At 42.7% G+C, this 144,179-nt stretch overlaps 1 protein-coding gene and 1 long non-coding RNA gene across 4 annotated transcripts in view; one reads left to right on the plus strand and one right to left on the minus strand.

Moving 5' to 3' along the window:
* Positions 1-11,329: 11,329 nt before the first annotated feature.
* Positions 11,330-85,431, minus strand: LOC310759881. Of its 2 annotated transcripts, none has more exons than XR_014546605.1 (3): positions 85,225-85,431; positions 21,432-21,491; positions 11,330-12,020 (listed from the first exon to the last, which is right to left on the minus strand). It is a non-coding gene; the product is annotated as an uncharacterized lncRNA (long non-coding RNA). The 2 variants fall into 2 exon arrangements; XR_014546606.1 differs by lacking the exon at positions 85,225-85,431 and adding an exon at positions 22,187-22,203.
* Positions 85,432-116,478: 31,047 nt separating this feature from the next.
* The window catches only part of KLHL29 (kelch like family member 29), a 408,337-nt gene continuing 380,636 nt past the window's right edge, over positions 116,479-144,179 (plus strand). The window contains exon 1 of one of the 2 annotated variants that reach the window (XM_083607226.1): positions 116,479-116,969. The gene's annotated coding sequence lies outside the window, so the exon portion shown is untranslated. Of the gene's footprint in view, positions 116,970-117,257; positions 117,740-144,179 lie in introns of those variants that run through there. The other variant, XM_083607227.1, reaches the window with a different exon arrangement.

Raw genomic sequence — 144,179 nt, forward strand, 5'->3', positions numbered from 1 at the left:
TCTCCTTTGACTAAGGGGACTGACCTGCAAGTAGAAAAATGCTTGTTCCTCAGGTGACTGAGCTCAGCTGGACTGTTTTTAGCCAGCATCTGTTCATCAGATTTTAGAGAGTGCTCAGGCATTTGCCAACTGCTTCCACCATTTCAGTCAGCTCTACCATTAGGCAAAGTGAGGCAGCCACCTCAGGCAGCAGAGTTTGACTTTCATGAAATGGTAGCAAATTATATTCCCATTTCATACAGTCTCTGTCAGGTTTGAGATTAATAATATATACTGCCCTAGTCAGAATCTGTGCATATCATATATGTGAGAGTGTTATGTGTGGCTTTTTCTTGTTGTTTAAGAAAACCTATTTCACTTTGAACTTTAAATAAGAGTCATTGATTTTGTTCCATTTCATCTCGACAAAGAAAAATCTCTATCCAAAGAGAAAGGTTGTTCACCATTAAGTGCAAGCAAAGGGGCTCCTTGACCTCAGCCAAGTTGTTAATGAGGAGGAAGCTAATGGGGGGAAATTGATCTCTTCATAATTTATCCAGGGAGACAGGGATGTTGCAAATATGAAATCTCATTATTATCACAGTTTGGGGGAGTAATATTTTTTTTTTAAAAAAAAAAAACCTGGAGAAGTCAACATTATTAAGTTTCTTCCCAGCCAGAAACTTTACACTGCAGTGGTGGCAGTTCTGGCCTGTTTTAAATCATTTCTGCATGCTGAGTTCTCCTTTGCTTCCCTGGTTAAAACTACTGCTGTAATAAAGCGCTAGTCATTCACTAGCAAATCTTCCAGCTCCCAAGAAGCTACAGGGCCAGCCTATGAGAATAAAGTGGTGAGCTATACATGGGCCTTATTATCCTGTTTGGGCTAAGCTGATCTTCCTTTACCGCTGCTCTTGCTTAGTTGATGCTCTTACCCCTTTGGCCAATGGATGGGGCTAGAGTATCCTTTCCCTTTGTTTCTGGTCTTAGTTGAGATGGGCAGATGAAGCAGAGCATTCTTTCATGTAGGGAGAGGGCAAGCCAATGGTTGGCCAAAGCACATCTCATCATTCAGCATCAGTGACAATGTGCAGGCACCGTCTAATTAGGAGCTAAACTTGATTCCCCTTCATGGCAGCCAGCTACCCACCTCCACCTTTGGCCTTCTTGCTGCCTTATCTGGGCTGATGCAAAAGGACAAAGAGGGTCCTTCCCAGAGCCAGGTATTCAGGCAATGGGCCCAGGAAAATGCCTTCAGTTTTTAGAATCTAAGCTTAAAAAGTGTTTGTAACTGCAGAGCCATAGCAGGCAATCTTCCCAAGCCACGTTGCCCCGAATTCCTCACTCTGAAGGACCCATTTGGCTCTTTCTTGGCCCCCAAGTGGCAGTGGCTCCCCATTCTTTTTGGCCAAACATAAAAGAATGGGGCAGGGGTCCAGCGGGCAAGGTCATCAAGAGGGGGGAAGCAAGCTCCTTGTAGCTGCTGCTTCTCTGGCCAAGGGACAAGGCCAAGCTGGTCTCCACCTTGCTTTGACGTTGCTCCTAGGAGGTAGCAGGTACAGCCTCTCAGTGACTCGGTCCCTTGGCTGTTGGCAAAGGCCCGAGTGATTTGCTGCTTGGTTTGTAATCAGTATTTATATGATGTGTGAATTAATTTTATTCACCGTTTTGTACAACACTCTGGGATCATTTGATGAATGGCAATTAAGAAATGCTTTACATGAATAAATAAATAAGTATAAGGCAACCACACCTCCTCCCCATCGATTGATAATGAAGCCAAGCTAAGAGGGAATGGATTTCCTGCATCCATGAAACCAAAGTTTACGATACCACCTTTCTTCTTCAATACAGTAAAATTGCAACTTGCACGTATTTAACATGCGTGATACCAATATGATGTGGTCGAAGGCTGGCTGGTTGAAATTACATGAATTAAATGCAGCAAAGGGGGAGAGCTTAAAAGCTCTTCTTGTGCAGGGTTTTCCCAGCATGGAAAAATCTTTTAAGCTCTGCACCTTCCTTGCATTCCAGGCTCTGGGGTGCTCTTGTGCAGGCGTGGTCTCCCGAGATCTCGCAGGAACTTGGACAGCCCCATGAAATCTCATGCAAGAGCATCCTGGAGCCCATCAAGCTTGGTGTGTGTGTGTTTGCAAGGCCTGCTTGGCGCACGGCTCCAGAATGGTAAGGATAATCCTTCAGTCGTGTCCAACTCTTCGTGACCCCATGGACCAGAGCACGCCAGGCACTCCTGTCTTCCACTGCCTCCCACAGTTTGGTCAAACTCATGCTGGTAGCTTCGAGAACACTATCCAACCATCTCGTCCTCTGTCGTCCCCTTCTCCTTGTGCCCTCCATCTTTCCCAGCATCAGGGTCTTTTCCAGGGAGTCTTCTCTTCTCATGAGGTGGCCAAAGTATTGGAGCCTCAGCTTCACGATCTGTCCTTCCAGTGAGCACTCAGGGCTGATTTCCTTAAGAATGGATTGGTTTGATCTCCTTGCAGTCCATGGGACACTCAAGCGTCTCCTCTAGCACCATAATTCAAAAGCATCAATTCTACGGTGATCAGCCTTCTTTGTGGTCCAGCTCTCACTTCCATACATCACTGCTGGGAAAACCATAGCTTTAACTATACAAACCTTTGTCAGTAAGGTGATGTCTCTGCTTTTTAAGATGCTGTCTAAGGTGGAGCAATTACAGCCTGACCTCAAATATGAGCTAGACATACCCACAGGACTTTTTTTTTTCAGCCGGACATCTCAGGTGGGCACCAGTCCCATTATAATAAGAGGACAAGGGAGGCATTTGTGGTGAGCTCCGGCACCTCTTTTTCTAAGAAAATGGTGCTCGCTCGCGCTCTCTCTCTCTCTATATATATATATATATATATGAAAATAAAATAATATCTTGGTATTACTGTGCTTGAAAACTACCTCAAGATTGGTTTAAAGAGCTTTTTATTCCTCAAAAGTCATAGGGAGAAGTCATGCTTCCTGCTTCTAATTAAGTTGATGTATCGGACGAAGGATTTCTGCATCCTACCTTTTTCTCAGGTTAGCTGTAAAAACCACTCAGCCAAGTAGTGAGACAATGAGAGCTAATTAAAAGCACCAGTGTGGCAGTAGTAAAGTAGCACAGTATGCAGACAAGATCCAGCTCTTCTGCGCAGGTATTTCAACATGTGTGCCCTGAATTAAAGAGCTTGCCTATTTTTAATAACTCAAGGAGATTAGATAAACAAATAGAGATACATTCTGATAGATAGATGATAGATAAAGATGGATAAACACAGCATAGATAGATAGATTCTATTTATAGCCTTCTCTTCATACAGATTCCAGGTTTATATGAAGACACACAGAGAGACAGGGTTGACTGCGTAAGTACATAGGTGAATGGATGTAAGGATTATACACATAATGATTACAGGGCTCCATATAAGGATTCTGCATATATATATATGTGTGTTATATTTCTAAAATATAATGATCAATATAGCATCTTTCCCTTTAATAGGTCCAAGCAAAATTAAACGCCCAGGGATTCATTTAACCTCATGTGACTTGTACATGGAAAAAAGCAAATTTTGTCGAGATAATTAATCAGCCTTGAGCAAAGCACGCATAAGGGTACCTTTATTCATTAGCTCACTGGAAGGAGCCAATAAAACATAAATTGATTACTTCGACTGCATTATCTTTTCTAGTTGCTGCCAACTGTGGCTCCATCTTGCTTTCATTTAGTGCATTAAGTAGAATCATGATTTCTATTATTTAGGATGGAACAAGATAGAGAAATGAGACAAGTTTCAAACTGATGGAGAAAATGCAAAGTAGCCAAAAGGACTGGCTAGCCATTCTTTTTAAAACCGTGATCATGAAATTCAGTCAACATACACACACAAAAAGGGGAAACGTCTGGCACCTTGAAGACTAACAGATTTATTGTGGCATTAGCTTTCATGGAAAAGAGCCCAGTTCATCAGATGTTTAACAATATTGTTGTTATTGTTTTGCTGTTTTGTTTTCATTATTTGTTTTTATCCTGCATTTTATTTTGCTAACCGCCCTGAGATCGTATGATGAAGGATGGTGTTTAAATCTAATAAAGAAATAAAATAGTAACTAAAATAAATATCATCTTAAGGTACCACAAGACTTTTTACTTTTTTGCCATAACAGACTTGGGCGGCTGCATCCTCAGGACAAAATTCAGCAAAAAATGTTGCAAATGAAGAACACTGAGGACATGCACACACGCAGTGCTATAGCCTGGAATATTGGGTGCAGTTACATTAACTAACAGTGGTTTTCATCTACAAAACTTACCCCTTATTACGTATCAGCTGTCCTGTGCATACCCAGCCAAGGAAGGAATTCTTTATTGACAAAAGCAGGCACTTACACCATAGATGCACATTTCTAGCATCTACATTATATGGCTATTTTCCAACTGCCCAGGAGAGCAGTTGAAGTAACAGTCAGGCCATGCCCCACACCCCCATGGCTTATGTGCCCTCGTCTGATGGGGTGCATGAATGCAACCTGAGACTTCCTGCATGGAAGTCTTTATTGTACTTCCCTCTTCAAGCACCTCCTGGTTCTAGGAGACAGCAGAGCAGGGGACAGCAGGGATTTGACCAGCCCACCCACCTGAGCAGCCTCCTCTGCTTCTGACCCATCTGGAACTTCTGCCTCTGTCTCTGATGGCTCATAGCCTTCCCTTTCCCTGGCTCCTACCACGCAGGTGGCACCAAACTTCTCATTGGTCCACCTCCAGCCCTCCTGCCTCCATCATACACCCATCAGAGCCCTGTCAGTCCCTGACATGAGCCTACATAATGGATGGATGGATGGATGGATGGATGGATCATAGATTCATAGAATTGTACAGTTGGGAGGGACTCTGATGGATGAGATATTTGACAATAGAACTTGAACCATGGCCCGATCTCCATCAGGCCTTCCTCTGCTCCAATGGCTCTTAGGGCATGGCCACTAATGACCAGTTTCTAAGAAAGGATTACTGGTATGCCGAATACGGGGATGTTTCTAAATTATTGACTATCTTGGCACCTTAAGCTTTATCTGGGCTAAGGGTCTAGGATTAAGACAAAAGTGTCTGAAGTGGACTTGGGCAAAACGAACAGCACATTTTCATAAATGGCAATAACTATGCATTTCTTTCATCAGAAAGAATGAGTTAATGGAATGAATGGAATGTAGGAGGTGTATGCTATAGCCCCAAATTAGATATTTTAGGGAAAGAATCATATGGACTTGTGATTACAACCTTTGTTTCCCTCTTCTACCTTTTTTTTTGGGGGGGGGGTTGTTGTATTCAATCTGCATCTTAGTCCAGAAGCGATAATTTAACATGGCTGTGCCATTCTCATAAGCCACAGCTTGTCAGTTTGCTGAATTATCAGTACCAAGTCAAGCAGTGCAGTAGAAACAGATCGCATGTGCCAATTTTCCTTCATTTGCTTACCATTTTCCAGTCACTGGAGGAAACTGCAAATGCCAGTCTTTCTCTTGCATGATAGAAGTGCGTCGAACTCAATAATTTAGCAGATGTTCATGGACAGCAGGTGGTCCAATGAATTACAGCAAAGACACAAGTCATTAATGTTAAGGTTGCTAGTCATCAAACTTGTTAAACTTATACTTTACAAGTGTCTTTTAAACTAAAAAAAACCAATAAATTATAATCCCCTATGTAAGGGGCTGCAGGAAAGGTTACAACATGGGGCTTTTTAGTTCAGAGGGTGAACTCAAGGGAGATGTCTAACATTATGTGATGTGGAGAAAGTGATCAGGGAGAAGTTTGTTCTCCTCTCATGATACTAGAACTCAAGGACATTCAATGAAGATGAATATTGGAAGATTCAGGACAGACAAAAGAAAATACTTCATATAGCACAAAGTTAACGTTTGTCAGGAGATGGAGTGAAGCATAGGTCAGCAATCAGAGCAAAACAAAGGAGACTTCTCCTCTCCCAAGCAATCTCAGACTGCATGTGCGCACAAGTAATTTCTGCTCTGCTCTTTTCATTTCTCTGTGTGACCTAGATCAGGAGAAGGGGAGCTGGTCGCAGCAGGATGGAGAGACACCCTGGATTCTTCAGTAGCCTGCCCCTCTGTCTCCTGGCCCCCTCCTCTCCAGCCTCTGCTTCTGCCTCGGAGTCTGAACTGCTGTCTGCCACAGCCTCTTCCTGCTCACTAAACCCTGTTGCCTCTTCAGCTTCTGATAACTCCTCCTCCCAATCTGCTCCTTCTTATCCCTCTGACCATTCATCATCATCCCACCACCAATCCCCTGGCTCTGAGCCTTCTTCCCCTGCGGTGTCCCTTGAGGGTTCCCCGGCTGGCACTTGCCTCAAGTTGAGAGAGTGTTGCAGTGGCCAATGTGAGAACAGATGCCAGCCTAGATGGGCCTTTGGCATGATCCAGCAGAGCTATTACATGAAGTGACACATCACCATGATCTTAAGCAGGAACACAACCTCCTTTAATAGATTCTCCCTCCAACAGACTAGGAAGAATGAAGGACCAGAACTTTATAATTCTCCACACCACACATAAGAACAAAACACATTGCTTTGAGAATGGGCTTTCCCCCCTACAATGTAGATTTACTTCAAAAAGTTGCCTCAAATCAATAGGCAATCTGGCGTGCCACTGTAACATGACGCCACATTACGTCATGGGTGCCATTGGGCACCCATAATCGAGGGGCCCAAGTCAGCCCCCCTGCTCTCTGGTGTGTTCAGCATTTTTCAGAAATGGAAGTTCTGCAGCAACTTCTGTCGTTTAGGCCATTTTGTGCAGCACGTGTGCCAATTGGAACTAAAAACAGTGCCAAATTGGAATTCTTTACCAATGTACACAGGTGACAGCCTTTTAAAATCCATTCCCCATGCTCTTTTAAGAGGAATAATTGACAGAACAGTGAGGTGCAACACACTGAAGAATGAGGCTCAGTAGCAGCACTTAATTTGGCTGCGAGAATTTGTCTTCTCGAGAGCGTCATCGTTTAGCTGCAACCGTCTTCCGATTTCTAGGTGCTAGTTTCTGAAAAATGATGATGGCTTGAATCTGCTGCAGTATTAAAAATGCTCAGGGAGCTTAAGTCACCGGGTTGAAACGGATATTCTTAAGAACATTTGCCTTATACCAAATCAGACCATTGGTCTATCAATCTCAGCTTTGTCTACAGTGACTTGTAGTAGCTTTCCTGTGTTTCAGCCAGAAGTTTTTCCTAGTGCTATTTGCAGAGGCGCGGGACACTGGACCTGGGAGCTTCTGCATGGAAAGCAATAGTGCATTGTTTTATTCTAGAAACACTGGTGCAAATCTACCTTGTTCAGCATAAATATTGCCAGCACATGCAGCCACCCTGACCATTCTCATCTGATCAAAGGCAATGATACGCACATTAGGGCAGGAAAATTCTGCAATGCATGTTATTAGTAAACATATTAGGAGGAAGTGTGATGCTGCCAGTTTAACTCTAAAAGGGAAATCAAGTCTGCAGTATGGTGTCCTGTGTGTCATTAGATTTGGGTCGAATAGACCTGGCTTCATGGCTGTGCAGGAACTGCGTGACTTTGGACCAGCCACATACTTGGAGGGTTGCGTTAGAGGCATAAATGGCATCATCCTGTTCCCTGCCAATATTGCTAAAAATGAAAGACCGCTCGCTTCAGCTAGTTTCTCAGGGGAAGTATGCCATAAATTTGAAGAGAGCCCTGCACGTCTCCAAAAGGGAAAAGCAACCCAGGACTGATGAAAAATGAACTCGAGCTGAACTCTCCCAGTGGCAACTCAATGAGGAATAACAATGAGATATATGTGAGGATAATGGTGTGAAATATTCTATGAGACACAGAAGGGTGACCTAGTGTTCCCGTGCAAAGGAAAACAAGGATCAGGTCTGACGTGCTAAGCAACCTGTCTCCCTGGCAGCTCATATATAAGGAGGAAATTATGTTCTCCATATGAGCCTCGTCTAATTTAATAACAAATGCTCACACTTTCAAAATGCTGCAGAGGCTTTCACAACTCACTTAATGCTTACAAATTACTTCTAATACTGTACACTAAAAATAAAACATGCCATTTGCTGATTCATTAATAAGTCATATAAGGCAGGTGAAGGTACACATAGCAATTCTCTGAACCTTTGGCATTAGTATTCAAATCTCTTCCCCCCCCCAACCCACCCATGTTGTATTTTCAGAGACTTGGTAATAGCACCTCATCAGGAGTACTGGAAATCTTATAGGGATATGTATTGCACAGTCTTGACTTCCAGTGCAAAATGTGAAACATGGAACACAGCAGCTTCTTTGGGGAATTTCTATATTTATTGAACATTTCTAGCCCAAAGGCTGCATAGAGCCTGGAAATTTCCAATTTCCTGAGACATACTCTGCACACCAACACCCTTGCAATGTCCAGCGAGCTCCACATCTCATGCCCTCAGTTATGGCAAACCTTCAAAATGTAGCAAAGCTCTCCCCCAGAAATAGTATGACCAAAATTGTAAACATATTAAGGTTATGGAACCCGTGCCTGTGATATACAGTAGATGACAATCACAGAGTTTAGGTACAGAATTCTAAGCCACCCTGACAATTCCATTCCTGATGTTCTTAACTCTTTGCCTAACCTTCCATCCTTTCTGCTCAAGCCCTCAAAATTTATGTTGCATTTCTTGCTTCAAGTACACGTCACATGAATATTTGGCTTGTGATCCTGGATTTTTAAAATTATTTATTTCACCTTCCCATGTTGAATGTTGCTTGGCTTGCTCCGCTGAAACACTTGCAGGCAACCAGCAACTCTGCCTGACTGTCTGTGGCTGTAAACCAGGAATCTTCAAGACCCAGGAGCCACTTTTAACCCAAACATGTATTTGGGGATCCATTTCTTAATCTTTTACCATGATTTACACGGTAGTAGTGCTCCTGTTGCGGCCTACCTCGGATCAGGCCACAACCCACCAGCTGAAGACCGGTGTTCTAAACTACTCTACCACAATAGGATACAAATCAAGGAAGAATTTAACAAGTTCCCTTGAGTTCCCTTAGGAAAAATGAAATGAAATACTACTACAGTGGTACCTCAGAAGTCGGAACGGAATTCGTTCCGGAAGTCCGTTTGACTTCCAAAATGTTCGGAAACCAAAGTGCGGCTTCTGATTGGCTGCAGGAAGCTCCTGCAGCCAATCAGAGGCCATGGAAGCCCTGTTGGGCATTCAGGTTCCAAAGAACATTCACAAACCAAAACACTCACTTTGCGGCGTTTGGGAGCCAAAATGTCCAAGTACCAAGGCGTTTGGGATCCAAGGTACGACTGTACAGTGGTACCTCGAGTTACATACGCTTCAGGTTACAGACTCCGCTAACCCAGAACTAGTGCTTCAGGTTATGAACTTTGCTTCAGGATGAGAACAGAAATCGTGCTCCGGTGGCGTGGCAGCAGCAGGAGGCCCCATTAGCTAAAGTGGTGCTTCAGGTTAAGAACAGTTTCAGGTTAAGAACGGACCTCCGGAACGAATTAAGTACTTAACCCGAGGTATCACTGTACTTGAAATTCAATAGATCCTATAGCTGGAATTACATACAATCTAACCTCTGCTTTTGGGGGGTTATTTTTAAGATGGTTTAGGATAATTAGACCTTTTTCTAGAAAAGATTTTAAAAAAGCATTATTTTTATTACTAGGCATTGAGGGTACAGTCTTTGGAATTTGGGGGCTAAATAAAAGTTTTTTCAAGGTAAAAGGAGTAACACAGAAAACTTTTGCTTGCCAACCAAGAGAAAGAAACCCAAGTTTGATGAGCCAAGGAACCAGTATTCAAGTTCGGCATCTCAAATGGCAAAAAGGTTTGCATTTTTTAAAAAAAAAGTTTAAACAAAATATTCATGGAACAATTTCAGGCACCAACCAAATGTGTAAATATGACCATCTGCTTGTGGGCCGATGAATACAAACAACAGCAACACATGCCACCGACATCATATGCCAACCATCACCTTGATCATCTTATGTTCGTTCTTGTCTCCTTCCTCTCCCTGAACTGTTGCATATGCATGCGCATATAAAAATCACTCAGCACAGTTGGAGCCCAATCCTTACGGGAGCATGAGGTGCTTCCCTGGCATACATGATAGCTAATCACAACACTCAAACATCTCCAAAGAAGAAGAGGGGCAACTGCAAACCTAGCTCTAATTAGAACACAAGACTTTCCGGCCTTCCAGTGCCCAACATCTCTGCCCACATGACCGAGCACAACGGCCTGATGCGAGGGACGTTCCTTTTTTTGAGAAATGCACAGCATTGGCTGCCACTGCCCATTGCAAAAAACAAAAACAAACCTACACAGGAAGCTGCAAACCTTCACATGTTATATAATAATAATAATAATAATAATAATAATAATAATAATAATAATAATTTATTTATACCTCGCCCATCTGGCTGAGTCTCCCCAGCTACTCTGGGCAGCTCCCAATCACATGTTAAAAACAATACAGCATTAAATATTAAAAACTTCCCTAAACAGGGCTGCCTTCAGATGTCTTTTAAAGATAGGATAACTGCTTATTTCCTTGACATCTGAAGGGAGGGTGTTCCACAGGGTGGGCGCCACTACCGAGAAGGCCCTCTGTCTGGTTCCCTGTAACCTCACTTCTCACGGTGAGGAAACCGCCAGAAGGCCCTCAGTGCTGGATCTCAGTGTCCAGGCTGAACGATGGGGTGGAGACACTCCTTCAGGTATACAGGACCAAGGCCGTTTAGGGCTTTAAAGGTCAGCACCAACACTTTGAATTGTGCTCGGAAAGGTACTGGGAGCTAATGCAGATCTCTCAGGACTGATGTTATGTGGTCCCGGCAGCCACTCCCAGTCACCAGTCTAGCTGCCGCATTCTGGATTAATTGCAGTTTCTGGGTCACCTTCAAAGGTAGCCCCACGTAGAGTGCATTGGAGTAGTCCAAGCGGGAGATAACTAGAGCATGCACCACTCTGGCGAGACAGTCCGCGGGCAGGTAGGGTCTTAGCCTGCGTACCAGGTAGAGCTGGTAGACAGCCGCCCTGGACACAGAATTAATCTGTGCCTCCATGGACAGCTGTGAGTCCAGAATGACTCCCAGGCTGCGCACCTGGTCCTTCAGGGGCACAGTTACCCCATTCAGGACCAGGGAGTCCCCCACACCCGCCCGCCCCCTGTCCCCCAAGAACAGTACTTCTGTATTGGTTGACTGTGAATGTCCAGAAAACAGATCCTATGAAGTCCTCTTGTCCTCTTGTCCCCAAGACTTGGATGGATGACATAGCAAAGGGCATAACAAGTTTATGTTTCTGTCATTGAAACATTCAGCGCGTGGATTACAAGTGGAAGATGAATAGTAGTCTAATCATTATTTTCTTTATATTAAAAAACCCTTTAGATGCACCATTCTGTTTTTATACAGTTGTTAATAATGCGTAAAAGAAGGCCATGTTATCCTTTGTGGTAATGAGTCTCGGTCTGTGGGAAACCTCATTCTGATGACCCCAGAAGCAGAAAGTCGGCTGTGGGTGGTTGCTAGGGAACTAATGGCATGGTTTCTCTGGTGAAATTTTCAATTTCATTGAAATTGAAAATAGAAATGAGAGAATTCCCCTGCTGGAAAAGACCACAATCTGTCAAGTACAGCATCCCATTTCCAGAAGCAGCCAGCTAGTTGCCTTCAGAATTCACAGGAATGGTATGATCACTATCCCCTTTTTTCTTTCTGACCCTCAGAGGTCCACTGGTGCTGGGTTTGCAGTCTCCATTTACCTATGAAGGTCTAACAAAGGTTTTTCAATGTGATCTAAGCTGATGGCTATTGCTACTTATGTTTTCACGCCATCGTGTCCAAGATGTGCAATGAGAAGATGTAAAAAAAACCAGCTGGAAAACAAGACAGGCCGCAGTCGTCTCTGCAAACTCCCACTGTCCACCATTCAAGGATTACGCTGACTTATGATCCCAGCATGATACCTGCAAATAGAGGGAACCAATGAACTTGTAATGATAGAGGCACACCCACAATACCCCTCTTTATCACAACTAGGGAACGGAGAAATCATGATTTGGTTTGCATTTAAAGGCAAGCTTACCTAACTCTCTGTGGCAACAATGGAAGGTTGCCAGGGGGGAGGCATTTCAGGCCCAATCCCTGAGAGCAGCAATATAGGATCCAGTGGATCCCAGGCTCTCAGCCCTGGCCCATCCTCAGAGCACTCCATTTTGCAGCTGTCAACTGGGCTGTTCTGGCGGGCCCATCACTGGTGGATCTTCCACTCATCCACCAATTCAACAGACAGTGGGAGGCTTGCTGAACCAGCAGACATGAGCAGAGTGATGCCTCCACTCATTCCAAACCCCCCATAGCCCCTACATAAGGGGGGAGTTTGGATCGCAGAGTAAGAGTTTTATAATGTCAGTGTGCAAGCAGTGTCTCTGAAATGGTTCAAAACCAGTTTGAAATGTCTAAACAGAAACCAAATCAGGGAGTTTGTTAAAAAAAATTAATATAAATAACAATTTGGAACCATCCCCATGTTTTTAATGGTTCAACTCCCTGATTTCCAGTTCTGTGTGTGGTTGGCCTTGCGGGCAGGGAGAGGGGAAGCAATTGATCTATCAATTAAAGCAGTATTGGAAAAGAAAGGAAGAAAGCCATTCACTACTGGCATATAAATTCCTAACAGTGTAACTACGGGAGAATCTACAGTTCAAGTTTACATCATAAAGTGTTTTTGTTGTTACTGTTATTTGTACCCCACCCATCTGACTGGGTTGTCCCAGCCACTCTGAGCAGCTTCTAACATATATAAAAACATAATAAAACATTAAACATAAAAAACTTCCTTAAATATTTTAAAATATGTTAAGTTAATTCCTCCAATGATTCCTGCATACTGGAGCCTTATATCACTGTTACTTCAAAGCCAAATATTTTGAAGCATGCTCCTGACTCACTAGAAGAAATCACTCATGGAACTAGCAGGCAAGGTGCCATTTCTACCAAGTACAGAACACCCATACTGTGCATACTGAAGAAGAAAGGCAGAAATCCTCTGAAAGTATAGTATGTCATATGACAATACAGAGAGACTTGTCCCTTTGCTGTCTATGGGCTGTGTTTTCCTTCTCTTTCTCCTCGGGGCTAAAAGAGATGCGATGTCGGCAGGCTCGTATGTTTGCATACAGGTCGTGCCCTGATCGCACAGACTGTGGTGTTGAGAAAACCAGCAAAAGGGATGTTTACATGAAGTGAGCCTGCCTATGGCTCATCCTCCCACTGCTAGCACTTTCTCCCAACCAAGCATACTCTTGATATATGAGTTCAGCTCAAGAGAAAGGGCAAATGAAAGCAGTGAGAGACAAGCTGGCATGGGGAGGGTTCTGAACTCCTCACCCATAAGCCACCACCATCCAATATTCTCCTCCTTCCTGAAAAGTCTCTGCTCTTTCCTCCTCGCTGCTCTGTATGCTGGGAACTGTCTCCCAGATCACCTGCACAATGCCATCTCTCTCAAACGCTCCTTTTTTGGGGGGGGGATAATCAGTCTCATATAACCAACATACCTGTCTAATTGATGCTTGAAAGGGTTAAGACCATAGAGAAAGCTGTCCTGCCAGGCTTAGCTCACCTTGGGAGGGACTAGGTCATCAAGTCTTTGTCCTTCCCATCCACCACAACCCCCCAGTCTACCAGAGAAACTCAGCGTGTAAGGAGGTCTAAGCTGGTTGCTGTAGCTCAGACCGCATGGCACTTACAAGCCACTCTTGAGTTCCTATACCAATAATTTAGGAGCTTTTCTCACACGCTCAGGGCTAATTAGAGTGTTGACTCTGCAGGGAGGACCCACTGACAGAGGAGAGGTCCCATTAAGAATGAGGGAGAAAGATGCGCCTCACCAGGGAGGGAATTCCACAAAGAGGGAACCATCACCAAGAAGACCCTTTCACTGGGCAATGCCAAGCAGCCAGCTGCACAGGATTGGCTCTCTGGTATCACCTGATTCCCAGGACCAAGAGAATTCTGTGCTGTGATGCTAGTAGCTTAACTTGAACTACCTGCAGTCCCCCTTCTCTGATCCATGCCTCACTCACATCTCCCACTTCAAGCACTGAAGCACCTGTCGAGAAGCCCAGCTGTAGCCATAGCTGTGTGTATGGGACTCCTTACCCATAAATTCTGTAGGCTGTATCTCAAGTCTAGTTAAATCAACACTGTTCTATTGACTTCATCTTTGAAATTACACCAGCTGAGGATTCAGAGACATATGTTTTACACACACACCTGCTAAAGAAAGGATTATTTCTGGAGGAAAGGAGCTTAGCTTTTCTTTGAATTGAAGAGTTTGGGGGCTTCTGAAAGCTGCTGTGGTTGCTGAATCCCAAGAGCATCGTCTCCTTTGTGGCATCGTTTTTCTTTTAAACGGAAGATCTTTTCCTAACCAGAATAAAAATGGCTTGTCATGTTGAAGCGTAACATCTGTGGGTTTTGCTTTTATGAAAGCAGAACCGCACATCTGCACTATAAATACTCAATAATGCTTACATACATTAATCTGTATTCCCAGCTATGTCTTTTCGCCCCACATTCAAACCTGGAGACAAGAGATCTCAGAAAATGAGAACCTGGCTTTAAACAATGAAACAGGGGGGAGGGGGGTGTTGAGAAAGAATCCAGCCCAAACAAGAAGCATTAAATTCTTTTGCTAGGAAGGAAAACTGTGCTGAGAGTAAGTGCATTTGGTTTAAAAACTATTCTGAGATATTTTCAGTCAATGCAGGTCAGAAAGATGGTCTGTGGATTCTGGGAAAGGAGATTTGAATACACTATTCAATACAAATCAGATAACTTAAAAATCAATTTTGTTCCAGGGAAAAAGTTCTCTCAAACCAAAAGAGACTCAACTAATTACATCAAGCAAGGAGATGTAATATAGTCTATATGCACTTCAATAGATTTTTGTCTACGTGCAGAACAGGCAGCTAGAAAACCATGGCAGCAGGGGCCAGACATGCTCAGAATGTTTAATCTGGTGTCTTTTGCCTAGAAATGGAGTGCACATTATTAATGCCACAGGGACTGCACTGACAGTGGTCTCCACATGGTGGCCCATAACAACATAGGGGCTGTGGAGATCAGTAAGAACCTGGCACGGGGGCAAGGGGATCAAAGTACTTCCACAAAGGCCAGCTTATGGTGGCATCCCACCACAACCCAATAAAATCTGCTCTGGATCATAGAAACAGCCATGCAGTTCTTACAGCACAAAACAGAGCAAGTGGTCATTGAACACATGGTTTGGCACACTGGGCAACATCCTTGGTGGTGGCTCTTCTGAGCATGATTGCCATCACATTAGCCACCCAGAAATCCTGGGAAGTGACAGCGAGGTGGAATGTTTCCGTTTTCAGCTCACGCCCATTAAGGGATATTTTGAAATAGTCCCTTCAATTCCTGGATGTGCCAATATACAGAGAGTGTAGAGAAATTCATAAGAGGAGGGAAAATAACAACTGTATTTCAGACAAACTGGCAGGGTTTCAAATGAAGGCTTCAAGAAAACCTTATCCAGCCTTCCTGAAAGTTATTCTTGCTCCCAGTGCTGGAATTCTAATGTTTGATCTTTGAGAGCTGAGAGCAATACTAGATGCGACAATGGCAAAATATGGCGAGGACAGCTGATCGAAAGATCGCAAAGGTCACACAGGGGAGCACTCCCTGCCTGCCCATCACAAAATCCAATGGGTCCCCCTTGCAGCCAAGTTTGCTTCTGTTATCAGAACCCCGCTGAGAGGAAGGTGACATTGGAGGGCAGGGTATGGGGGAAAATGAGTAAAAATACATGCAGAGCTCTGTGTTTTTAGCCCTATACAAGCTGAAAAGTCCATTAAGATATGCCGGAGAGGGTCAGATTTCCATCCATTCTGGGAGCAATTCTTCAGGAGCTACAGTGCAGAGCCTTTATATCGGTGGCCCTGTCAGTGTTCCGCACTACAGCATTAACTGCTGTGCCTGATGGGCATTTAGCGCTGTGTCTTGTCAAGATTTCCTTTTGCATCTTAATATAGCAGAAGGTTTATTGATTTGTCATGTGTTACGATTTGTAATGTCATTTATTAGCTGCACTGCGATTCTGAAATGAATCAATCAGGATGTATTAGTAAGCAGGCCATAATACAAATGAGTCAGGGTATTCTGATAAATTGAGTGTGACTCCAGCTGCTTAGCATTTCTCTCTTCTTTTATTTTAAGAGGCTGCGTCTGTGCTGGGAATCCATGCCTGATTTTGGTTTTTCCAAAATCTGTACGTCTGACAAAAGAGAGGGATACCCAGGTGTGACAAAATAATAAAAAAATCCCTTCCAGTAGCACTTTAGAGACCAACTAAGTTTGTTATTGGTATGAACTTTTGTGTGCATGAACACTTCTTCAGATACCAGTTATGACAAGTAATGATCTACGTGTGGTTTTTCATCATAAAAGTACTTTTAAAATGATTTTTGAGCTAATGGCTGAGATAAGAAAACAAGATTCCTTATCTCCAAATGGGATACTGAAACCGGAACAGGCATTTGAAACCACAACAGAAGTAGTCTGAACAGCGCTACACAGGATGCTGCCTTCTACCAAATCAGACCACTAATTCATCTAACTCAGTATTGTCTCACACCAAGGATGGTGAACTTCCAGATGCTACTGAACTATAACTCCCATCATTCTGACCATTAGCAGTGCAGCCTGGAGTTGATGTGAACTGGAATCCAGCAACCCAGGTCTGCACTCTCTAGGGTACAGGGATCTTTCTCAGCGCTACCTGAAAATGCCAGGGATTGAACCTGCATGCACAATATGAGTTTCACCACTGAGCTATGTGGCCCTTCCCATGTGTCTGTCAAGATCCCACCCAACTGAGACCCCAGGAAGACCTTTTTGAAAGAAAAGGGCTAGGAAGATTGCAGAAAACACCCTCCAGCTGAGGACCTGGAGGAACCCACAATTGTTCCCAAGACCGCCTGAAATGCCCTGTGTGGCGTTTGCCTCCTAGGTGGGTCATAAGGAAAGGGTTAAATGAGTGTAAAGTGATTGGCCAGTGGGAACCCAAGGGGAGGAGTTAGAGTTGGAGCTGTTCGGAAGTCAGTTGGGAGTTGGAGAAGGAAGAGGGAGGATAAGTCTGTGGGTTGGTCAAAATGTGTTGTGAGGGAGTGAGAGAAACTGTTAGGAGTCAGATAGACAGTTGGGATAATCAGTTTGAAGTTATTAGGAAGGTATAGGCCGGTATAGAAACTAAGGATAAGAAACTGACAAGAAAAATTAACTGAAACCATAAACTTGTTCATGCTTATAAAATAAACTTGATTATTTGTTTTAATGTTAACAACTGTCTGGACTCAGTGTGTACCCGAGAGAAACGGGTTGGTGGCAGCGGGGAAGTGATCATAGTGGTGGCACAGGGATCAATAGACCGTCAAACGTCCGGGGACCCTGTGTGATCGCCACATCCTGTCTAATGCACACCTTGCATGGACCCTACCCATAACCCTCCAACTCAAGCCCTGCTCGATCCCTGATTCTCTCCCTTCACCACCTCCACTCTTGGACCACAAAGACAGCAGCATTGGGAAGCCCAGAGTCACCATAGAAGAAACTGTTTGGCTGAAAACAGATATTTCCTTGTAAGAAAGGGCCTATTCAGGAAAAGGGAGAAGATTCAGCCACAAACAATGACTTCCTTGGGGAAGGAGGAGCTGGCAGACATGTGTCCCGGTGTCCTCTAGACCTTTCCTAGGCTAATAGCTCCAGCTTTCACACTAGGTCCTCATCATGGACAATGTCTGCATCCTTCTCAGCCCTTGCGTTGCCACTGAGATGTGCATCCTTGGCTCACTCTTCCCCCTCCTTCCAGCAGATGAGTGCAAGCTTGTTTATTAAGTTGCCTTATTCATTCTCCTTTGGTGGAAAGGATTTGACTAAGAGGCAGCCTGGAGAGAAAGAAAATACTCTGGACCAGTTCCAGACCGACTTAGGGTGGAAAGGTAATTTCCAACAGCTCTCCATGCCTGAGCTTGCTAAAATCCAAACAAATCACAGCACATGAAACATCCTCTATAAGGGCAAAAGTAAGTCCTGTGCCCTTCCATCAAAATAAACTTCCTTGGAGTTTATTGAATATAAGTATGTCCTGGCTAAACAAATGATAGTTTAGCATTTTCCCCTAGCATGTAGGACAGGGATGGGGGAGGATCTGTGGTCAGGGATAGTGGTAGCTGGAGTCTGGCAACATTTGAAGGGCCACAGGTTCCCCATCACTGGTGCATGAAGATAAAACTGAAGAGTCACAAAGCTGCATCTGCACCAACCACAAGAAAGAAATCATTTTGCTTGATGCCATTCCTCAACATTTTAAGTGTCCCCCACCAGTGATAATCTTACCTTTGCATTCTGCACCATGGCCACCCACAGCACATTTTAAGGGCAAGTTTATTTTGACGGAGTTGTTGTTCCATTAGGTGTTGCTGTTCATCATTCACACAGCACTTGTAAAGTGCAGAGCACTCCATTATCAACACCAGGTAAGTGCCTTTTTCTGTACTTCTCCAGTACAGAGGCTGGAGGGAGGGTCACAGTGCATTTTGCTCCCATTTGACTGACCTTAAGGGAATGCTGAGCACTCTTTTGAGGAACAGCTAGTGAGCTTGTGATGATTTAGCAGAAGTCAAGAAGGAGTTAGCTGTGTCTTTTAAATGGCCAGGTAGATCGCACGCCATCTCACATCCCCAAAGGATTTGGTCCTGATATGCTTCTGTTTGCAAGTGTCCCTCTTTCCCTCTGATCCATTTGTACATCTTCAGATAGTCTATCGGTCTCACCTTCCAGTTCTAGAGCTGCTTAAATGGATCATGTTGAACTGCTGTTCTAACAGCAGTTCCCTAAAGCCCTGCTAAACAGATGAGCCACAGGACACTTGCAAACACATTGCATCACAATGCCCTGAACTCCGCCCCCCCCCCCCCATAATACACAGGTGTACCAGAGCTAATAACTGAAACAGAAACAAATAAATGCACTGTTCTGGGCAGTCCAGCACCCATTCACACCCAGTTTTAGAAGTAGTTGTTGTTTCAATGCAAATTACAGTTGAGTGGCAACTCACAATTGGGATAAACTGCACAGGGGAACAAGTAAAGAGTGACTTTGTGCTTACAACCAGACCGCACTTATGCAGAGGCACTGATTGTCAAAACCAGTTGCCTCAGTTTGTGGGCACACAGCTACAGTGATTTGTGCCTGGGAAAGGATTTTTTAAAAAATCATCAATGGATAGTCCAGCAGCATATGTGTCAAAAGACTGCTCTTCATTCAAGAACCTCATTTCATTCTTCTTAAGGAAATGCTGTTGAGTTGTGGCCAGACTTAGTTGGCATTTAAAGTAGACCCACTGAAGTCAAGGGGGCTTAAGTTATAACTAAAAATCCCTTCATTTCCACAGATCTACTCTAAGCATGACTTGATCTAGATCTAGCTCCTTCAAAATACACCTAAAAACACAAAATTCCACAGCTGAATTCCAAATCCCTTACACCAGCCAACCAATAATGCTCCCCATTCTGGGCGTTTTTGCCTGGCTGGAATGTGTCCTTGACCTCCGGTAATCCCTCTTTCTTGTCTGGATGGGGCAAAGAGAGGGGTGTGCGAGTGTGTGTAGCACAGGGGTCAGCAACCTAAGGCCCATGGGCCAAAAGCGGCCCATGGGGGTCATTCAACCAGCCCATGGGCCCATGCTGCCCGCTCAGTAACCCCTGCAACCCACTCGGTTGGCTCCCTCGCGCCACGCTAAACCAGCACAGAGCAGAGCAGGGACCACCTTTCATGACGCTGGCCGGCTTCCCATTGGCTGCAGGAAGCTCCTGCAGCCAATGGGAAGCTGCGCACACCTCCGACGACCCAAAGGAGCGCCAGAAATAGAGTTTGTGCGTGCGTGCGTACACACACACTCCGGCCCACCACGGCGTCTGCAGGACCGTGAACTGGCCCAAGCCACAAAAACTTTGCCGACCCCTGGTGTAGAAAGTAACCTATGTACAAAGGTAAAATTCACATCCATTGCTCAGTCTGCTGTTGCCTTTAACCCTGCCCTCCATGGGGATGTGGTCCACAGAAGGTTGCTTCAAAGGGGCAAAATCCCTTAGGCTGAAAAAAAGAGGCTAAACCTCTTCCTCTCTCAAATACATGTCCTTGCTAAAATAATCCAGGGAGCAAACATTGGTGCCTTGCTGACCCACCTGGCTGAAATGCAGTGGTTAGTGGCAGAGATGGTTGCCCCAGGCCCAAATTTGCTAGGGGGGCAAAATTTCAACACCCAGTGCTGCCTCTGTACAGCTGTTCACTTCCATTGCTGGGCTCCGTTGAAAACAGCTTTTCCATGTGAACCAGGTAGTGACCTCTGCAGACAATGGAACAACTCTTCTTTTCTCATCAGCAGCCATCTCCTGGGTGTCTGTCTCAGATGCTGTTAGGCAGTTGAATGTCCATTTCCCTCCCACCCCCCTCCATGCAGCCCCGGGTGCTGGCAACAAACTATGCCACTGCTGAAATGCGTGGCCTTCTGTCATTTCCTTATTTAACATCTCTTTTACTTAAGAGAACAATCTACTTCCAGGTCCTTAAAAAAATGTCTAGTGTCTATTGTGTATAGAGGACTGAACTATGGGAAGGCAATGAATGAAGTGTTATCTTAAAAGCTACGGACCAAGTAGCTGTTTAAATCTATTCAGGTGTCTGTTTAAAGTTTGTTTTAAATGTGCTTTCTATACAGCAAAAAAGTTCTTTCCACACAGTTTATTTCCCTGACAAAAGAACTGTGTTTTTTTAAGCCAGAAATGCCACGCTGATCTCTGGAGCAATGTAGCTTTTTCTCTTTCAGTTGTGGTTGCTTCTTAGCACTGTAATTAAGTTTGAATAATGCTGCCAAAGTAAAATCATGCATTTTGCACAATTACTGTATGGCATGTAAGGGGGGAAATATGATGTGAGCTTTGTTAAACTTATAATACACTTGGCAATCACTTAACTTAATCAGCTCCTTTCTCCTTCAGGAAGGAAAGAAAACCCTGCAAGGTTGTTAAAGATTACTCCTTCAACTGCTCCAGAGTAAAATGCTGTTCCTCAGGGCCTAAATCAACATGAGCCGCCCCAATACTGGGCATTCCATTGTTTTTAATCAGTTGTATTTATAGGGATATAGAAAGAAGGACACTAGATTGTTAACCAGGAGCCATAGAATTAGTTACTGGTCATGTTTCTAACATAGCACACGACTCTGAGAACCAGTCACTTCCTTCCTGTCATGTGGGACACTTCCCATGATACAGCCTCAAAAACATTACTCTTTCCCAACAAAGGTGGACCATGATGAGATTTGGGGCCTCCTTTCTGAGTATCCACATCTGTAGTGCACATTTTAAAACATATATTTGTTACCGTTTTTGTGTGGCTAATACAGGTGCACACAATAATTGTAAGTTACGAAGCAGCCTTGGCATGAACGATGTGTCTTGCCTAGTATTTTGATTCTGTGGTCTTTGGACTTAGAATAAGCCGCTAACTCCACAGATCGTGCTGATGAAAAGATGTGTCATTAATATTACTGTGGTCTCAAATACCTAGGACTTCCCCATTATAAACTGAATTCTAGGTCCTTTGGGTTTATGCACTAGACCAGAGGTCAGGTGGCCCTGTAGATGTTGTTGGGTTGCAGCACCCATGTTTTCTGGGCATAGACCATGCCAAATGGGACTGATGGGTTCTGGAGTTCACTGGGAGGGCCAAGGCTGACCATCCCTGCACTAGACTAAAACCTCCTATTTTTCACCGTCACTAGTGATGCTTAATTTTTATTGATTGTTTGATTGATTGAATTTATATACCGCCCTATACCCAGAGGTCTCAAAATATAAAACCACCATATATAAAATCAAAATATAAAACCACCATATATTCAAAATAAAAACAACAACCCAATAACACCCCACCCCCCAAAAAAGAACCACATTTTAAAAGGGTATAGGCTGTCAATGTTTCCTAAGACTGTCGGGAGCATTATCTGCAGAGAATGCAGATGCTGCTGAGAAAGTCTACTTACATCTCCATCCACTTTCTCCTAGTGACCAAGGAGCCAGCAGAGGGAGGTGTCACAATGAAGGGCGTGTCACAAGGACCTCCGTAACCTAGCAACCACCAGCACTCAACTGACACTACTCTCAACTGACACTACCAAGTTTGCTTATCTGGCTTTTAATCCATGTTCAGCTTTTTACAAGTATGTAAAATGAAATTTATCCCTTTATATTCAAGCTTCCATTGTTCCTGCACCTACTGAGCATTAGCTATCTAATCTACCTATCTGCCTCTCTGGTGCAACTGCCACACACCAAAAGGCTATGGAAAGGGCCCTGTGTCTTCGACAATTCACAAGGATTCATTGCAGCTCCACAGCGGCCCTCTCCTTTTCAGTGTCATCCTATATTGCTGAACAGTGGAAAACCAGAAATCACCCCTTGCGTGTTCATTCATTTTATTACCCTCCTTCACCAGTAGGTCCCAGGGCAAGTTGCAACCATCTAAAATTATTGTTGTCATTATTAATTAAATTTTTATACCACTCTATACCCACAGGTTTCAGGTCAGTTCACAGGATAGGATCACAATATAAAAACACAAAATACATAATAAAACAACAACAACCCAATAATGCCCCCCAACACATTTTAAAAGGGCATTGGATGTCAACAGGGCGAGTCTTGAAAATACAACTCTCTGGTGTCAAAGGCCAGGGAACAGGCCCCCCAAGTGCCCCCATTTCCCAGTGACAGTCCCAGATTTACAAAAGCTCTCCCAGTTTCTGATGTGATCCTGGAATGTCCTGCTTCTCCTTAGGACCTCCCTATTTTAAACGTTCCCAAGCACTGCTGTGAAGCATTACCAGCACAGAATGCAGATGCTGATGAGAAAGTCTACTTACATCTCCACCCACTTTCTCTCTCACTCGCTGAATAATCAAACTAAAGGAGATCACTGTGCCTCTAGAGCCCTAGTGACCAAGGAGCCAGCAGAGGGAGGTGTCACAATGAAGGGCGTGTCACAAGGACCTCCGCAACCGAGCAACCACCAGCTCTCAACTGACACTACTCTCAACTGACACTACTAAGTTTCCTTATATGGCTTTTAATCCATGTTCAGCTTTTTACAGATATGTAAAATGAAATTTATTCCTTTATATACAAGTAGTCCTATCCTTCTTTTCGGTGTCGTCCTATATTGCTGAACACTGGAAAACCAGAAGTCAACCCTTGCGTGTTTATTCATTTAATTATCCTCCAAAAAAATTTTTGGGAGCGCATATATAATGAACTAAAAAAAATCTTTAGGTACACCTTCTTAAAAAGACCAGAGGCATTCCTCTTAGGAATAATTGGGGATGATATTAAAAGAGAAGACCAGAATTTATTTCAGTATGCGACAACGGCAGCCAGGATATTGATAGCTCAAAATTGGAAATCAGCGGAGACCCCACGATTATGGATTGGCAAACAAAATTATTTGAATATGCAGAATTAGCAAGAATGACAAACAAAATTAGACATCAAAAAGAAACAAAGTTTATTGAAGAATGGAGTAACTGTAACAATTTAAAAACTACAGTAGGTCTAACATAAACCTTGTTATGCATAAATCACAGATTTAGAAACTGCAGGAGAAGAAAAAATGTAAGAAAACCGTAACAGGATAGGAGAGAGGTCAAGACGTGTGTTAACGTCGTGTAAATAAGTGGATGATACTTAACATTGACTAATAAGAGTGTTATCTTTTCTCTCTCTCTCTTTGTTTATTTCTTCTTTCTATGCTTTCTGTTTTTTGTGGAAATTTCAATAAAAAGCAATAAAGGTCCTCCGTAGCTTCCAATGTAAATAATAATAATAATAATAATAATAATAATAATAATAATAATCCTTCACTAGCAGGTCCCAGGGCAGGTTACAACCATGTAAAATTGTTGTTGTTGTTGTTGTTAATTAAACTTTTATACCGCCCTATACCCACAGACTTCAGGGCAGTTCACAGGATAAGATCACAATATAAAAACACAAAATACATAATAAAAATAAAAACAATAATAACGCCTCCCTCCGCAAAAATAAACACATTTTAAAAGGGCATTGGATGTCAATCAACCAAAGGCCTAGTTAAAGAGGACCGTTTTTGCCTGGCTCGTAAAGGTACATATTAAAGGCGCCAGGCATTCCACAGAAGGGCAGCCATGGCAAAGAAAGGCCTGTTCACATGTTGCCACCCTCTGGACCTCTCAAGGAGGAGGCGCACGAAGAAGGACCTCAGAAGATGATCTCAGGGTCCAGGTAGGTTCATATGGGAAGAAGCTGTCCTTGAGGTATTGCTGTCCTGAGACATTTAAGGCTTTACAGGTCAAAATAGGGCCCAGAAACTAATTGGTAGCCAGTGCAGTCAGACCAGTGCAGTCGGATGCTTCTTATTTCCTCTTAGCCTTACATCCTCACATCAACCAGTAATTGCTGGTTATCCTTCCACTTAGTTTATGAACATGATTGTCAACAAGGGGAGGGAGGGAACAAATGAAAAATTCATTCAGGGTGATTTTTCAGAATACGAACTGTCACTCATACAGTTTTCAGCTCCTTTAGTAAGTGGCACTAGTCTTAGCTCATCTAAACATGCAATTACTATAGGTGTATAGTAACCCATTTATACATCATCCTTACTAGGGATGAATGGATCTGTCAATTTCACTTTCTCTTGGTACCTCATTTTTACTATCTTACATTCAGTTCTCCATATTTGAGCATCAGTTTACAGATTTATTTATTTACAAAGACCCCATGAAAATTCACCAGCATTTCCACGCATATTCAGTATACCATTTTTTGTATGCAACTTTGCTTTATATACATTTTTAACAAGCAGTTTCCTATAATGTTATGCATGTTTATGTTTGTTTTCACTAATATTTATACACACACCCATAATATACGAATATATGTGTATGCATTATTTGGGTGAAGAAGCGCAGATCTGGAAAGAGAGCTGCATTTCAATATACATGCATTTGTTTTGGTCAATGCTAAGTAAGTACAGTGGTACCTCGGGTTAAGTACTTAATTCGTTCCGGAGGTCCGTACTTAACCTGAAACTGTTCTTAACCTGAAGCACCACTTTAGCTAATGGGGCCTCCTGCTGCCGCCGCGCCGCCGGAGCACAATTTCTGTTCTCATCCTGAAGCAAAGTTCTTAACCCGAGGTACTATTTCTGGGTTAGCGGAGTCTGTAACCTGAAGCGTATGTAACCTGAAGCGTATGTAACCCGAGGTACCACTGTAGTAGAAAGTGAGCACCTCACAACAAACTGTTTGACAGCTGGTGTCATGTCACATCACAGGAAGTCCCTTCCCTGAGAACCATGATGCCATGTAGTTTTACATTAAAATGCAAACTGAACCAAATCCCCACACACACACTTTCGTTCTCCTGACTTCCTCTGCCTGGGTACCACATGCCAAAGTCATGGGAGAAGAACTGGAATCCCAGACTGGAACATGTTATTTCCTTAAGGGAATGGCCATATCAGAAGGGAATTCAACAAGAAATGGGAAGAGGAGGAGAACCCGAGTGCATTCATGTTAATGTACATTTTTTCTTGCTAGAAAGTAAATCAATAAATACCTGCCTAAATCAATTTTCTGTCATATATCTGCACCACACTGAGGAAACGCAACAAAGGAATCATTTGCAACTGCAGCAAGTAAGTATAAAACTGGCATTTAGATTATCACCTGAGCCGCTGTTACTGAGTTTTGAACGGCTGGGATTTTTTTTTTTTTTTTTAGGGAGGGAGGAGTTCATCGATAAATCCAAACATGCAAGTAGCCAGGCTCTATAATATCCCGTACATCAGCAGCTCTTTATGTTCTCTATCAATGAAAAAAATGTTGTGTCATTGAGATCTGAAGGTATCCCATAAACTGGGAGCAATCTATTTATGGGAGATGCAATACCTGCAGAAGTTGTTTACTAAGGTCATTGATACAAAATGTATGATGGATGCAAAGGCGGTTTATCATGACGACAGCACTCAGTGATGCAGGTTGCCAAAAGCGGTCAGCTTTTTGGTCTTAAAGGCTGTTTTTGAAGGGAAGGCAGCAAGACTTTCTGGATCAAGATTCCTGCCTTAAACCTGGTCAGATTACTTGTCTCTTTAGCTCATTATTTTATATTCTAATGGACAGCAGCCTTTAGGTCAGATTCCAGCAGAGGAAGGGAGGCAAAGACCGTCTTGGGGCCTGCTGCAGATAAACTCCCATAGCTTCTCCCATCAACTGTCCTGAGGGGAAAATCCCGGGGACTTTTCAAATGTTCTTATTGTTTATGGCGGTTTGTTCAAAGTTTCATGTAACTTGTAAAACCTCCTTGAAAGGATATGTATCCTGAAAGGTGGGGTATAAATAACAGTGATAAATGAATAAGGGGAAACAGGTATCCATCTTCTACAGATTCTTAAAATACTGTTTGGCACCTGAGCTTCAGCTATAAATTGTTTCTTTTAACTTTCTTTTAAAAATATCACTTCTCACTCAGCGTCTGGGACTGGGCAGAGGCGAAATGGTGGAGACCACCTTCCCATCCTGACCCTTCCAGGGAGGAGGAAGAGGAAGGCAGTATAGAATTACAACAGAGGTTTGAGGGAGGTTGTAGTTCACAGGCAGATGAGGGGGGGAGTTGGGAAATCATGGGAGAGCCAGAGCAACACCTGGCTGACACATCATTAGAAAGCATTCCAGACCCTCCATCTCCCAGAACCCGGCGAGCCTTAAAAGTAGGAGAGCAAAGAGCTCAAAGGCAGAGGGCACATAGCGGCACCCGTAGAGGAGATAATGATGATGACGAATGAGGAAGAGACAGGGGAGGGTGGAGATTCACTCAGGACAACGCCGTTATCCAAGAGGCTGGGTTCTATAGCCTCTCTCTGTAAAGACTTAAATTTAAAAAAGGCTGTAAGAAACTTTTCCTTGTCTTTATAATTCCTGGGCAACCAGCCAGGAGCCACTGGCAGCATCCTGACACTCAGTCACTCAGCAGTAGGGATGGGAGAGAAATTTGGTTCGGTTCTTGGGTTTAATATGAACCTACTCAGCAGTCAGGAGTCGGATACAGCAGGGTATAGACACTCTCCAGGAGTCCCTCAGAACTCACACAGAGATATTCTCATGTGTGTCAATGTAGAACTGTGTTAGGTTTGGACACTGGCAAGTTTTGCTGGGAAGAGAAAAGACCAGGCACTTGTACTACCACAGTCAGAAGCTGCATCTCGGTTCTCTTCCCCCCACATCAGTCATTTTAATAATCAACTAATTAAACCGAGGAGGAAAATATTTGGACAGGTGACCTGTCTTCTGCTATCAACAGCTGATGCTGTTCTCTTCCCACCTGAGATGGAATATCTCCAAGCAGTCAATAAGCCTATGCTGCTTTGTTAGAACCCAGTTTGCAGGATAGTTTGACTCAGTAAGGCAATTCTTAAATTCTTAGGGACCAGATTACCAGCACCTTAAAAGTGTCAGGGCTTATGGAGGCGGGCATCTATATGTTCTTCTACCCCCTGCCCCTTTTTAAAACAACTGCCGTTCTATATATGATGTACAATAGGGACTTTTTGCAAAGGGGTGGTATAGTGTGGCAGGGACGGACTTTGGCCTTTCACATTTCAGCGACGACCCACATTTCTGCGCCCTCTCACCTTCCATTCTGATCTTTCACTATGTCATAGTTGCAACACCCTGCAGCGCCCCCTAGACTCGGCACTCGGTGTGGTGGAACCAGTCGCACTGCTCTAAATTCACCTCTGGGTGTGGTGCGTGTGTGTGTATTTTGGTATCATCTTTGCCTTTCACCATTCAGACTTGTACAGAAACCATTGAACCCCACTTGTAGTAAGTTTGCCTCTTGGCTTCTTAATACATGGATGCACAAACAAATATTTAGGCTGCTGCGTAAGACAGGTTGCAAGATCCCTTGGTGTTGAGCAAATGTTTTGAACCCTGCAGTGTAGCACGTCTAGGTTTTGATTCATTAGTGAGCATTAATAAATAAAATAAAAATAACTTATTTGACTGGTGTTAGTCTTTTTCTTGCCCAAAGATGTGTATCACTAGGTAATTCCAGGCACATCACAGGAAACAGGATCCACTGAAAGAAATGTTCCCAGTTTGCTCACCTGTGTTATGTTTTATAAGTATCTTGTTTACTGAAAATAGAATTCAAATGGAAATAGCCCAGGAGACATGCCCAAAGCAAAGAATAAATCAATGGTAACATGGCTCTGTAAAAATAAGGCTTCCAATTCACCTCGCCACTAGTGTCTCAATGTTCGCTGTTGATATATGGAATTTATTAGGATTCTGCTTCATCTCCATAGAAGGTAAAGTTATCTATGCCACGTATTTCAAGCAAATAGTGCCATTAAAAATTAGTTCCAGAGAAATTAACATGCTTAAAATTGGGAGGATGGGAATCTATATGTCTTAGAAAGTGGAGCAGGGAGACCGAGGAGATAGACCCTGATTGAACTGTTTGACTGCTTCCATCAAATACATTTATTGCGACCATAAAGTTTGGCTTGGCAGAAAAGGCATTAATAATGGAACGGCCCTGCATACTAAGGTCAGTGGCTGTAGGAAGAGGCTCCTGGCCCTGACATGTGTGTTAATTATTTGCGTAGCAGAAAACAGGCTGCTTAGCAATGTCATTGCCGTAGCTCCCATTCATATATAGTCAGGCAGTGCATTGAAGCATGCTAATTTGGAAGTTGTACTAAAATCAATGGGGCTTATTTATGTCTCTTGGTGGCTAATGTCAGGGTGTTAAGCCTCATCAAAGCCAATGAACGCCTGTGGCTGAAATAAATAAACAGCTAATCTTATAAAAAAATATGCAGTAACAGCGGCAAGAATTTTGGTGGCACAAAAATGGAAACAGGAAGAAATCCCGACGAAAGAAGAATGGAGAATGAAGTTGATGGAATACGCAGAATTAGAAAAGCTAACGGGGAGAATTTGGAACCGGCGAGACCAGAGATTTACCAAGGACTGGAATAAATTTACAGAGTATATCAAGAATATATCTGAAAGTCAATTAACGTTTGTAGGTTTTCAAGAAGCTCTGTGATAATAATGGAAAGAAATATTGTTTTATAATAATTGTTAAGATTAATTTGGTTAAAAAAGCAAAACAATATAGATGCAAGAAATGTGAATAACTGTGAAAACATGAAAATTTCCAGATAGACTGAAGGAAGTCTGAAAGTGGAAAGACTAGATTTGGATGTATAATTCAAATGGAATGGTTTTTTTATTATTATTTATTGTTAAATTTGAAAATTTTATAAATAATTTTTTTTAAAAAAAAAATAGCTAATCTTTATGTTGACTCCCCAACCATTCGTTGGCCTGTCGTCAACCTAGCCTTTGATGGAAGGGCACGGAGGAGCTTGCTGTGCTGCAGATTCAGACATACTCCCATGGATAGCTCAGCTGGTGGAACACAAGACTCTTAATCTCAGGGTGTGGTTTCCAGCCCCAAATTGGGCAAAATATTCCATCATTGCAGAGAGTTGGACTAGATGTGGTCCCTTCCCACGCTACAATTCTATGTTATCTGGCACCTAGAACCCTTCCTCAGGGACTCTGCCCCTCCCCTTTGACTACTGTTGAGTCCTGGTAGTGCAGCTCCTTGGACATCACCTTCCTGTCTTCTCTTCTGAGAACTTCCCATTTTCTCCTACTCTTGGCTTCTCATTGTCTAACCAGTTATCAGCTGATCCTCTTAATCCCAGGACTGCTGTTTGTTTTACTTATTAACATTTGTTTATGACCCAATCACTAACGTTCTTGCCTTTTATAGCCTTCTTGACTATGCTCATTAACCACACTAGCATCCTCCTGGATTTGCTGGGTGAGTTTCCTAATCTGTGGAATACGTTCTAGCTGAGTTTTTATTATCATGATTGTAAATAGCCTCCAAGTGACTTGGAAAGATTTCATCCTCTTGGCTCAGTTTCCTTTTAATTAATCTTGTGTTTGATGTCCTCCCCTTCCCCTTTTTGGAGTTAAATGCTACCATACTGGTCATTCTGGGCAACTTTCCAGGGCCCTGGCATACTGGACACTGCAATCTGTTATTATGTTGCTTGACTTTTATATATCATTATGTTTTTTATAAATTACCTCAAAATCACCACTTAATGAATGAAGCAACAAATGAATGCATTTGGAATTCTAAGTCCTGGGGAGATGTCTCCTGCAAGGCTTCCCTGTCATGTTCATTTAAACTGTTGATCTCCTTCCTGATCCCACTGGAAGAGATAGGAAAAATAAATAAATTAGTAAGACAACCTGGAAGGTTTTCTGTTTTGCTTTGTTAAATTGTACTTATGGAGCAGTGCCCCATATGTGTTGGATGGGAAGTCCATCACTCAAGGTCAAAGGCGTGTTTACAGCTTTGCTCATTAATTGAAGCTCCTCAGTTAATGGTCAGTGAATTTTGGGTAAAGGAATATGAAAACAGGATAAGGTGATTTGATGTGTCGTGATAAATATGTCCCAAAAGTTGGTGTATTGGTTTTATAAGACTTATCAAAAGTGTATTTAGAGCTTACCTTGTCTGGAAGAAATATATATATATGCTTCCTGCTTATGTTAACATTTTGGGAATGTTTAAGGGTACTAATTTAGAGAGTAGGTGTAAGCCTTTTGTATATTTCAATCGCTTGGGAATGTCAAGAAAAAATGAGATGGTTCATTTGTGAGCTTAACAAAGAGATGGTTAAGACTGTGAGCCAGATATGTGGGACAGTGAGATTATCTTTACATGATAAGATTCACAGACACTGTATAAATATGCTCTGAAGTCTGAACATATTAGCTTTCTGTCATCTAAAGGTATCTTGTCTGTACCTAAGTGGCTGGTAGCATCTTACACAAGAGAGTGGAGTGTGCTGTCCTTTTTGAACTATAGCTAAATTAGGCTATATGTTTCATATTTTGATATATGAAGTATTAGAAGTGTATGTTTCTTCATAGAAATAGAAAATTAACTCAAAGATTCTCTTGAATCTTTGGTACCAAACTAAAACCAAACCCACTATCAAAAACCTTTATAGCTGTATGCTTTTTTTGAACTGAACATGGATGGCATAGTGGCAGCCCACATCTTCTTAAAGACAGGAACAGTAAGTTGATAACACTAACAAAGTCTAAATCCATGACACCACCACCTTCCTGGTGCCTCGGCTCAATAAGGGTGCAGTTTTAAATGAAGCGTTATACCCTGAGTGGTCTCGTCCATTCATTTCTGATCAAGCAAGATCCCCCCAGAGTGATCTTGGGTCCAGAGTATCCAATGGAAGCCTAGAGCCAGCCTAGAGCCAGTGGTGCAGTTGATTCTTCCTGAGCCCTACTCAAGAGAAAGATGCCTGACTAGACATGCACTCTTACTCAAGACCCTAATGACAGTTCAGGAAAGGATGGGACATTGACGCATCTATAAAGCTGCACAGTTGAAGCCCAGTTAGTACTGAAGCAACATTTAATCTTGTTGTGGCCACTGTTGGGCAGCTCCTTGCTTGTCCTGAATTTCCTGATTAGGTGGGATTTGAGCTATATGGGACAAAAAGCATATAGAGAAGAGATCTTGATTGACCATTTACAAATGATCTACAAGAGATCACTCTTTAAGAAGCCAGGGATAGTTTTCTTTCATGCAGAAGCTATTCTTATGGTGGAATTGCTACCACACTGTTAGAATCTAAATGATAGCAACTTAAAACACTGCTAACAACCACAAAAGCTTTTATTTATTCATTAAGCTGCCACTGTTCCCTAAATAATAGCTCGTACTGTTGTATATAAGTAAATCAGATTTTGAAAGAACTAACACTCTAAACAACAAAATAAGTAAAATAATAGCAGCTGATTGCACCGAGCTGAAATGAAGGCAGAGCAAGCAAAGTGATCAAGGCTGATGCTGGAACACATGAAGTGAAAGGGGGGAGGCATTTAGTAGTAACTGATTTCAATAATGTATTTTTGCATATCCCTGCCCTGCCCTGGAAGCTTGTGGTGAAGGGCAGGTAAGAAACCTAATTCACCATCATAATAATCTGGAAAGACTTGCAAGTCAACAGCACTGAAACATAGGAAACTCGCTTACCCTGAGTCAGGCAACTGGTCCATCTTCGTCACTATTGTCACAGTGACTGGCATCTCTCTCTGCCTTTCATGGACATGCTGGGGACTGATCCTGGAACCTCCCACAGGCAAAACAGATGCTCTACCCTTGCTTTTAGAAGTGCATATTAAAAGAGAAGACCGTTCAAAATCTAATAATCACAATACAAAGGAAGGAAGAAGAAGAGAAGAAGAAGAGTTTGGATTTGATATCCCGCCTTTCACTCCCTTTAAGGAGTCTCAAAGCAGCTAACATTCTCCTTTCCCTTCCTCCCCCACAACAAACACTCTGTCAGGTGAGTGGGGCTGAGAGACTTCAAAGAAGTATGACTGGCCCAAGGTCACCCAGCAGCTGCATGTGGAGGAGCAGAGACGCGAACCCGGTTCCCCAGATTACGAGACTACCGCTCTTAACCACTACACCACACTGGGAAGAGAAAAGGAAAGCAAGCAATGAAGCAGCTTCTGCTCCATCCCTGGCCAAGAGATGGGCAAGCTCCCCTTGCTATGATGTTCTTCCTAGGAAAAACCAGGAAAGCCAGCTTTTCAGTAGCCTTTGGTGTCCTGGCTGGTGGTAGAAGCTGAAATATGCTTCCTTCCAGAAGTAGTTCTGGGGAAAATAGGAGAAATATGAAATAATGTGGGATACCTTGTTCAAAAGCTTTTTCTTTTCATTAAATACTGTATTTTTTTCATGTACAGTGGTACCTTGGGTTACAGACGCTTCAGGTTACAGACTCCGCTAATCCAGAAATAGTACCTCAGGTTAAGAACTTTGCTTCAGGATGAGAACAGAAATCGCACAGCGGCGGGAGGCCCCATTAGCTGAAGTGGTACCTCAGGTTAAGAACAGTTTCAGGTTAAGAACGGACCTCTGGAACAAATTAAGTTCTTAACCCGAGGTACCACTGTATAATATGTTCGTTGCTAAAAAATTGGGGATGGTCTTATACACGGATAGCGAATGTGTGATTGGCGGCAAGTGGGTGGGCAGATGAGCAAAGCTCAACAACTTAATAAATATTTTGAGTTCAAAAATAGGGGTTGTCTTATATATGGGGGCATCTTATACATGAAAAAATACAGTACTATCTAGAACAAAAGCAGGCAAGATCTTGGCATTTTTGTCTATGCTAAGTGTGAGCTTGGCACACACAAGTTACAAATAACCCCCTCACACAACTCCAGCTTTTGTTACCATCTCCATGAGGATGAAAAGGATCCGACTAGAGTTGTTTCCCGATGCTGAAAGGCTGCACTTGCAACATCTGAAAGTTGCAATTAAGCGATGTTATGGCAGTGACACAAACAAAATGAAATCAATGTGAAGACCGATGGCCTTTCTCTGTCGTCCTCTGTTGGGGCTTTCTTCCCCACTGTGGCATGATGAGATAAAGACAGACCCACATCCCTCTCTTGTGTTATATGACATGAAGCCCATTGAAACAGCTTGCTTTTGGATGCAATTAGCTAAGGACTGAGCATCAGCCTGGTGTCTGAATGTCTTGGCGCCTGGCTGGCTTGAGTCACTAACTAATGAGCATGGAAGCAGTATTTTAAATATTTAATTCTAATAAAGATGTCTCACGACCTCAGCAGCTATTGATAATGTGTCATCTCAGAGGCAGATGTGTCCTGATTTGTGCAAACTAGGGATAATAAGTGATGGATGCGTGTGAAGGATTGAGTCCCCTAACCTCTTCCCACATGAGGTCTTCTGGGTACCAAAATGCAAGAGGGGGGGCCACATTTAAGTCACTTTACAAAATGTTTGCCGCACGAGGCCTCCAGACGGACCTCATCTACTTTCCCAGTTATTAACTTTTAAACACGCTATGCTGTAGAAAGTATTTAAAAATGGGGAATAGAAAGTGAGGGCAATTAATGGCTCATCCCAAAGGCTATTAAGCGTTTGGTGATATAGTTTGAACCAATATGTACAGTTCCAGATTCCCAGAACCATTGCTGATGGTGGATATTGCCCTGCTTTCTGAAATCTGTTTTTTTAATGTAATATAGAAGAACAATAAGGATTCCAGCAACATGTACTGTACAACAAAATTGTAAATAATTAAAAAAAAAAATGTTCCAGCTATGAGTTTATGAGTCACGCTGGAATAGAATGTTTCTTCTACCCAACTTGACGGGGAGGAGGGATGAATCTGGCCTGCAAAAGTAAGAAAGAACAATCTTCCAATAAAAACATCACTTACAGCATTATCTTATACGTGTCTCCTCAGAGGTAAGTCTCGCTGAGTTTAGTGAGGCTTACTTCTCAGCTAAGTATGTTTAGGTTGGCAGCCTCAAGTTGTAATTTTAAAGTTAGCTGGCATTTTTTCCTCAGAGTGCAACCTCTTGTCGAAGCTGCTTTATTTTACATGAGAATATATACAGAATTAAAGTTTTCGATTCCTTCTACACGTCCCTCTGCTCTGTGTCTATTCCTCCAAGCATTAATAACTAAGTAGGAAAACTGCAAATATGCATAAAGAAGAAGAAAAAAGTACACACAGCTGTTTATAACAGCATGCTGTAAAACAGCCCTGTATTTCAATAAAACTGAAGGCCATAATTAATTTCCTAAGATTTTGAAAAGGTTGTTTCCTTTGTTAGTCTAACAGAGTGACTAGCTTCCCTCCCACCGTAAACACAGGCTTTAAAGGAGACGTATCGTGATTATTAATAGTATTTCAGCAACAAAGAGGCCAAAGATCGGAACCTCATTGTGTCAAGAACTGCATAAACAGAACAGCAAGAGGTGATGCATCTCCCTGAAGGAAAGGAACACAATGGGCGGGAGGAACAAATACTAAACACCTGCTTGTTATTCTGGAAGGCTACCAATTGTGCCTTTGAAATATTCCATGTAAGGAGTCAGCTCTTGGGTGGGTGGGAGGCTGCTGCCTCGTACAAATGGCCTCAGTCGCCATTTAGGGAGGCTGAAGGGTTGCGTGGCAAGTTCCTGCCCCCCCCCCCGGTGGAAATAATGACTCATGACACAATTATTAAGTTTAATGGGTTAAAAAAGGCCACAACTTTATTGGTTACAGGTGATGAGCATTAAACTCGGATATGGATATTGAAGATCCACTATTGGCTAAAGCTTATTTTCTTCCCGGTTGGGCTGGCACCTTTAACCTAACTAGATACCTACCAATCCAAATGGAAAGCTACACTGCTGGAAAAGCTTAAAGGCTTGGGGATCCCACAGCAGACCCTGATAGCGACAGGCTTCGAGAAAGCTAGGACTACAATTCGCCAGCGTATCTGGGACGTAGAATTACAATGCCACATGAGCGAAATGATTAAACATCCAGCAATAAGGGACCATGGGAGAGGTTTCTCTCCAGCTAACTATCTGTCAGCTCTTCAGGTACCCAAATACAGACGGTCTTTTACCCTCGCCAGATTCAACGTTCTTCCTTCTGCCTTACTTCAGGGCAGATTTGAGGATAAACCATACACAGCACAGGTCTGCCCTTGTGGCTCGTTGGAAGTTGAAACTGCTTCACATGTACTATTACGTTGTCGTTTCTATGAGGATATAAGTTTGACTTTTATTACACCTGTTTTGCAAAAGTCCAGGAAAGAATCGGAACACCATAGTTTAAAACTACTGCTAGAGGACAAGAATCCCAAGACTACATTAAATGTAGCTAAATTCTGTGCGTCTGCAATCAATCGCAGGAAGCAAGTGGTATTCCATAGTGACTAAAACCCTAAATGTTATTTACAGGGGGCACGCTAATAATTAATTTTAATTTTTATATTTAAATCCTTGTTATATTCATATTGTCTTTTGTATTTCTGATATATATTTTTATGATCTGTGATATTGTGTGTGTTGACGCTGGTCTGTGACCGTATTAATAAATCCATTCATTCATTCAGGTGATGAGCGGTATTGGCTTAGGCGTTGGTCCTATCCGACTTCAGCCCATCTGCTTGAAGTCCGGGAAGGGTTAACCACCAGTACAGGGAGTCCTGCTGATGCACATCAACTAGGAACTCTCCCGGGGTCACCGATAGAGGGCGTGCCTTAGGCCCTCACCTCCCTAGGCTTCGGACAGGGCCATGCCCCCCGGAATCCTTTACCGGACTACCCTTCAATATTTGGAGCAGGTGATGGCGTTACCTCCCCTCTTCCATCTACAGAAATATAGCAATGAATATCATTTATTACGGCCATAGGCCCATACAGGTAAAAACAACACATAAATAACAGTTTGTGCCGTAAGGAGAAAAAAAAAACGATCGCTAAAACACCACTATAACAATAAAATACTATAAAATGGAAAGGCATGCTACGCCTTAATTAGCTTGTAGAGCTCCTTGGCGTCGCTTTTGGGAAAGGACAGCAACTAGGAACCTAGCCACCTTCAGGGTCGTGTGGGTATCCTTGTCCTGCAAGATTTGGGCAAGGTGGAATTTTGGTGGGGTACCCTCTAGTTTCTGTATGATTGATCCCAACAAATTTGCCCATGGCACATTAAACAAGGGGCAAGTGAACATAATGTGCTGGAGCGACTCCGGCGTCACCTTATCACATTCGCACACAGCGGGGGCTTGGCCCTTTGAGAACCTATGTCTCAGGACATTAGAGAAATATAGCAATGCCTAACCGCCAAAACCCAGAAAGTTGTGACGATTTGCTACGAGGTAGGCGAAAACCAAGTGGCTGGTGCCAATTTGCCAAGTGGAAAAATTCCTACCAGGCCCCTCAACGGCGACCAACCAAGGTCCATAGCAAGGTCAAAGAACATAAACCTTATAGGGCAGCAGGGTGGGAAAACAGAACAGCTGATTCTGTTCAGGCAAAGAGGGAGATCCCCGGCTGCGTCCTGCCTTTACAGGGGAGGCCATGCCCCCTGAGCCGGCCGATTGGCCAGCCAGGGGGCGATGCAGCCAGGAATCCCCCAATTGCACGGGGGCTGGCCTCCACCCACTGAGCGCGTGGAGGAGCCGTGAAGCCCGCAACCCCACCTCCTCCGAAGGGCAGAAGTGGCTCTATGGTTGCAGGTCCGTCCCGCCCCAATATCATGCTGCAGCAGAATTAGGACTATTTCACATGAGGCATATTAAATGAATATTATCTTGTGAAAGGGAGCAGGGAGCCTGCAACCACATCCTCAGCTTGTTTCCAGCAACCTCTCAACCATGTGCTGTGTACTATCAAGTGCTTGGCAAATCCTGTTTCTTCTAAATTGACTTACAATGTTGGTTTCACCACCTTCTTAAACTGGTAATCTCCGCCCCCCCCAAAAAAAAACCTGAGGCCTTTTTATTTTAGGGATAACAGGTTCAGAGAACTCACACACCCCTCAAAAAAAAGATGATTAACTTTTTAATGTATGTAACAACAGCGGCTAAAATGTTGCATGTGCAGGACCAGAAAGCAAAGAAAACACCAATGAATGGACTTTAAAGCTAATGGACTCTGAAGAGCTGGCGAAACTAACAGCAAAAAATAAGAAACCAAGGCGATGGACGATTTATGGACGAATGGAAGCCCTTTCTGGAACATCTGAAAAAATACCATAATCAGACAAAATTGCGAGCAGGATGTGAAATATGAGAGAAAGCAGGATGAGAAATATGAGAGAAGTAGAAAATTCACAATATATGAAACATAAGAATATGTTTTAGGCAGAGCTTTTTTCTGGGGGGGCGCAGGGGGACACGTACCCCTAAACATTTTGTGAATCTAAGTTTGGCCTCATTGAGGGGCAGTATTTCAATATGAGTAGGAAAATGAGAGTACCCCTAAACATCTTTTTTTAGAAAAAAGGCACTGTGTTTTAGGTGAATAATGCTGTATGTAAATTAGATGAGATTAAGAACAGCATGGAAGGAAAGATGGAAAGTCAAAGTTTAAAGAGAAATGTATAACAAATTTGGAATCTGGAATTTATATGTAAATATTTTTAAATTTATTTTTCTTTTAAAAAAAACAATGTTGGTTTCACCTTGCCACATGGTCTTAAAATGCCCTCAGTTTTTTTATTCCCCCTCTGTAGGTTAATGGTGGGAGTGTCAGGATAGATAAAGGAAAGTACATCTTTTCACAGAAGCCTGGTGCACACATAACATTAAGTCGAGGTTTATTAAACAATGGCTTATTAAACTATGGATTCGTGTTATGTCTGAACACAGAACCCACCTGCGCAGCTTACCAATGGTTTGTTTACTGCCAACAAACCATGATCTGAACCTCACAGGGAACGGTAGTGGCTCAGTGATAGAACATCTCCCTTTTATTCAGGTCTCAAATTTAATCCTCGACATCTGCAGGTAGGGCTGGGAGAGTCTCCCTGTCTGAACCCCTCAAGAGCTGCTGGCAGTCAATGTAAACAATACTGAGCTAGAGAAAGCAATGGTCTGACTCAGTACGAAGACACTTCATAGGTTTCAGAGTTGTTGGCTTAAAAAAAAATAATCCTTGATTTGTTTTAACCATGGCTTGGCAGCATGTGGAGGGCATCAGTTTAGGGGAGACTGTAGCAGGCATGCACCAGTGACTGCTTGGCATTTAGAAGGGTTCCAGAAATCTCAGCATATTATTTGCATTTTTAAAACCTTCAGAATCTTATCTTTCAGGCAGTCAGTGTTTCACACCCAGTGTAATCTGAAGGGGCAGAGGGGGAGAAGCCAGAGTAATTTAACTGAGTGAGTAGATAAAGAGTATCTCTGCCTGTCCAGCATGTAAATTTGAAGAACTGCCTTTATTATGCTTGCCAAATTTAGTGGAGGAAAGTATGAAACTAACTGATAAAAACGGGAGAGCTTCTATGTTTGCCCAATGATGGGGGGGGGGGGGAGAGAGAGAATTAAAAATAATGCAGAGTAGATACAGATCTGCATCGTACCAAAGTAATATGCTGATGGGGCAACCAGGTCTAATAAATTCAGGCATGACGTTATCTTACAAAAACTTATGGAATGTGCAGAAATGGCGAAACTTACCTGAAAAAAATAAGAAATCAAGATAACAATTTTTATATATATAAAAGAATGGAAGTGGTTTATTGAATATTTACAGATAAATTATAAACAGATAAAAAACATTGGCTGGGTTATTGTAATAACCCGCAGTTTCATAAGAGTATACAGTATTTAGTTAAAGAAGATGAATAAATGAGTAAATTAAGTTAATTTGGATGTGCAGAAGATATTAAAAACAAATTTAAGGAACTGCAGGAAGGGGGAAAGAAGCCAAGTTTTGAAATGTCAAAATGATTGTAAAATTAGTGAAATGTATAAAATTGGTGAAATGTATAAACTTGAAAAGTTTAAATGAATGGGTGAGGGGGGACTAGGCCTGACGTAACATAAGAAGTTGCTGACCGGTGTGTTCTTACAAAGTGTGCGGGGCATATGCTAAATCAAGTCGCTTGTAAAATGTGCTGATAGAGTAGGACTCCGAGAGCCCATTTTTAAATGTTACAGCCACCACCTGGAGTCTCCACAGTAAGCTGCGGCGTCTGTAAAGTTGTTGGTTTTTTTGCTGCATGCTCCGGCCTGACCACATAGAAAAATCTCTGCTCAGTTCTGATTACACGTCCGCTATACAGAAGTGTATTTTTCATGACCTCCATATGGAGACTGAAAAGCATCCCTTAAGATTTCATAGGCTGCAGAAACAACGGGCACCACCGTACAGCTCACAAAGAGGAATCTCTGACTTTCTTGTTCCCTCGAAAAAGCATTTCAGTAACTGCCTAAGGAAAGGAGATGAGAAAGGAGGGTGACCGTGTATCCTGCCCATTTACATTTGGCGTGTGGTAAACGCATAATTGTTACTCATTTGTTGCCGGGGATCATTCTCGCTGCTGAAGTACTTGCATTCCCCATCCCCAATGCTCAAGCTACAAAATGGAAAATAAATTTCTTCCTCCAGCTAGCACATGATACGCTCTTAAAACTGCCAGCTGGGGTGCGATTCCACAAGTTGTGCAGGGTCTGAGAAGTCTCTCGTGACAAATGGGTCCAGAGGGTGGCAACACGAGAATGGGGCCTCTCTTTTTTTTTAATATTTATATTTTGTTGGAAATATTTCCATTCAGCAACATGAAGCGAAAAAATTAAAAAAGGAAACAAAAGGTACTTTTAAAATACCAAAAAATAAATAAATGGTGGGTGCTATTATTCCGTACCAGTTCTCCCCTCTTGCTCTGCTTTTGGTACTGCTGTCTCTGAAAGGAGAGGAGAGCTGTCAGACCATTTCTGGAGAACCTGCCCCTCACTGGTTTACAGCAGCTGGCCTTGACACTGCACTTCTGGGTGGTGTGGGGAGATTTTTTAAAAAAAATGCTGGATTGATGTGAATTCTTTTTGAGCTAGGCAGGGGGTACTGATGTTGAGATGTTATTTTTAAGCACTGGTTCATGGGTGGGAGTGTTGTTACGTTTACTGTTTGCATGCTGCTAATGTTTTCTAACACCCTTATGTGGGGGCAGGTGTTTAGTTTTTTCTTCTTCCCCCAGTAGCTTATATGGAATATCAATGTGTTATGCGATTTAGCTTCCCCCTTTTCTATGGTATAATGTATTTATGCATATATATTTTTCAATGTGGGTCGCTTGGAAACCTGAATAAATTTAATAATGAGTAAGTGAAGGTGTGGAGGAGCTGGTAAAGGTAAAGGTACCCCTGACCGTTAGGTCCAGTCGCGGATGACTCTGGGGTTGCGAGCTCATCTCGCTCTATAGGCCGAGGGAGTCGGATGTTTGTCCACAGACAGCTTCCGGGTCATGTGGTCAGCATGACTAAACTGCTTCTGGCAAATCAGAGCAGCACACAGAAATGCCATTTATTTTCCTGCCGGAGTGGTACCTATTTATCTACTTGCACTTTGATGTGCTTTCGAACTGCTAGGTTGGCAGGAGCAGGGACTGAGCAACGGGAGCTCACCCCGTCGTGGGGATTCAAAGTTAATTGGCATTGGAAGTGGACGGGGTGGGTCCGAATTCCATCAAGCGATCTGAGTTGTACTATAGTAATCTCAGCATTTGTGTTAGGTTCACAATCCACAGCTTAGAAGGTTGGCTGCACAATATACTTCATAACTTTCTAGAAAGGCTAGAGACTTACTTTTTTAAAAAAAAGCTCAGAGTCTCGCACCCCTATTCAGGGGCACCACGCTGGTGGCCTCCACTCTAAAGGACCAGCCTGCACTGACCTAAATTGGGGAGTATTATTATTAATATTATTATTTTTATTTATTACATTTGTATACTACCCTTCATCCATAGATAGGGTGGATTGCAACATAAAATTACAATATAAAAAACACAACATACATAATGAAGAGAAGAACAAACAAAAAAAAAACACCCCACCGCAGCCGCAACACATTTAAAAGGGCATTGGATGTCAATCAGCCAAAGGCCTGATTAAAGAGAAACTTTTTTGCCTGGCACCTGAAGGTGTATATTTAAGATGCCAGGGGGTAGGAGAAATGAAACAAACTAAACAAGTAGAATTCAAATGTATCCTTTCAGTTAACAATGCATACTAATAACTTGGGGGCCCCAATTCTGCGCATATTGCGCATATGTATAAATCCGCCACATGGACTTCTCTTTTCTGAGAAACCAGGGAATAGTGCCATCGCCACCAATGTTTCAGGCTGTGCAATTATCCCTGAGAAGTGCAAATATTATAATAAGGTATTAAAATAACTAAAATGTGTTTTCTTAACATGCACAGCTTTTTTTGCACTTTAAATTTGACTCTGTTCAAGAGTAGGTCTTTGAGCCTGGCTGTAAACCCCGCTACTTCTCCCAGTCTGACACCCACAGACAGTGCCAGATTACCAAAATAGGCACTGGCCTATGAGCTCCATCCCCACGACAATGGATCAAAATAATATTCATTTGATCTTGAAAGAAAATGCATTAGGAGATGATTTGCTAGGGGGTGCTGTGAGATTTCGGCTGCCTAGATGCCTCCACAGAGTTTAATCTGGCACTTCCCACAGAAAGAATAAAGGCACAGACGTATTTGTCTCTGCCCCTTCGGAAACCAGAAAGTGCCCCAGATTTATAGGGGTCCTAGGAAGAATGCACCATGGCAAGCCCCTTCCTCTGACAGTGAGGCCTGGTGGGCTTACCTTGCATGCCCTCCAACATTTCTCTGATGAAAACAGGGGCGCCCTATTCCATAATAATAATTCTATTATTTATACCCTGCTTATCTGACTGGGTTGCCCCAGCCACTCTGGGCAGCTTCCAACATATATAAAAACATTTTTAAAACAGGCATTTTAAAAACTTCCTTATACAGGGCTGCCTTCAGATGGCTCGGGGATCAGATAACTCCATACCCTCTAAAATTTCTCCAGTGAAAATTGGGATATCCTAAGGTAAAGTGGGACATTCCGGGATCCAGTCAGAAACCAGCCTGGCTTCTCTAAATCCCTGGAAAATACCGACACTTGGAAGGTCTGTGAGAAATGTTGGAGGGTATGGAGTTGTCTGACCCCCAAGCCATCTGAAGGCAATCCTGTATAGGGAAGTTTTTTAAAAATGTTTAATGTTTTATTGTGTTTTTATATATGTTAGAAGCTGCCCAGAGTGCCTGGGGCAACCTAGTAACATTTGTGGGGTATAAATAGTAAAATTATCATTATGGAATGAGATGTCCCTTATTTCAAGCGGCGCATGTCCCGGGGCATGCGCAGCGAGTAGCAAGCGTCCCAGGGGTGTGCGGCGAGCGGCAAGTGTCCCGGGGGGCAGGGGCGGCCACGATGTCACCCCCCCCCCAGATAGCACCTGGGGTGGACCGCCCCCACCTTTGTCCACCAGTGATCCTAAGGAAAAGAAGGACATGCCGGGATCAAATAAGAAACCAGGATGGTTTTTCTAAATCCAGGACTGTCCCTAGAAAAAAGGGACACTTGGAGGGTCTGATCTTGTTGCAGGGCATAGCAGTAGTGTATGTAGCAGTAATGTGTAACAGCAGTCAGTTTGTTTAGTTTGTTGTTGCTTAGTCGTTTAGTTGTGTCCGACTCTTCGTGACCCCATGGACCAGAGCACACCAGGCACTCCTGTCTTCCACTGCCTCCCGCAGTTTGGTCAAACTCATGCTGGTAGCTTCGAAAACACTGTCCAGCCATCTCGTCCTCTGTCATCCCCTTCTCCTTGAGCCCTCCATCTTTCCCAGCATCAGGGTCTTTTCCAGGGAGTCTTTTCTTCTCATGAGGTGCCAAAGTATTGGAGCCTCAGCTTCAGGATCCATCCTTCCAGTGAGCACTCAGGGCTGATTTCTTAAGAATGGATAGGTTTGATCTTCTTTTAGTCCATGGGACTCTCAAGTGTCTCCTCCAGCACCATAATTCAAAAGCATCAATTCTTTGGCGATCAGCCTTCTTTATGGTCCAGCTCTCACTTCCATACATCACTGCCAGGAAAACCATTGTTTAGTTTATTATATTTATAAATCACTTCTAACGACAAAAAGCCCTGAATTGATTTACAAAACAAAATTGTATTAGAAATACATGAACATAATGAAAAACATAATCAGAATAAATATGTTGACTCCTTGGTGCTGCCCAAATGCCCACGAAAACAAAAACTGCTTTGCCTGGCTCCAAAACAATGTCAAAGTTGATGCCAGGTGGGCCTCACTAGGAAGAGCATTCCATAGATAGAAAAGGCCTATTTTTTATCATCACCACCATCCAAATCTCCCTTGAACGTGGCATGCAGTGGTTTGAGCATTGCCAGGCAGCTGGGTCTCGCTATTATTGTAATTTTCCATAATGCCCTTGAACAATGTTATGTTGGGTACTTTTGCGGTCAACTGAAATGGCAGCTAGATCCTGTCTGGAAGCTTATTAGAGATTAAGGGAAGTCTACATCTGAAACAGCTATGGGCCTTGGCTGGATACTAGCTGCTACTCAAGCATACCAGATGTTCAAGCCAGCCTTGAGAAATGGCACTCATGTTTGAATGACTTTGGTTACCATCACTCAAAGGACTGGATCCAGAGGTTTAAGCATTTCTGAAGCATCCTTTGGGAACATTTCCTTTCCTTTTTTTCACTTGCCAAACATTGTGTACTGGTATCCGTTTAAATATCCAGCTGACTTAAGGCAGCTTAGTTTCCTATGATTTGCTTAAGGATAAAATGGGTAGCTCTGGAAACATTTAATTCCTTTCCAGTGAAGTCCTTTTTCACTTTTACTTGCAGAAGAAATGGAGGGGGGGGGAGAGAACGCTTCCTGGCCAGTCATGCTGCCCTTTTCAAAACTTGTGCACCAAGTAGCATGAAGAAACAGAAAACAGAGGGTGCTATGCCAACAAAAACTTCAATTACAAGGAGAGGGAGGAGTGAAGCTATGCAGCAGACTGGCGTTGTGTACAGACCCTCCTGACTTGTCATACCAATAAGTCTTTGAGAGCTCCTGGTATGGCAAGCCAGAAGGGCCAATGGATTGCACTGCATTTCCAACCATTGATGGTCGCTGAGAAACCTCTTGCCTGAGATGTTAATATTATGAATGTGAGTGTTCATATTAGTGATGCATTCCATTCTGAAGCACAGTCTCTAAATACATATTATAACTCTGTGTGTGTGTGTGTGTGTGTGTGTGTGTGTGTAGAAAATTATTCCATTTACAAAGAAATTAAACATTTCCTGTAAAGAGAAGGTCGTGGTTACAATGTGGACTCCTGCACCAAACTAGCCCCAACTCTTGGAGATCAGAAGACAAATGTGTATGTGGAAAAATGGGGTACAGTTAAAAGTTCAATATGTGTTATGGCTTTCCTCTTGAAAGCTGGAGAGTTGACATTTTCTTCAAATGAAATTACTGTCAACGCAGCCTACTCAGGTTCACAAAGGGGCTTGTTTAAAGCTTAGTCAATTAAAGATTCAAGTGAAAAGCACTTCAGACATCACTGACCCAGATTTTCTGAGGCATTTATATTCGAACAAGAACAGAAATGTGGACACGACGGCTTGTGAGGGAAATTCCCAGTACAGATGGTTAACTTGCCACTTTGCCCTTCAATAGTTAAAATGCCAGAAAGGTGACAGAGTTTGATGTAGAGGACTATTCCCTGAAACAATTGTATGCTATTTTAATAACCATGAGGTTGCTGAGGGGGATTATTTAAGAAGTGGCCCAACTGGGTTATTCTACTTTCACCGAGATTAGTTGCATAAACTTGTTAGGATTGAAAATGGGTGCTTCAACACCTTTTCCCCTCAAGTATCTTCCTCAAGCACCTTACAGTTCCCAAATTCATTATCGGACAGCAACTTAGGTTTGTGCTGTAGTTGTATTCACATTTCAGAAGGCTTCACACTCTCACATTGCTCTATGCAATCCAGAAGAGCCTGCTGAATCAGGCCAAAGGCCCAACTACTCCAAAGTAGCCAACCAGGTACCTGTGGAAAAACCTGCAAGCAGTACCCAAAGCAAGAGGATTCTTCCCTCCTGTGGGTTCCAACAACTGGTATTCAGAAGCACTGCTAGCTTACATAGCAGCAATCGCAAAATGGCTCCCTTGTGGTTACAGCCTGGCGACTGCTTGCCTTTTTCCATACAGCTATGAACCCACCCACCCACTTGCATGGAGGAATTTGACATTATGAACTAGCCCCGGGTCATTCCATTATTAAGCCCCTTGGCACTGGAACGCCTTGCTTCAAAGAGATTGTATGTTAAGCATTCGAGATGTCCCTTTCTGCTTCCTAGCATTAGGGATTAGAGAAGAGCAGACTCTCGTGCTCACAGCAAAAGCCTCAAGGAGCCCAAGGCGAGGCCAGGGAAAGCTGACAGGGAGCTCTTCAGGCACGCTCATTGTTAACTGAGCAATATATTTATATCATAGTGCCCCGGGTGGGTTAGGTAAAGCCAGGAGCCTAAATCTAAAAGAGCAAGCTTTGCTGGGACAGCAGGTCCAGTCAAAATGACTGCTGTTTGGGGAGCTGGGTCCTTCAAGACGGGGAAATTTTGGGTACCTTAAAAAAAAAAAGTAGGGGGCAAGTGTGGCATAAGTCTACTGAGTGACAAGAGCAAAATAAAGCAAATAGATCAGCACACGGGAGGATCCCGCACTTCCATCGCTAGACACACAAACACGCTTCTCAAAAATTCCTTCCTGGTCAGAGCAGCTGCCCACATGCAGATTCCTGAAGGCTAATCCCATCATGGCTGATCCCAAATCTGAGCCACTGCACCAATTCCGTGGGGCAACTTGGCTCAGTTCAGACACATAGCTCTATGTGTGAAAATGCTGGTGCAAAAATCCACCTTTTCCCCCATCTCGAGACAGTGATAAGAAAGGCATGCAAATGAGTCGCAATTATAAGCCATTGTCTCCCTTGGAAAATCAAAAGGTGGCATAAAAAAAACCACACACATAAAAACAGGTGGTAGAAGTTGAACAGGTTATAGGTAGACTGCCAACAGGCCCTATTACAGTTCTTTTAATAGCAACCTGACTCAGAATTTAAAACGAATGAAACCGTTCACATCGCTTTATTTCCATGATAGGAAACACTTTCCCGACTTAATTTCTGTATGCCGGGTCAAAAAGGCAGTTGAAACATTAGCAGCCCTGGGTTATGGTTACATCATAATGTGTTAGAACAAATGGAGCTGGAAAAGGACAGAGTTGAAAGGGGGTGCATTTAAGTTCAAAATCCTGGTGTGTTTTCTAAAAGTAATGTCCAGCTTTGCTCATTTAAGGAATGCCATATTTTTCTTTTAATTCTGTTCTTTGCCTTACTACAGCCTTCTCCAATCAGATAGATCCCTACAGATGTTGTTGGACTCCCATCAGCCCCAACCAATGGACAATGGCCAGGGAAGATGGGACTTTAGCCCATAACATGCAGAGGGCACCATGTTGGGAAAAGATGCCTTACAAGATACATATGAGTTCTGATTAGTGCTAAAGACGTTCAAGGCAGACACATACTTGTCAGAAAAATCCTGATTTCATTGTTTGGTGGGTCCATATTTGTGCGCTTTCTAATTTTGTCTTGCAATCCTCTTCAGAAAGCCCAGATTTCTTTGTCCACTCTTGGGTTGTGCTTACTCAGATTTTACCGAGTTTTTCTGGGCTCTGGGCTCAGAGCAAGGGTTGCTAAGGGAGACACTCTAGGCTTCCAGGACTTGTTGCTCATCGCTCCCTGTTATTAAGAGGGATTGCTAAGGGCACTCTAAGCTTCTGGAATTAGTGGCAAACTTTGGGCTTTAAAAATTACATTTGGGTCACCCTGTGCGACCCAAAATTTGGAGTGTGCCCCACCGCACCTCTTGCCTTCCATTGCTCATCATAGTTATGGCCCTGCTCTTGGTTTGGCACCCAGTGCGGACACACCAGTCACACTCTCCTAAACCCACCTCTGCTGTCATTCTTAGTCCAAACTTCTCTCCCTCTCCATTCTCTAGAGAACATGTTTTGCAATGATGCAGATGCCCTCCATCTAAATGAAAAGGGGCACTTAACATTTCACCATTCCGGTGAGGTTTCTTCTAATAGGCCAACACAACTTTCCCCAGGCCTTTGGTTGAGTGGCTGTCTTCCCTCCTCCTGTACTGCTGTCCTGTGCTGCTCTTTTGTCACTTCATCGTCGGCTCTTGTGAGTTCATTTTACAATCTTAAAGGAAATGGGACCTAATTACATTGCGACATTTTTGTAACCCGTTCTGGAACCATTTGGTGAAGAAGGGTGGGCTTTAAGTCTAAATGGTGAGTGAGTGAGTGAGTGAGTGAGTGAACTATCCGCGCTCATATATTTTGATCCTGGCATCAGGTCCAAATGATGATCTGAGTTCAGAGAATAGTCCGAATAGGCCCTTAGGCAGAGCTAAATGGCTCTGCTCAGTTTGCCAGGGACAAAATGTTTCCCCAGCTTGTTGCTGCACACACCTCTGCTTGTTCTGCACTACCTAATGTGGCAGGATCAAATTGCCATCCACAAGGCTGCAAATGTCGTAATTCATATTAATAGCCCAATCCAGTTTCTTATCTGTACTCAGTACGGTAAAGACAAAGAGCAAGGACACCTGCAGGCCTCCAGATCCAAACCTGGGTCTCCAGCTGTTTTTGGACAACAATCTCCATCATCTCTGACCACAGGTCCTGCTATCTAGGAATGATGTGAGTTGTAGTCCAACAACAGCTGAAGACTCAAGTTCGGGAAACCCTGATCCAGATGTTGAGCTGCCTTTTGTTGAGTCAGGCCCGTGGTCCCTCTAGGTCAGTGTTGTCTACACTGACTGGCCATGGTTCTCCAGGATTTCAAACCAGGATCTCAGCTCTATGTGGAGAAGCCAGGGATTGAATCTAGAACTTTCTGCATGGAAAGCTGGTGTGCTGCCACAGAGCTGTTCACATCAGCCCCAGTAAGCATGCCCATTGTTTAGGAACAATGGAAGTTGTAGTCCAAACAACATAGGGAGGGATACAGGTTGCCCATCCCTGGCACGGAGGGAAACTAAAACTCCATCTTCAGCCACCTCACAGTAAACAGTAGGCATGAACGAGGAGGCATGAGGTTTGCCACTTATCAGGTCTTTAGAAAACCCAGAATAAAAGCAGCTCTATAAATTAGACGTGTCATCCTCAAAGAAAATCAGCTCTTTTGTTGTTCCAAAGAGGTAGGGCAGGAAGGGGGCCAGAAATAAATACAGATCAACACAAAAAAAATTAAGGAGTTGCGGGGGAGCTTTGTGAAAAAGACATCATCAGGGCAACTCTCCTGGACTCTGACCCACCAGAATTTGAGAGGTAGGCATCAGTTCAATAGTACAATTATACAATTTCAGATTCAAGGGAGCTCCAGCACAGCAATTGCCGGAGTTAGCGAAATCTTGAAAGAATGAAATTGAGTTAAATGGTATATATCAGCAGTAATTTGCTGAAGGGAGCGTTTGGGAGATATTAACTCCAGAAGTGCCAGTGGTTTTTTTTACTGAACCCCTCACTGCATAAAACCAAGAACTATTGGCCTATCACACATACTGTAGACAGAGAAGGGGTTGGGAGACAATGAGAAAACAATTTGGTTGTATAAAAGCTAATGTTCCTTAATGATCACTTGTTGCTGCAGAGTGGATTCTTTTGTCTTATTCCAAAGAAGGCAGGCACAGATAAAAGGTTTAAACCCGTTTCTTTACTTAAGATGTCTTGGGAGAAAAGCAATGACAAACCTAGACAGCATCTTGAAAAGTAGAGACATCACCTTGCCAACAAAGGTCCATATAGTAAAAGCTATGGTTTTCCCAGTAGTGATGTATTGAAATGAAAGCTGGACCATAAAGAAGGCTGATCGCTGAAGAATTGATGCTTTTGAATTATTGTGCTGGAGGAGACTCTTGAGAGTCCCATGGACTGCAAGAAGATCAAACGTATCCATTCTGAAGGAAATCAGCCCTGAGTGCTCACTGGAAGGACAGATTGTGAAGCTGAGGCTCCAATACTTTGGCCACCTCATGAGAAGAGAAGACTCCCTGGAAAAGACCCTGATGTTGGGAAAGATTGAGGGCACAAGGAGAAGGGGACGACAGAGGATGAGATGGTTGGATAGTGTTCTCGAAGCTACCAGCATGAGTTTCACCAAACTGCGGGAGGCAGTGGAAGACAGAAGTGCCTGGCGTGCTCTGGTCCATGGGGTCACGAAGAGTCGGACACGACTAAATAACAACAACTTACTTAAGATGATCAGCCATTATGGGTTAGAACAGAACAAGCAAGAAAGGGGAAACTGAACTAAGCTCACAACTCATGAAAGCCACCAGGCCCCCATTTCCAGATACATTAACCCCTTATATGGCTTCTTCTCACCCCCCCCCCATTAATTAAAGACTGTTATCTCTGAGGAAAGTATGCATAAAAATGCATTTATTGATGATAAGAGCATATAAAATGCATGATATTGGGGACAGTGGGTTGCAAAAAGAGGAGAAACGCACACTAAAATGCTGGCAAGTTTTTGAGGTGATTCCTTTAAAAGATAAAATAAAACAGCAAAACTACGTGGAAATGTGGCAAAGTGAACTGATAGCTCAGCTGCTTAGGTGCTGATAATGCCAAAGTTGCAGGTTCAATCCCTGTATGGGACAGTTGCAATGTTCCTGCATTGCAAGGGGATTGGACTAGATCAGGCACAGGCAAACTCCGGCCCTCCAGAACGTTTGGGACTACAATTCCCATCATCCCTCACCACTGGTCCTGTTAGCTAGGGATGATGGGAATTGTAGTCCCAAACATCTGGAGGGCCAGAGTTTGCCTATGCCTGGACTAGATGATCCTCAGGGTCCCTTCCAAGCCTCTAATTCTATGATCTATAAACTGGAATAATGTGAAATGAGAGAAACCAAATAGCATGTGCCAACGTGCTCTAAAATACCACACTGTTGAATATTAGAATACATTCCTGCAAAACTGCAAATGGCAATCCATGTGTCCACACCTCGTTGAGAGAGCAGCACGGGCGACCTTTCGAATCTGCCCCCGCCCAAAATCGACAAAAGTGCTCCTTCACTCGTTTCCGCTGAGATTTTGTGCTCAGCACATCATGCCTTTAAGCTGCAGCCCTCAAAGTAATTGCTTCAGTACTGGTCCCACTTGCTTTTGGTTAGGGCAGTTCTGTAGTAAGTGGCTCAGTTGCTATCACTACTTCATGGCGACTGAAGAAGGATGCTCTGTGAAGAGTCTCCCTGGGTCTGTCAGGGGAACATGGCAGAAGTAAAGCTCTTAATCTCGCTAGACAGCTGGGCTAAACATTTATATAGGAGACATTTTCAAAAGACTAGGCAGATTATAAAGGCAACAGGAGTCACTGAAATCTTGTTAAACATTGTTCAGTGCATCACTTTAGATTTTAGTTGGAACTTACACTGTCAGATAAATTCTATTTATCTCTTGAATGCTTTTCTTGCTGCGAGTGTTTGTTGATCTGAATTCTCACCTTCAGTAAAGATTTACATGTCTGTCCTTGATCAAGATAATACTCAATTTCAAAGTGCTCAAGACTTTTTTAAAAATAAAATAAAAAGCTGAAAAGACACCATTTTCTGGTATCTTAAAGCCAGATCTGAAGTTACACAGGTTCCTCGTTTTAATATGATCGTTTATATGTCTGGAAAAATGCATTTACTTATTTATTTCTATCCCTACCTTCAAGTATATCTCTAGAAGTTTTTTTTTAAAAAAATCTATACATTTAACTATGGATTAGTCCAGATTAGGCTGTGATTAATTTAAATCACATTGATTTCCGTGAATCTCTCTAAACAAGATTAAATCTGGATCTAGACTCATATTTCTCAGAGATACCAAATGGGTCTGCGGGAATAGATGAATTTTTGAGCATCCATGCTCTCAGAGACAAAATGCAGGATCAAAGGAAGCATCAAAGCTTGGAGATGGTTTCAAGAAAGCTAGAACAACCGGAAATACAAATTGGTCACTTGCCTCAGCTGCTGATATGCAAAAAAAGAAGAAGAAAATAAATCACTGAATGGCACTAGGACTGTAAAGATCCCTTATCACTGTCAGTAATGGAATGCACACGATAAGGCAGTCAAACTGGGCTTGTTTATGAAGCATATTATTGCAGTAATTAAAATTAGTAGTGATTCCCTGTCATGTTGTTAACATTTTTTTCAGATTGACTAATTATACCGGGATTAAGTGACAAACTAAACATATATTTCTGTCAAAGGTTGCTGATAAATAATCCATGATTTGTTCAAACATGTCCCTTGTTGTCCTTTTATTCTCTTTTCTCACTTTTTCTCCTCCATGGTCAAATTTGAGCTTGTAAGCTTTTCGTGTATGTTTGTTTATGTTACTCTGACATGTGCAGTAATAGTATTATGTCGAATAAAATGATTGTCATCATTACCATAACAAAAAACTCAACCACATAGTTAGAGCTCTTTACCCACAATCTTACTTAATCGGTATGTATGTCTGTATTAACATATGATTAATCTCCCCATAACATTACTCTCTGGTCAATTTTACAATAAAAGTTTTAAACTAAATTTAAAACACAAAAATGCAAATAATACAATAACAAACACCAACATTAAAGCCAAAGCAGAACAGTTAAAAAAACAAACTAACAACACTCATATTTCCCCCTCACATGGAAAGCTAAAACCACCTTATAAGAGAACCAGAACCACAATAACAGCAGAGTCAAAATATCAGTGTCAGTTTTACATAATGCTAATTAAGAAAGGAGAGTAGAAGCTTTAAGAAGCTTCTACTTTCATGCGTATCATGAAAAAAAGTCATTGTCAAGTAGATTGTGACCCCCTCAACACATGTTTACAGCACAGTTTTAATCCATTATATACAGTGGTACCTCAGGTTACATACGCTTCAGGTTACATACGCTACAGGTTACAGACTCTGCTAACCCAGAAATAGTACCTCGGGTTAAGAACTTTGCTTCAGGATGAGAACAGAAATTGTGCTCCGGCAGCGCGGCAGCAGCAGGAGGCCCCATTAGCTAAAGTGGTGCTTCAGGTTAAGAACAGTTTCAGGTTAAGAACGGACCTCCGGAACGAATTAAGTACTTAGCCCGAGGTACCACTTCTCGAGATGAGAGTGTTTGGATTTGGTGGATGTTGGGCTTTAGCAGCTGAGGCAGGGGCTCAGGTGGGGCTGTCCCAGTATAAGTCCCTCACTCTGGCTGAGCTGGAGATACTCAACCAGGGCTCAGCCAGCAAAATTTATGCTGGCATAATTTATACCAGCGTAAATAAAAAAAAAAAAAGAGGCATTCTGGGGGCATGCAGGGAGCAGGGCAAGGAGAGACATACATCTATTCCAAACCCTTTTCAGCTCGGTCACGTGACCTAGGGCCCAATCATCAAAATTCACACCCACGCTCTCCTGCCAGTTCTGCCAGTGGTAGCCCCTCCTTAAGGCCCCAGAGCTTACACCGATGTAATTAGGGCTGTGCTGACTTGCATTATTATTATTATTATTATTATTATTATTATTATTATTATTATTAATACGTCACCCATCTGGCTGGTTTTCCTCAGCCACTCTGGACGGCTTCCAACAGAATATTAAAAACACGATAGAGCATCAAACATTAAAAACTTCCCTAAACAGGGCTGCCTTCAGATGTCTTCTAAAAGTCAGATAATTGTTTATTTCCTTGACATCTGATGGGAGGGCATGCCACAGGGCGGGTGCCACTCCCGAGAAGGCCCTCTGCCTGGTTCCCTGTAACCTCACTTCTCGCAGTGAGGGAACCACCAGAAGGCCCTAGGAGCTGGACCTCAGTGTCCCGGCTGAACGATGGGGGTGGAGTTGCTCCTTCTGGTATACTGGTGCCGAGGCCGTTTAGGGTTTTAAAGGATAGCTTTGAAAGAGGATTACGGTAAACACATTCATGAAGAATAAGATTATCCATGTCTACTAGTCATGATTCCCGTGTGCCACCTCCAGTACTGGGGAAGTAATATGCTTCTGAATACCAATTGCTACAGAACATTGGGGGGGGGGGAGTACTGTTGAGCTCCTGTCTTGCTTGTGGGCATCTGGTTGTCAGAACAGCGTGTTGGGCTGGATGAGCTTTTTTGGTCCAGCCGTGCTCTTCTTATTTTCTTAGAGCGAACACAGAGCTATTCATGCCTGGTTGAGAGTGTATGGGTAGTGACTGAATGAGACGCATGCTACAATGCATTAAAATGGTGTGGGTGTGTTTAATACTCCTCTCTCTGGTTCACTCTATGGTGCACTGCAGTGGTTGAATAAACCATTGCTTGCCTTTCACCGAAGAAGATATTGTCATTCAAGGAGGCCAGGAAATGTGGGCTCCATTATAACTAAAGTGAAGCACTTTGATTTCTTTTTGAAGAACAAAGTGTTATTAAGGGAGAGACACATGGGAAGGCAACTACATTGTGATGATTGTGACTGACCAGCCATGTCTACTCAGAAGTAAGTCCTACTGCATTCATTGCCTATGCCCTAGGGTTCAGAAAATGAGATTTAATTATATTTCTAGAGAATTTGTTTGTACTTTGCTGCTGCTGAGTATTTTTATGTCTGGAGCAATTTCCTCCAAAAAGCAGTTTCTGCCAATTTAGCTGCTTCAGAGATGGTGTTTAGTGTAGTGCTATCTTTTCACTTAACTAATAATGTGTCATTTTCTACAAGCATTTAAAAAAAAAAAGACTGTTACTTGTGCGATTTCTCCCCAGAATTGCTTACTTGCAAACACCCATCTGGATTTTTGGCCTTGAAGTATGGCTTTCCTGCAGGATGTCTATACCAAGCAACTTCCAGTGGGGAAGTGAGTGCCAGCATTCCACAGGATCTGATCTTTCATAAGAAGAAGCAAAGAAAACAGCTTGTGTCTTATTACAGTGCAATCCTGACCATGTTTGTTGTTGTTTAGTCGTTTAGTCGTGTCCGACTCTTCATGACCCATGGACCAGAGCACGCCAGGCACTCCTGTCTTCCACTGCCTCCCACACTTTGGTCAAACTCATGCTGGTAGCTTCGAGAACACTGTCCAACCATCTTGTCCTCTGTCATCCCCTTCTCCTTGTGCCCTCCATCTTTCCCAACATCAGGGTCTTTTCCAGGGAGTCTTCTCTTCTCATGAGGTGGCCAAAGTATTGGAGCCTCAGCTTCACGATCTGTCCTTCCAGTGAGCACTCAGGGCTGATTTCCTTCAGAATGGATCGGTTTGATCTTCTTGCAGTCCATGGGACTCTCAAGAGTCTCCTCCAACACCATAATTCAAAAGCATCAATTCTTCGGCGATCAACCTTCTTTATGGTCCAGCTCTCACTTCCATACATCACTACTGGGAAAACTATAGCTTTAACTATATGGACCTTTATTGGCAAGGTGATATGTCTGCTTCTGCTTCTGACCATGTTTACTCAGAAGTAAACCCTTCAGAATTCGGCGGAGTTTACACCCAGGAAAATGAGGTTAGAATTGCAGTCTCACTTGACTGACCATTAAAACTGAAGGAGCAACAGACAGGCTGGAAGCCTGCCTATATTTCAATTACAATAAAGTGCATTTTCTGTCTCCTCTCAGAGTCACAGTTGGTCTTGAAGTAGCTAGCCTTAGATGGGGGGGGGGGGGATTGATAGATAGATGAAATATATCCAAACAGCCAGGAAGATGCCACTAGCTTACCTTTCCTAAGACAGTATAATTTATGGTGTCGAGTTGTCCTGCACTTAAGAAAGAACACTCCAGTTATATTAAGCTTTGAGAGCATAGGGACATAGTATCATATCACATAAAACACCAAATATGAGAACCATTATGAAACTTTGGGAGTTCACCACAGTTTACCTCGCAAAGCTCAAGGCGAGAATTGTCTAATGAGATAAACTGAGCCCAGGCAGGGAGAAAAGGTTTAAAGTACTTAATGGCAGTAGCTGAAAGGCCTATAAGCACCTCAAGTTGCTCCATGATCTTGAGAGGCCAGAACAATTTAAACGACTGGAATAACAGGAGATAGGCAGCGCTCCGCGACACGTAGAGAATGGCAAAACACTTCTGCTTTCTTATCCTTGTGATCTATAGGGGATTAGTGAGGGCCTCATATAGCTGAGGGGAAGAAGATGTTAGCCTTTGATTGGGACACCAGAGAAAGCCAGCACGGCTGGAGCAGGGACAGCATTCACAGGCAGAATACATCAAGTGCACGGCATTTTTGGATGAAAATAGAGCTCTGTGGAAAAACAACGACCGCACAGGGAAGGGTAACTTATACAAGCAGGTCTCTCAAAGCTGGACCTGTCACCGTATTGTAGCTTTGCTGCTGCCAAGAAAGCCTGCCCAGGACGTTTTGTCGCCTGAGGCAGAATGGCAAATTCTACCCACTACTGGAGGAGACTCTTGAGAGTCCCATGGACTGCAAGAAGGTCAAACCTATCCATTCTGAAGGAAATCAGCCCTGAGTGCTCACTGGAAGGACAGATCCTGAAGCTGAGACTCCAATACTTTGGCCACTTCATGAGAAGAGAAGACTCCCTGGAAAAGACCCTGATGTTGGGGAAGATGGAGGGCACAAGTAGAAGGGGACGACAGAGAATGAGATGGTTGGACAGTGGTCTCGAAACTACCAGCATGAGTCTGACCAAACTGCGGGAGGCAGTGGAAGACAGGAGTGCCTGGCATGCTCTGGTCCATGGGGTCACGAAGAGTCAGACACGACTAAACAACTAAACAACAACACCCAAGGTCAGTCAAGTGCCCAAGGTTGGCCAAATCATTTTGGCGGCTAAGGCAGAAAATCCCACCGAGGCCTCTGCTCAGGAATAAAAAGTACAATAATAATTAATTAAATGACCCCACCATTTGCTGCTTGTTCGCTGACACCCCAAATCGGCTCCCTGAAGCAAACGCCTCACTCTGGCCAACGGTAGGGCCAGTCCTGGAGCACGTGTGAGACCAGATCAGTGCGCATACGTGTTGTGACTTAGGAACTCCCTCCTGTAGGTCACTTTAGGCTCCATAGAAAGGAACTGTCTAATGAATAGATGTGTAATGAATAAACAGTGTTGGAAGTTTTGTAGCACTGTGGACTAGGGCTAGTCAGATTTTAAAAGCAGGAGATTTGGCTGAAGGACGCTTTCCTAAGGAAACATAGCAGTAGCTACAGAAGGTGCCATCACCTCCCTGACTCTCCACCCTTCTGCCCATTTTTGGTGAATTTACTATTCTCAGGCTGCATATACACCATACATATAAAGCACCCCCCCCAAAAAAAATAATAATTCTGAGAAGAGTTGTTTGTTAAGGGTGCTGAGAATCATAGGTCTGTGATAAGTACAGCTCCTGGGATTTGGAGGGTGCATCATGGGTGTAACATGGGGGTAGCTGCCCCACCCATCAAGTAAATAAATAAAAATACTTAATTAAAAGTAAAAATGGTAGAAAGATTTTAACAGATTTTTCTGAGAACTTGGGGTCAAAAGAAAGTAAATTAAAACAACTGTTGTTGAGGTAGAGGGATCATTCTTTCATATGTGGTGGACGTGTAAAAGGGTAAAAGAGTATTTGGAAATGATTCATAATGAATTGAAAAAAATGTTTAAAGGCACTTCCCCCCCCCCAACCCACGCCCCAAAAAAACCAACAACCAGAGTTCTTTTTGTTGGGGATAATTCAGATGGAAATTCCCAGGTGTAAAAAAAAAAAAGGTTATTTATGTATGCCACTACTGTGGCCCGTGTTTTGTTAGCCCAAAAATGGAAAGCGAGCGAGGTCCCAAAACAAGAAGAATGGCAACTTAAACTTGACGGAATATGCGCAGCTTGCAGACCTAACTTATAGAAGATTGAATATATGGGGGGAAATTAAGTACACTTGAAAACGTTGGCAGCATTAAGATAAATTCAGCAGTGTAAATAAGTTTTGATGGATGTAATAATGAAATACTGAACGGTTTAGTTTATGTAAAATATGCAGGGATTTATGTTATGCAAAATGAACCATGGAAAGAGAAGAAGGGAAGTCATTGATATTTTAAGGTTGTTTAAATGAATACTCTAAATTGTAAAACAGAATATATATATTAAAACAGAATATATATATATATATATATATATATATATATATATATATATGAGAGACATTTCATTCTGAATCTGCTAGAGAGAGCCAGATAGAGGATGAGGACAGGTGGGTTTCCTGCTGCCCCAACGTAAATTCTGTCCACACCCGTGGGGTGCATCAAATGTGCTTTAAATGTATTGTGTGTTCAGCCTAGGAGGCAATAGGCTAACACACCTAATCAGTGCAACTTGAAAAACACTTTCCATGGGCCACTTTCTTCATGAACGTCACTCTCATCTGAGACCAACTGAAGTTCTGCATCACTTCATGACCTGCCCCTCACAGAGATCAACCCTCTTCCTATTCCCCCTCCAGCTTAACCTAAGCCTTGTACTTGCACAAATATAGCATACAAATCGGCTCCGGCGTACCCATTCGTCCTTCACTGTGTTTCCCTTGTGTGCTCTTATCCATCCTAATGTGTTTCAATATCCCAGTGTTGTAATCTATTAGCCGTTGCTCTGAGTCCCTACAACCTCTGGGTGCCACAGCTGGGTCTTTTCTTGACAGGTGATTAACCTGCAATCGCACGCCCAAGTGGAGGAATCTTTTCTTCTTCTTTTTTTGCACATCTCATGCAACCAAGATACCCAAGAATCTTAGGTTGGTAAAGAAAAAGAAAGAAACTGATCAGGAAAGTTCAGCAGAGATAACAGGGTCTTCGAATGGCTATGGGGAGAAATTTCTTTATCTTTGCCTTCCACTATCGCAGGAATAATAATAATTTTATTCATTCATTCATATGCTGTCCACCAGACTGGGTGGCCCCAGCCATTCTGGGCGGCTGCCAACAAGAAATAGTAAAAACACAACACAACATCGCACACTAAAAACCTCCCTGAACTTCTCCTCCGTTGCATTACCCAGCTGTTTTGCAGTTCAGACACTGCACCTAACTTTAGCCAAGATGGGGCTGCCTTGGATAGCTGTATTACTTCTCCCACTGCAAAGCAAATAGTGTATCCACACTGAAATAACTGCATCTGATCCATTTCATTGGCCTACTAAAATTTTTTTGAAGTGCTTCATCTCCCAATGCTTTCCACTGTTATTCATAATATATTTGTTTCTTGATTTTAAGTAATAATTTATAATTGTATCGCAATTGGGCTACCTCAGCTTGTAAAGCAAGATTGTGCTTATCCTGTTTTACCTTCAATTTTCTAAGTTCCCTAGCTAGGCATTTTTTGCTATTCTGACATTCCTTATCAAACCAAGTCTGTCTTTTAAACTTTTTGTTTTTTATCACACTAGTTGTGGTCATCAGTGGGCGCATTTGGTTGATAATGTTCTCATAAAGTCCGATTATGTTTCCTGTTTCTAACAACATTTCCCCCTTTAATAAAGCAAATTCATAGGAATCCAGGATCTGAATCATTTTTTTCTTGGACCTGTACATTCCATTTTAACCTTCTATTTCCAAGTATCAGATATTCCGTTTCATCCAATAATTTAGGAAAGGCAGGAGAAACGAATGATGTCAGAGATAACTCAAGTGGAAAGTGGTCACTTTCAGCTCTGGGAATTATCCTGAAGGTATCTCGGTTAATTGGCACATTATTGGCCTACTAAATATCCTCCAACATTTCTCCAAATATCCACCCCACCCATATCTTACTGGGTTGCCGCAGCCACTCTGGGCAGCTTCTATCATATCTGGAAACATAATAAAACATTTTTTAAAAAACCTTCTTTATACAGGATTGTCTTCAGATGGCTCGGGGGTCAGATAATTCCATACCCTCCAACATTTCTCAAATGAAAATAGGGACATCCTAAGGAAAAGTAGGACATTCTCAGAGCCAATCAGAAACCAGGATAGCTTCTCTAAATCAGGGACGTCCCTGGAAAACAGGGACACTTGGATGGTCTGCTATTATGTGAAATCAACAACGTTAATTTGTAGAATTTATTGTATTCTTTGCTCCGGATGAAGTCCACCAGCCTGACTCCCCAGTGCTTTTCAGAAAGCCGCAGAAGACATGGCCGTTTATACTATCTAAGGCTGCAGCCCTATACATACTTTCCTGGGAGTGAGCCCCATTGTAACTCAGTGGGACTTACCTTTGAGTAGATGTGTATAGAATTGCACACGAAGAGACACTGTTAGGGACTTGTTATAGTTAATCTGCATTTTGGTTTGTTTTTCTGCATATGCTTCCAGCAGGATTCATTTCCCATCACCTATTGCTGTTTAACTGGAGACACGAGGGGTGGCCAGACATTCAAAGTACGAGCTGTTCAACCAGACTATGGTTCACCACTGTCATTACTGCAATACAATTGGTTTGAATTTATTTGCATGGTGCTAAGATCTCCAATGCAGCAGGGGAGGAAGCCGCTCAGGCGCCTGGGACGGCGTGCCAAGGGGCAGGGCGAGCCGCCCATAGGGGCGGGAAGAGGGTGGGGCGCACCACAGGGCCTCTAGAGTCTACCTGCCTCCTCCCACTCAGCTGACCTACAGCTGGGGGGAGGCAGTGGGCAAACCATTTGGGCAGCACGGAGCCTGCGCACGCCCAAGCCACCACGTCTCTCCCAGGAGAGACATGTGGCTCGAGCACGCTGCAGGCCCCGCAGTGAGTGCCGCCCGGCATTTTGTCACCCCCCTCAGTGGTGACACCCACGGTGGACCGCACCCACCGTACCCCCCTTCCTCCGCCCCTGCTCCAATGTGGTTCTCATGGGCACCACTTTGCCCTCAGACACCTGCTGAGGCCCATCACCCTTGCCCTTTCAATTTTCATTATTTTAAATCCAGCTGTGGGGGTGGCAGGCTTGTGTGGTGTTTGTGCGAAGGGTCCTGATCCTTTGTCTGTCTCTCTGTGTGTTTTAGGGTTCATGCAGATGTTTTGGGGAGGGCAAAGGGAATCTAAGCATCCATTTTTCTTCTGTGAAATTAGCATGTTGTGGTGCCCATGATAGTTTTCTAGATTTCCAAATGTGACCCCAGTTCCAGAAAGGATGTTGCCCCTCCTCAAGCTATAAAATAGGATGGAAGCCATGAGCTACAGTGAACTTGAAAGAGGGCTATCCTATCCTCAGCAAAATAAACAAGGTTATGAATTAAGTCCTGTTGCAGCAAGCCCTGTAGCATACTCTAAAGATACTCTGGCATTACTGGACTACCTCTTTACCCTGCCCACTTGACTTCCCTGCTTGAAAAAGTTTGTGATCTTCCATGCAGGTTTTTCCAGAGTCAGCAGCAAGGTGTACAATGGATCTCAGCCTGACAGTGCAAGCCTATTCGGGTCTACTCATTTCAGTGGAAGTGTAAAGACTAGAGGATTGTACTGTGAGTCACCTTGGCAGAAGTCCACACATTTGTTTGATATTCAGCAATATGATAGAAAGAGGTGTCTGATCCCAGCTGTGTCCATGTGGTCAATTCCCCTTGTTTCCTTCCTGTGAAATGCATATGCTCACCACTTCCATGTTGCTAGCAATTAAGACCAGCTTTAGCCATAGGCAAAACAGGTTTTTGGCCTAGGGCAGCAGATTGCAATAGAGAAATCAAACTCTGCAGTCAAGGACAGAGTTCTTTTTGGATGACACAGTGGTATTTATGAGATGAATACTAGCACACTTTTTTTGTTACATTAATTTTTTCTTTGCTACTCAGAATAGCAAATTTCTCCTTTGTCTTCATCCTTATTAAGGAGTGTCTGGGGGTTAAAATTAAAATTTGCCGGCATTACAAAAGATGCTTTCTGAACTTTTCCACATTAGAGGATAATTCTGCCACTTAACAGCATGACTTCCTGCTAGGATGTGCAAACTCCTTTGGGGCTTGCCTTAATTTCCACTCAGTTCTTGCAGCCTTTCCTTGTGAGCACTTAAAACATACCAATCCCGGGATTTTTCCAAGTGATCATAGAAAGAACACAGAAAGTGAGTTAAATCATCATTCTTCCCTGTTTGTGAACTCTTTGACCCAACATTCCTTCATTTCTCTCTACCTTTCTCTCATTTCTTCATAGTCCAAATCTGGACTATGATAGTCCAAGTCCAATAGCCCAAATCTGGTCCTGAGGCACACCAAAGGTTCTCACATAGGGCCAACAGAAGAGCATAAAGGAGTATCTTCTCCGGCAGTAGGACCTGACAGAAGGTCACTAAGGAGCAGGAAGGTGGCATACACCTTCCAGTGTAACTTCTTCCTCAAAAGTGGCCCTCATCGTAAGCTCTTTTGTTTTATTTATTTCCCAGAATTATCTATAGCACTTACTCAAAACTAAAAAGACCTCTAATCCATTTCCAAAAGCCTTTCATGGTGGCTGTCTCTCAAGGGCTATGCAGAAAGAAGGGAGAATTACATCAAGTGTCACCTTTACAACCTGAAAAATACTACAAGGTTCTTTTACAGTTAAGAGGTGTAGTTACTGGCGTATAGAGGGGGGCAGGGGGAGCGCATCACACCGGGTACCATTTGGGGAAAGGGTGCCATCTGTCAGAGGTTCCGTATGACCGAGCTGAAATAGCTCTCTTCCACGACGTACTTCGGAATCCATCAGGCTCTCCTCCTCCGACGATGCTTAACAACCTAAGCCTTTGATGCGACTTCAGGCACGTTCCCCCATTCCGCAGAATATCCAAACAGCAGAAGGAGATGGAAATATGTGCTACATCGCTATGTTTATTTCTAACTACGCAGGACAGAAAAGAATATGCATCTGCTCTCTGTGAGAGTCAGTGAACAAAGAAACAGGAAACCAGTAACATCAACATCCGTCTCCCATGAGTCTTCCAGCAGTCTTGAATGTAAACAGAGTCTTGTGACTCCAAAAACTGCACAGTGACATAGACAGAAACCTAACACCATCATGGCCACCGCCCCCCCCAGGATGCACGCCACGCCCACGCAGGCACCACACCACGCCCCAGGACATGAGCCACGCCCCCAGGATGTGCGCCAGCCACGCCCCCACCTGTTCTCCGCTCCAGGGGCTGCAGCATGTTGCTCCGCCACTGGGTGTAGTCAGGGTTTTTTTCAGCCCAGTTCCAGGTGAGCACCATTGCCGTAATAAGAGGACAAGTCAGGCGTTCATGGTGAGTTCTGGCACCTCTTTTTCCAGAAAAATAGCACTGGGCGTAGTGGTATTCCTCCACAGCATGGGAAAATTAACCACTTGATTTATTAATTAAATGACTGATTTATTTTTACACTATTTGCACCGCACATTTTCAGCTTCCCAAAGCTCCTAAGGCAGCTAACAACACAAAGGGAAAAAACCATGAAAGACAAAATGGATAGAATTAAAAGTACAAGAAGTAAAATGCATAAGTAAAAGAAACACTTGGCGGGAAGGTGGGGGGACAATGGCCATATTTCCCCAACAGCTTTGAAGTAAAGAAAATCCAGATTTTTTAAAAGGTCCTAAAATGTCCATGATTTAATTTTTAAAAATGCATTTGTCTGGCATCTAAAATACATTAGTGCAAGTCCCAGGCTGCGTTGATACAGATTATCTCTATTTTTTAAAACATATTTGGCAGCCCTGACCCCCATTTGTGGGAGCGAGCCCAAACACAAGTGCAACAAGACTCCTTGTACCCACCTTCTCCTCACCTTGTTTTTATTTTCTAAGAATATTGGGAAAGCTCCTATAAATGTACTAAACACAGTATAGGCACCTGCATCCTCTCTCTCTCCCTGATATATTGTGTGCGCTAGATCATAAATATGCATTTACATGACGGCGATGCTGATAACAGATATGAAGCAAATAGAAAATCTCACATTCAACAAGAGAAGACTTCGATTCCCCCCCCCCCCATCAGCCTATATGTCTTGCTCTCAAATTCATTTATTTCCACTGGATACAATCTAATACAGGAGAGCAGTCCAGCCGCCTCTGTGGTACACTACCTGTTGAAATATACATAGCCACCACCTGGGGTGAGGATAAAACCTCAAAATGGAGAATAAATAACTTATTGTAAAGAACCAGATATCCAATTGTTATTCACAGTAATAGAAAAAGAACTCCTGCTTTATAATTTAGGGACTCCATCAGGTTCATATCTTTGCAATGCACTGAAGTCATATATCAGGTAAAAGGGAGAATAAGCATTTGCTTTTCCATTAGGAAAGGAGGGAGGGAGAGAAGGTGGCTTGATATATAAATGCAAGATCTACTAGGGTGGTAGCAGGAAAGTCCTATAGGGCTGGAAAAGCTACACTTGGTCTTGCACAAATGAATACAGATTTAATTTTAATAGGATCATGGGAAGAATATATGAAAGCCAGGAGAATGAAGGAAATGATAATGTCCTTAAACAAGAAAAAATAAGGACGCTGGGAAAATAATCTACTAAGCCCAAGGGTCAAAAAGACACGAGACGTCAACATTGAGAACAGATTTGTGTTTCTGGCCCCAAGCCAGCCAGAGAATGAATTCCTAATGGAGGTGATGTCTTCTTCTTATTCCATGCAAGGTATTACACCAGGCTACATTAATCATCAACAATGTCTTAACAGCAAATCCATGGACTTGTAAGGTAGCTAAGGCTGAGCTGAGCACCTTGGCCTCTTGGCAAGAACAAAAATCAAATGCCACAATATCACAGCAAGTAGAAACCAGCGGGGGGCAGGGGGGAGTGGATAGAATGTCGGCAACAACCACACACACACACATACAAAAAAACAGATTTGAAGATACCTGCAGTAAGCTGACATTTGGACATTGTGTTTCATTTTTCAGAACAGATGGCTATTATGTGAAAGGCATGAAATATGACATTTTTCACTAGCTAGCAGTGGGATTCCTGTTATATCTGTTACTTGCTCTCCATGTGAGAGTCAGAGAGAAAGAGTGTATTTATTCACTGAACTTTTGCATTGCCAAAAGCAATCTCACTGCCTGAGACCTAACCTAGTTTTGAGATAGTTTTCTACTGCTGGGGCTTAACTGGAATTTCTAAGGCTGCTGAAGGCTGTCCCTGTAGTACCCAACAGGGTAAGAGGTAGAAAGGTGGTTCTCCAAAATAACAGGTCCCTTTAAAAACAGGGAACCCCAACTTTGAACCCCACGCAGATGCCAGCACAGCGCCTGCAAGTGGAGCTCATGGATCAGTTCTTAATTGGCATGTAGCCAGCATTGCAACAACTCAGTGGATTTGCATGATCTGTTCAAGAGGTTCATGTTCTCATTCATTTGAATGGTAATTAAATATTAAAATCCAGAGGCAATATACTTCTGAGTACAGAATGCTTGTAACAAGCAGTGTTGTTGGTCGTAACCTTCATGGCCTGTTTTGTGAGTCTCCAGAGAGTTTTGGTGGACCAACCTTGGAAACAACCCTACTAGATTAAAATTATCAGTGTGTCATGTTCAATACAACTTCGAACACAACCTAGGTGAGGCATCTTCATCTCTTACACACACACACACACACACACACACACACACACACACACACACACTTCTTTCAGACCAGAAGACATGGCTTGGGTTGACCCATCAGAATCAGAAGATTGTCTCCTGGTGCAGTCCATCTTCCACTCATCAAAAGGGTCAGCCGAGGTCCTTTTGGTTCCCAGGTAATGTCTCAATGCACAGCAGGCCTGCACCACCTGAGTGCCTTTATAAGATTTCAGAAGGCGTCTGCATCCTGCTGAAACAAGTTCCCCTTGTCACAGGTGAGAAGCCATCAGCCAGTGCTCTATCCAAGGTCCTGAACTTCTCTGCCTAGTTCCTGACAGATTCTGCTCTAGCAGCTGAGTCCAGACCGTGCCAACCAAGAATTGTATTTGTCCAAGTCTCCCGTTGCTAAAGCCTAACTTTGACAAGAGAGGGACGCGGGTGGCGATGTGGGTTAAACCACAGAGCCTAGGACTTGCCGATCAGAAGGTCGGCGGTTCGAATCCCCGCAATGGGGTGAGCTCCCATTGCTCGGTCCCTGCTCCTGCCAACCTAGCAGTTCGAAAGCACGTCAAAGTGCAAGTAGTAAGGTAAACGGCATTTCCGTGCGCTGGTCTGGTTCGCCAGAAGCGACTTAGTCATGCTGGCCACATGACCCGGAAGCTGTACGCCGGTTCCCTCGGCCAGTAAAGCGAGATGAGCGTCGCAACCCCAGAGTCTGTCACGACTGGACCTAATGGTCAGGGGTCCCCTTTACCTTTAACTTTGACAAATGTGACTCTTCCACAGTGGTGGGTAACCTCTGGCCAGCAGGTCAATCTTGACCCACCAAGGTCAATTTGGCCCACCTGGCTATTTCCCCCAACCACATTCACTTTCAATCAGCTGATATCACTAGGTGATGCCAGCCTAGTCTACCTCACAGCACTGCTGTGAAGACCTATATTTATTACCCTGAACTGGGATGAAGGATATATCTTTAAAGGTCAATACATGGAATTTGATAGTTCCAAGCTTTGCCCACATTGAACTGCCTCTTGCATCGAGTGCCCACTTATGTGTGAGCCACTTGTGCATTCGTTTTAAAACCCAGCTAATTAAATGGAAAATTATACACAAAAATGCATAACAATACCATGCATATACAACAGTCAAGCCTCATGTGTTACTATATTTCTAAAGCACAATTTTAACACTATTGAAATGTAAGCGTATTGTATAGTTATACGCACTGTTGTATGTATCTGCTAATGTGCTGGTTACTTCAGGAAACCTGGAGCGCATATGTGTATAATGGTTTAGGTATAATAATGCAGGTAATGTGCAAGAATTACTCTATTTTTAGCAGAGCCTATAAAAAAATAACTAGCTGCTCACAAAAAGCAAGGAGCAAGGCAGTGATGTGGGGGGGGGGGAGGGAGATAAGCTTGACATCAAGATTTTCATTGACTTCCATCTCTCCCTGAGTTCTTTGGAGGATGGACCAAATAATAAAAAATACGGTAGATAAATAGTTTCATACTCTCCTTCCCCTGTGCAGAACTGTGTGGCAGAACTTCAACTTGAAGCATACTGTGTGCATATACCATCATAATGGCACTCTCCTAACTTCCATGATCATGGATATGAATACCAGCTGTGTCTGTGTACTGATACTTTCACACTAAGACTATAACAGGGAGGCACAAACCAAGTTGGCGAAGAACAGCATCCATGCAGCTTTCCACAACATAATAGTGTTCGTTTTAGCAGCAGAACTAATTCAGGGAGGAGATAAATATTACAGACATCAAATGGCATTTGGAAACCACAGCTGCCCAGACCTTCTAGAGGAGACGTCAGCTAATTCCTGGGTAAGAGATGTTAATTGCCTTAATTAACCATCTCAATTTGGCCATCGGACAACTGGAGTGTGACCTGATGTGTGGTCTTGCAGAAGCAAAGGCAGAGTCCTAAAATGCATTTTGAGTTGGGTGAGAACACAAGAAGAATATGGAAGGCAAGGACAAGGATGGGTAATGCAATTCTATGCAAATATGTCTAACAAGCTTCAACCTGCAAACATTTGTATACAGACTATTTCAAAATGTTCTTCCTGTAGCTGAATGGGGGGAGGGAGGCAGAGAAGCACAGTTTCCAGTTCCTGTCAACCTTTGAAATCAGAATTAACAAAAGCATGTGCTGATTTATATGTACAGGTGCCACTTTAGAAAGGATTAAAACATTTTAAATACGAATGCAGTGCATTTAATCATTATCAGAAAGACATGCTTAGTCTGCTGCCCAGCTGCTAACTGCTGATGGACAACTAGAAGGTCTCAGAGTTGTCTTCTTATGATTATATATCTGTTAACCCAGATTTGGTCTGACTTAACTAGAAGGGCACCTTCAAACAGAGGATTGCCCTCTGTAAAGTAGGACACATGGCCACCATAGAACAGAAGCCTGTTGGATCAGGCCAATGTCTCATCCAGCATCCTATTCTCATAGCAGCCCACCAGATGCTAGGTAGATAGAGCAGAGGAGGAAAAAGATACAGCCCACAGATTGAAGCCAAGCACTATTAAGACCCGCCTTCTCCTGCCTTGTAGTTTATATTGTGGGGGGCTATGCCTTCAACCTGCCCTGATCAGAGTTTTCTGCAGAATCTTATAGCCCCAGCTCCACACCAAGTACCAGGCCCCTTCTTCCAGATGATTGCACTCATTTGGTTGTAACGGTTGCTACTACTTGAGCCAATGCAGCAGTAAATGTAAAGGTAAAGGTTAGCAGGAGCAGGGACCGAGCAACGGGAGCTCACCCCATCGCGGGGATTCAAACCACCACCCTTCTGATCAGCAAGTCCTAGGCTCTGTGGTTTAACCCACAGCACCACCCGCATCCCAATGCAGCAGTAGAGACCAAATTGGGTAAGAATGTGTGTCTGTGTGTAGCTATCACAACTCACTAGTAAGAGGGAAGAAGGAAGGGTGCACCGAAACACAGTTAAATTCCCCCATTCCTTCCTTCTCTCTTCCTAATCAGCAAAATTAGAGGTTTTACATGTGCATGCACCTTATTTGCATATGCCCAATTTTCCTGCAATTAGAGTTCCAGATTCCGCTCCTGTTGCTGCTCTTTAACCACATATTTACTACAATTCTTGTGCAAATGGTCCTGATTTGTCACTCACAGTGACCTCGGTGACACCGGTCTCTGACTCTGCTATCTTGCTAACTGCATCTAAAGTAATGGGCTATGAAACCTATGGCTATAATGAAGGTTTAAAAGTGATAAATAAAAGGATCGCCTTATAAAAATACAAGCATTCAGTTGCTTTAGCGCTGTAGCTTGAATGTTTTTAGGCTAGTCAATGCCAGTAGGTAAAAGCTTTAAAATCTATATTAATGGCAACTGAAGGACATTCCTTGACCCCAGGTGCCCGACTGCATTGTGCTAAGTGGGTTTTTCAAAAGCTGGGTTAACGGATAAAGAACTGGGGAAATCTCTTTCTAAAGGTCACCTATTGGGGCCTGAAAATACCAAGAAACATAACCATGTTGACTTCTCTGTGTCGCTAATGTTTTCACAGTAGTGGATCTGTCATGGATCTGTCTGTAAATTCTGGATCAAATGTTCATATGGTCCCTCTAGATGTCCTAGGCTTACCTGGAGCTTTGAAGAGATGAGTGAAAGAAACTCAGTCCCATCAGTCCATTTGTGTACAGTCAAACTTCAGTTCCTAAACAGCTCCATTTTGGAATGGTTCAGTTCCCGAACATTGAAAACCTGGAAGTAAGTGTTCCGGTTTTCAAACATTTTTTTTTATAATAATTTTTATTAATTTTCAATACAAATATACATATAATACCATATCAAAAATTTATCACAAATTTTCTCTTTTGGACTTCCTTCAGCTTCTCTGCCAATCATCCGTATTTAATTTTTAGTTATGCATTTCCTAAATTTAATATTGCCTTTTAATATACCCTCCCAATCTTATTTTCTTTTTTACAATACTCCTCAAACTTTCACAGAGCTTCTTGAAATCCCACAAGCGTTGTTTGCTCATCACATATACTTTTCAGATACTCTACAAATTTTCCCCAGTCCTCGATGAACTTATGGTCTCATTGATATATAATCTTCCCAGTTAATTTGTCCAATTCTGCATAATCCATCAGTTTCATTCGCCATTCTTCAAGGGTCGGTAGTTCCTCCTGTTTCCATTTTTGGGCCATTAACGGTTTTCAAACATTTTTTGGGAAGCTGAACATCCAATGCAACTTCTGTTTGAGTGCAGGAAGCTCCTGCAGCCAATCAGAAGCTGCACCTCGGTTGTCGAACATTTCGGAAGCCAAACAGGCTTCCGGAACGAATTATGTTCAACAACCGCGGTTTGACTGTATGTATGTATGTATGTATGTGTGTGTGTGTGTATGTACCCTGCCTTTTTCCCTAATATGACTCTAGCCTAATGGTAATCTCTTCCCAGAAACATCTTTTCCCACACAATACAGTATCTAATGAAAGCAGAAGCATACATATTATTAAATAGTTCATAAAGTGGGTGTTTTTTTATCCATTCTTTTTTCCCTCTTTTGACAGATAGCATAGCTCTACTTTCTCTCATTTGTGAACATTTTTTCTCAAATGAACTATGAATAATTAAAATCTAACTCCGTTTGGCCTTTTATTTTCCTTAATTGAAGAAATTAAAGATGTATGTGCTAAGGATGTACGCACTCAGACTTCAAGGACGGCATATGAAAATATATATATTATTTTATTCAAATAGCAGGCTGTAACAGTAAGGTACATTTTTAGAACTGATTCTTAATGAAATTTTCTATCCAGTGGGGCAAATTAACCAAAAAAAAGCCATTATATCAGACTCGCTAAGCCAAAATGCAAGTGTTCCAAAAAGGTCACATCAACCACGGCATCAATCCAATCCTACAAAACACAATCACATGGACTGACACATTTCTGCACACATGGAGGTCCAATGTACACACAGAGCTGGCCTGTCTACTGCAGCTTCCTCTTTCATCGCAACAGAGAGGGTAGCTATCCACACACAAATAAATTACAGACAACCGAAGCTGTCCATCCATTGAAATAAATAAGCAATCCTACTCTCATCAAAATAAGGGATGCGGGTGGCGCTGTGGGTTAAACCACAGAGCCTAGGGCTTGCTGATAGGAAGGTTGGCAGTTCAAATCCCTGCAACAGGTGAGCTCCCATTTCTCAGTCCCTGCTCCTGCTAACCTAGCAGTTTGAAAGCACAAAGTGCAAGTAGATAAATAGGTACCACTCCGGTAGGAAGGTAAACGGTGTTTCCGTGTGCTGCTCTGGTTCGCCAGAAGCGGCTTAGTCATGCTGGCCACATGACCCGGAAGCGGTACGCCGGCTCCCTCGGCCTGTAAAGCGAGATGAGCGCCGCAACCCCAGAGTCGTCCGCTACTGGACCTAATGGTCAGGGGTCCCTTTACCTTTACTCTCATCAAAGTTCAATGTCTGCTTTAGGGGTGGGGCATTGTAATTTAAGTATCATAGTAACAATATACTATTATACACATTTAGAACCATAGTATGAATAGGCAAGGCTTGCATCTCCCACCTCTTATTGTCATAACCAACCCAACTGATTATTGATTGATTATTCAATTTCTATACCGCATAATATATTAAAAATATCTCTAAGCAGTGTACAGAAAACCAAAACAACAATAGACAACTTAAACTAAATATTATAAAAATACAGTGGTGCCTCGGTTTTCAAACATCTCCACTGACGAACATTTCCGTTCCAACATGGTACACCCGGAAGTAAATGCTTTGGTTTTCGAACGTGCCTCGGAAGTTGAACATGCCATGCAACTTCCATATTGAGTTTTCTGCACTGAGTTTTCTGTATTGAGGCTTTTGTATTGAGTTTTCAGTTTTTGAACATTTCGGAACTCGAACGGTCTTCCAGAACGGATTACGTTCAAAAACCGAGGTACCACTGTACACAGTTGCATATAGAAATGTTACATTAATGCAAATATTTTTATACCTTCTGACACACCCTCCCTCTCAGCCTTGAGGTTCTCATCCAGGGTCTGAACAAAATCTCAGCTCACCTACAAAAGTTTCACAACGAAAAGAGTTCCTGGAAAAAGCAGACAACACTCTCTCTAGGCTTGTTGACCCAAGGTGGGTAGTGCTTCCTCGTTCAGCTGCAGTCTCCACCCCCACTTCCAGGTGCAACAGCTTTGGTGAAGATTCAGAATTCTCACATTTGCTGGCGTTTAGATTCTGCAAGAAACTAAGATCTAGCTGTTTTTCCAGTAAGACAAGTGTTGCTTCACACATTACCAAATTTCAATACGGAAAGCACTCCAAGTCCAAATGAGTGTGAAGCTCAGATCATGCTGACTGTAATATGTCATAAACTACCACGCGAATATTTTCACTGTGTGTTCATGTGCTGGAAACCTATGATTAGCTGTGGCTTTCCAGAATGTTCGCATCAAGGATGGGGAACGTGTGGCCCCCGCAGTTAATTCCAAGACTCCAACTCCCATCAGCCCCAAACAGCATAACCAATAGTTAGGGATGATGAAAGCTATACCCTAGGTATCAGGAGTTCAGCTTACACTCGAGTAGGACCCTGGCAGAGACACATGCCCGACTGGCATGTTCCCTCCCTCCTGATCGATCGTTTAGGAGCTTCAAAAGCTTTATTCTGCCCAAACATCACAGCGACCGATGCCAACAGGCATCGGCACACTTAGGGATATGCAGAGTTTGCGCAGTTGCGTAACAGCAACTCAGCATTTTGGCTAATCTACTTTATTTACATATAAACACACACAGAGCACTGCAACATGGCTCCCTCTCTCTCTAGCATCAGACAGCAAAGAGAAAAAGAACAAAGGACAATAGTCCCACTACGTGGAACACAGTAACACAAACATCCTGTTTCTGTCACTTCCCACTCTGTGGAGTCAAACATATACCATCATGTGAAAGACAACAATCCTATGACTGCAATCATGGACCAGGAGTTCTAACACTAGTAACATCTAGTGCACTGCAGGTACCATGTCTTTTGTTTACACCATGCGAATGTTGGGTGAGGGACTCAAATGTACAATAGCCACATGTTATCATTATGTATATGTGTTTTGCAGGGACGCGGGTGGCGCTGTGGGTAAAACCACAGAGCCTAGGACTTGCTGATCAGAAGGTCGGAGGTTTGAATCCCTGCTACGGGTTGAGCTCCCGTTGCTTGGTCCTTGCTCCTGCCAACCTAGCAGTTCGAAAGCACGTCAATGTGCAAGTAGATAAATAAGTACCGCTCCGGCGGGAAGGTAAACGGCGTTTCTGTGCACTGGTCTGGTTCGCCAGAAGTGGCTTAGTCATGCTGGCCACATGACCTGGAAGCTGTATGCCGGTCCCCTCAGCCAATAAAGCGAGATGAGCACCGCAACCCCAGAGTCGGCCACGACTAGACCTAATGGTCAGGGGTCCCTTTACCTTTACCTATGGCTGACATGCTTGGTGTTTGAAATGACTGTTCTTGTAGGAATTGCTTAAGATATGCTGCATCCCAGGGTGAAGATGCTGGGTGATATATTTTACCTGTTCCAGTTATGTTCTCATTGATCATACTCATTTCCAAATACACCGAGGTGGACCTATCGCTTGTAGCCACTGCCTTTACTTTGACAGCTTTTCCAATATCCGTTGCAAACCTCTCAGGGAATTTGATTTCCATTGTTAGCCATTGCTGCTGTATATAACTGCACAAATACACTGAAACATCTCCACAACAAGACTACCCAGGACTTTGGGGGGGGGGGAGGGAATGTGCACTGAAGTTGCTAAGCGATGGCAATATACTTACCTGTTATCGCCATTTCACAAAGTCAAGTGCTTAAAAGCAAGAAAACCAATGGTGAAAACACAAATCTTTCCGTGCTTACATGATATACTAAGTCACATTATCTTTGCCAAATTCAATGGCTTGTTTGTGCTTCGTACCACAAATCTTACCATCTCCCTTGAATCCTGAAGCCCACCTTGAAATAAACATTATTTGCATCTTTTTTTCTTATGCCATCTACACATCGAAAAGAATGTTCTCCACCACCCACCCACCCAAGAATATGCATATGAAGTTAAGACCAAGTATTATTTCCCAGTATGTTTGCATAAGGACAATCTGCATTATCACATTTTTATTTGTAAACTGCAATGAACAGAATGTTCATTCGGACATGCACCTTGCAGCAAACGGTCACATATGTGGGTCGCTATTCAGCGGAGAACACAAATGGGACAAAGTCTTCTGCCCCCTCACAATCCTCCCTCCCCCCCCATCAAAGAGCAGAGAACAATGTTTGCACAATGCTCTTGTAAGCTGCACACATATGTTTTAAATTTTCTTTCCCTAAAGAGATCTAGTTAAGAAGCCAAAAAAAAAAAACCACACATATGCAAATTGGAACAGAGAGGATGGCTTTTAATGTATTGTTCAGATAGCAGGGACTGTGACAAGATAAGTCATGTGATGCATAATTGGCTCTGTAATATAATGTATACACTTTTATTAAAGTACATGAATAAAATTATTTTGTCAATCACTGCTAGAGAAAAAAGGCCCTGGAGGAGCATTAATTCATCTACTGTCACTTGATGCCAATGTAGGACTCTTTACGCAGAGATGCACTTTTAAAAATGTTGCTCTTCACACACACACACAGAGAGAGAGAGAGAGAGAGAGAGAGAAGTTACCATATATGTTTGTTGTGGCACAATCAGTGGCATATAACAGGGAAACTAAGGGAGGGCTGACTGGCGCTGTGGGTTAAACCACAGAGCCTAGGACTTGCTGATCAGAAGGTCAGTGGTTCGAATCCCCGTGACAGGGTGAGCTCCCGTTGCTTGGTCCCTGCTCCTGCCAACCCAGCAGTTTGAAAGCACGTCAAAGTGCAAATAGATAAATAGGTACTGCTCCAGCAGAAAGGTAAACGGTGTTTTCGTGCACTGCTCTGGTTCGCCAGAAGCAGCTTAGTCATGCTGGCCACATGACCAGAAGCTGTCTGCGGACAAACACCAGATCCCTCGGCCAATGAAGCGAGATGAGCGCCGCAACCCCAGAGTCGGTCATGACTGGACCTAATGGTCAGGGGTCCCTTTACCTTTAAGGGAGGGCTGGGAGGTGAGGGGCCCCCAAAAAAATCCAATGAAAGGGTCGCATGCACCCCCCCCAAAAAAAAAGTTGATTGTATTAATCTAAAAAGTAAAAGTGTTTTCCATGGCTGGATCATGCCCTATTTTTATTTTCGTTTGAAGAGGTGTCCACAGAGGTGAGAAATTCTTATCTTTCTCTTTCTTTTTCTTTCTCTCTTTCTCTCTTTCTTCCTACATTGCTAATGAAGCAACTCTGACCATGTTCCCAGCCCACATTTCTTTGCATATGTTTTTTTTTCCTGATGTTCTTCCACCTGTTCAGAATTAAGCAGGCATGAAAAGACTGATCAAATTAAATAAAAACGCTTTTCCTTATCTTTGTTCTTGCTTTAGCCTTATCTGGGTTAATTGGGTTCACATACCTATAACAAATAGACAATCTGTAAAAAAGCAGAACAAAAGGGAAAAAAGAAAAGGGAAAAAAAGCTTTCTTTCCTTAAGGATTTGTTCGAGAAAGAAGAGGAGCCAGGCAAAATGAAGCCTTCAAGGAAGGTATATCCCAAACATTTTTGTTCCAGCTGGTCAACATTTAGAAAAGCAATCCTCTCCTCTTCTCTCCATTCCTCCATCTTCTTATAACAGCTACATGCAGGAAATGTATAAAAACATAAAAACTTTATGCTATGACTTAATCTTTGGGGCCATAGACACTGTTTTAGATCGCTTGTACACTGAACAGTGGTAGGGAACATTTTTCAGCCAGAGAGACATATTCCTTTTTTATGTCTTAGGTGAAATGCTTATTTTTTTATAATAAATTTTATTACATTTTCAGCAGTGTAACATATACGTTTCAATACATAATAAATTCATTTTATTTTATTTTTTTCCTTCTCACCCCATTTTCCATTTTTTATTTCTCCCCCTCTACTGCATGCTACCTTTTATCCCTTCTACCATAACAACAAATATATATCCTCTAATTTCTCCCAGTGAGTTGCCTTAATTCCGAATGACAATCCCGGAATGAATTAAGTTCTAGAACCAAGGTACAACTGTACTGGTCTTGCTGGCCTCCAAAGAGCCTGGCTTAAATACAGTTCAAAAGGGAGGGATAGATGGCATACAGCTGGCTCCCACAAGTCTCTTCCAGAGGAAGCTGACAGCAGCAAAAGGAAAGGGAGAGCAATGATTGTCAATCTCTTCGCCAGCCACCTGGAAGTACCAGCTGCTTGTTGCAAAGGGCTGGGTTACCTTCTGGAACACTAGAGGGGGAAAGGGGAAATTGGTGAAAACCATCTCTTCCCCCCAGAGGCATAGCAAGGTGGTACCCGGTGCGGAAAATTATTTATCACCCCTCCACATCGGCAGCTCGGGGTAGGCTTGGGAGTTTTGGTAGGCGGCACAACGAATGTCACCCCTGGGAGAGCTGCCTGCCCATTACTCCCAAGCCTCCCCAGAGCTGTCAAAATGAAGGGGGAAGGCCGCTGGCAAAGCGGCGCAGCTCCCCCTTCCCCCAATGGCTTGGGGTAGGCTTGGGAGCTCCCTCCTGGTCGATGGTTCGGGAGCTTCAAAAGCTTTCTTCTGCCCGAACATCACAGCAACCGATGCCAACGGACATCGGCACACTTAAGGATCCACAGAGTCTTTGCAGCTTGCGTAACAGACCTCAGCAACTCAGCATTTTGGCTAATCTACTTTATTTACATATAAACACACACGGAGCACTGCAACATAGCTCCCTCTCTCTCTAGCATCAGACAGCAAAGAGAAAAAGAACAAAGGACAATAGTCCCACTTCATGGAACACAGTAACACAAACATCCTGTCTCTGTCACTTCCCACTCTGCGGAGTCAAAACATATACCATCATGTGATAGACAAAAACCCCATGACTGCAATCATGGAGCAGGAATTCTAACACCCCCACCCCTTCCTATGTCTCTGCTTCCCCCAATGTGAGGGAGCCTCTTCCAAGAAGAGAAGGAGCATGTTATTTTGCAAAAGGCCAACTCAGGACCCAAGCCAATATGTCTAAGCACTAGGTTAACATAAGAGGCCAAAACAGAATGGCTATTGCTTGATTACTGTACATTTGGGGAAATTGCAGTTGTGATCAGTTACTACTGTCTTCTCCTGCCTGCACTGAATATGCCACTGGGAGAATATCAAGAGGCACTAGTGCTGATGGAGAGACAGCAGGATACAGAGGCAATTGTCGCTGGTCTGTGCCAGCTTCCCATCAGCTCAGATTCATCTGCCATCAAATATTGCATAGAAGGGAAGCGGGAACCTCCTCCTCCTGTGACAGCACCACCCCAAAGTGGTTGTCAACCTCATTGTCACTTCACCAGTGCATAACAGTAATCCAATGCTTGATGCTGTGCTTTGACCATAAATAATCATTCCCGATTTCTGTGCGATATATATCCAGAAAAGAGGTATTTGACTCGCCCTACACAGATTTTTACTTAATCCTTTATTCAGATGAATATGCCCCACCTTTAATTCCCAGATTTCAGTCTCAAATGTTGCACAGGATCAACGCAGTGTGAAACCAACCAGATCACATGACCCATAAAGTAGCTCTGCAGCCATGAAAGTTGACTGTACTGATTTCTGGCCTATTCTACAATATACGCCTTGAAGTTTAGTAAAATTACCTGCGTCTGCTATGAAGGTTATAAAACGTCCTGTCACTATGTGAATGCAGTCATCCGCAGAGACGACAATATTATGGTTTGCATGCTTAAGGATTCTGTATACAATGTTAAATTTTGATCCACAATCCAACAAGCAACGGATAAGTATGTTTAAATGCCACTGAAATAGATGAGGACTTGAATTAACACAACAGTGTACTACACTGTCACTTTTACTTGAAGCTATGTTGTCTTTTCTTTTTTATATATAACTTCAAATTAACCGGGAGTAAGAGGTTCGGAGTTGGTGAAGTTGGTGGATTTTTGATTGTTAAAGTAGCTGAAATTCTTCCAGTTTATTTAAGCTTCATTTAATTCAAAATCCCATCTGCCTTTTTTTCTTTTCTTTTCTTTTTCATTTCTAAAGCCTAAATAAGAGCAGTTAGTCTTTTTGCCAATGGTTCTTTGATGAGGGGGGTACCCTTAAAAGTGCAGCTTTTAACAAAAGAAAAATGCCAATTCCCACCCATCTGCCCACCCCACTCCTGGCTTTTCAAAATAGCTCCATATATTTGTAACAAACCATTTACCAAGTGCATGTATCTTCTTTATTGTTCTTCATAAACAGGCTGTTGGATCTTGCTAGCTTCCACTGTGAAAAATGAAAGAATTTCCTCCCATTCGTGCCTCTCTTATCTCATAATTGTTTTGTTCAGAGCAGTAGGGACCAATATAAATGTCTCTGCTGCTTTATTTGTCCTTTCCAAGCTCATTCATGCATTTTCTCTGGGGCATTCCACCCCCCCCCTTCAATTCTGCTTTTGTATCTGTTTACTGTTAAACGTGCATGCAGCAAGTAAAATTGTTTGGGTTTTTACTGCTAAGTCTTGTGTAATGAAGATGGGGGTGTGAAGAAGACGGTTCTGATATGCTTAATTCGTTGAAGCTTATAGCGTTGATAAGAGACCATCAAACACATCCAAGACCAGCCTTCACCAACCCAGTTCCCTTCAGCTGTTTTGGACTACAACCCTTTCCCAGCCCCGTCCTAGAATAAAAAGGTAAAGGTAAAGGTACCCCTGACCGTTAGGTCCAGTCGCGGATGACTCTGGGGTTGCGCGCTCATCTCGCTCTATAGGCCGAGGGAGCCGGCGTTTGTCCGCAGACAGCTTCCGGGTCATGTGGCCAGCATGACTAAGCCGCTTCTGGCAAACCAGAGCAGCGCACGGAAACGCCGTTTACCTTCCCGCCAGAGTGGTACCTATTTATCTACTTGCACTTGACATGCTTTCGAACTGCTAGGTGGGCAGGAGCTGGGACCAAACAGTGGGAGCTCACCCCGTCGCGGGGATTCGAACCGCCGACCTTCTGATTGACAATACCCGTGTCCTAATTTATAGAGAAGGGCTGTCTGAAAGGCTTTCAGATGATAGTCTTCTATTTGAAGGTGTCCTGTACTGGAAAAGCTGTCCAATCCAAGTCTGCCTTACAGACAAAGCATCATAACCGTCAGCCTCCCTGTGGAGATCTGATGTGGGGCTGAGTATTTGACAGTCCTGTTCATCAAAGATCAAGTAAAAACATAATTATATTCTGAGCGAGAAAGAACACAAGATATCTCATATACTTTAGGAGCTGACACTGCATGACATATTGCTCTTCAGTAGGGATGTGAGAATCAGTGAGTTTCAGTTCTCTCTGCTTCTAATTTTTCCATACCTAAATTCACATTTTGCAATAATTTTGCAGAGTTAAAAATACTCATGAAAATTAACCAGCATTTTACTGCTAATTTCTTCTAATAAACACATTTTTGTATGCAGTCTTGGGCAATGTGTACATTTTTTGCAACAATTTTTTCCTAATATAAAGTGCACTTGCACGTTATTTTTATGGATATGTTCACTTTTACCAAATGTATGCATTTTTGTAGCATTGGTTGGTTGGACAAAAAATGTATCACAAGATTTGGAGGGGTGCAATTTTTGAAGGATGGCTGTGTTTTCTTCTCATATTATTTCTGAATGTGTGGATTTGATAAATTCAGCTTTAAATGCAAAACAAATCAAATTTCTCCCCCTGATGAAGGTAGTGTGGGTGAGGCTTGAAAGCTACAAATGCAAATATTCACAGCATGGATAACAGGATTGTGATCTTCCTACATTTCCCCCATTGATAATTAGACTGCTTATTTGTTTTAATTTTAAATAAATAAAATGGGGTGAAGTCCACCAATTTCTCCATCTGAGAATAATTTAGTTGGACATCATCTTGTGTTGTTGGGTTTTCTGCTGCTCTTACTGTGATCATTTGTGTTGTAATGGTTTGTTTTAAGTGCATTGAATTTAGTAGGTCTACTCTGAATAGGACCCAGCTGAATCTTACCCTAAGTCAACAATGTGACCCTCCCCTCCATTACATATGAAGACCAAGGATTTTGTTCAGATGGCTGTATCCAGGATGGAAAACCCCTTCCCCTCCAGACCATTGTGCATCTAGCAATACACACACACACACACACACACACACACACACACAGACACCATCCTTTGCATAACATTATTGTTAAAGATTTACAGAGTGTGGGAGGGGGTCGCTTTTTTTTTAAGTCAGCAAGTAAAAAACAGATTGCTTTGGGGTGACTTTCTCTGCAACCATACAGGACTGTCATCATCAGAGAGAATCGCTGGAGTGGAAGGTGAAACAGATACCACATAAATCTAACGCAGTACTGTCTAGCCTGTTTGGCAGCGAGGCCTTAGGCAAAAGTGTTGTCTGGCACTGCAGTCCAAGATTGCTTATCGAGAGAGAATACCGGAGACAGAATGTTGGACCCTTTAGTTGCAGCTTTAACGGACTCTGGCTACAATATTCAGGGATGCTAAATAATTTGCAAGTGGAAGAGACCTGAACTGCAATCATTGGAATTATGTCCTGCATTCATTGCAAGGGAATATTTGCACACATTTGCTCAGAAGTTAAGTTCTGCTGAGTCTAATGATACTTACTCCCAGGTAAGTAGATACTGCAGTCTTGCAGTACAATCCTATGGATGTTTACTCAAAAGTAAGTACCAGTGAGTTCACTGCAGCTTACTCCCAGACAGGGCTTTTTTCAGCAGGAACTCACCGGAACTCAGTTCTGGCACCTCTCAGGTGGGCGCCATTGCCATTACTGTGGGAATGTTTAGGGATGCGGGGGAGGATATATTGTCTAAGATATCCTTTCCCAACTTGTCTTTACAAGTTCAACAAAATCAGCAGAGTTAACATTCCACTTTTTTTAAACACACGCACAGCAGATAGCTTGCTCAGACTCGTTAGAGTCTTTGTAAATATTTCCTGGTATTTTTCCCGTTTAATCCCTCCTAAAATAAGACGCTACACAGTCTTCTGTAAAGTATAAAATGTTTACTCACAAGTGATCATCTGTTCACACAAAGGTTCCCAGAAGGCAGACTTAAAAGGTTAGAACATAGTTTAAATGTGGTGACTATCTCCTTATGGGAGAAAGCCCCCTTTTTCTTCTCTTGGCCTGGAGCCAAGGGTGCATCTTAGTAGTGCTGTTGTTAAGATGACATCGATAGAGACGAGAGAGACAAGATGGTCACCAGTCTGTGGTTCTGGCTCTTTCTACTTCAGGAGAGGCCACGCCCATCTCAAGTTGCACATAGGAAGTTTCGTCTCAGTCCTGGAAAGCAGGAAGTTCTGGCTGGAGGACTGAGAGAACCTTCATGTCTACTCTAGCAATGTTGTGTTTGACTGCACATGATTCTTACATCCCACAATTACGGTGGTACCTTGCTTCTCAAACACCTTGTTCTCAAAACAACTTGGAACCCAAACACTGCAAACCCACAAGTAAGTGTTCCGTTTTGTGAACCTTTTTCGGAATCCGAACATGCTCTGTTTTGAGTGTTATGCTTCCGTTTTGAGTGTTGCGCTTCTGTTTTGAGTGTTACACTGTTTTTTGCTATTTATTTTGTGTTTTTGTGGCTTTTGTTTTGCTTTTGTGACTATGTGGAACCAAGTTGAGCTACTGATTGATTGATTGATTGATTGATTGATTGATTGTGTGACTGTAGTACATTGTTTATTGTTTATTTTATGGATCAATGGTCTAGTTAGATAGTAAAATGCATGCTAAATTGCTGTTTTGGGGTTTGTTTTTAAAAGTCTGGAATGGATGAATCCATTTTGCATTACTATCTATGGGAAAGCGCGCCTTGGTTCTGGAACGCTTTGGTTTTGGAAAGGACTTCTGGAACAGATTAAGTTTGAGAACCAAGGTACCACTGTATAAGAGAACAAGGAAGGCATTCATGGTGAGTTCTGGCACCTCTTTTTCTAGAAAAATAGCACTGCTTCCAGGTAAGTTGGTACAGGGTGGGAGTCTGCAAGACACCCTTTTCTCTGTGAATAAGGAGCCACACAATATTTCTGCTACAGGTCAGCAAATGAAATATTTTCAAGAAATCTGACAGTTTGCAAATAGTACATTTCCCCCCTGTGTACACACATAATAGCCATAATAATGCTAATACCTGGCACTTAAACGGCACTTTACATCTCTAAAGTTCTGGAGAAAAAAATAGCTAATTTAACCCCAGCAGTCTCCTACGAGGCCAGTAAGTAAGTACAGTGTGCAATTCTCAAATGTGCTTTCTGACTTTCTCCTGTTCCCTTCCTAAGTGTACAGCTGAAATTACAAACAAGGTGAATAATGCATCTGTGTGGTAACCATGGTAATCAGCTGTATTAACAACCTTAAATGACAACGTATCTACTAGGACTTCACAGAAGCAGACCAACCCTTGAATGCGACTGGAGGGTTTTTGCCTTTCAGCCTGATCACAGACACGTTCCTGGGAAGCAAGTCCCATTGAGTTAATGGAAGCTGATGTCGCCTAAGTGTTCTTTGGGCTGAGCTCCTAAGGTACACTTGGGGAGGCTTGAGCACTTGTCATTCGGAATTAAGGCAACTCACTGGGAGAAATGATCTAAAAAAAATCCCAGCCTGTAATAGCTTCGTTTCTCCCTTCCCACCCCCATTTATCTTGGCCCAGGTTTCCTTGCTTGCCAGCCTTTATGCTTCTGCTCTTTTCATTCTGCAGGTTTGTTTATTTATTTGTGCACCAAGGATTTGGGGCAATGGGAAGGTGTCTTCATTATTCACCTTTAGGCTTCAGGCAAAAACCGTTCCTATTTATTTATTTGTTTGTTTGTTTATTTAAATAATTTTTATTAAATTTTCCATTTTATCAATCCAATCAAATCACATTAAGTATTCCAAATTATACAAATACATATCATATAGTCCGAATATTCTGCCAAATTATAAATTTTTGTTGGGGCTTCCCATGCTTCAAGTTCAGTGGGGTTCCAATCATCTTATGTTTCTACTGCCTTGAGTTTACAATAGTTCCTTCTTTAAATCTTCCTGTTGTTATCCTTCCTTAAAAACCGTTCCTTTTTAACCAGGCCTTTGGTTGATTTGAATGACATCCTATGCCCTTTTAAACTGTGGGTCGGTGGGCGGGATTATTCAGTTGTTGCTTTTATCTTGATTACATATTTTGTGGTTTTATATTTTGATTTTGTTCTGTGAACCACCCTGATACCTCCAGGTATAGGGTGGTATATATAATAATAATAATAATAATAATAATAATAATAATAATAATAATATGCTACATGGTGGTAAAGCCGTCAGATGAAGCTCTTATTAGACCTGAGCGATGCATCTCACATGATACAGCTCATATTTGCCTTGTACTCCCTCAGGTTACACATCGACAAGGCCAGACCAATACATTTTTTGCTCTCTGAGGAAAGAAGCGAGATGACGCTACACCAGTTCAAAGTCCAGAAACCAATTGTGCCAGTAGGAGAAGCTTATTCCCCTCAAGAGTAGGTTAACACTCAATCCCTCATCCCGTGGAAGTCTGGGAATTGTAGCTCTAAAGGGAGTAGGAGTCCCCTCAGCACCCTTAACAAACAAGAGCTCCCACAATGCTTTGTTTATTCATTCATTCATTCATTCATTCATTCATTCATTTATTCAACTTCTATACCCAAAAGTCTCAGGGCAGTTCACAACAAGACCACAACATACAAAATCAAACCAAAAGCAGTAAAACAATCACCCACCCACCCCGCGCTGTGGTCTAAACCACTAAGCCTAGGGCTTGCTGATCGGAAGGTCAGCGGTTCAAATCCCCAAGCTCCCATTGCTCAGTCCCAGCTCCTGCCAGCCTAGCAGTTTGAAAGCATGTCAAAGTACAAGTAGATAAATAGGTACCACTGTGGCGGGAAGGTAAACGGCGTTTCCGTGCGCTGCTCTGCTTTCACCAGTAGTGGCTTTGTCGTGCTGGCCACATGACCTGGAAAAACTGTCTGCGGACAAACGGTGGCTCCCTCGGCCAGTAAAGCAAGATGAGTGCCGCAACCCCAGAGTCGTTTGCAACTGGACTTAACTGTCGGGGTCCTTTACCTTTACCTTTAAAAGGGTATAGGATGTCAATCAGGTCAACCAAAGGCCTGGTTAAATAGGAACGTTTTTGCCTGGAGCCTAAAGGTGTATAATGAAGGCACCAGGCGAATTTCCCTGGAGAAAGCATTCCACAGACAGGGAGCCACTGCAGAGAAGGCCCTCTAAAATGTGAGAAATGGGACTCACAGTACTCTCCTGATCTACATCCCTAAACTGGTTTGGACATTCACGATTCAAAGCTCAAGATGAATTCACTTTCCTAGGCATATTATGATAGGTATCCTGTGAAGAGAGTGCTTGAATACTCTAGCCAGAATAGCACCCTCTGGATATTATAAGACAATTCTCATCCTCTCACTGAAAGAGATGGGTTTGCTTAGTGTGGAGAAGGGATGTTTAAAAGAGAAACATCAAATACCACATACTAATATTACTATAGAAGAAACATCAGCATGCTGAAGGGTTTTGTACCTTGGCTATCCTTTGAAAGATGGGCCCTGGGAGGCAGGAAGGGGAGGAAGATATATTATTCTCTCCAGAGGACATGCTTAAATGCTCCCACGGTGAGTTATCAAGTGACTCTTTTGTTGCTAGCCTAAAAAAAATGCCCTTTTCCAAGGCATGATATCTTATTAGTTTTCTTTTTCCTAAAGTGTAAGCAGAATCCACAGTCACTTCCCTTCACTGTTACAAAACAGTGGGTGGAGTCATAAAGATGCCCAGAAGGGCTGGCTGAAGCATTTAAATCATTCCTGATCTTAATCTTTTTAAATGTTCCCTGAGACTCTCATGGAGCATTATCAGCACAGAATGCAGATGCTAATGAAAAGGTCTACTTACATCTCCATCCACTTTCTCTCTCACTTACTGAATGATGAAACCAAAGGAGACGGCTATGCCTCTAGAGCCCTAGTAACCAATGAGCCAGAAGAGGGAGGTGTCACAATGAAGGGCGTGTCACAAGGACCTCTGCAACCTAGCAACCACCAGCACTCAACTGACACTACTCTTAACTGACACTACTAAGTTGCTAAGTTTTAATCCACATTCAGCTTTTTACAAATACATAAAATGAAATTTATTCCTTTATATTCAAGCTTTCGTTGTTCCTGCATTTACTGAGCATTAGCTATGTAATCTACTATCTGCCTCTTTGGTCCTATATTGCTGAACCAGAAATCACCTCTTGGGTATTTATTCATTTTATTACCCTCCTTCACCAGCAGGTCCCAGGGCAGGTTACAACCATCTAAAATTATTATAGTTGTTGTTATTAATTAAATTTGTATACTGCCCTATACCCACAGGTTTCAGGGCAGTTCACAGGGTAAGATCACAATATCAAAATACAAAATACATAATAAAAACAAAAACAACCCAATAACCTCCCCCCCCCCCCCGCAACACAAAAGGGCATTGGATGCCAACAAGGCAAGTCTTGAAAATACAACTCTCTGGTGTCAAAGGCCAGGTAACAGGCCCCCCAAGTGCCCCCATTTCCCAGGGACAGTCCCAGATTTACAGAAGCTGTCCCAGTTTCTGATGTGATCCTGGAATGTCCTGCTTTTCCTTAGGACCTCCCTATTTGAAACGTTCCCTAGCACTGCCGTAGAGCATTACCAGCACAGAATGCAGATGCTGATGAAAAAGTCTACTTACATCTCCATCCACTTTCTCTCTCACTCGCTGAATGATCAAACCAAAGGAGATCGCTATGCCTCTAGAGCCCGAGCGACCAAGGAGCCAGCAGAGGGAGGTGTCACAATGAAGGGCGTGTCACAAGGACCTCCGTAACCTAGCAACCACCAGCACTCAACTGACACTACTCTCAACTGACACTACTAAGTTTCCTTATATGGCTTTTAATCCACATTCAGGCAAACTTCCCTGGGGAGAGCATTCCATAGATAGGGAGCCACAGCAGAGCAGGCCCGTCTTGTGTTGCCACCCTCCAGACCACGAAGGAGGGCATCAGAAGATGATCTCAGGGACCAGGAAGGTTCATATGAGAAGCGGTGGTTCTTGAGGGATTGCAGTCCTGAGCTGTTCTTTTGGGGAAGCCATCATTTACAGTGATATCATAGTACTATAAATGTATGGTGTGAAGGTGGCCTGTCTCATTTGGCAAAAGTCATTTTCAACCTTCATTGAAAGCTTTCTGTTCTGTCACATTTACAATTCCTTATTGAGCATGGCAGTGGGACTGCTGATGAATACAGTGGTACCTCGGGTTGCAAATGCTTCAGGTTACAAACGATTCAGGTTACAGACTCTGCTAACCCGGAAGTAGTATCTCGGGTTAAGAACTTTACCTCAGGATGAGAACAGAAATCGCGCGGCGGCGGTGCGGCAGCAATGGGAGGCACCATTAGTTAAAGTGGTACCTGAGGTTAAGAACAATTTCAGGTTAAGAACAGACCTCCAGGACGAATTAAGTTCTTAACCAGAGGTAGTCTAAAATTTCCTCCCTTAAATAGCCACTTTTAAATGTCCCTTAGTTTCAGTTTCTGTGCAGGAGTGTCTAATGTTACTGATTTCACACACAGAGAGAGGGGGGGTTAATGTATAAAAAATGAATTTTGATTAACTTGGAACACATTTCCCTCCTACCGTCCCACTGCCAGGAACAGAAAATTCATAATAATGAAGAATTGAGGAAAGCTAGTCAAGGAGCAATTAACGGGGCAATGCATCATAATCTGGCTGCTGTGAGCAAGTGAAAACAATAAAAGGGCAGCATTTAGAAGCAGAAAATGTTTATTTAAGAACTAGTAGTGGCCAGTATGGTAGGTCACTGCCACCCTCCCAACACTGGCATTGGAGCTTACCTGGGCTTCAGCTGTTCCATTTTTCTCTTTCCTCCTTTGTTTTCTTGGACCACATGGAAAGTGACACAGATTAGAATTAGAGTGTTTCTTCATCTCCAGTGTATAAACAGCCTTTGCTGTTCTTGTACATATTAACTTAAGCAAGAAGGGTGTCTACACGTTTGGACTATTGCAATGGCAATTAGCCACTCATATTTGGAAGAAAAGGTTCATTGTCAGCATTGTGGTTTTTTCTTTTCTTTTTGGAAGTCCCTAGTACCAGCATTCTTCTGTCATCATGACCTTAGTCTTTATCACTTAATTGGAGACGTTCTACTACAGCCGACTGTTCCTAGACAAGATCTCATTAATTCAGGCAACTAGTTACATCTGGTAAAGGCTGCCTCATCTTTGAGTGGAATTATTTTTCTTCCTTCAAATGGCTTTTTTTTCACGTAGGAATGACTAAAACCAAACCTCAGTCCACTGGCAATAGGTACCCAACCTTTTTGATTTCCTAACAGTAACAATATCACCTGCTGATCATGAGAAACGGGATTTTACACGAACAGTGATGAACTCTAACCTTCAGTTATTGGCATCTGTTTGGCATCCCAAAGAGTGGTTGAGTTAACCTGTGATGAAGTGATGAGTTAGGAGCACCAACTCAATCATTTCAGTAACATTTAAAAAGAGAGCACACAATCACTAATATCTATATGAAACAAAAAAGGGATCCATTACCACAGCTTCCGTTAAAAATATGTGCACATAGGTGTTCATTTTCCAGCCAATGAAGAGTCATTCCAGGGTCATTCATTTGAATATGGCCAATAGCAGCCATTCACTCAAAGCATTTACCACCTGGTATGATGGGACAAAAGACAATAGCATGACAATGAAAAGTATTGGTCATATCCCACTTTAAATGAGCCACCATGTAGATATTTCTCTTATTTGATCATTTAAGTATGTCCAGAACAGATGTTATTTTTATCTGTGCTTTAAAAATTGTACACTAAATATGTTTGTTTATATACTGTTTCAACTCCAGTTGAATCTATCTATCTGGTTGTCTATCTGGTTTATAAATGTATAAAAAGTGCTTAAATATACAGTGGTACCTCAGGTTACATACGCTTCAGGTTACACACTCTGCTAACCCAGAAATAGTGCTTCAGGTTAAGAACTTTGCTTCAGGATAAGAACAGAAATCGGGCTCCGGCGGCACGGCAGCAGCAGAAGGCCCCATTAGCCAAAGTGGTGCTTCAGGTTAAGAACAGTTTCAGGTTAAGAACGGACCTGTGGAACGAATTAAGTACTTAACTCAAGGTACCACTGTATACTGTTATTTATATAAAATACGTAAGTATTTAAAACCAGGATAATTAGAAATAGTGCAAATATTATATATATTGTCAGAGCTGCCCGAGGTCCCAGCTCACAAAGGACCAACGCCGCTTCGTTGTTAAGTAAGGAAGTCTTTATTGAAGTTCAGTTTCACTTCCAGAGCCGCAGCGTGCAGCTCTACGTCTCAAACTTCAGACCGCTGATGCTCCGTCTGAGTCTCCTCCCCCCAGACACCAGTTTAAGACTCTAGCCTTACTCCACCTCTTCCTCTGCTCCTTCCGCCTCTGGTTCCGCCTGTCCGTCGGGGTCTCGCCCTTTCTAGACTCTTCTGACGCTGAATCCCCTGAGCCTTCCCCCTCCCTCCGGCGGGCTTTAGGAGCTGGTTCCCAATCCGGGTCTCCTGCTGTCCCTCGCACCTGTACATTTGAACTTGGCGCGCGCGCCCAGCCAGCAACTTTCCTCCTGACCGTTTCACTGCTGCTGTCACTGCTTCCCCCTTCGGGGAGGCTAGCTGCCACTGACCTCCCCTCCGTTCCCCCACTCTCCGATGGAGGCGTGGTCAGCCCTGACTCATCTCCTCTCCCCGCTGGAGGAGACGCTGGTCCTGACACATGTGACTCCTCCCCCCCACTACGCTCTGGTGGGGAAACTGGTCCTGATCCCCCGCTGCTGCTTTGGGGTTCCCCGCTGGCTCCTTGTTTCTGGTGCGTCCCCCCTGGGACCCCCCTTTCCCTGACCATCGGCGCCCCCTTCTGGGAATCTTCTGATTCGCTGGAGAAGCTCATGGAATCTCTCGGGTCACTGTCATACTCCCCTACGCTGCCCTCAGATTCTTCCCCTTCGCTCTCCATTTCCTCTCTCCCCTGTGCTCTTGCTCCCGAGCCCCTGACACACACACACACACACACACACACACACATATATATATATATATATATATATATATATATATATATATAGTATTTTATTAATTTTCAGTAAAATAATATAAATTCCAACAAAACCTGCAGAATGTTACAATGTTTTAGACAACGTAGTCTGCATTGTTCCACATGGAAAACCTGAAATCTTAGGAAAGATCAAACAAAACCCAAGTGCTTCTTAAAATACAGAAGTACTGTTCATTCAGTGCCATGTAGGTCTATTTTGTGACAGACAACAGGAAAATGTTTCTCCCTCTGGTGGCCAAAATCATAAAGAGAAGACATGACCTTTTCCCCTAATGGTATGGTAAAAAAAGGTAAAGAACCCCTGAACAGTTGAGTCCAATCAAAGATGACTATGGGGTTGTGGTGCTCATCTCGCTTTTAGGCCAAGGGAGCTTTCCATGTCATGTGGCCAGCATGACTAAACAGTTTCTGGCACAATGGGACACTGTGATGGAAACCAGAGCACACAGAATTGCCATTTACCTTCCCTCCACAGTGATACCTATTTATCTACGTGCACTGGCGTGCTTTCAAATTGCTAGGTTGGCAGGAGCTGGGACAGAGCAATGGGAGCTAACCTTGTTGCTGGGATTCAAACCGCCAACTTTCCGATCGGAAAGCCCAAGAAGCTCAGTGGTTTAGACCACAGCGCTACCCGCATTCCCTAATGGTATGTTCCATTTGACAAGATGGCTGGCAAATTCCAAACCACCCTCCTCCATCCCATCTCACCTCTTGTAATTAAGTGATGCTCATTTCCTCAGCTGATGGGTCTTGGATATGGAGAACCACCTTCTTCTATGCTGTTTTGGTTAGTGATAGGTGTTGGTTACGTTGTTTTCTTTAATGTTTTTGTGAACTGCTTTGCATACCATATTTTTGCTTACTTTTACACTTGCTGCGGGTGCTGCTGCCCACAAATAAGGCCAGCCACGTATTTTAGAAATTATAAATCAATCAAGTTCCTAATCTACTCTCCCCAAACATCCCAAAAAATTCCCCCGTCTCCATGCTTCTATAGAAAAACATCAATGGTCTGTTCAAGCTGCTAAATTAAACAATACAATATTCTTTTTTTGTATGCATGCAGGTGACTTTGATTAGGTTATTTTATTTTACCTTTTTAGCGCAGTCCATGATTCAGATATTGCTGTGTGCATAGGAGAGCCTAAGTTGCCAAAGCTGAGGAAAAGGATTAGCAATTGTGGCATGAAAGGAAATGAAAGTATCAAGGGAAGCTAATAGACGCAGCATTCAAACAAAACAAGCACCAAAGAGAGGATCTGAGGAGCACTAAGTGAACATGCCTTGATTCCTCTGACTTTTACATTCCAAAATGCAAATACATGTAATTGTTTGCAAAAAGGAAAAAAGAAAACAACAATGGTTGTGCCCAGAATGAAACAAAAAAAAGAGAGAGACACAAAATGGAGATCACATGAATGAAACATCAAATGGGAATGTAAACAGTTTCAAACAGAATCTATTCTTTCTCTGTCACAGTGTGTAAATTTGGTTTGATTTCATCTCTTAAGCCATATGAGCTATAGCATCTTCCAGATGTGTAGGACTACAATTCCCATTATCCTGGGCTATTGGCCATACTCAGAAGCAGCTCACCAGGTAGGGCAGAGCCGCTACACTAGGCTGCCAGCAGGAGGGTTGCTGTTGCTTGCCAAGAGGGAGAGGTGGCACGGAAGTCAACATGGAGCAAATACACTGGTGAGGCCAATCCAACACTCTTTCTATTGTATTTGCACCATGCTGACCTCCCTACTGTCTCACACATCCCCCCAGTGGCATAGCATGGGGGGGTCACAGGGGCGGTCGCCCCGGGCACAAAAAATTTAGGAGGTGCAAAATTTTAACAGCCGGTGTTGCCTCAATACAGTTGCACGCTTCTGTCACTGGGGTCTGTTGAAAGTGACTTCTCCATGCAAACCAGGAAGTGACATCTCCAGATGACAGAACAACTCTTTTTTTCTTATCTCTGTGGCGCTGCGATCTCCTGGGTGATGTGGACGCTGTTAGGCAGTTGAATGTGCATGCATACTCCATCCGTTTCCCTCTCTCCCACATGGCCCCGGGCACTGGCAACCCGTGCTACACCACTGCCTTCCCTTCTCCTTCCCAGTAAGTAACAGCAACCCACCTGCTGGGGAACTAGCATTAACAGCTGTGCCCCACCTGACAAGCCACCTCTGGCTCTGATATATGGGGTCGGTGGGAGTCGGCATCCAAAAACGTCTGGAGGGCACGCTGTTGGCCCCCCCTGCCTTACAGTATAAACTTTTCCCCATGCAGCGTTAACACCTGAAGCTGCAGTGCAGATAAGGACATTAGCTTTCACTTTTAAAACTCTGCCCAAACTCCTGCCTGCCTGTGTTTAGAAACCTTGCCTTCTATTAAATTTAATCATTTCCCCCTGTGGCTTTAAATTGAGGGCATCTCCTGTTTAAATTCAATTACTTTCCCATTTAGATTCAATGCCGATAATAGTAATAATAATATTTTAACTTTGCATAAAAGTACCCTGATAAAAGTGAATGGGAAAAGTATGGCAGTGGAACAGAGTGGCTACTAAACAATGATATATGAATTTATTAATAAAAAGAGAAGCATTTATTGCAGCTTTTGTGAAGATTTAAGTCCTTCCTATTAATAAAGGGAGTGAACCATTGCTCACCGGGGCAAGACGCACTGCAATGCAACATAGGTAAGGGGTCATTCTTTCCCCCCTGGAAATCAATTATATTCGCTTAATGCATGCTGTTCTATAAAATCAGTATATTATTGCTGTGGCTTATTTTATGGATTGCTGTTATAAGATTAATTCAGATTTCAATAGAGGGAGCAAAATACATCAAATATGTTTCCCTTTTGAAGAAAAGGCTTAGTAGAGGGTGTGGTTTTCTGGGGGGAATGGAGAGGGATAACAAAAGTTCATGTCCAAAATATTCACTGTCTCTTTGTCTCTTTAAAAAATTCAAGGGGAATCCTTGGCCCCACCAGACTTTTTTGGTGGGTGGGGAGGCTTGTGGATATTTACTGCAACCTGTAATAAACTCAATTAATTTATGTGCATTAATGATGGTTTTGTACTGAACCATCCACACATTATATTGCGTTACTAATTGTTCTGCGGGAACACAGGTGGCGCTGTGGGTTAAACCACAGAGCCTTGGACTTGCCGATCAGAAGGTCGGCAGTTCGAATCCCCGCAAAGGGGTGAGCTCCCGTTGCTCGGTCCCAGCTCCTGCCAACCTAACAGTTCGAAAGCACAAAGTGCAAGTAGATAAATAGGTACCGCTCCAGCAGGAAGGTAAACGGTGTTTCCGTGCGCTGCTCTGGTTCGCCAGAAGCGGCTTAGTCATGCTGGCCACATGACTTGTAAACTGTCTGCAGACAAACGCCGGCTCCCTCGGCCAATAAAGCGAGATGAGCGCCGCAACCCCAGAGTCGGTCACGACTGGACCTAATGGTCAGGGATCCCTTTACCTTTACCTTTATAATTGTTCTGCAATGCTTCCTCAACTTCACCGCATTATTACTGTCTGATGGGGCGGTCTTTTGCACAGCAAAATTATAGCACACTGCTTGGATATATATACACACACATACACACACACACACACACACAGTGGTACCTTGGGTTACAGACACTTCAGGTTACAGATGCTTCAGGTTACAGATGCTTCAGGTTACAGACTCCGCTAACCCAGAGATAGTACCTTTGCTTCAGGATGAGAACAGAAATCATGCTCCGGTGGCGCGGCGGCAGTGGGAGGCCCCATTAGCTAAAGTGGTGCTTCAGGTTAAGAACAGTTTCAGGTTAAGAATGGACCTCCGGAACGAATTAAGTTCTTAACCCGAGGTACCGCTGTGTGTGTGTGTGTGTGTGTGTGTATGCAAGCAGTATATAAATGTTCTAAATAAAATACAATTTTTAATAAGTGGGACAAAAAAAGAAGACTGGAACATTTCCATATGAAAAGTTTCAGGATTTCAGCAAGAAGCTACAGGCAATGCACTGGGCAGAAACTAAACAATATGTCTGTCCCAAAATTGTCACAGGCACTAACCATGTTGAAAGCCGGATTGCATATACTGTAACCACCATCCCAACATCACCATGAGCAAAAATTGTCATGAAAGCACAATTTTTAAAAAGACATCTGTAAGGGCCCTTTATTTACAGAGGAACATAGCCTGGAAACAATTCATAACTTGGAAACAACAGCCTGTGGAAGGGTAAGAAACCTGTGGCCCTCCATATGTTTCCCATCAGCTCCCATCAGCCCCAGTTAGCATAGCCAATGGTCAGGGGTGGTAGGTATATTAAATATATTAAGAATGCAAGGCGAATCCAATTAAATGTTTAAAGAATTCCAAATCACTTATGGCAGGGTTGCCATATTTCAAAAAATGAAAATCCAGACACAAAAGTTGTTGAGCTCCCCCCCCCCTCTATTTTTCTGGCTACAAGCCGTGACAGGATTAGAGGATTAGAGAGCTATGCAAATCTGATTACTCAATACCATATTCATTTCCCCTGCCATGTTGAAGACATGGATTGGATTAGATGGATCTATAGTCTGATCCAAGAGAGTAGTTCATGGGTTCTCTTCCATTCCCATTCTCGTGTTTTATTATAGCCAACCATCATATATAAATAGTTGAAATTATTTGAAATTATGCTGGCGACTAGGAAAAAGAGGTTTCCCTTTTTCATTTAAGGGATAACGTAATTTTCCGTAAGACAAAGGTGCTCACATTTTTTTTAGATCCATTTTTTTATTAAAAACAACACCAGATTTTCTTTTGTTTCACAAATCAAGGCACTTACATGATTCATGTTTTCATAACAATACTCTTAGCTTTCTAATGCCACAGAGTTTGTTTTGGTTTTTTTAAGCAAAGTTCTGTGTTGTGGTGGATGGTGTTGTGAGGCCACACCACTCATCTGACCTTTGCACAGCTGAGCTTACAGGGACATGGGAGGAGGAGGAGAGCAGTGACAGTGAGGTCAGCATGGTGCAAACACAATGGGAAGAGTGCCTAATGGTCTCTGCCAGAACATTTGCACCATATCAGGTTTGCTGCCACCTCACCACTCCTCTCTCTCTCTTTTTTAAAAAAACTTTTTAATTGAGATTTACTTTACATATAACATATAACACAAAACACACAATACAATACACCATTATACACTACAATATACTAAAATACAGACCTATATAATATCGACACCATAATATAAAACTATACTATACATACTATACAATAAATTCTATTTACCTATATATCTACCCCACACGAACACAGTGATTTGACATCCAACCCTTCTCAGTGTACTGATTTATGTTTAATTGACCTAATCCTAAAGGCATTTCTTTTTGAAAAATCTCTTCACTCAGTTATTCTCCACTCTAATTTCATTATCTTCTCTCCATTTTCTAGATTCATTCAATATCTGTCAGGAGATCTACTTTCTCCACATAGTTTTTAAGATCCAGGATATAGGAAAAAACATCTTTATGAGTCAATGGGAACGGCTGTGGAAACGGAATATGAAATTTTTCGCATGCTACAATCTAAGAGAAAACACAATGAAGATGCAGTACAGACTGTATCTGACCCCTGTCAGGTTGGCCAGAATGTATAAAAACTGCAGTGATGTATATTGGAGATGTAACAACGGGGCAGGCACCTTCTTACACATGTGGTGGGAGTGCAAAGAGATAGGAATATTCTGGGACAGCATCTATAATGAACTTTTAAAAACGTTTAAATTTACATTTGAAAAAAAACCCAGAATCTTTCCGAAATCAAGAAAATAGTCAGACCATTATTTATGTATGCAACTACGGTGGCAAGGATCTTAATTGCCAAAAATTGGAAAAGTAACAGCATCCCCACAAAAACAGACTAGCTATCTAAAATGATTGAATACTTGTTGTTGTTGTTGTTTAGTCATTTAGTCATGTCCGACTCTTCGTGACCCCATGGACCAGAGCACACCAGGCACTCCTGTCTTCCACTGTCTCCCGCAGTTTGGTCAAACTCATACTGGTAGCTTCGAGAACACTGTCCAACCATCTCGTCCTCTGTCATCCCCTTCTCCTTGTGCCCTCCATCTTTCCCAACATCAGGGTCTTTTCCAGGGAGTCTTCTCTTCTCATGAGGTGGCCAAAGTATTGAAGCCTCAGCGTCACGATCTGTCCTTCCAGTGAGCACTCAGGGCTGATTTCCTTCAGAATGGATAGGTTTGATCTTCTTGCAGTCCATGGGACTCTCAAGAGTCTCCTCCAGCACCATAATTCAAAAGCATCAATTCTTCGGCGATCAGCCTTCTTTATGGTCCAGCTCTCACTTCCATATATCACTACTGGGAAAACCATAGCTTTAACTATATGGACCTTTGTTGGCAAGGTGATGTCTCTGCTTTTTAAGATGCTGGATTGAATACTTACATATCACCAAAATAACAGTGAAAGTTAGAGGAAAAACTGTACAAAAGGTTAATAAGGAATGGATTATCTAAAGAATATCTTAAAATACCACTCCTCTCTGTCCCAGTATGCTGCAGTGTCTCAGCCAGATGGACCTCAGGTGAGTAGTTCAGCCCCATCCTGCTGTCCACTGCTATAAGTCACATATCATATTTCTCAGCTTTAGCCTCAGATCAAATTCAGAATTCATCCAGCTTCTAAATTTGGAAGAACAGAGCTGTGTGGAAAAGCAGAATGGAGCTTGCAAACCACCTGTGGTCCATTGAACACATTTTGAGAACCTCTTTGGCATAAAAGTAACCATCTGAACATTAGGATATCAGCTTAATTCATTGCTCCTCTAGTGAATCCACAGCAATGCTTACAGGGCCTTTTAAGAACTTGTACTAATTTTTACTTGCATATTGCATTTCATAATAACAACCAGAACCTGACTTTCCAAGATGTGTTTTTAGGGCAATTACTACAATTCTCCGGTGGTCACTTTACATTAGATTTCAAGCCTTATAAAACAACATGAGGTGTGCTATAATCACTCTGAAATATACAGCCTTTCATTTCCTATTGCCTAATTACGGAGGGTATTTCACAGAAGAGATACAATTACTAGACTGGTGTTTTTTATTATCTTTTACTAAACAGCAAAGAGGAAAAACCTCACATTCACAACAATATGAGCCAAGCCATTGCAAATGAATGCCTTTTATGAATCAGGAGGGGAACAAATGCCATATTGTTATAGATTTGAAGGGACACCCCCCCCCCAACCCTAGAAATTAATAAATGGTAGGATTTTGATTATTTGGAGTATTGAAGGGAAGATTGGAGGCCAGTGGGAAAAGTACAGGCTAAGTTTCCTTCCAAGCCGGTGTCTCACCTGGGATAGAAGCATTAACATGAAGAATGGTGTTGATGGTCCATCTGAGAGGAATCTTGGGCCTGGGAAGACAGAGGTTGCCATGGTGATGGGGTGTGTGTTTGAGATGGCAGGAAAAGAGAGCCTTTAGGGCAAGGTGTGCTGGGAAGAAGGAGGGGAGAACAAAGGGGCAGATCCATCTTGGGCAGGCTGGCTGAAGGGTGGCTGGTAGACATGCCTTGAACTCCAGTGCTGCACTGCTGTGGGGAACAAGTCTCTCTTGATATGACCATGCTGTAAATTCTGGACTCCTTCCATGCAGACTGAAGGTGGAAATATGTGAATAAATCATATTTCTTAAAGCTACGGCAGTCTCCATCGCATCTTCAGCTCTCCAAAGGAACACAACTCCTGCGTGGTGAAACACAGTGCACTGCTCTCCCTTTCTCCCATTCTGAATTACAATAGTCCTTCAGACTAAGGACAGTGAATATTTGTCCATCACTTGGCTCGTAATCTCGCAATGGGTCTTTTGTTCTGTATTTCAGATTGCACACCAGATGACGTTGCAGATTCAAAGCATCATGTGTTGAAGTAAATAAAAATGTGCAGTGAAATGCCATATTTTTCCATGTATAAGACTAGGTTTTTTTCCTAAAAAATAATGCCCAAAATTAAGAGGGTGTCTTATACACAGATAGTGCCAAGGGTGGATTTTCTTAAATCTGAGTTCCCCAAAATAGGGGCGTCTTATAGATGGAAAAATACGGTGTGTGTGTGTGTGTGTGTGTGTGTGTGTGTGTGTAAGAATAAGGAAGAGGTGGTGTCCACACCCACTTTTAGCCACACCCACTGCTGACATGTGGCCACTAGAGAATTGGCCAAAGCTGAATCACCCCCTTCCTAGGTAAATACTGATCTGCCCATATCAGCATCATAGTTATAAGCTGCTGGTTTCCATCATTGACCTATTACCAAATTCTGGGGGATGCGTATAGTGAAAAGGGTGGAAATGCGGGCAGGTTGGGGGGGGAGATAGAGAGACAGAGAGAGACATCCAGACAGAGAGAGGGGGAATAAAATTTCTATAGGGCATATAGGTAGGAGACTTTTTTAAAAAATAACTTTTTTAGGCTTCTCCTTTAAGTTGGAAAGGTTGTGTGCTGTGTTTCAGCAATCAACCTATATTCCTCAGAACAGTTATTGAAGAGAATATCTAAATCGGAATGGCGATTTATGCATAAAGGGCAATCCAGTCAGATGGGCAGGATACAAATAAAATATAACAGCAGCAGCAGCCACACAAGGAGTTTCTTTTTAGAGAAAAGAGTAGCCAACATGGTTCTTTCCAGATATCATTGGACTACACTTCCCATGCTCCATGCTGGCTGGTGCTGATGCGAGTTGGAGTCCAACAATATCTGAAAGGCACCACTTTGACCATCTCTGTATTAGCAGAGAGCCTCACTGTACATTCAAGACAAAGATCCTGACATGAGTGACAGAAGCATTTACCATCAGGTGTCCAGGGAATAACAGTACCGTCTTTTCAGATAGAAAATGTTACTTATGCACCAATGAATGTTGGGCAAGACTACTTTTCAAGAAGGATGAGAAATGGCTTTTCCAAAGCAAGGCTTTGCAGTTCATTTTAGGTGATGGAGCCCTTTCTCTCTTTGTCTATGTGCTTTTGCTAGGGAGAGCACTCATGTACCATTGTCAATGATGCAAGTCTCAAGTCAGCTAGGTAATTTAGATGCAAACACCACTTTAAAATATGCAGTAAAAAAAGAGTGAGAAAATTATTGTGCGTTACAGTTGTATTACAGTAGCACAGGGCCCCCTGCAGGGGTGTAGTCTTGAGAAGTACCTAATGATGCCAAGTTTTGATGTTGGCCCCGTATAGAATAACTGTTGGTCTTTCTTATAAATTATCATACTTAAAAGTATTTACGAAACTAAAGCTGCAGTCCTAGCCCCACTCACCTTGGAGTAATCCCCACTGAATTCAGTAGAACTTACTTCTGAGTAGACATGGTCAGGATTGCAAATCAGAACCAGTGAAAGCGGTGAAGGTCCTGTGTGAGTGTCTGGAGGTGGTTGGAGGATGGATGGCGGCTAACAGATTGAGGTTGAATCCTGACAAGACAGAAGTACTGCTTTTGGGGGACAAAAGGTGGGCAGGTGTGGAAGACTCCCTGGTCCTGAATGGGGTAACTGTGCCCCTGAAGGACCAGGTGCACAGCCTGGGAGTCATTTTGGACTCACAGCTGCCCATGGAAGCGCAGTTCTATTCTGTGTCCAGGGCAGCTGTTTACCAGCTCCACCTGGTATGCAGGCTGAGACCCTATCTGCCCGCGAACTGTCTTGCCAGAGTGGTGCATGCTCTGGTTATCTCCCGCTTGGACTACTGCAATGCGCTCTATGTGTGGCTACCTTTGAAGGTGACCCGGGAACGACAACTAATCCAGAATGCGGCAGATGGCTGGTGACTGGGAGCAGCCGCCAAGACCACATAACACCGGTCTTGAAAGACCTACATTGGCTCCCAGTATGTTTCCGAGCACAATTCAAAGTGATGGTGTTGACCTTTAAAGCCCTAAACAGCCTCGGTCCAGTATATCTGAAGGAGCGTCTCCACTCCCATCTTTCTACCCGGACACTGGCGGTTCCCTCACTGCGAGAAGCCAAGTTACAGGGAACCAGGCAGAGGGCCTTCTCGGTAATGCCACCCGCCCTGTGGAACACCCTCCCACCAGATGTCAAAGAGAACAACTACCAGACTTTTAGACGACATCTGAAGGCAGCCCTGTTTAGGGAAGCTTTTAATGTTTGATGCATTACTGTATTTTAATATTGTGTTGGAAGCTGCCCAGAGTGGCTGGGGAAACCCAGCCAGATGGGCAGGGTATAAATAATAAATTATTATTATTATATTATTATATTACATCTGTCTTCTTTGTTCCTTCTCATGATAGAGCAGTGCCTATGAAATGCTGTCACTCAGCTCCCCACCAGAAGTTGCTTGGTACCCTCCTGCAGGAAAACCATACCTGAGGTCCGAAAATCAAGATGGGTGTTCATAAGTAAGCAATTTGGGGAAGGAATCACATAAGTAACGTGGTTGTTTTTTTTAATCCTTATAGAAAATGGTGTATTATTAGTTAAGTGAAAAGATAGTGCTATACCAGACACCATCTCTGAAGCAACTAAATTGGCAGAAAACCACTTTTTAGAGGAAATTGCTCAAGACATAAAAATACCGCTGTGCCTCCAAAAATACACAACAGCAGCAAAGTACAGAAATATTCTCTAGAAATATAATTGAATCTCATTTTCTGAACACTATGGCACATACTGGGATTCTGCCTCCGTGTAATGTTCTGTATACATTACATATAAACATCTAACACTGAATAGCTCAATTCTACTTGTATTTAAGGCTTTACTCGCTGTGAAGGACCGACTTCTGCTACACAAAAGCTACTTTGGAGAGGGGGAGGAAAACTTTCCAAAGGAAGTTTCACATAAATGTATTTCCCACTACTGTGAATTTGCTCTTGATACAGCATCAATCACAACCACCTCCTGAGTAAAATGCACAGGTACCAGAGAGTCCAGATCATCATGTTGCTGGAGGCATCTAAGCTGACAGTTTAAATGTAAGTAAAGAAGCTGAGCTATACTGTATAGCCAACAAGCTGCAGGAAAAGTCAGTACCAACACTTCTTTCTCTGCTTTCCTTCTTTATTTTACTACTGCTCCAATCTGCTGAAAAGAGCACTAACAGATTACAGACTTGTTCCATCAGGGAGAATGAAAGTCTGCCTGGAACAGTGATAGGGAACCTGTGGTCTTCCAGATGTTGTTGAATTAGCCATCTGTTGGCCATGGTGGCTGGAGCTTATGGAAGATGGAGTCAAGCCAGCATCTGGAAGAGCCACAGGTTACCCATCTCTGAGAAAAAGAAGGATCTTTTTATCACATGTGGTGGGAATGTAAGAAAGTGAAAAGCTTCCGGGAAATGATATATAATGAGATGAAAAAGATGTTGAAATATACCTTTATTTAAAAAAAAAAACCAAAAGCATTTTTACTTGGCATTGTAGGGGAGGATATTAACAGACAGTACAGTAAACTGTTTTTTATGCAACAACAGCAGCAAGAATATTATTGGCACAAAAATGGAAACAAGAAGAATTACCAACGAAAGAAGAGTGGCAAATGAAATTAATGGATTATGCAGAATTAGATAAGATGACAGGAAGGATTCAAAACCTGCGGGACCAGAGATTCTTAGAGGACTGGAGTAAATATTTGAATTATTTAAAAAGCAATTGCAATAAACAGATTACGCTAGTAGGACTGCAAGAAGTTTTGTTAGGAGGACTATGCAGAATATTGCAGAGAAGACTATGAAGAGAGTTATTAGTTAAGGACAATTAAAAGTAATAAATTAAGAAATGTAGACTAAGTGATAAAGACTGAAAAATCTTCAGATGCGGTTGATGGAAGTCTAAAACACTGTATAAGATAAAAAATTATGTTAAATGATTGCCGAAAATGATATGTATGTGTATATAGATATATAGATATATATTTCCCCATCTCTGATCTATAATATGCAACAACTCCCAAAAAATGAGCACCATTAAACATCCTCATCTCTGACATATCTAGAACCATCTTCCGTTTACTGACTGCAGTCTATTTCAGATTTTTAAACATTGACCACTGTGCGACTAGTCTCATTTTTACAGCATAGAGATCCAGGAGAAATGTAGGAGTTTCCTTTATACCTATTATATTTTTTTCAGGCCGGTGTCCTAAACACGTACTGGGGCACAAGCCTCTTTCAAGAACTTAATTCTGAGAAGCATGCATAGGATTGTGCTGCCAGTGTCCTTTACTTCATCACACAGATCACATGCAAACTGTTGCACCTATCCATGCTTCCTCTCTCTGAGTATCAGATTTAACCAAGTCCAGAGCTTAGCCTGATCTGGAACCTCTTTATAGATGTGAGGTGAGTCGTGGAGCTTATTGTTTGCTATTGAGTCTTCATGCATGGAGATTCCTAGGACAGCTCTCCCCACCAGCTATCAGCTCTACTGTCCCATTCTACTTCAGCAGAGGAGACTACGGCAGCACCATGGAGAGCTCCCAGAGAGCTACTTGCTCTAATATGTGTTAGAAATGAACCAAGGTATTTTAAGACTCTGCCTTCAATTCACTTCTTCTAGGCTCCACCCCTTTTGAATCTCTCAAGGGGGCCAACCCTCTGGCCTGAAGATAGGCCCCTCTCCTGTATTCCACGGCCTCTCATGTGTTGCAATCCCTGCACCATTGGGCTGGGGAGAAAGCCTACAGTAAGGCACCCCAGAGGGTCCTAGCTCAGTTCTAACAGCTCTGGTGGCAGTAGGCTCCTGCCTGCCAACCATGGGCTCAGTGATCCTTTGTCACCAAGATAAGGACCAATAATTTGGTCTGGTTCTTTAGTCTACAAGACTGTAGCCTCTGACATGGCTTCCTGGTCAATGCTGGATTCATCTGAACTCTGGTGTCACGGGGACACCTAGAACATTGTCTGTTTTTTTGAAAGTCAAGTGCGGGATTAATTTCCTATACAATTTTCTGACATCTTCACAAGTGAGAGGTGTTTGGCTAAAGATGGGGGAGAAATGTGTTCAGAACTGCATTTTCATGTGGATCTGCCTAATCTGCAGTTCCCAAACTAAAGGTGTATTTTAAATATGAATTGATTTTATAGTTGTAAACCACTTAGAAGCCATTTTTGCATATAAGTGGTTAATAACAATAGTAGTAGTAGTAGTAGTAATAATAATAATAATAATAATAATAATAATAATAATACAGCTGTAATAGCACTTCTCTTAATTTCTCCAGCAAAAATAAATGGATGCAGAATGGGGAAATGCAAACAAAATTGCATATATTACTGAAAATGATGCACCAAATTAGGGGAAATTGATTGTAAAAATGCATATATCAGAAATGCACAAAAATACATGTAAATTTTCATGCAACCTTTTAATAATAAAATTCATGAACTGGTGCAGAAAAGGAGCAAACTGAGCTTAAGTTTGGAAAAGAAATATAAACTGAAAGAAACTAAAACAGACAGATTCATCCATTCTGAAGTTTCACAAGACAGATTTATAGACCTATATCTTGTCTGTATGTGGTTTTTTCTGGGGGCAGTTAGGTGACTTACGATTCAAATGAATAATGAATAAAAATGTTTCTTAAAATCTAACTAAAGCATTTGTTTTATGTTCTCAAAAAGTGCAGTTTCATATCCAGATTAGGATATCAGTATAGAGGCAAGTTTTTTCCTTAATACAGCTCACACACAGCCCTTGAAAGTTGCTGACAAACTTCAAGAAAAGGTGCCCTTTCCTGTTTGCTGTCAGACTGAGGTGATTCTGTCACTCTCTCCGTGCCTCAAGTGGTTTTGTCATGTCTGAGGCCGGTTTCCAGCTTCTTGAACATGACTTGGCTGTTCACGAAATGTAAAACCAACATCAACAATCAGTATCAACTTTAGCAAAGGAGCCTAGGGCTAACACATACGAAAACTGTAATCCCCCCCCTCCCACAATGAGAAGGGGAGGGGGAGGAACCGATACTCAGCCATTACCTAAGGGCTTTCATAGCCCTGGGCACTAACGGAATCCATATTTAGAGACTGCAGCCTAAACATTTTCCCCTTCAACGTTTCATCACTTGCTTCACTGTCAGTCTTCCCTGGTGTTACATGACCAGGTAAATAAAGGATCCATCTTTAGACTGAACACAAACAAGTATTCAGTGCATGGGGGATTTATGTAGCCAAAATCAGACTCAAAGCTATCTTTGGCAACACACACACACACACACACACAAAATTCTCTGCAGCTGTACAAAAGAATATCGGTCAAGCTTCACAGTGACCTGGATCTATCCAAGTTCCAGTGTCTGGGTTAATAGGCCATCTTTGAATTAGCCATGTGTGTGATGCATTTTGATTAAAGCCAGCACCATACCTTATTAGGCAAATATAATTGCTCACTGTACACTTTTTCCATGTACAGTGGTACCTTGGGTTACATACGCTTCAGGTTACATACACTTCAGGTTACAGACTCCGCTAACCCATAAATATTACCTCGGGTTAAGAACATTGCTTCAGGATGAGAACAGAAATCGTGCTCCGGTGGTGCGGCGGCAGCAGGAGGCCCCATTAGCTAAAGTGGTGCTTCAGGTTAAGAACAGTTTCAGGTTGAGAATGGACCTCTGGAACGAATTAAGTACTTAACCTGAGGTACCACTGTACAGTGTGGGCACCAGATACTCATGTAAGTACTCTACAATAGGGGTGACTAACCTATGGGCTGGATTCATCAAGCCATTGGAAGCAGTGCTGTAACATGGGGAGCTGGGGGATCGTGGCTGTGGCCGTACTTTTTGTTGAGGGGTGCAACCAGGTGCCTCCACGACAGGTTCCCTCATCAGAGCCTGGCTGTGATATGCAAGGGAGCTGGGGAAACAGCTTCCTCGCGCAGTGGCCCAACACCACCAGTCGCAGCTCTACTCCCAGGTCAAGCCTCACCTGGGACTGGGGCGGTGAGAGGAGAGTTGGCAGCAACATTGCCACCCAGTTCTCTGAGCTGTGGCAAGCAAGGAAGCTGCTGAGGAAGCTTTCTCTTGCCTGGCCACAGCTCCATTCCTGGGTCAGGCCTGATCTGGGAGCGTAGCAGTCTCCCTCCATGCTCCCATATCCTCGGGGGTTGCCCGTTGTGGCGTTTGCCCTCCTAGGTGTGTGACATCATAATGGGTTCATAAGGAAAGGGTTAACTAATTGTAAAATGACGAACCAATGGGAATCCAAGGGGCGGAGTTAACTGTGTATCAGGTTTTAAGCACAGAGGGGTTTTTTTGGAAGAGTTAGGGTGGTTGAGAAGACAGTTTGGAGTTAGAAGAGACAGAGAAGATAAGTCTGTGAGTTGGGCTAGTCTGGTGTGAGAGACTGAGAGAATTTGTTAAGAGGAGTCAGACAAACAGTTGACATAATCAGTCAGAAGGAATTAGGAAGGCTTAGGCCGGTAAAGAAACTAAAGTTAAGAAAGGAATATTATCTGAGAAACCATAAACTTGTTAATGTTTGTAAAATAAACTTGGTTTTGTTTCGTTTTTTGTTCACTTTTAACAACTCTCTGGACTCAGTGTTTTACCAGAGGGCAACAGGTTGGTGGCAGCGGGGAAGCGAGCACAGCGGTGGCACAGGATCAATAGACCATTAAACGCCATGAGGCCCTGTGTGATCACCACACCCGTGGACCTACACTGGGCAGCAGTAGCATATGTTCCACCACTGATTGAAGTAGCCCACCAGCCCCCTACAGCTTTATCTCTGCCAGGACCCTGGACTTAGATTCCTGTTCTTCAGGACATGTTGAGGTCCTGCAGGGGTGGACCTTGGTAATATGGCTACCTGTGTGAGGCCAAAATTGGACACACATACCCCAGGCCTTGCTCCACTTTCCTAAAGCCAGGTACTGGACTTTGGCTAGGAGGCCCGAGGCTCTGGCAGGGACCTAGAGTCCTCCCACCTCCTTCCCCAAACTAGGCAAATGCTAACTAGGCTTTGGGAAGGAGGCAAGAGGATTCCAGAATTCTGTCAGAGCCCTCACACCTCCTTCCCAAAGTCCAGTGCTTACTAGGCTTTGGGGAGGAGATGCCCCCTTGACCCCTCAGCCCTGTGAGGGGGAACGGGTCACGCTGCCCTATATCTGCCTCCAGGGGCTGGGAGTTAGAGGTGGAACTGCAAGTAGGGTTGCCTCAGAATCAATTCCACAAGGCGAGCTTATGGTGCCAGTGTCTCTCCTGCCTGAGGTGAGGCTTTCTGATTAGGAAATGAAATATACTCGGAGTCGTGAGTGGATTTCATGCTCTTTATTCAGCTCATAGTGGTGAGGAGGAATGGAAGTTCCCCCCAGAATGTCTGCTTTCTATACCTTATTTACACAATGGGCCCCACGTGACTGGCTAATTCCGGTATTCTCCTGTAGGCCAATCAGGTTGCGGATTCACTTCCACCTGGAGCTGGATTGGGTGGCTCCTGTGGACCAATCAGACTGCTGCATTTTGGATCCTATTCAACTCAGTACATAACAGGAAGATTCCATTGCAGAGCCCCCAATACAACCAGAGTCTACTGCACTCTTTCAGTGAAGATGGAGCTTGGAGCTGGGGCAGAACTTCTATACAGGGCTCGGTCCAAGGCTGACTGTTGCTGAAGCAATGTCAGAGTCCTGCTCTATATCATTGAGCCCTGGCAGTCAGTGCTCACAGCTGGACACTATCCCAATCTCAGTGCTGTGGTGCTCTGTGCTGAGACTGGTGGACAAAGCGCTCGGCCTGCTCTTTACAGAGTGCACAGGCAACTTTTTCTCCTGATCTCAGCACTGTGATGCTCAGTGATGGTATCAGGAGATGAAATCTCTCTGCACTTTAGATGTAGAACCTGTGGGCCTCCAGTTATTGTTGGACTACAGTGCCCAGAGGAGGAGTAACTGCTGGGAGGAGCACAGAGAGAAGAAACACCATGATGCACCTACAGCAGCACAACAGGACGCCTTAATCTGCCCCAGCTGCAACAAAGCAGTTTGACATCACCTCCAAAGGTGCAACTCCTCCATTGTCTCCTGAGACAGAGGGATGCCAACCAACCATCAGTTCCTAATATCCCTGGCCACTGACCATACTAGTTGGGCTTATGGGAGTTAGAGCCCAACATCATCATCTAGGGGGCCACAGGGTCATCCCCACCTGCTCTTAAGACCTACAGAAACATTCACAGAGCTCTTCCATTTAAGCATCACTACAACTCCGAGGGAGCAAATGAATCTGGGAAATAGAGGCATTTTATCCCAGTGAGTTTTGTGGCTCGGACCAGAACGAGAAATGACAGGAGACAAATTGTTGCTGCTGAAAACAGCAGCCCCAGGTCTTTTCCTCTCTTTGCTCTCTCTCTCTCTCTCTCTCTGTCTGTCTCTCTCTCTCTTGGTAACATCTAATAACACAAAATGTGTGATGTGACATGGGGAGGCAAACCAAAGACACACACACACAACCTGGACTTAGCCCTGAGTGAAACTCACAGCACAAAGATGCCATGTCACACATTCATAATACTAGATACTATTGGTGAGGAGAGAGAAAGAGACGCACACTTAATGTTTTCAGCAGGAGCAGTGCTGAAAACATCCCTGCCCCAATGCAGTTCATTGGCTTCTTGGTTCAGCTTAAACAGGTATTTTAATAGATTTTACCAGCTGAGATAAAATACTCTATCTGCTGCACCACACTGGTCTTAAATTGTAGTGACCATGTCAACTCAGACTAAGGCAGGGACAGAGAACCTTAGGGTATAGTCGGCCATTTGGTGCCAAAGAAGGACAGAATCTTTTTTATGTATGCTACAACGGCAGCAAGAATACTTATAGCAAAGCACTGGAAGACTCAAGATTTACCCACTCTGGAAGAATGGCAGGTGAAGTTGATTGACTGTATGGGATTAGCAGAAATGACCGGCAGAATCCGCGACCAGGGAGAAAAGTCAGCAGAAGAAGATTGGAAGAAATTTAAGGAATATCTACAGAAATATTATAAAACTAATGAACTTTGAAAAGATGTTGGTTTGAACTTTGGTGGTCTCCAGCTGTTATGATAAAGATAATGGGGATTATAATTGTTTTTGTTACTAAATTTAAAAAAAAAAGTTGAGTGGAAAATAAGGTGATATTTTAAAAGGAATGTTAAGAGATTAGGATTTGCTGAACTAACAAATTGAACTAGAAAACAAGAAGGGGAGGTATGAGGAAGTCAAAGAAACATGTGACTGAAAATTGTTATTGATATTGAATTGTTTTTAATTCTTTTCTTTTTCTTTTTCTTTTTGTCTTTATATAAAATTGGAAAATTTAATAAATATTCATTTAAAAAAAATAATAAAAAAGAGAACCTTAGGGTGGAGGAGGAGGCAGTGGTGGAGGTGGTCTGCCCTGGGTGTCACCACTGAGGAGGGTGACAAAATGCCAGGCAGCACTCACCGTGGGGCCTACAGCACGCCCGAGCCACACGTCTCTCCTGGGAGTGACGCGGTGGCTTGGGTGCCTGCAGGCTCCGTGCTGCCCCAAATGGTCCACCTGCTGCTTCCCCCTCAGCTGTAGGGCTGCTGAGTGGGAGGAGGCAGGCAGATGCCTTGGAGGCCCTGCGAAGCATCCTGCCCTGGCTCACCCCGCCCTGCAGACGGCTGGCCCTGCCCCCACAGGCAGCTGGCCCCACCCCTAGGCACAGGGCATGCGCGCCGCCCCAGGCGCCCAATCGGCTTGCTCCGCCGCTGGGAGAACCCCAGGTCCTGGGGCCAGATGCAGCCCTTAAAGCCTCTGTATGCAGTCCTTGGGACTGTCCCTAAAGCACATCCCTCACAGACTTGCTCAAGGGCTGTTGCCTTGCTGGAATGTGCCTTGGAACTGTGATAATATCTTTTTTTGTAATTTTTATTGAAAGAATTTCAGTTATAAAGAAATAAAGTGATACAGAGAAGAAAGTGGGAAAGTGAGGGGAGGAGAACAAATATGTGTATAAGAAAAATATATATACAAAAATGCAATGTATATATACTCCCATACGTTCTTATATAAATTGATCTAGTGTTAGTATCCGAATAAATATGTAGATGTTAATAGCCTGCTACATTCTGTATAAAATCATTCCAAATGTTGTCATATTCATCCAAACAAGGTCTACGTCTGTAAGGAGTCAGTTCATAAGTTGTGAGTATTGTTGTCATATTGTCGGTCCATTGATTAAAGCAGGGGTCAGCAAACTTTTTCAGCAGGGGGCCGATTCACTATCCCTCAGACCTTGTGGGGGGCCGGACTATATTTTGAAAAAATAAAAGCACCCATTCTACTCATATAAAAACACACAGATTCCCGGGCCATCCGCGGGCCGGATTTAGAAGGCAATTGGGCCGGATCCGACCCCCGGGCCTTAGTTTGCCTACCCATGGATTAAAGGGTATCATATCTTTATTATTCCAATTCATCAGTATAAAGTCTCTTGGCCACCATTAGGGTGCATAGAATCCATTTCTGTTGTCCTGTTTTTTAATTTCCACACAACCAGGTATATGGTTCAAAAGAATACTGTCCGCTGAAAGATTTAACTTTTTCTGCACAGTCATAGTTGTGCAGTCCAGTACTTTCTCCGCAAACTTGGGAAGTATGGAACAATGAACAAACATATGTTTCGGGGGGGGGGGGCATTGTGATAACATCTCTTGATTGCCTACTTCTCAATCCCTGGGCTAAGATGTTAGGCTCCTTCATGTGGCGCCAACAATCTGCCGCCTTCACTCATGACAGAGTAAAATTGAACTACTGTTTTTATTCAGTTTTATGCAGCTAATTTTAAACCGCTAGCCTCCCACAAAAAAATGACTTATAAATATTGCTTCCTGTTTCTTTTTTAATATAAAAAATGGGAAGGATATAAATATAGCACGCAAGGAGGGAGGATGAAAAGAGGACTTTAAATGATACATACCAAACAATGCACTTACTATTCTACTAGTTGATGCTGCAGTCCTCAGAAGAAAGGTATTTGAAGTTAGCTACATTAGAGTTTGGAAAACAACTTGTGTAAATGACTATAGGCTAACACAGGGCTGGCAGAGTATAAAGTCATATGGACAGTTTGTGGCTTTGTAAATAGAGACTCGTGTGTGTGTGTGTTTTAAAAAAATATTCCTTGCATCGGATCCTTGTATATTATAAAAATGGATCCAGTTTTGTACTTTACTTGAATATTACGTCCACCAGCTGTTTCCTGGTGTTTTTCACCTTTTGGGATAGGTGAAAATGGATCAGCTCCTAAATACGGTTTCAAATTAAACTGGCTGCAAATGCAATCTGCACTTTTGCTGAGTTGCCCCTATGGTGTAAAGGAGGCTTAATGTAAATAAGAAAAAGGCATTTAATTCTGTGCTGTAGGATATATGATATGTGAACTTTAGAAAAGGTCTTTTGGCTATCCCAGGAGTGCACTACTAGAATCCCAAGTAGAGGGGGGGGGGGATGGCCGTTTGTGGGTTGGAACCTTTAAATGTGTACTTATATGATAAGGAATGTATCAATGCATTGAGAACAATGATGGGTTTAGGCAAGAAAACTTTAATCAAGTCAGTGAGTTTCTCCTTCCTCTATGGAACTCAGGTTTCTTGCAGAAAATCAGCATATAAGAATTGTCATGACACCAATGGTTCTTTCATCCTGTCTCTGATAGGGGCCCACCAGAGTGGAAGTGAATGACAGCAGCAATTATGAGGGCTGTGCAAACCTGAATCCTGAAACCAAATCAAGCCGATTTGGGCCAAATCTAAATTGGGTCCAGGCAGCTACAAATCGATTCAAATGGAGGCAGGCTTTCTAGAGCCAATGGGAGGACCAAAGATTCCTATTGGGTCTGATCAAAACTAAATTTATCAGAACAGAATCAGGATCTGGTCTAAATTGCTGAACTGGGCCCAAAACTGAATTGGAGGAGAGGGGCTTGCACAGCCCTTATGTTTATCTTCTGCTGTTTGTCTCATCAAGATACAAGACACGTAGAATACCAACCATGGTTTGGGTCTACAGAAACAAAGCCTTGTGCTCAAACACGCTCCCTCCTTCCCTTACAGAGTTAATTAGACACTTCCTCTTTTTGTGGAAAGCATGGAAGTGAGAGCTGGACCATAAAGAAGGCTGACCGCCGAAAAATTGATGCTTTTGAATTATCGTGCTGGAGGAGACTCTTGAGAGTCCCATGGACTGCAAAAAGATCAAACCTATCCATTCTGAAGGAAATCAGCCCTGAGTGCTCACTGGAAGGACAGATTGTGAAGCTGAGGCTCCAATACTTTGGCCACCTCATGAGAAGAGAAGACTCCCTGGAAAAGAACCTGATGCTGGGAAAGATTGAGGGCACAAGGAGAAGGGGATGACAGAGGACGAGATGGTTGGACAGTGTTCTCGAAGCTACCAGCATGAGTTTGACCAAACTGCAAGAGGCAGTGGAAGACAGGAGTGCCTGGCGTGCTCTGGTCCATGGGGTCACGAAGAGTTGGACATGACTAAACGACTGAACAACAACAACAACATAGTGTCAATTAGCAAACTATGGTTTTCAACCAGTTATGCAAATCAATGGTAAGCTAAGCTTGCATGCCCTCCACAAATACCGTCAAAGTAAATATAGGAGACAAAATACCATACAGTTCCCTCACGCCCGGGAAATCTGAAACAATTGACAGGCTTCTCAAGAACTCAGTGTTTTTTATCCAAAGCAAGACCCTAAATAAATAGTATTTCTTGAGACCTGCTTGTCAAAACCAGTCTTATTCACATGTATGCAATAATGGAATTATAGCCTAATCTTAACGCAAAACTGGGACAATTCCATGGTCATGTCTGCTGCAGAAATCGTGGGGAGAGGGCTGCTTTCCCCCTTTCTGCTAGCACATTGTAACCTAAGCCAAGGGGTTTATTACTGCATGGCATATGGGGAACTGTTTTGTGGAAGTCTTGTTAAAATACCACAGCTTATCATTCTACTGAAACCTGTTTCGTGCTGCCAATAGTTCGTTTGGCTGCAATGACATCGGGTGTTTCAAAGGCTGCAACAAAATTTACAGCAGAAGAAGATACATCATTGATTTACCATAAAAATAAAATATCTGCCTGTGGTAATAATCCTTAATTTTAACAGTGGCTGAATCAAAAACCCTCATTTTGCATTTGTTTTAATGGGTGAGAATTTCTGCACTCAACATACCTAAGTTTAGATTATTACTGCAGAGGGTATGCTTTGTCATACTATGAGATGTTTACCCTGTTATGCATTTTTTTTAAAAAAATATTTAAAGAAGTAGTGGTTAAACATTTGCCTTCCTTATGTTGCTGAGCTACCACTCCCATAATTGCTGACCTGCTGGCTGGGGCCAGGAGTTGAAGCCTGGAAGTTTTGAAAGGCTCCACCCCACAAAATGCATAAAATTGTGGAATACCCACTGACATGACACGTCTTCTTGTTGACTTCAACATGTATCTCTTTTACTGTGCGACAAAAGCATCCTCCAGCAGCCGAACACAAGACCGGTTCACCCATGCTTTTACATCTCTTAATTTTATCTAGCATCCTTGTATACCACTTTTCATTTTTAAAAAAGGACCTCAGATATCAATAGGATGATACTGACAGTAATTAGCAATAATACGTCCGTATTATAAAAAGCAATTTAAAAAACCAAGAAAAAAAATCACAACCACTATTATATAATAAAGAAGGTTACAAAATAAAATAAACACGGGCTCCAAAACCTTGGAGAACATGTATGAAAGTCTTCATTATGCAGCAGAAGCCAATCATTGTCATAGTCATTCATGGTCCTTTATGGAGGGAGTTTCACAGATGGGGCACCATCATGGAGAAGGCCCTGTTCTGTTTCCACATGCCCTTTTAAAAAAAAGTTTTTATTTATTATAAAAGACAACATAACAAAGAGATATAAAGTACAAAAAAACCAGAAACCACAGGGTGTCCCGTCCCCCCTAGTAACACTTTTGGTGCTACTGACATAACTCAGTTACAGCACAGTGCCCAGTTTGAGGACTGGGACATTCTCCGCATGTAATATGTGTGACTGTCTCTGTTAGATGGCTGAAAACTTGAACTACATTACTTCCAACAAGGCTTGCTGTCATGAGTTTCAAATTTACATGTACCATATTAGTGGACCAAATTGCATCGCAACAAATGGCAAATACGTTTTGTCTTTATTTTGGCTACAGCAGCAAATCATGCTTTAATGTACCAATGTGATATTGGTTACTTTCAAGTATTTCCAGTATTTTTTGCAATGGTCGGGACTTCCAGTTTTCAGGGCAGGAGGCCATGAGAAGGCACCTCAGACCAGACTAAACTAGCCTTTGAAGTTCTTGGATCCTTAGGAGGTTGAGCACCAGAGATCCCTCTGACCTGAAGAGGCTTTGACCTGAAGAGTCAGCAGTAAAACAAGCTGGGCCTCTTTAAGAGTAGATGAGACTAGCTACTCAGAGGATCCTACAGTCTTATTTAAGACACATTCTGCGTTGGTTGAAGCAGCAGTCAAGCTGGACTTTTCTGACTTCCACTCCAGATGCCACTTGGAGCTGTCCAAGGTTCTACCCAATTTGCAAGTTAGTCTTCTGTTTTACCCAGCTCGACTTATCTGGATTTTAACCTCTGTTTCATCTGACCTTACCTTGCTGGACCCTGATCTGTGCTTGGTCAGACTTTGGTGCCTGGATTTGGAACTGAAACTAGTGACATATTGCCTGGTGTCCTATTGATTCTGTGCCTAGCACATGCTCTCACTTGTGCTAGAAACCTGGGACCACTGCCTGGGACAGAACATAATCTCCCTGCTTTAGCAACACTTAATGATTTCCAGCTGAAAATAGCCCACAACTGAAAAAATCCAGTCTTTGAAATGATATGAAAGTTTTGTTTGGCCTGTATTGGTTCACCCACACGTAGCGGTCACTTTTTGATGCTGTAGCCATCAGACGATGAAGATCCAAATGTTGAACCATCGTCCCTGATTGTGCCATTATAAGAAAAGACATAAGTGGTATGCTCATTTTGAAGAGATGGCAAAAAACCTTTACCAGCAGCTGCTACTCTGCTTCTCTCTGTCGGAAGATATTCTCCGTGGAACAATGGATGTCCCCCAGTCAATCTGGTGCCCCAGCCATTCCAAACCACAATATATATTAATCTCAACATATTTGCCTCGTCTTACGAAGGCATTTTTTTCACAAACAAAATGCTTTGCTGTTGTTTTTTCAGTGCAGGGTGACCACACCATTTCAAATTTTATTTGAATAATATTTGAATAACAGGCAGTCCTGTATTGGGAAGTTTTTAATGTTTGATGTTTTATTATGTTTTTATATATGTTGTAATCTGCCCAGAGTGGCTGGGGAAATCCAGCCAGATGATGGGGTATCATCATCATCATCATCATCACATAGGGTCACTACCAAGACTTAGCCTTGTTTCCAGCTATTTTACATGCACTAAGATTATGACATCAAAAATGTCTCTCTGCTTCTTGAGATATTCATCGGTGGATCTCCTCTGGAGTTTTCGCCAAATAAGGTGAGTCAAATGCTTACTAGGGAGAGAAGCTTGCCTAGCGCCTCCACTGTGGTCGCTGGGGCACAGGCTTTTCAGATATGCTTTTCATTCATTTTAGATATTTGGCACTTACAATTTCTCCATATACTGGCTTTGTACAGGTTTAATGATGGTGTATGATGGGTTTACATTGGCTGTACTGCTGTTGTTTTTAATATATGTCATAACCTTGTGCTATTTGATTGTATTTTTGTACTTTACTTGTTCACAGGTTTTGCAAATTGCCAGATATTTCCCCCATTCTTCCTTCATGTGTGGTGCCATGCATGTGGACCTCAGTCCTTCTAGGTCCTGATAGGCCCTAGATCTGCAAGGTGGTATTCTCAATGTTCCTTCAGGCCATGTCTAGGGATTGTTAACCTGTTGATGAGTGGTTTTAATATGTTGTAAATAACTCTGTCCAGGGTTGCAGTACCTTTGGAGAAAAGAGCACCAGAACTCTGCAGAATGTCCTTTCATGCATTTTCAAGCCCATTATAGCTTCTGTATAACACATGGACAAGAAGTCTGTGTCACTTCTTGCAACAGAAAGGTAATGCACACTCTTGCATTAATGGACTAGCCTACTTATCTGCTTATCTGTTGGAAGTGCCCTGATCCCTGCTTCTTATATTGGGATTTTTGAAATAACTGTCATTTGCTCTAATTTATATTATTTTGATTCATTGGTTTCATTGACTAATGTGCTACTGCTACTGCAATGTTCCTGGAGATGCTCCTGTGGCAGTAAACCTGTCCATTTAAAACTGGTTTGGTGTGTATATATATATATATATATAAGCAAACAGAGTTGTTTGTAATCCTTAGGCTGTGTCATAAAGGTCAGACAACAATAAGCTGGCAAAAAAGCAAGCAGGTTCTCTGAGATCACACGGTCTTTGCATGACCCTACGTGGTTTCTAAAGAATTTCCACTCCATGTCCTCTAAAGCCTTGAAGTCATTCAGTGAACATTTGAACGCCTCTGAGGGACTGCCATGCTACTTATCAGGTCAACAGTCCCTGGGAGGTTTCTCACTGGATTCTAGGTCAAATAGATGCAATGGGCAAAAAAAAAAAAGAGAGAGAGTCTGCTTCTCTTGCTCTCTCTTTAAAAGGGCCTGTGATAAAAATGGCCTCGGACTTGGGAGAGTGCTGTGGGTGGGTGGGTGTGAAATAACTCACATTCAAACACATCTGAACTTATGAACCCACACATCACACTTTGGTACAGAAATCAGGCAAGTTCAGAGTAGAGGCATTCTGTGTATCCACTCCAGGAATTGATCATGTTTTCCTGTTTCAGGTTGTGTGGATATTCAGCTAAAATAATTCCAATAGTACTAGCAGCAATCATGCCAATATATGTGTGTGCAAGGCAAGTGTGGATGAAAGGGAAATTTCCTTTCCAGTGCCATCTCGTTTCCTTCCACACATTAGAATGTGTTTGTCCTTTATTTAAACCTCACTCTTCACTTTCATTACCCATTTGAACAAGGCGCTGATTTCCGTGCTTTCGTTTTCCTGCTCATCATTGCTGTGATTGCTATTATGACTGTTATTTAGGATGGCTGGCTTACTTTCAGCATGTTAGAGCACATCTGTCCATGGCAAACATTCAAGCATGTGGATTGCTTTCACCCCTTCTTCTTCAAAGCATGATTTGGATAATGTTTAAATCAAGGGCTGTAATCATTTACTCTGGAGAAGGTCTACTGAAGTCAACAAACTGGCTGTGTTTTGGAAGAGGCAGGTCTGCCCACGCTGAAAGTAAGCAGAAAGCATCTGTAGAGAGATAAACAGGGGCCACAATCCAAGGGAGACTTAGACGGTCTTAAATATAAAGGGGTTCCAATGCACTTAACTGCACTGGATCTTGGCTATGCATGTTTCATATCCAGTCCTCTACAGACAATACACAATTTGGTTCTTTAAAATGATATTACAGGTTGCCCCTTCACACCAATAGAGAAACGCCCATCCGGTGACTTCAGTGGGATTCAGACTCAGGCCTACAGGGATCACCTATTTATCGGAAGTTATCCAGGCTACTACCCTTGAGCTACTTGGGAGCAAGCGCTATTGAACTGAGTGGAGCTTGCTGGGGAGCAAATGGACCCGAGATCGTGCTGTTGCATTTTCGTTGTGCTGAAGCACTTGAGTTAAATTGATTTATAAATAGGCAAGGGCACGATGAGTACTGCTGCACCCGGGGGTAGGTGGGGGGGGCGAGTGTGTTAGCCCCCCCCCAGTGCCTCACATATATGTTTTGAGCGTATAAGACCGTAGTAGCAACAGCAGTCAATGCAGTTTCCTCGACAATCGCGGCGGGGCTTCATTACCCGAGCACGTTTCCTAGCCTGCAAGTCGCCAGGAGGAATGGAAACGCCAGAAGGAACCGCCAGCTCTCTCCCTCCCCGGAAAAGATGCGCACAACAACGCTGCGTGAGCGCGGCCGGATTATAAAGTCCAGGGAAATACAGTACAAGCGCATCTATATAAAGCACGTATGAGTCAGAGAGCTAGTGGAAGAGGGAAGCAGCATAAACAGTGGATCAGGTGGCCGCTTCTGTCTCTTTGCAACCTCCACGGTAGCTGCTGTTTCTCTCTCTGTGTGCGTGTGCGTGTGTAACTTTACCAGAAGTGGTGCCATTGATCTCTTTTCTCCTCGCGCTCTGCATCCTCCGTAGGGAAGAGAACAAACCTCCCTGCCTGCGGGCTCCGTTTCCTGCAGGATGGCACCGTCAGCTCGCGGTTGCCGGCTGCTGCTGCCGCTTGGCTGCTGCTGCCTGCGAGGAGGAGGAGGAGAAGCAGCGTCAAGAACAGCGCCGGCTGCTTGGAGAGAGGGAAGGAGAAGCGGCGGCGAATGAAATAAATAAAAGGGCGACCCGGGCAGAGGCAGCCGCGGCGGTGCTGTTCGCTCTTGTGTGCAAATTGCCCGCTCCGAACCCCTCCCCGTGGGGGAGGCTGGGCTGGGTTGACACACGGGAGGAGCAGAGGGGGGGGGGGGGAGAGAAAGAGAGAGAGAGGGAAAGGAGGAGGGAGGCAAAAGAGCCAGAAAAGGGAGCCCGTCCCCGCCCTCGTCCCTCCCCCCCGCGGCCGCGATTGGCTCCTCCCGCCCCTCGCCCGGGCTGCGAGGCCGCCTCCCTCTCTAGCTAAAGCGGCCAGTGTGCGAGCAGGAGCGAGCCAGAAGGGAGCATGGTCTCGACGCCGCAACCAGCTGCCTCCGTCTGCCCGAGTCGCGCCCGCTCCGCCAGCCTCTCGCGCGCTCCCTCCCCGCGCCGCCTCGTGCCTGCCCTCCGGAGGGGCTGAGGGGGCAGCCCCGGAGGCGGCGGCGGCAGCAGCGGCGGCGGCGGTGCGGGGCTTTGCGGTAGGGGGGGAGGGCGGAGAGGCTGCGATGCCGAAGCCGCCTCCCCCTCCTCCTCCTCCTTCTCCCCCTCCTCCTCCTCCTCCCGCTGTTTCTGTGCATCCTCCTTCTCCGCCTGCCTGAAGAAGGTGGGGGGGAGGACGAAGAAGAAGAAGAAGAAGAGCAAGAACAAGAAGAACCCAGAAGAAGAAGCAGCAGCCGCTTTCGCGCGCCAAGGACGCGCGTAATTACGCGCCGGCGCCGGGGCCCCCTCGCCTCTCCCGCCCAGAGGGGAAAGGTAAGAGCCAATGTGGGGCGGCGGGGGGGGGAGGGAGGGGGAGCTCGCGACGCAAGGTAGGAGGAGGACCGCGGAGCGAGGCTCCTATGTGGCGTCTCGTGGCCCCCGCCGCTGTTTGTGGTGGTGGCACCGCCTGGAGTAAGTCGCCTCGGTGGGTTGAGCGGCGGGCGAATGCGAATCCCCCCTCGCGCCTGCGCTCGCCGCCTGCCTGGGAAAACTTCCTGCTTGGGTGTTTTGTGTGTGTGTGTGTGAGGTGCAAGACCAGCCTCGGTAGCGCGGGGGTGCTCTGAGGTAACCAGAGGGGGTGAGGTGCGGGGAGAGAGGCAGCCACCCACCCTGCTTCCTCCGCCCGCGTCGGTCACTCTCTCCCAGCACCAGCACCACCTTTCTCTCTTCGCCATCTCTTCAACTTCCTTCTCGGTGTGGGTTAAAAGGCACCTTTCCTCACCCCACGGAGCATGAGTTCCAAAGGTGGTTGACTTCTCTCTCTTCTGAATGGAGGAGCAGGGAACCACGCAGTGTGTCATATTTTTATTTATTTATTTTTTTTGTTCTCTGGCACGGCATGTGTATTTATTTTTTTAATTTGGTAAATAATAAAACAAGGCTCTGTTTCGTAGATGGCTTTCCCCGTTTAAAAGCACACACCACTGCAAAATCATCCATCATCACCAGAAGGCAGAGGCTATCTTTAATTAAAACTGTCCGGAAAGGAATAAAAAATGACAGTCGCCTACCACGGAATGAAATCTGCAGGGATCTTGGTGCAGGTCTGGCATCCCTGGCTGACTTTTCTTAGTTTGTTTCAAAATGCGTTGACCCTCACGGGGAAACACAGCTTGAATAGATTGGGTAACTTCTAGGTGTGTTAGTCTCTGCTGCTGCATCCCCTTAACCAGTCTCTGCTACTCATTGTCAAACCTCCAACCACTCCGCCCCCCCCCAATCCGCTACCCCCCAATATATCCTGTCTGCCTAATGTAGGTTGTCAGGTTTCTGGGCAGCAGCTGAATTGTAGAGTGCCTTGTAGCCTTTTGGCAGAATATAAATAGTTCTATACTGAAGGTGTGTCCAGGAACCATTTATAGTGTACAGTCCTAGGCATGGCTTTCAGGAAGTTCTATTGAATCGGATGAGACTTACCTAAGCCTATGCATGTTTACTTTCAAATCACACATCTCTGTTGACTGGAAGACTTGATTCTGTTGTATCAGCTGTGGTTTTCATGAGCTATAGTTTCTCTTCTTCCTTCTCTCCATCACCCTGTTCCACATTTAATTCTCGTGCCTTGTTTTTATGATGGGTAAAGGATTTGGTGTTTGTGTAATTGTGCAAACAGTTACATTTTGGGATGGTGATTGATTGCGTACATTTTAAAGATTTGCTCCATGTGCATTTTGAAAAGTGTGACTGACCTCTAAAATCTACTGTTGTGATCAAGGCTGTTGTTATGTGCACATTTACCTGGGACCAACTCCCGTTGAATTCAAAACCTGCTATAGGATTGTGCTGTTAAAAGGTTAATAAAGCCTAAGTGAATATAGATATCATTGATACTTATTGAAGCCCTTAAGTTATAGACGAATCGATATAAAGTTTAAAAGTTTGTCGGGGGGGAGGGAAAAAAAGCAAATTGTTATTGATAAATTGTGTTAATATTGTTAGTGTACATTTCACCAGAAATAATTTTGGGTGTCTCCTCCGCCAAATCAATCAGATTGCCGATAGCAGCACTACACTACCATCTTTTAAGTTTCAACAAATTGTTAAATTATGCCCCCCCTTCATATATATGATTGTATGAGAGAAGCATTACTATGTTCTTCCTATTCCTTTTTAAAAAGGCATCTCTGGCACTCTGTTACAACTGTATTAAGCTGGTAATGGCATTTACTTCACAAAGTGAAGTACAACCATGTTTTAGCCTTATTCAACAGTTTGAAACTTTAGTTATTCACAGTGGGTTACCTACTCTTATTTGAATGAGCAACGAGGTTTTATTCTTCTCTGTATAACCTGCCCCTCACTGTGGCTGTCTGCGGAAGGGTTTTTCCCAGCTTGCAATGAAGCATGGATTATATAAGTGAAATAACTATCAATGCATGTAGTTACAACCATGTTTCATGGGATTATTATTATTTTAATAATGTAAACTTGGTGTTTTGGACTGCACCTTCGGAGGATGTGGAGTTAGGTTATTGCAGTCAACATAATGAATCTGGACAAATGGTTCTTTTCTACAACTTTTATCTAAGCTATTAGATTCATAGTGGTGTTTGATCCTTATTTGAAGAGGATTAAGTTAAAACGAGCACTTTGTATAGACAGCTCCACGGAGAACTCAAATCTCTTCTATGTAGATTTGAGTGAACTGATGTGGCTTGAAAGTTTCCTATGCTCCCAAGTTTTCAGTGTTAACTGGTCTTGTGAAGCGTAAGAAGTATGTTCACAGTGCTTGGAGCAACAGAACCCAAGAACAAACGTTCAGTGTGAATTATTGCTGGAATAGAATATTTTATGGTTGTCATGGCTACAAATAGAGCAATGGTTGCTGGTTTTCACCTAAATGCAGTAGTAGAAAAGGGGTAGAATTCAAGTTCTTTTGTTACTTTTAATTATATCTCTGATGAATGATAGCCAAACTTCAGGTGCCCAATAAATGCAAAACATTGAATCTGGTTTCAAGTTTTTTTTTCCTTTTTCAAACCCTTAACGTACCAAAACTGCAGAAGGTAAAGCATTCTTTTTGTTTGCTAGATTCATCCTGCAAATCCTACAGTAATGGGACTTGAGAGAAACAGAAGAGCATCCAATCCAGCCCTCTGTACACAGTAGCCAAGATAAACTGGATCACTCTCTGCTACAGGTGGTTAAGAGGGGAAAAATAACACACAGCACGCTAAGATTGCATCCTTTGATGAGAGTGTTGGGTGAGAGATGGATCTCTACAAGAATGTGACTGATGTAAGGGGATTTGTTTCGATACTTTATATGTTTCATTCGCTGAGTGGCTTCATAGTGCCCTGATGTACATGTGCAGTACATTTTTAGTATGTGGATGGAGTGGTTTGGGATAGTCGCTTGTTCAAGAGGGAGATGTTGGACCGATGGGGTGGATGGTGAATTTGTGTGCGTTGGTGGATGTGCTTGAGGTATGGGAAATAGAGTGGGATGACTTAAATTGGATGAATAGTGGGTACCACACGCTTTATGTTCATGTTTTAGGGAAATTGGTTGCGTGTAGATGGAAGAGAAAATCTAGATGTGTTGTGGATTTCTTACTGAGGCAAGTGCTTTGTGTTGTGGGCTAGGTTGTGCCTTGGCAAGAGGGGGGGAATCCCTGACTCTTAAGATGTTTTCAACTGCTGTGTTTTACTTGGGGGGGGGCTTTGCTGTTTTAGTCTGCACTGTGGTTTTTCAGTTGTATTGATTGTTATCACTCCATGTATTGTGGCTGGTTTTTTTTTTTATAAATGACTTAGAGGCTGTTGTAGTAGTAAGAAGTAACTACATTAAATACAGTAGGGTGAAAAGCTGCAACTGACCTTAGCAGCAAGCAGCTGAAAACGTGTGTGGAACCATGTATTACACTGTTAAGGGCAGTTTTGTTGCTTTGGAAATATGTGGACATACTGATGGTGGTGGTTTCCTCTCCTTTCTTTCAGCATTTAACATGTGTTGAAGAACAGCACACCCAAGCAGTGTCTTTATTGCCTACAGTTTAGTAGCACTGCTGCCATCTGTTCTTGGACATCTGCTTGCATTGAAAAACTTGCCTAATTCTAGATTGTGTTTCTTGACCGTAGTTGCTCTCTAGGATGCTGATTCTCTTGGGTCCATGGCACCAGCTCTAGGCAGGTGTTTGGTCACTGGTGGTTCAGCCTTGTCCTATTATTGCTTCCCTCCCCTTCCTTTTAATGACTTTATTCCTAATATCTAGAATTTAAGGAGACTGTTCTTTCTAATCAAAGTAGCCAGGTTCACATGTCCAGCAGAATGCTGGTTCCGAATTGCTCAAAACTTCCATATCAATCCTTCTTGAACTGAATCCTGTGAATTGACATAAAGTTGTTGGGTTTTTAAATTTTTTTAATTTTACTATTAAGTCTGCTACTTTATTTTAGTTTCTATGCACAATATTTCATTAAATCAATTGTCTTAAGAACAGGATGTAGAAAAACAGAAAACTTAATAAAGTTGAGAATCTGAACTCCTCAGAATGAGGAGGCAAGTCAGCAAATCTTATTCTTCTGTCTCCCACTCTTTCTATTTAGGCACTTATTTGCATATATTGCAAAGGCTATGGAATACATTAAGAAAAGATGTTCTGAATCCCATTAAAATGTTAAGGCTTTAAGGTGTAAAATGGTAATATAAATGTGCCTGGTGCTAGTCTAAAGAGAAAGATCCGAAAGTTGCTTGCAATTTTTGGGTAGCCACTGAAAGAACCCCTCAATAATGCTGCCCTTCTGGTCAGAATATGGAACTTGCATGCTAATGTCAAGAAGGTGTGTTTTTGTTGTAGTGGGCATGGGAAACGAAGCAGTATCTTAGAATCGTAAGGAGAGGCCAGCCCATTTGGGACTCAAAACGGTGAATTGTGTAGTTAAAGAAATGAGTGTGGAAATGTGTCTGAATGTTCTCTCCATGTCCAGGGTTGGTCACTATTTCCTATGCTTCCTTGAGGCATCAGCAAGGATGCCTCTGGAAAAAGTTTAGTTCAGTACTGAGTTTGTGTGTGAAAATGCAGCCGAAACCACTCAAACTAGGGATGACCTGTGTATGGCTTTTGCTCTTTAGTGCTTTTTCTAGTCAATAATTTTTTGGGGTTTGCATATTTCTTGAGCTGCTCTAAATTTTTATTGATTGGAGTTACAACCTTGCATTGTTCTGTTTTATTGTGTGCTTGTAGTGTTTTTGTGTGTTTTTTTGCTTTCTTGTAAACTTCCCTGGGATTATCAGTTGTATATTGAAGGGTGGGAATACAAGCTTTATTTTTTATTTTAAAAAATCAAGATACAAATTTGCCAAGTTTTTTTGATACAGAAAAGTTGTATGTTGACTGCTTTTTACTTCAGTTTACCTCTAGCTTCTAAACACTAAGATCAAGTTACCAGGACTTGTTTTCATTGCCTTTTGTTTATAAAACAAAAGGCAAAGCATAAGGAGGCCTACAGGCTACAGATGACAACATACTGTTTGGATGAAGCAAATCCAGATAAGAGAAACTTAAATGCCTTTTGCCATAGTTAGGATGGCCTGAAATGGCTGGTAGTGGAGAGTCATTAATGTTGCATGATTGGAAAACAGTAACTTGTGATGAGGAAAGAAATTGCCAGTGTGTGTCTTAGCTCTCTTTGTATACTAGAAGGCACTTGATCTCTCCGCAAGCACAGTCTGAATAAAAAGAACGACTAGCAAACTTGGGTACACTATTCCGCGACAAATCACCTCCCTTCTACGGTGCCGACCCTCCCTTCCTACATTCTGGAAATAATTCAGACTTGTTCGCACTGAGTAATAATAAATATAGCAAGCTAACTTCCAGTGAAATGTAGGCGGTTTTGCTGTTGGAAATATTTACTTCAAGTCAGGAAAACATCTGAAGTATTACATTAAGAGCTGTCAGGTAATTGGACACCCCTTAGGCTACATTGGCAGAAATCGCACTAGTAGTGACTCACTCTGTTGGTGATGCAAGAAGGAAGAAGGTACACGTGGCACATATAATATGTGGCTTCCTTTGTATTGTTTTAGTCTATGTTTTTCGTTTGCCTTAATCTTGGTTTCTGAAACATTTTCTTAGCCTTAAACACGTACATATGGTGTTGAACTATATTCCCGTATTGTGTGGTTTGTCAGATGGCCACCAGAAGTCACTCCTTTTGGTGGTGAAAATACCTGTTTTACAGGATTGGAAAGACCACCCCCTTTGTATCAATGTACAGAATATCTGGATGCACTTTTTGGTTCGTGAGTGTGCCTCTTATTGCCGGCTTCATCCTATTTCATCTATTCAGCATGCATTGCCAATATAGGGACACAATTCTGAATATTTGGTCACAGTATACTGCTGAAGAATCAACAGTTTAAATATAGGCTCTGCTGTATGTGTGCTTCACCAAATGTTGTGATGGCCTCTTAATATGTGATAAGCTTGTTTATTTTTATTTTTAACAATAACCCTGACCAACACCCTTTCCCCTTCCCTTTTAATTTGATTATATGTGTCTTTGTTAGTATAATGAAAGTTGTTGTAAAACTTAAATTATTCAATACAAAAGTATAAATTTTTAATAATTGTCAAGCACAGACAAACATACGGCTTCAAGAGTGCAGACACTGCAGATTTCAAGAGATGTACCTAATCTTGTTGAGTTGGGCTTCAATCATATCTCTATTGATATTTTTGAATCCTACAAGAGACTCATTATCAGTGTTCACTCTAACAAACATGATTAGCATCGCAATGCAGCCTGTAAAAACCACCCTTGACTTAGGTAATTTAAGAGCTTGGCTCTCAGGGTCTTTAGTGATGAGTAATTAACAGAGGAGCATGGTCTGATTTTCAAGGAGATATGCCTTTTCACACCTTGCTACAAGATTTTGTGATGGTTTTTTGGGGGGACGGACGGACGGACTGATGTTCTATACAGGTGGATTTGAAAATAGCAGCATGCCATAAACTGAAATAAAAGCTTCCTTTCACTCCAGTATTTCATCTTGCTGGCTCCTTAATGACAGCATTGGATGCATAAAACTCAAATGTCATCATACTGTATCTTAGCAGGCGTAACTATATGGCACATCCAAAAGAAATAAATTCTACAAAAGAGTAATGAACATTTCTTAAAGCTATGTTATGCTAATTTGCTGAAATGCTAAAATGAACATAGCTGTTCTGATTCACTGAACATGCATGTTTAATGACCGGTATGTTAAAAAAAATGCACCAACATCTTTAGAATTCATTCTTCAAGTACTTCTGTCTCTATTGATTGAATAATTCATGTCAAATTGAGATTTCAGAATCACCTGGTTTTTTGGGGGGGGGGTGTAATCTGAACACCAAGTATATTGCATTACTTTAAAAAAGTATTGGAAGCAGAGCATACCTTCTTCATGCCTCTGAGATACCAGTAGAAAAACAAGCATCCAGAATAATAAATGAATGTAAGGGTTATTCTTGTTTCTCTCCTTCCACATACACCGCCCATTTCTGGGAACTAAATCTGCCTTAGACTTGTTGTTTCCCCATAATTTGAAAGGCATGTGCTTCTGCACAAGAGAGCTTGCTCTATAGGACAATATTGTTAAATTAAAAAAAAAATCCTTTCTGAAATAAGTATAAGATGTGCTGCAGCCTTGTCACCAAAGTTGCCACTTAGCCACTTGGATTTCAAGCTCTGTGCGTGTATACTCAGAAGTAAATCCAATTATGTTCAGTAGTGTGTACTCCCAGGTAAGATAACCCTTGTGGTCCTTTCCAACTCTACGATTCTATAATTTTTGTTTCATTTGTGAACATTTATGTTCAACCAGATCACAATTATTTGTTGTTACGGATAGTTTTTATTCTGTGTCTGCTAGAGAAGCCTTATGCCTTTTAATTTTGTTTTAATGTATTTTAAATACTGCATGACTGTTTTTTGTTTTGCGTTTGTAAGCCATCTAAATTTATTGATGGGTGGTCATAGACATCTTCATAAATAATTTCGCATAGAAGGACTGGAAGCTGCAGACTTTGTATTCCTGTTTGATAAAAGAAGGGGAGAGTTGGTCTTGGATTCCTAAGTTTACACAATACCATTGCAAGTATCATAGGATATCAAACTTGGTAATCTATTGCTATTTGACAGTCGTATATATTTGGCTGCTGTATAACTCAAGATTGATAAATAATGTTCATCTTAAAGGAAGCTAGGAGATTAATTTAGATAAGTTCTAAGGTCTGACACATTGGGTGGCTTACCCTAATAAGAACTGCACTGTTGTACCCAGAGACACAACCCACCTCCCTGTAGAAACAGACATACCACCTTAACAGAGCAAACCTACAGAACATTGAAGTAAGTAATGTATGTAAAGGTAAAGAACCCCTGACAGCTAAGTCCAGTCGTGAACGACTCTGGGGTTGCGGCGCTCATCTCGCTTTACTGGCCGAGGGAGCCGATGTTTATCTGCAGACAGTTTTTCCTGGTCATGTGGCCAGCATTACTAAGCCGCTTCTGGTGAAACCAGAGCAGTGCACGGAAATGCTGTTTACCTTCCCACCAGAGCGGTATCTATTTATCTACTTGCACTTTGGCGTGCTTTCGAACTGCTAGGTTGGCAGGAGCTGGGACCGGGCAATGTGAGCTCACCCCGTTGTGGGGATTCGAACTGCCGACTTTCTGATTGGCAAGCCCAAGGCTCAGTGGTTTAGACCACAGCGCCACCTGCGTCCCAGTAATGTATATACAACACAGCAAAAAGTTATTTTTGACTTGTCAAATTGTCAGCTCTTCCTGCTGCCCCATTATCTTGTTTTAGTCAGACACAGGTTGCTTGGCTTTTACAGATTGTAATACATTACAATGAAATTTATCTTATGATGGAAGTTGGTGTAAGACTCGTTTTCTGCTTTGTTTTCAGGGCGCTGAATAAGTATTCAAACTGCTTCTACTCTATAAGTTGTATGTCTTCACCGGGGTCAGCAAACTTTTTCAGCAGGGGCCAGTCCACTGTCCCTCAGGCTTTGTGGGGGGCCGGACTATATTTTGGGGAAAAAACTATGAACGAATTTCTGTGCCCCACAAATAACCCAGAGATGCATTTTAAATAAAAGCACACATTCTACAAAAACACACTGATTCCTGGGCTGTCCGCAGGCCAGATTTAGAAGGCGATTGGGCCGGATCTGGCCCCCAGGCCTTAGTTTGCCTACCCATGGTCTTCACCCTTAAATGAATGTGTAAGTTCCTCCTCAGAGAGAGAAGGCAGACACCACATCACTAATTCAAAAGGCTAAATATTTACTTGCTGACTTCTAATACAGCTAGAACGGAATGCCAGAAGTCTTAAAACCCTGTTGCTGCAGCTGTACTTGAAGAAACTCAGCAGGCAATAAAATATGCAGGAAGGTATCATCTGTCAGACATTGCGTTAGTAGGTTAGGATTTGTGCTAAACCTGTTCCAGTCCCCAGACACTGACAACAGACAAAACTGCCTATGTGTGAAAACGTCCCTTTTGATAGTTTTTTCTTTTCTCAACAGAAGTTTCAGCCTGGAGTTTCACTTGGTCTGAACATTTTGATTAGAGCTGAGCATGGTATCTGACCTGTGGACCCCACAAATGGCCCTCCTATCTAACAGCCAGTGGTTGGGAATAATGGAAGATGTAGTTCAGGAAACCCGGAAGGACCCCCCACCGCAAATTGTTTTGAAGGAGCTTTAAAATGCCCCCAAAGGTTTAGCATCGTCTTTACAATGCTTCATGGAGATTTTGTGGTTGTTGTGAGGAAGAAAAACAGCCCCATGGGAATATGCTTGTGTGGTTTGGCCTACCAGTGAAGCCACTCAGGAATAATAATAATAATAATAATAATAATAATAATAATAATAATAATAATTATACCCCGCCCATCTGGCTGGGTTTCCCTAGCCACTCTGGGTGGCTTCCAACAGAACACTAAAATACAATCACCTATTAAACATTAAAAGCTTCCCCTAAACAGGACTGCCTTCAGATGTCTTCTAAAAGTTTGGTAGTTATTTTTCTCTTTGACATTTGGTGGGAGGACGTTCCACAGGGCAGGTGCCACTACCGAGAATGCCCTCTGCCTGGTTCCCTGTAACATGGCTTCTCGCAGCGAGGGAACCGCCAGAAGGCCCTCGGCACTGGACCTCAGTGTCCGGGCTGAACAATAGGAGTGGAGATGCTCCTTCAGGTATAACAGGCTGAGGCTGTTTAGGGCTTTAAAGGTCAGCACCAACACTTTGAATTGTGTTCGGAAACGTCCTGGGAGCCAGTGTCGGTCTTTCAAGACCGGTGTTATGTGGTCTCGGTGGCCGCTCCCAGTCACCAGTCTAGCTGCCGCATTCTGGATTAGTTGTGGTTTCCGGGTCACCTTCAAAGGCAGCCCCACATAGAGCACATTGCAGTAGTCCAATCGAGAGATAACTAGAGCATGCTAAATGTTAAATCCTGGTGTTGATTGCCCTAACAGTTCTTGGAGCTCCCATTTCTATTCATAAAAGGACAGAATGGTTGCAGTTTTGTTTCTACCTCACCAACCTCCCAGTACAATATTCAAGGTTCCTAAGACATGTGAGAATGATTAAAAATACTTATGCATCTTTGCCTTTCAATAATGGCTCAGAACTTTGTGTAAAGGCTGTCATTGTAATTACTGGCCTTGGAATAGTTTTTTTTTTTTAGAAAAATGTTCCAGTACACATGAGTCTCACATACACATTGCCCAAACACATTATGTAGTTTAAGTCTGTTGAAATAAATAGATTCATATCCAACTCTGTCAAGTGTCCTAGATAATCTCAGAAAGCAACCATTAGTATTTTTCAAAGTTAAATAGTTTTGTCTATTTCCTTAACTTTTAAAATGCAGTTTTTAGGATTATGTGGACAAATCAGATCTTTGTCCACATAATCATAAATCACAAAACAAGTTTTCACCTGAAGAATGCGCAAGACATTATTTTGCAGAGGCCAACTGATGGTATGTGGTGCAGAGAAATAGAAGCGGTTCTCCTCAAATGTGTAAAATGAAGGACTGCATTTTGGAGCTGTAGAAGCTTCTGGAGACGGATTAAAGTTCAATTGTAGAACATCTCATTTGCATGCAGATTCACTCTTCAGCATTCTACAGGTAGGGCTAGGAAAGGATCTCTTCCTGAAACACGAATGGGCTTATTCAGTATAATGCCACTTCCTGTTTTATCTCTGTAGGTCCAAATTTTAGCTGTAGAAGGAGGCAGAGCTCACTTTCCTTTCTTCTGATCTTACCTGAGATTCATATTTCCTAGATTAAAAAGAAACGTTCTCTGATGTATCTATTTGTTTTATTTTTATTCTTTAAAAAGATACAACAGCAGCAAGCCAGTCTGAAAAATCACATTCAGTCTAATATTGAACTAGACACCCATAAACTGCAACAGATTAGTATCAAAAAATGTCAGTGCTTGGGGGACAGTTAAAGTCTGGTAATTAGTAACTTACAGGAACGACAGTGTTGTTCCCTTTCTATTTGGAAGGGCATACAGTGAATTTGGAAGCAGAAATTCAAGTGGGTTCTACAGTATTCCTTATTGAACTCCTATGGTTCAATTCCATAGTTTAAAAATTATTTGCCATTAGCTTATATGACCTAGGACCCTCGTACCTATGGGACCGTCTCACCTGGTATGCCCCGCGGAGGAACTTAAGGTCCATAAATAACAACACTTTGGAGGTCCCAAGCCTCAAGGAGGTTAGATTGGTTTCCACTAGGACCAGGGCCTTTTCAGCACTGGCCCCGACGTGGTTGAATATCACAAGAGACTAGGGCCCTGCAGGATTTGACATCTTTCTGCAGGGCCTGCAAGACAGAGCTGTTCCGCCTGGCCTTCGGCTTAGACTCACTCTGCTTCCTTGTATGGGATTTGTTATGTAAATTTTCTCTTAGCCTTTTTGCTGACCCATGAAGGACCAGCATGGATAGCTGACTTGGGCGAATATCTGATGTTTCCTCCCTACTACTAAAATGAGGCTGCATTTTAAGCCATATTTTAAGCCGTGTTTTAATTAACTGTTTGTTTTTGTTGTTGTTTTTCTATTATGTTTTATTGTAATTCATATTTGGTGTTGGCCGCCCTGAGCCCAGCTCAGCTTATTATTATTTATTATTTATTATTTATTATTTATTATTTATTATTTATTATTTATTATTATTAAAACAACCACACCTAATTTCTGGAGGTAGGCCAATTAATGGTTATTAACCATGAAACAGCAAAGAGGAGGCAGTACCAAACAGAGCAAAGGCAAGAGTTGATCCTCAAACAACCGCTGAGGAGTTATACTTCAAATTGCCAAGTCTGAATTTACAAGTGTCTTCATTAAGGATGACTGTAAACACCAGCGAACAAAACATGAATAAAATAAAGCCAGTATAAACAAGATAGGCATTATCCTAAAGCAGCCTTTCTCAACCTTGAATAACTTTATAATACAAAATACAAAACAAGACTATAATTCAGTACACAACTGGTCTTAATAGTAACAAAGTCACGTGTAATTAAAAAAATTATTAGCATATGTTAATATGTTAACAACATATGTTTAACTGAATGATTATTGTTCTATACATAAATGTAAATGCTTAAAAATCTGTTTGTTCTGGACTATGATCTTCAAGCATTTTTGAAATAACTACCCACTCTCAGATGAGCTAGAGCTTTTGTTATAAATTTCCACACAGGTTTTAAAACCTTACTAAACCCATGAATGTTAATGAGAACAAGTTCTAGCGTTCTAAATGCAAAATTCTGTTTCGGTATTTAAAATAGCTGTAAGTTCTTCTATATCACAAAGGTGCTTACAGATACCTGGTTCAGAAGTGAACAACAACAAACAACATTTTCTTTTGTAGTCATGTTCTCTTCCCTCTCCCTCAGCATAAAAGGGGAGGAAATTTAAAGCTTCTGTTCATGGCTTGTTCTAAGTTTTAGTTTCCAGTTTCTCCGAAGTCTGAAATTTTGGCTTGCATGTTACATCTGAATCAGGCAATGGTATGCTTTCTTGCATATTCCTCAGTACTATTTAATCTACTACCGGCAATTTCTTGATGGACAAGAAAAACACTGGGTTGCTTAGAGTTAAGTCCCTGCATGCAATTTAAACCTTTTCGATACTTGTTAGTATTAAGGGACCGAACTATCTGAAACAGAGAAATGAAATGTAGGCAAAAGGGTAAGCATATAAAAAGAGTAAAGGAATGGCATCCATAATCTTTGTCATATTCAGTAATCATAAATGGAATCCTGTTGTGTTTAACCAAAATACACAAATTGCTAGATAGGATCCATTTACAGCCTGTATAATGCTCCTTAATGGAAACAAGCCCGCAACCACCCACATCATAACAATTTTGTGAAATAGAATATATGAATGATTAATCAGTCCCTTCGTGTGAACCTTTAGGGAGCAAACTGGTTGACCCGGGACTATACTGTTTCTGCTTCTTGAGCAGCAAAGTGTTACTGGATTAACTTTTTTCTGCTGCACAAAAGTTGGGTATATTCATAACAGCAGTTATGTTCTGCAAAGTTGCCCTGCCAAAGGAGCGTCTATCACTGTTCTGTATAGTGCACCTTTCTTCACAATGCATCAGGGATCCACTTGTGTTGCCCTCCTGTAGAATTGGACATTGTGGAATCCTTAATTGCAGATTTCATACGGTCCAATGGATGGATAATGCAATTTAATATATACATAATAATGTAATGGACACGTTTACCAATATGAACAATTGTCATGTGGACTGATTTCAAAGAATGATCATTATGTTAGGCATAAGTGAAGTGTGTGCACTGTACAATTCATAATGATGGATTCTTCTGGTCTTCTTCTATGCAGTCTTAGTTTTACCCTAGCAGGGAGGAACCTCATTAGCAAAGATAGCAGGCTGCAGAAGTGGTATACCTTTGAGGACCAGATGCTGAGGACAAACGGAGATAGCCATCAAATGCTTTCATTGGGTCTGTGATTTGGGCTTGTTCAGTGCGGAGTGTTGTAAGCCTACGGGATGCTCACCAGACATCTGTTGGCAATGTGGTTGTCCCATCGTCTCTGGTTTCGTGTGGTGGTGCCTCACTTCCAGAAGGAAATTATCACTCAGACTGATGTGATCTTATACACTTCCCATCACATCAATAGCGCCAGCTCTACGTAGCTGGAACATGTCAAAGGCAGGATGAAGATTGAATACAAGCCAATCAAAGAAAATGTTGCTTTGATTGGGTTGTATTCAGTGTAGTGCTAAGGTTCCTTCAGCACCCCTGTGGGCCCTCTAACTCTGTTCTGGGTTTCCTCTTGACCCTACAGAGCAGATGTGGAGATGACACAGGGTGTTGCGGGATGGGGAAGAGGAGAGAATTCCCCGTGTGCGAGTGTGAGTCTGTGGCTTCCATCCACTAGTGCAATGATTAGTTGATTATGGTTCATTATTATTATTTGTCTGTCTGTCTGTCTGTTTCCCCTCTCCTTCCTCCCACAGGAGCTCAGGGCAGCAAACATCAAAGTGCTAAGACAGCACACCCATATATATTTTTTAAAGAAAACAAATTAAGTAAAATCTTGTTGCTGGTTCTGCCCCTGTTTGTTGGAAAAGTCCTCTCCTAGTGGAGACAAGTGTCTAAGGACCTCATGCTCTCTACTCCTAAGCTCCCACAAATCCTCAATGAAATATTGATTCCATAAAATAATTGGAATTTCCAGTGAGCCATGATGAGCTATCCTATGGCGGAAGCATTTGTTTTTCCAGTCCTCAACTTTGACTAAAGACTATTGGCTGGTTAGGAGCAGTGCAGTGCCATCAGATCACAGAAAGTTACAGTAAAGGGTAGCAGGGTATTTTGGCCAAAATGGAAAAGGAGTCTCCTGAATTTGGAGGGAGACTTTGTGGAATTACTAAAACCATATATGGGTTCTTCTGAAATCAAACTGTGCCAGAATCCAAAGGGCTTTCTGCAGTATGAAGAACATCTTCTACACTCTGGCAGGGTAGGCCATTGTGGTTCAAATTTCTGCTAAATGTGGCGCAATTTATATCCAGTGATTTTTTTTTTAACGTACTTAAATCTTGCACTCCTGCTCTTAATGCTGGCATCCTATAAATGACAGGTTAGTTGAAGCTAATAATAGCTCTTGCCGCAGTATTCTCCTGATCCTAAAATATAAAGGTGACTTACCTGAAAAATGTTTGTGCTTCTTTTCTGGGGCAAAGCACTCTCCAAGGTAGCTATAAACAGATTTAAACAGTATAGAATAAAGATGTGTCAACAGCCCAATCACAAAATTAAAAGCAGCAGCTTAAAAGCTCAGCAGTATGTTTTAAAAGCTAACGGAGATGGGATTGTGTCTGTACAGTGGGAGAAGTGGGAGAGAGCACTATATGGCACATCAGTGGAAATATCCTTTTTCTAGTGTCTACCAGTCTAGACCTGAACAGTGTACCTACAAGCTCTGAGGCTGATGTTGAGATGTAATGTCTTTTTAAAAAATATTGTAATACTATTGGCCATAGTACCATTTTGTGTGTGTTTTGAGGGGCGATTTCCCCTTAAAAACTTTCAGTTTCCCTCCTCTACAAGGCTGTGAGGAATCTTCTAGGCAGCTGTTAACCTTGATGTCTTGCAGCTGTGAGTACTACAAACAAGTTTCTGTTACAGACAGTATTTCTTTTCTTATTGTGCTGTTAAATTTCATTTAAAAGGATTCTGTTTTTGAGGGAGGGTCTTACCCACAAATATATTTTTCATAAACTCTTAAGGAATATGTGGAACTGAAAAGAGCAGGCAAATATCTTTATAAAGGTTATAGTGTCAAGTAACAGTGTCTAGCTTCTTAACCATTCTTAGAGAATTTCTAGCACATTCTTTACATGCCTACTCAGAAATTAGTCTAAGTTCAATGAGAATTATTCCTGGGTAAGTGGGTATAGGCTTGAAAAATTTGATTTCCTCTCCCATATTGGTTGTGCTAAAGATCAGATTTCTCAAAATTTATTTCCCCTTGATTTACGCACTACTGGATGGCTGGCGCTAAATGTGGAGAGGTGAAGCTTTATTCTTTTGCCTCTAAAATTGTGCAGCTGTATATGCCGGAGTTATTATTCCAACGCATTAGAATATGCTATATGCTCCTCTTTAGCACTCTTGAATAGAGGCACCAGTTCAGGAATCTTGCTGTGTAGGAGACTGGAATTCGCAAATGAAAATTCACCCAACTAGGAAAGCCGTTGAATATCAAGTAAATACTCTGCAGTGAGGGGGGCATTGTATATAAAGAAACTTTTCTTTTTTTAACCCGTAAGACACACACACACACACACACACACACCAGGGGTATCTTCCTTATTTTATACCACTTGTTGGCTGGGATCCAAATAACTTGTTCTGCATGCCTAAGGAGGTGTCGGGCTCATGTTTCTGTTACTTGAACTCTTCTTCAAGAAACACATGGCCTTTTGCTTTTGGAACTGAGAGCACTTCTGAAAGCAAGTTGAGATAATTGCCTGGTGTGTCTGTCTCTCTGTGTGTGTACGCTCTATTCCGAGACTTCAAGGATGGGAGAAGTCAGATAATCCACTGTCTTTTGGCATTCCTAAAGTAGCTCTTCACATTCTGGCAGTGAAGTTCAATTTTCATAACACTATTATAGAAGGCATTTTGTTCATTTTCTAGTATAGTGGTCAACAGCATAGTACCCATGTGTGCCTGTGTGTCTGCTGCAGTAAGTCCTATGTTACCTTGCAAAAGGTCTCTGTTAACATTCCTTCAAAAACACACAGTGGTCTTTCTGCTCAGTTTCTGCTTGGACTGGCTCTGCATCTCCTACAGTGAACGTGCTCCCTTAAAAATATCTTCTTTCATTGTATGCCAGGACTGGACATCCAGTGTGTTTTCGTTCTGAACACAGAACAGGTGCGAACAGCTGCTCTCTGTGGGCAAACATGGCAGTGGCTGATTTAGATGCCCCCCCATTGATGGGTATGTTCCTGTATGGTTTTGTGCCCATTTAGATGGGGGGGGGGAGGTGGGAACTGGGTATCCCTTGGTGTTTTTGTTGACTCTTTTCAGGTGGTAGTTATTTTATCATTATGTATATGTGTTTTGCAGGGACGCGGGTGGCGCTGTGGGTTAAACCACAGAGCCTAGGACTTGCCGATCAGAAGGTCGGCGGTTTGAATCCCTGCGATGGGGTGAGCTCCCATTGCTCGGTCCCAGCTCCTGCCAACCTAGCAGTTCGAAAGCAAGTCAAAGTGCAAGTAGATAAATAGGTACCACTCCAGCGGGAAGGTAAACGGCGTTTCCATGTGCTGCTCTGGTTTGCCAGAAGCGGCTTAGTCATGCTGGCCACATGACCCAGAAGCTGTACGCCAGCTCCCTCGTCCAATAAAGCGAGATGAGCGCCACAACCCCAGAGTCGGCCACGACTGGACCTAATGGTCAGGGGTCCCTTTACCTTTATATGTGTTTTGCACATTTCTCTTAGAGATGGAGTGCTTTTGGTAGAATCTTCTCTAGGGTACCCTGAACTGACCCTTTGTGGTTAAAGAATCTAATGATGCCAGAAGACGCCTGTACAGCTTGAAAGTGGGCAGCAAGAGGCGATGCTGTTTCTTCTCCTGTGGACCATTAATAAGGCTATCTCCCATCAACCACCATGATTGCATCTCTGCCAAATGAATGGTTCCTTTCTTCTCCACCCGTTGGGGGACTCAGCTTTTTACTCCTTTAGCCACTGAACACAACTGCACTGTACAGAACACTTATCCATACACTAATACAGTGGTGCCTCTGGTTACGTACTTAATTAGCTACGGAGGTCCATCCTTAACCTGAAACTGTTCTTAACCTGAAGCACCACTTTAGCTAATGGGGCCTCCTGCTGCTGCCACGCCGCCGTCATGCGATTTCTCTTCTCATCCTGAAGCAAAGTTCTTAACCCAAGGTACTATTTCTGGGTTAGCGGAGTCTGTAACCTGAAGCGTATGTAACGTGAAGCGTATGTAACCTGAGGTACCACTGTACAGTTGCACACAGTAAACCCAAAAGAACAGGATAACTTGTAAACCCAGAAAGCTGTTCATAAACATGTAAAGCTCGTTTTATAAAATTGGCATGTGCAGTTTAATGTTTCTTCTAAAAAATTAATGTATATGTTTTGGCTGCATGTTTTATTTATCTTTTGAATTGTTTTAGGTTGAGCTTCTGACTTCTATTGGCATTTTTTATTCTATCTTTTATATTTAATGCAAAACCTGCTTAGATGTTTCCTCAATCAAACAGTTTTCAAATTACCTTAAATAAATAAAATAATCAATGAAGGTGTATTGTGGAGAAAACACAGTGCTACCGCAACAGCTAGGTTTGACATAAGGCAAAGGAAAGAATTACTGTTGTTGGCGAAAGAAAAGGAAAAAAGGAACGCCAAATGGCAAACTCAACAGTAATGTTTCTAAGGACAGGAATGGGAACAGCTTGTCAAGTCAAGAGCAGTAGAGCATTTTCGCCCATACTGTCTTGGGATAAGACACAGCTCATGTTTTACAAGTCACATATGAATTTCTTTAAAACAGAAAGCCATATGTCTTTTTCGTAGCATCGCAAGCCACCTCCTTGATCCCTTTCCTACCCCTGCACTACAAATGCTGATTAGTGATGCTGGTTTCTATGGCTTTTTGCCCGTTCTTCTCTGTCTAGGTAGCTATAATACTTTCATAATGGGCCTGCTAACTAGCGATAATGCTACATCCTGGCTTACTTTATATCTCCTACTTCACTGTGGACAAGTGCTCTGAGAGCATCACTATGGCAGCCTAATACTGAAAATATTTTGTTTAACTAGAGCCCTATTCATTGTTTTCAGAATACAGGTGCTGCTATGATGGCTTCTGTTAGTACTCAAACCAGATAAAATGATTGAAGTACCGTATTTTTTGCACCAAAACACTCATTTTTTTCCTCCTAAAAAGTAAGGGGAAATGTCTGTGCGTGTTATGGAGGGAATGCCTACGGGTGGCATGCCTACGGATTTTCCTCCTCTAAAAACTATGTGCGTGTTATGGTCGGGTGCGTGTTATAGAGCGAAAAATACGGTAGTTGTGTGTACACACACCTTGTTTGTTTTCAGAGGCTGTTGCTGGCAGGCAGTGCTCTGAAAGTAATTTTTAATTGCTGTGGAGATGCTAGCTCTCTTAAGTACAAGTGACTAAGATCTGTTTCAGACTAGTGTGTTGTTCATGATGTAGGTTGCTCTAACAGAAGCATTTAAAGATGTCATGTGCTCCTCATTTTAATATGGCTTTAAATAATGAATTGAATTTTTTCTTACAAAACAAAACAAATTTGTTGGAGCCAGACTGATTTGCTTCTCAAAAATATTTCTAACTAAAATCTTTGTTATCCTATTTTTAAGTAGCTTTCTAGTTTTGTTTTTTAAAAACACCAATTTAAATGAGATGTTGATTGCTTCTGACATTCTGAAATGCAGCTTCAAAGTGAGTGACAATTGTAAATTTTAATCTGCAGAAGGAAGGCATTTCCTCTTGAAGTGTCCAAATTAGGCTTTTGCTATGCTCTCCTATTTCTGTAAAGTCTTTATTCCTCCCCCCCCCCCAATGGGGACAGTCGTCATGTTGATAGTGTACAGTTGATTGGCTCCTTAATATATAGGAATCTTGGTAATCTTTGTATTCCTGATGTTGTCTTCTTAACAATTCAAACTATCTCCAAAAGTAATTTGTGGGGTAACTAATAAAGCCAATCTACAGTAAATTTGGTTCAAGCTGATTTATTCCAACTCTTGTTTGACAGCTCCATAGCACCACAAGAGGTGGTGGACTCTCTTGGAAGTTTTTAAGCAGATGTTGGATGGCCATCTGTCATGGATGCTTTAGCTGAGATTCCTGCACTGTAGGGGTTGGACTAGATGGCCCTCAGAATTCCTTCCAACTCTACAGTTCTGATTCCATGTCTTGTGGAGACATAGGTTGCTTAAGGTCAGGCATCCCCAAACTCGGCCCTCCAGCTGTTTTGGGACTACAACTCCCATCATCCCTAGCTAACAGGACCAGTGGTCAGGGATGATGGGAATTGTAGTCCCAAAACAGCTGGAGGGCCGAGTTTGGGGATGCCTGCTTTAGGTGCTTAACACCTGCGTAGAAATAGTAGCTACTGATTTGAAGTGGGAGGGGAGCCGAGAAGAGTATTTTGTGTTTTTTCTGTCTTTTGGTTTAAAGCAAAATAAAATTCATTTTGCTAGATGGTAGCAAGGGCATATGTCCCCCCTTCCCTCCTCCCAGCTTAAAAGGCCGAGCTGCCGCTTTTAGGGAAGAGGCTCCATTGTCTTGGCGATTTCCTTGTCCTGATATACATATTCCAACTTGCAATCAATATTCTAAAATAGGAAACAGCCATAATTCAGTGGTGGTGTGTTCGCTTTGCATGCAGAAGAACCCAGATTCAATCTTAATTTTCAAGGGTAGTGGAGTTAGACATCTTTCTGCAGGAGCCATGCTGAATTAGCGATATTTCCCCCCCCCCCCTAGAGCTTGCATCCAGACTTTAGCCCTTCTATGGAGGAGGGGAGCTTTTCTTCATTTCCCCCTTCCTCCCCAGACCCCAGTTCTGCCTTCCACTGCTCTAGATGTATGGAAATAAGCATGGGAGGAGCTGCAGTGGCAATTGTTTCCCCCACTGGATCAAAATACCTCCATGAACAGAACAAGAATTTCAGTCTGTGGAGGGCAAAGTCTGGATTCGAACTCATATGTTGAATAATACCAGTAATTCCCTCTGCAAGTTTGCCTGGGACAGAAGTTAAGCTGACAAGGCTGTCAGTTCCTGGCCTATTATAAGAGTTCACCCCAACCTTGGATCTCACCTTAAATGTTGTTATATTTGGCTTCTTTCCATTCCCCTGGTAAAGAAGCCTATCACTAAAATTTATTCATTTTAATTAAAGGATCAGCTTTAAAAACTACTCTTGGCGGATGCCATATGGTCACATTGGTTTCTTGTAAATCTCAGCCTGTCCCTTTTCATCTCTGCTAAAAATTAAGCTATTAACTTAAGTAGGTATGTATCCCACGGTTTGTTTGTTTTGGCACCTTGAGGAATGTAGTTTGTGACTTTTTCTTTTTTTAAACATATCCCCCTCTCTGCTGAAAATGTTACTATGGCTTCTTGTTTACCGGCATGTATTAGAAATAAGACTCCAGGTGAAGATTGAATTGATACGGTAGAACAACTGAATACGTAACAGCCCCTTATTAACTTTGGGAAGCGTTGGCAAATTAAAAACATAAAAGTACTAAGCATCATGTAGAAAGGAGTTAAATGAAGCATGTTTGTTTATAACGAACCTTGCTGTTATGAAAGCAACACTGAAACTGCAGTGTGAGCATCAGGCGGCACAATGGTGTGCTATGCCTATATATTTTGATGTGAATGTCTGTGTGCACATACCTGACTGTCTGGAGGAAAGCTTTACACACGTATAAAGCACTCATTTGCACTTATAAAGCACTCAATAAATGCATAACCATAGCAGTATTTTCATGCCGTGTTTAATTACCATTTGGCAAATGGCTGGCTGTGTTATATTCAGTTATTTCATAGCAGTGTAAACAGAGAATCACTAGTATGGACTAAATTGATCGATTTGTGCATTTGTCTACAACTTGGATATGCAGCACGGTTTTCTTTCCAATATATATATGACCATCTGTATAAATTGGTATATATGGCATTGGCTGATACGCCTCTGTATTTGCGTGCTGGCTTCAACTTTTTGTAGCAATAAGAGCTGCCACGTTTTTGGGGGGTGGGCTATTGGGAGCATATTTCACTTTGCTGGAATCTGACAGGGAGAAACTGGACGCTGATCTCTCCTGTTTGTAAGGCGAGTATTGCTCATTATTTTGTTGCAACAAAGTGAGGCCCAGTCCTGTTGCTTACTAACTCCCGAGTTTAGTAGAAAGCGTCTGTAGAGATAATAGCAGTAGGCACCCTAAAAGCATGACGACTCCAATCATTTAAGCCTAGACTGAGAGAGATTTTAATGAATAGGCCTAGTATATGTAACCAGGCCCCCTCTAGTGGCTGGCTTCTGTGACTGGTCTCTTCTATCTCGTTGTTACCTTGGTAGGTGATGGACATAAAACCATTGAGGGGTGTCCCTTTGAATCCACAAGACACCTCATAATTTTAAAGTAGTGGTCAAAATATATTACGATTAGCTTTATGAGAAAATGAGATTTGCAGTGATATAGGCATCAGCTGAATCTTCTGTTCAGCTCATGAAGGCTTGACTTTGTTCCTCTGAAAACTTACTAGGCTTGGATTTTCAAAGGAGTCCTGCAAGTTGCCGTATTTAGTCTGGTTTCAATGTGGGGAGGGGAAGAAGCCCCCCAAAACCTGTAATATCTTTAATTTTTGGTCCCTATGAAGTATACCATGAGGACTTTGGGACTTGGGCTAGTGATAGACATTGCCATATTCTAAACATAATCTGATGGGAATGTCTAATGCACATACAAAGACTTCTTTCCCCCTTTAGTTTGGCTTTGATTTCTGCTTGTCACTTCAGGTCCTGGTTGTTTGTTCTGAGTCAGGGTCATGCTGACAGGCCTGACTGTTCAGAACACATGCTAAGCAACTAGCTGGATTTCAGTAAATGAAACAATTGTATAGCTATGGAGAAATAAATCACATTAGAAAAATTACCCCCTATTTTGGAAAATTACCTTGTGAAACAACGTCTGAACATTATCTTAAATTACCTATGATCTGCCCCCCCCCCAAGCAATGATTGTTGTATTATCATTTTGAGAACCAGCTGGATGTTCATACAAAACCTTTCAGGCTGTGGAGATTCGGCTGGCTAAAAGCACAACCACCTATTCACAATCGCCTTTCCTTTGTCCTGCATCCGGGAGTGCACAAACTGTGAACCTGATTCTTAAAAGGGGCAATGCAACCCCATTCAAATGGGACCACATCTTTCTTGTCCGTTTGGAAAGCCTGTTAACTAAGAACTCTTCTATCTTGTCTGGCTTCAGGTTACCTGGCTGTGACCAAGTGAAGATGCCCGGGTGCCAGGATGGCACCTGATGTCTCCACCATCTGGAGGATCCTTCGATCTTGACTGTTTTCACACACTAGCAACACATCCTGTAGAATTCCATCCACTGTATTTCATATGAGCAATGAGAACGAATTCCAAGAACTAAAAAGTCGTATTGAAAAATACGACTTTTGAGCCATCTCGCCTAAAAATGGCACCTGGGCATTCCATTTTGGTGACTGTAACCCTGATTTAAGGAGTTATTTGGCACCTAGCTTATATGAGTTTCTAACACTGGATAATGGTGATGGCAAACTTCGCCTTTTTCAAATGGTCCTTCCCATTTTGTTCAACCCAGAGACCATCCAGAAATTCAGAGTCTTGGGGTGGGAGAGGAGGAAAAGGTAAATGCAACTATTCTGTAAGTGCCCAAATCCTAAACCGTAACATATAGGCAGAGCAGTGTGTTTGAGAGCCAGTGTTTGAGAGCCAGTGTGGTGTAGTGGTTAAGAGCGATAGTCTTGCAATCTGGGGAACCGGGTTTGAGTCTCTGCTCCTCCACATGCAGCTGCTGGGTGACATTGGGCTAGTCACACTTCTCTGAAGTCTCTCAGCCCCACTCACCTCACAGAGTGTTTGTTGTGGGGGAGGAAGGGAAAGGAGAATGTGAGCCGCTTTGAGACTCCTTCGGGTAGTGATAAAGCGGGATATCAAATCCAAACTCTTCTTCTTCTTCTTCTTCAGCAATCCTAACCCCAAACAAGAAGCAGTGGGGCACAATGGAACCACTGCCACATGCGAAAGCCCACCACACATTCTGGAGCTAAAGTTGGGGCAGGCAAAACCCTGTTGGATGCTTTCCATAGGCTACTACTGCTGGTGAGAATTCCACAGGCAGAATGGGGAGCTCCATACCAGAGGAACAATGCCAGCATCATTCCGTGTGTGGAAGCCAATAGACTTGTTTTGGGCAGGGTGTGGGAGACTTTCAGCACATCCAAGCCCTTCGGTGTGGAAGATAAGGGGTTTTGGATAGCAGTCTTGGAAATGAAATATTTCTATGTTGTTTGCAAAGTGCTGAATATGTTATGCAGAAATGGAACAAATCACAAATCTGTGTCTTATATTTTGTGGAACTGTTTATGTCGTTCTATAATAGTACTTGGGGATAGTGTACACTGTCAAACATAATCAGAGATAATTTAGGATATAGTGTTGTTGTTGTTAAATCCTACTTCCAGCAAGTCCATTCAAATGATCGTACTTCTTTTTTTAAAAAAAAGTACTATGTGTTCCTATATGTGTACTGTATTTATTTCTACTAAATGTCTGATCGAAAGAACTGCACATCCTTCACCAGCACAACAAAAAGGATTTTCCACAGTCCAACACAGCCCATCTGACTACTTCTATGTTGCTTTGTAACCAGTTATAAGTTCTGTTTCTGTATGTCCTCCATTTTTAGAAGAAGGTCTCCTAAATATATAGAACTCTGGGCACAGTTCAGTATTGATGCAAAATCAGTAGAAGCATTCATTTCTAACTTAAAATTACATCACAGTCTTGTTTAAAAGCACTCTTGTTGATTCACAGCTTGATAATTTGCAGTGGGTCATTATTGACTTTGATTCTGCTTTTTTTTTGGTGGGGACCGGGGATGAGCTCTTTCACCATCACCACCCCCTTAAAAAAAATCCACACAGGCTTATAAATACTTCTGTGGGCAGCCTCTAAATTTAAAATGATGGGTTAACATGATTTGTCCTTCACCTGTGTATTGTCAGGATCACCTTCCCAGAAGCTACCCTGAGAGGATATAATATTTAGCTGTGATTTTTTGTTCAGAAAATGCAATGCACTTTTCTTGCTTTTAAGCTTAGGTTTTTGTTTGCCATGATGTTGGCATAGGGAGATGGCGAGAATAGCCATCCTGCCCGCCCCCCTTCTCCTCAGTCCGTTTCGAGCACTTGGGGAAGGAGTTCTTAACTTCTCTTCCGGCAGATCGGATCAGTGTATGCTTCTGACTGGATTCTTAGTAAAAGCTGCTTTTCAAAAAATGCTAGATTTCCCCCTGCAGTCTATGGAATTGCAGCAGTGAAAGCTGATTGGAATGAAGTCAGTCTTGTTCCGCTGCTCAAAAAAGCTAATAATGACCTTTGGAAACGGGGAAGGAACTCTTGTGTATGCAAGAGGGAAGCATTGCTTCGGATCACATGCATGGCTGCCTCTACTACTATAAACAACTTTCTCCTTTTTAATTGGAATGTTTCGTGGTGTGTTTTGTTGCTCTGCTTTCCTGGCACTCAGGTTTTCTGCTAGTGGGCAGAACCATTCCCCACTACTGCCCACTCCTCCAAAGGAGGCATTAACTTAGGGAGGTCCATCATACCATCTGGGATGTTGAGATGCGGCTTCAAATAGGAGGAAAGAGGTGGGAATTCATAGAGCCTCTCTACCTGCTCCACAGATATGAGGAACAAGATGCTCTCCCAACCCCAGCCAGCATAGCCAATAGTCAGGAATGGTGGGAGCTGTAGTCCAACAAGATGAGAAGAATCTCAAGGTAGCCTCTACCTCCTGGCTCCTGCTCCTGTTTCAGATGAAATTTAAGTGTAGGGGCTGTCTTACGTTGCTTCTCAAAAGCACTGTTTGAAGCAGCTTTTGAGTGCTTCTCCCGAAAGTGGGCAGAGCCAAGGGGAAGGGTGGGGTAATCTCTTCATCACCAAGGCACATAATCACCGAGGGAATGTGGATGAGTCAAGACCCATAGACTTGCTTTTTTCATCCCTGATCAAAAGGTACCAATTACCTTTTAAGTCGCCTGCTGCAATCAACAGCCTTTTAAATGCAACATGCTGGGCTAGGCTTTTGTGTTGATTGAAATGTTTTCTACCCTTCTTAGATTTGGCTGTGGTACCCAAGGAAGTATGGTGCTTTAAAACCATCAGCATTTTGGCTGTGTGGAAAGTGTCTCATCTTCTTAGGACTTTTTTCCTTAAAAAGATGTTAACAGCTTTATTTCCCCCCTTCCGTTTTAATAAAAGTCATTTAAACTAACTTCTTGCTGCGCAGCTTTCATTTTCCATTGTCACCTTTGCATTATTCCTTTTATAGATAAAACCTGGCCAGAGTGGTCCCTTTCATTTTTAATTTTTATTTTATTGCAGCAAAGCAGAAACAATATGAAGCTATAAAGCCCGTGCAGTAGAGCAGCAGTTCTCAACCTGTGGGTCCCCAAATGTTGTTGGACTACAACTCCCATCATCCCTAGCTAGCGAGGCCAGAGCTCAGGGATGATGGGAGCTGTAGTCCAACAACATCTGGGGACCCACAGGTTGAGAACTGCTGCAGTAGAGGGTATGGAGGTTATGGGGAAGAGGTAAACTTTGCCCAACCCCTGCCCTAAAGACCCAAATGATAACATAGATTACATGACTTGTCAAATGTCCCAGAAGCATTAGGCAAACTTCTCTTTGTCTTGTGGAAGTTTTCTTCATTTTCTGCCGTGCTTAGTGGTTTAGTATTTCTGATAGAACAGTGACTAGATTTTCTAAAATAATGACTAAATATTATATGTGAGTAAATACTGGTGTATATATAGTGTTGTGATGTACACTAGTGATGTTCTAAACATATCGGGGTTTGGTAAATTTCTTTTACATTTTTAAACCCTATGCAGGTTGAACTCCAAGAAGTTTTCTGTTTCCCTTATGCTATGGTACATGAGGACTATAACTAACCTATAGATATGATTTAATTCTTTAAAAGACAAAAAGCTTTTGGCTGGGGGAAAAAGGCCCGGAAAATGACTCTTATGATTTAGTCGTTCTGCTCCAAAGAATCTAGTAGGAAATATAAAGATTTCTGAAGTGTAGATGTTTGTTTCTTTACAAAGACCAAGGAGGCAGTGTTAACATTTTCAGGGGAATTTTTTTTGTTTTTGCTTTTTCAGTAGTAAACATAACAGTTCGGTAAAGCGTTATCTATTGTAGAAGAGTTCAGTAATGAACATTATAATCATACTGAATTGGGTGTAACTAGTTGTATCTGTCACTATTTGACATAACACTATATTTTTTATTATTAAAAAAAGAATTCCAAAAGGAAAGATGACAAGCATGTCTGCTGGCATTATCACAAAGCAGTGCTAGATCCCTGGAGCTGAGGGTCACAGCTTCATGGCTAGGGCCCAGGTGGATTAAGGTGTCTTAGAATATTTTCGCCTCTGGCTTTTTCTGTGTCTGAGGGAATGCATAAGGCAAAGGAAGGAAACAAACTTTTTTTTGAAGCTCTAGAAAGAAAGAAAGAATTGAGTGTTGAGCCCTCTTTTGGGGAGAAAACTGTTTGAAAGAATAAATAACATTCTGCTGAACCGAAGG

Source organism: Podarcis filfolensis, assembly GCF_964270895.1.
Source record: "Podarcis filfolensis genome assembly, chromosome: 3".
In the NCBI taxonomy this organism is placed as follows: Eukaryota; Metazoa; Chordata; class Lepidosauria; order Squamata; family Lacertidae; genus Podarcis; species Podarcis filfolensis.